Below are 131,328 nucleotides of genomic sequence, written 5' to 3'. Positions count from 1 at the left end.
GCAGTCCCAGGCCTCCTCCTTCGGGGAGCCCCTCGCTCCGTCTCACCTCCGCCCCGTCTCGGGCGTCTGGAAAAGAGCCGTTACGGCCCCAAAGCCGGCGGGAGCCTCCCTCAGCGCCCGCGCGCAGCCTGCGTAGGGCAACGGCGGCGGCAGCGGCCCCCTGCCCCTTCCCCCCCGGCCGGGGAGCTGCCAACGGCTCGTCGGGGCACCCCCCCCCCCCCGCCAGCGGTGCGGGTCCTGCTAAAGGCAGTGTTTTAAATAGACGCGCTATTTTAGCCTCGCAGTGCCCCTCCAAATACATGGTTTCGGCTAGTTCCCAAACTGGAGACAAGGATATTATTTTACGCTCGAGAATAGCCCTATTGAACTCAGCAGCGCGGCTCACATGTAGTATAGTTGAACACGAGTGTTTGTAGGAGCGGAGCCAATAATTTCGGCCATTCTGGGTGCAACAATACAGTAAATTACCCTGACTTTAAAAGGGCAGAGGCTTGCACTGCCGGCTTCTTCGGGGGGGCGGTGGAATCCGCTGCAGTCTGGTTGTCGTGGGGACTGCCGCAAACAGAGGAGCCAGGAGCTGCCCGCAGCTCCCGCCGATGCGCTTTTCACTAGTCAGAACAACCTTACGCTGGGCGAAATCCCTCAGTTTGCAACTTCAGGAAGTCGGGCACTGAGATATGATCACTTAAAGAGAGACGCTGGATGAGACCCCTTAGAGAAAAGCCTCAGAGGGGGATAATTTCAAATAAACCTTTCTTTGAGATGCACCTCTCAGTTAAGAAGTGCCCACAGTGCACACCTGTGTTTGTACACCTTGCCTTCCACGTCTGCAGTTCATTTGACATACGTTGTCAGAGCGCATTTAAAGACCACTTTGAAACTGCTGTTTACTGACACTTCAAAGCAAGCACAGTGCTTCTTGTAACATATAGGCTATGCTCAATATCGTTCAAAATTAATCCCAGCCTACATTTAAAATGTAGTAAAAAATGTGATTACCCACTACTGCTGACCTTGCTTTTGAATCAGTCATTTTAGGACTAGATATACCACTTTGTGCACTGCAAGGCAGTAACTTTTATAGCGTTTAACTTCTTATACATTCCAAGAAACAGCTCTCAAGATGCACTTTATGGTAGTAACTTAATAGTGCAAAACACAATATCCGAGATGAGCAAAAAACCCGTATCCTGCATCTCCACAGAAACCCCGTTATGACTCTGGCAAGTTAAATCTGAACAACTGATCTCTTGAAAAACAACACACAAAATGAATAACAGGCTCCATAAATGATATAGCACATGCGTATAAATATCCAATAAGTCAGACACTACTGCAGCAGACTTTGTTTGAGTTCCTATCAATCTGAGGCTAGGGTATTATCATTTGAGACCTGAATATGTAAAGAAGATTAGCTGGATGTGAAGAAAATCCTTTTTACAAAGTGACGGAAGTGAGTGCTTGAATATACCATGTACCCTTACATGTTTGCTCTTGTTTGCTTATTCACATTTATTCTTGCTATGACACTCCCAAATTCCCAACTAAATTATTTTAATCTTAAAAATAACAAAACTGTGGTGTAAAGAAACACTCTGCAGTGTGTGAACAAATAGCCTGAAATGTTAGGATATTGCCTAGTTTGCTTCCAAGATACTGCATTCCACGAGAAGAATATGTAGCCACTCCTGCCTTTGAGAACATACAGGCATAAAATGCTGAGAGAAGCATCATTCCTCAGGCCGCTATCTGTGTCTGCCCAACTCTCAGGGAACATGGCGAGCCTAACCTTGAGGAAGTGGGGTGAGGAACTTCAGCACACTTTGAGGAAGGATGGGCAAGACCTGAAATGAAAGTTTAACTTTTTTTAGATGTAGAAGCTAAGATCCGGCTAAGCTGAAATACTGCAACTGGCATGATTACTCATTTATGATTCTCCTAAGAATTTAAACTCCATATTGTTTTTTATATTGCCGAGCTAAGCAAATATACACCTTCAACAGCATAAAGCAGATCTTTCCAAATGGTGTCGTGCATACAATTATTAGTAAATAAGTTACTTCAAAGGTTTGTGCAGCTTATTACAGAGCTAGGAACTACCTCTGCTGTTGATGGCACCCACTACTGTGCCATCACCACGAGCAGTGGGCTGGTAGCATCAAGCAAAAAGAGATAGGAGGGCTTGTTGGCCCATTGTGGTTAGCAGAACTTACGTTGCTGAAGAAACATTAGCTTTCAGAGTAATTGTCTGCCACTTTGCATCTTTTTTGCAGTCATCGTTTTGTAGCATTTCTCCTCACTTTGCCTGCTGCGATTATATCCACCAATGGGCAGTTACAAAGCAGCATTTTAGTCTTCATGTTGCATTAGTATCAACATTTGTTCATTTAGCCCTCTATCACCATCTCCTATTTCAATTTCTTGGTATTTTGTAGTCTTTGTTTAGGGAAGCATTGATCGGGTACATAACACGTTCATTTAATTGACACAGAAAAGGTTATAACTTTTATCACAGTATTGTAACACAAAAAAAAGATACAAGTAACTTGACTGCAATGGGTATCGATCATGATCTGGGCATTTGAAAAGAATGATTAGGAAGAAATTGCCAGCAAAAATATTCAGTGGGCTGGTACAGTGGAAGAGGCTAGTGCTAGCTGAAAAGGTTTCTTTGACATTTTGCTTATAGACCAGACCTTTTCAAGGGATATAGAAAGACATCTGGGGTTGCATTCATCTCACCTAACTTTAGATGTCTACAATGTGAATGTCTGCATCTGAGCTAGTCACTCTCTCCACTGAGTTTAAAGGGAACCAGAAATAGGCGCTTTTAGGGTATGATTCATCTGACCTATTTTAGATATGTACGTTAGAGTAAGCTGACTTGCATCCTAGAAATGCCTATTTCTCTCCATTGACTGTAACAGGACCAGAGGGTGTCTAGTTCAGCTGTAAATGTCTACATTGTAAAAGTCTACATTTAGTCGGCTGAATGCCACCCATGTGATTTTAACATGAGTCACTTCGTATCCTCTATTCCATTTGGTCTGAGGTATTGTGATAGTGAATGGAGCATAGCGCATTACAGAAAGTACTTCTCTTTACACAGATTAAAATGGTAAGGAATACCTGACTGAATGTCAGACAATAAAAGACAATAAAATTTAGGCTAATCTTATTCAGGAGATTATGAGTCCCTCCCAGTCATAAACTGAGCATCTTTCAAGAGGGAGTAGCTAAGCCAGCAGTATGATGATTTTTAAACTAATTTATTTATTGGCATTTCAAATTTATTTTAGAGGATCTTGTGATGCCATAATAGTAAAATAAATATATTTATTGCTGGAATAATACTTTCTGGAAATTAGTGTTTGTTTACTATATCAACATAAAATGTGACTATTGCAAAGCAGAAAAAGAGACCAAAGACAAGATCAAAAGCTCAAGTGATGTATAATATAAAAGCTGCACTGCCAGGTACACAGTAAAAAAACCAGCCTTCACATCCCTATACAGGGGATGTGTTTTGATGTAAAATATGTCGAGAACTAGGCTAGCGAAAGAATCAGACAGAAAAGATATTGCACAGAAGTGTTCTGTTACATTGTCAAGAGTTTAAAAATGATACTTGATTTAAGGCTTCAGAGCTATTTTCTCAAAAGACAATTTGTGACTAGACAGTTACGTACTGCCATGGCTGATATGAAAGTTATAACCTAGGCTTCCCTTACTAGGAATGCCAAGTTAGGCTCCTAAGCAGGCTAGCAGGCTAAGCAAAATGCCTACTAGTGACAGCTAGACAGAAATGTCAGTGACAAAACTGTGTTTTAAATATTGCCTTTCTTAGGATTTTAGATATTCCAAGCTGCCAGGAGACACTGCCAGAAATTCACAGGGGTCAAGCTCCCTTCAGGAATTAGATGCTTGAAGCCAAAATGGAAGGAGAGGATCCTGTTCTTTGAAGAGTGGATAGAGTGAAGGAGCTGCCAGTGCTATCAGCTGTCCCATCTTCCATCACTGCAATCATTAGAGTGCAGAGCAAGGAAGTAGGAGGTCTGAGTTCAATTTTTTCCTTTGCTTGATGGAATTTAACTTACTTGTCAGGCACTAAATTTATAGCAGCTTAGAAAAGAATCTAGGGATGAAGATAGAGCTTTCAGTTCATCCTGTTGATGCTTTTCTACTTTGTACAGGCTAGTTAAATATTGAGAGAAAGTAACACAGATAAAATACGTCTCCCCACAAACACACTTCAAATTATTATTTATTCATATATTTATTATTATTTGTTTATATATTTTATATTTTATTTATATTTGCACAGCGTGTTACCTATTATGTTAAATATTATTATTGTTCTAATATTAAACATTATATATTTAATTAATTTAAAATTCTTTAATTTATATATTTGCTTATGGGGAAACTTGAGTTCTAAACCTATACCTGCAAACACTTCACTGTTAATTTTTTTTTTTTAAAGTAGAGTTGGAATTGGCCTCCCTTTTCCTAGATCACTTGATTATATAGACTATCACTATAGTGATTAGAGAGCTCTTTCTTGTGCCTATGAATATTTTGTAATTCCATGCAAAGTGAAATTATTTCAGAAAGAGAGATTAGAGCATCATTTTATTTTGGAACACTCAGTGTCTTAGATGCTAGGTACCAAAGGCTGAAAAAGTAGTTAAAAACACTTCTTGCACATCCTGGACAATTCTAATCACAAAAAGATACCACTGTCAACTTGGTTTTGTGTGAAGCTTGATCAATCGGATAAAGGTACTCTGAGGGTGCTTATAAGATCACATCCTTCAGGTAGAAAAAAGAATGAACTTTGTAAACCTTCACAGATGTCAAAGCATGCTTTGGCCGTGTTGGAAGCTGATCTCAAGGAACATGAGGAACCTTTGGAAGCTGTCAGAAACTTGGCAGACAAAGGATTAAATAAAACACATATTTACTGTGAGCCATGGCATATTACAGAAACTACAGACATTTTTGACAGCTGTATACAACATGGTGAAATGGCTCAGAATCAATGGAAATTGGATATTGATTTCAACAAGACCAATGTCTTATCTGGTATATAAATAAATAAGCAACAAATTCTTCATACACAGCAGATGAAATTGTCTGCAAACACCAAAGACATATTTCATGTGCATGATTAGAGTTCACATTTTTCTGTTAGAAAAGATTGGCTAAGACCATTATAAATCTCTTAGAAGTCTAAATTTATGGTCCTCTTGTATTTCAAGATTCTTGAAAAGCTGTTCCATGAAGATTAAAAGTCTACAGACACTGGCCAGTTTATCTGAGGGACTTCTACTAAGCAGCTCTGTTTTCAAAAACAGGAGCTTAAAGTCAAGGTTGACCTATTACATCTTTTGGCTAAATATCTCGCACGTTAAGAGAGTTTGCCTTCTCTGGGAGGTTTTCCATTATGGAACTGAGCCAGGAAGCAACTCCAAGATTCTGGGAAAAGGTTAACAGTAAGTATTAGAGCTACAGTTGTAATTTCTTTAGTGAAACTGTTCATTCCAATTCACTAAATGTTCACGCACCTGTTTATTGTGCATATACTCACTGTGAATAAAATTATTGATTCACACTGTAAAAAATTAAGTGTGTATCTAAGCCTTTTCAGGGGACAAAGAAAACAGAGTGAAGCTGGTTAAAGAGTGAGGTGTGCCCTCTTCCACGACACATGAATATGAGTTTTAATCACATGTATTACAGCTTAGAATGAGGGAAAGGCTTTACCTCAGAAACTGATAGGAAAAAGAGGAAAACTTTGGTGAAAAATTACATCAATTAAGTCTTTTTGAAGTTATCCTTTAGTCTTGAACTAGGTGAATGCCCAAAAGGGCTTCTGTAGTCTGCTTTCTTAAGATATACCTTATTCTCTAAGTCTTTTGGACCTTCTGTGGATGAAATTGCTTTTAAATTACAAACAGACTATTGCCCTAAAGGCTTATGTTTGGATTCATTGAAGCATTTTAAATGAGAAAACCTCTGGATAAATTTACTGGCTCTACTAGGTTTTCAGGGAAGTCAGTGAATAGCAATTCATGCTCCATGTAGCTTTCTGAAAACAGTTGAAGGTAATTAATCATCATTTTCCCTATGAGTTGAGAATTCAGAAGAGTTCAAGAAACCTGCCCCAAAGAAATCAAATACTTCAGAAGACTCAGAAATTTTCAGAAAACCTTTCACATGGAACACAAGAGAATTAAAAGCAATGCATTCAACATCACAAGAAATATAATATGTATACATTCAACAAAAGGAAAGGACTTTTCAAACAAAAGGATTCTAAGATGTTCAGAATAGTGACCGATGACATGCTGTTAGAAATAACTTTACCCAGCTTCAGAGATTAAATTGAGATGCAGCAAGTTTGCAAAGATCCCATTGCATGTGCAGGTGGGAACCTCAGTATAAGGAATACCCTTTTTTTATCCTCTGATCCCTAATATGAAGTTGCATTAATACATAAACAGCAAGTATATATATCTAATTTTACCGTTGTATCTCTAGCAGCTGCAATCCAATTTTATTTTAATTTTCATCACTTTAAGATTATATGAAGTAGCCGGATCTCATAGCCTATGGCTGGTTTTAGCCATCTTAAGGAAAAAAACTTACTGCTTCTATAGCTTCTCTCCTGAATTTTTGTATTTTGTTTTATCATTTTCAGTTTGGGGTGTACTAACCTAGCACTTTTCAGATAAGCAAGAGAATGCTGCACTACTTCCTCCTTTGCCTGATCTCCCCTAACCCCCATCCTTTTGCAGTACAGTCCATAAGGGTCATTATTTTTCCCTTCCTTTTCTGGCAAGAGCATATCATTTTATCCTTTTACAAACTGAAGGAAAGTAACACAATTTCTGAGAGGAATACTGCCAATAAGTCTGCTCTGTCTCACAATTTTTTAACGCTTTACTAAAAGAATTATTAGCGCATACGGCAATTATCATGTGTGTTTGGATGTTTCCCAACTACATGCTCACTACATTCCCCTCTCTCACTAAAATAAATCAAAAAGCCTTGCTTACTGATACATGATCCCTGGTGTTCACATTTTCCCTAGATGAAGTTAGCCTCTTCCAGCTTGAGTTCTTAAAATTATAATTCTTTCATTTCCTCAACTATCTTTGCTCTCTTCAAAGTGCTCAGACAGAGTTTACATTCAAGGGATAATCCTTCATCTCCTCCAGTGCTGGAACCCACTCACCTGCATGCTGGCATGCTAACTGCTACGAGAGTCGACCTCTTCCTCAGCTCCAGGGTTCCTTTGCATATTTTGAAGGAGAGCTTTCTGCAAACTAGCGTAGTTACCAGCTATTTGCCCTCAAATTAGATGGCTGAAGTGACAGAGGTGAGATAGCTCATCACCAACAATGGTAGGAGCCAATAAGCTTTCCTGGTATACCTACACTGGCTCATACCAAACAGATTTCTCATTTCCTTAGTAATAAGAGTGGAAGCAAGCCTAGGAGGGCAAACCATACAGTTTTGTTGCTCCTTGGTGCTGTAAATCCCAACAGGTGACAAGAAATATGGTCTAAAGTCCAGCGCTAGTGCTCACAGGTCTGGCTGGAGGATTCTGATGCACATGGCTGGAGTCAAGGTGGGTCAGCTGCCTTAGTGGAGGGGATGGAAACCTTTGGATCTAGGGAACCAACGCTCTGACTTCTTTATCTGGTATGATCCTTAAAGTGGATCCAGGAGAAAGGCAGTGCTCCTTACAGAGAACTTTTAATTGGGTGTGGAATACATTCAGTTTTATTTCTGCATGTGTGCACACACCTTTTTACCATTTTACACTACTCTGGAACATCAGAAAGAGCTTTAAATCTGAGTTCCCTATCATGTTTAAATGTGCCATATAACCATTTTATCTAACATATTGATTTTTTGTGTATTTGATATATGAATATTTGCAATCAATACATAATTAAGTTGTGGCTTGCTGTTTCAATCCATGCCTTCAAGCCAAATACATCCATCTGTTATCTAGACTTCTCTTCAAAAACCTGCTATATTTATTTCCTTTGACTTCACTTTGCTGTTTCCCCTAACATCCTCATATTTTTCTAAAGTCATTTTTATTGCTGTGATTAGGGAGGAACCTTTTACCATATCCAAAAATAGTCCATTAGCACCACCTATGATCTTCTGTTATTTCAGCTATGCAATAATAATTTTTTTGATTTTCAGTCAGCTATTGTTGCGAGAAATGTTTGTGCTCAGCCCCAAGTTTTAGAAATGCCCTAACACTGACATTTTTGAGCAGGAGATACAAGGCTATTGCCTCTTTTGTTGTAACATTTTTTTTTATCAATCTTTGTTCTATGGCACAAATGCAAGAAGTAGCATTAAGAAAGCTACCTTAGGCAAGTATGTTTTTGTCCAGAAATAAACAATAACAGATGAGTACAAAAATTGTTCTATAAGCCATTTAACAATTGATTATAACAGCAGCATTAGGTTTCAAAATTAGATATGTAGACATTAATGAGAATACTTTAAAGTACACCAAATTGAAGATACAGGGGAATCAGTCAGAGGACAAACCAGACAGAGACAAGCCTACAGGGCAGAGCCAGAAAAAAAAAAAAAAGGTTCTTCAGGATGTGGAACAATTACATGGGAAAAAAAGATCTCTTCTGGGAAAGAGAAAGGAAAGATCTTAAAGCAGTAGTCAAGTAGGAACTCATACAGAAATGCTATCATACCTTTTGTCCCTAAGGGAGTAAACCTAGACCTTGATTCATACTAGATACTTTCTAGGCCTTGAAAAGAAGACAAGACCACACTTTCAACAAGGCAAGATGACTTGCCTGAGTAAATATATGAAATCCTAGGCATCTTCACAGAGATGAGGAAGAGCAAGTACAGCTGAAAGCACAGTTGACTACTTGCCATCATCTACTGTAACACCCCATTTTTGTAACGATAGAGACATACAAATAGAGATTAGAAATAAACTGTTTTCACACACATGCCTAGCATCTCTACTTGAACAGAAGCTCAAAGGTGTAAGATGCTAACACTGAATCTTCTGTAATTTGATTCCTTGACCTTGAGAGCAGGTAACTGAAGACAAGAGGCCAGCATTAAAATATAGGAAAGCTGTAGCAGGTATTGTTTAATTCAAGCTAAATGAAGGCTGCAGTGCCTGTCTCTGTAAATCTATTTGAGCATATCTGCATCAGATTAGAAAATAAACAACATTCTATCATTTTCTAATCTGCTGTTTACTGTTGTGGAGATAGAGTTTATGAGATGCATTTTTTTTTTTTTTTAAATAGTCTGACAGGGTGACTTACCTTCTAAAGAAGCTCTTTATTCTTGCTTCTTTTTAGGTACCTGGGGAAAAAAGCTGTCTGGGAACTGTCATGATAAACAAAATATATGCTTCTGAGCTGTTGCTTAGAAAGCTCTAAGAGCACCTAATTAAAAGTTCTATTTGCTGTTTCCTGCAGGCTCTGGATCTACCTTGTGTGGTTTCCAAATCTTTCTCTGCAATGAGGACGAGAAGCTGTCTTCCTTTAGCGTGCCTCTGGCAGCACCCATAAACAGAAACAGCCACATGTATGTCTAAAGAATGCTTTGGGCGTTACGGAGAATGCCCTGGTTGATGTCCTGAGTCCAAGGAAACTTCAAGGCACTTTATGGTACCTTTCAGATCACCTCGTCAGGTGGACTGCATGATTTGAGACTGCCAGCACATATTCCATGTCACGTCCATGGTACATGCTTTTGCCCACATAGCATACCTCTGCCAAAACACGGTGGCACAGGCACATATTGGGACCAATTCTGTTCTCCCACCATCAACAGGAGAGTGGCTTCCCACTGTATAGAGAACTTGACAGCATTTGAACTAATAGTCTGCTTATCCCATGTCTCCCCATGCTGAGAGCCAAAAACCATACAAGGGGCTTGTAATGTTAGTAGAGCAACACCCATACTTATCCTTTGGCTTGCTTGGGGAAAATACTCTCTTCCTCACCACACCTGAGAGCCTTCTCTTACACCATCAGCCCAGCACTGAATCTCATTTTGCTTGGTAACCTAAATCTGCCTAGCAACAATTTTATCGCAGCCTTAAATAATGCTAGCCAAGTACAGTGTCCCTCAACAGCCAACCAAGCATGTAGGTACATGCTGCCTTTTTGTCCCTTGATACCTATCACAAACATCTGCTGCCATGACTGGCTTGAGTCACAACAGTGGCATACTATAAAGTGCAAAGTTATTGGACCTGCACTGGTCTTCCTTTTCTCCCAGCTATTCTCACCCAAGAGCAGCCTAGCTTTCCCAGGGAAAAGTTCACATAGGCTGTGCACTTCCCTGGCAAGACTGGGAACTTTGCTATTTCATTGCTGAGTAGATTTCTCCATGACAGAAGCATGGCATGAGTCTTCTTTCAAGGAGCTGTTCAAGGCAGAAGGGAGAAGGCTTGGTATCAGCTTCATGCTAAGAATATCTCTCTGCCCATTCCACAAACATCCCCGCATGTCAGCTGGGCCATTGATGCCAGGTCTGACAGGGATGCTCGTAATAGAATAAGATTACCAGAAGAAGATACTTACTATCATCTGGAGGTTTATTTGCTCTGGGGACTTTGCACTCTGAGGTGCTTTGCAGTAATGTCCTCAGGGTATTTCCAGCAGACTTGGGGAAAGTGGAATCTTCTCAGTACACCAGATAAAATCACCTCCTAGAGTTCATGTTAGTCACATAACCCAAAGCAACCTTCCCCCATGACCACTTAGATTTTTCATTGTTTGATTCTTCGTTGTTCATTGACCTGCTAAGCTAAAGACAAAAAGAGGTTTCTATCCATGTCTCTGTGTCTGATGTTTTCCAAGTGCTGCTGGGGAATGGAAAGTGATGCTCCGGAGAAATGTCTTCGGGTTTGAATGAAATTTTTGGCGCTGTATCCCACTTCCCAGAATTTGGTTGCATTTTGTAATGCCTGAGAAGGACTGACTGAAGCTGTTCACTGATTCCACAGCATATATTCATATGCCTAGAAGAAAGTCCATGCACATTTGCCTCTGAAAATAGCTCCCCATACATCCTGTCTTACAATCAGTTAGGAGTCTGAATGCTGAAAACACCTGCTAGGTGAGACTGGGTGCTACGAACAAGTCTACAGGCAGTCAGAAGGATTTAGATGTGTTGGTTTCTGTGGAGAGTCTGTCTTAGGAGGTGGCATATCCAATGTCCTAGTTCTCTGCAGGTAAGTTGCCTGAACACTTGAGCACGACGAGTACCCCTAGTCCTGATTTGGGGCTACACTAACAGGGCTCTGCCCTGCTTAAAGATCCTGTGCTGCTTCAGGATAGGTCAGCCTGGTGGTGGGGAACTTAATGTGGGGACCTTCAGCGGAGGGATCTCTTGGCAGTGTCGGTCCTTATTTCACGTTGTCTCTATTTCAGGGTTTGGCAGTCTAAGCTCCACTGCAAATGAGTGGTTTCAAAGCATTTTGGGGAGCTAAGAAGTAGTCATCTCTGTCTGGTTCTTTTAGTGATTTCTAGCTGATTTTGTGACCGGGGGGCTATTGTTTTCTGAGGCCTGGCTGCAAGAGCTTTTTCTTTACAAGGAGCTATTATGAGTGAAGAAAGCAAAGGCATTGTGTCCTGGACAGTAATAATGGTCCAAGTCTTCTTCCCAATTATCTCCAGAAGGAAAGAGAAGTATCTGTTTCTGTGTGCTTTGCTTTTTAAAGGACTGACTTGCCAGAGTGGCTACTAATATGAAGTGGCTGCATCTCTATGTGGAGGAAGAAAATACCTGCTGAGTAACTGAGCGCTTCCTGAGTACATCTACCACAATCTCTCATTTTAGCAGGGGTCATTTACGGAGAGACCACGCACCAGAAACTGAATGAAGTAATGCTGCTTTCTGGGTGTGCCACAGTGATAGCATGTTCCAACAGACTAATACCGGTTGCTGACAAAAGGCAGTAGCAAGCCCACAATTTTGATTTAACACATGCTGGATACGTTCAGTTCTCAAAATCAGTTTCTTTTTTAATAGTATTTTTTTAACTTGAGTTATAATGAACCTGTTGTAATCATAACTGCACTGGTTTGCAAAGAGAAAAGACATTTATCTGAGAGGCTGCAGTGGGCTGAGCCCTGCATAATACAGAAGGAAAAACTTTCCCTTCATGATCTGAAGTGAATCCATGGTACCTGCTAGATATAAAATACGTAAGCGCAGCATAACATCAGAACTGGGGCAGGGTGCTTTGTTTTGTTTTGTTTTGTTTTTTGCTTTCTCTAATATACAAAACCATTTACGTACCCAAGCAAAACACAGATATCCAGAACATAACATGCTTCCTAACAATCTCACCTAAACTTTCCTTTCTGATCTCTATCTTTTCCCAAGGATTTATGGTACTTTATATCCAGTGCATATTCTTTAAAGCTCAATCTACTATAGAAGCATTATTTTCTCTCCTGCTATATTCATATCCAGATTTTTCTAAGGATTGCTCAGCCCTGCTTGGGGATGGTTTTAAATCTATTATCTAGCAGGAAATAACAGCTAGAAATAAAAAAGTAACATTAATTCATCATCCTTGTCAATAGACACAATGCTGAGGTTTTGAAGTTACGACATGCTTATGTCTTTGCAAGCTCTATGAAGAAATGCTTTAGGGTTCAGATTTAGTAGTACATGTTTTTTGCCCTCTGACTTCACACTCCAAATAGTACCTGAGGTACTACTTCCCTTGTAGGAAAGTAAGAAACATGGCCAGCCTGCTTTTAAACTCAAACATTTCTGATATTTTTCTCTACAATATATGTTGTCTTGTTTCATTGTTAAAAGAATTCCCAGTCTGCCTGACTTGCCTGTCTGAATATTTACTCAAACAAAGCGCACAAAAGGATGGAGCGCATCCATCTATGTTCCTGAGAGCAGCTGCTGAGGAAGCACTGATTAGCAATAATTTTGCTGAGATTATGCCTCAGAGTGGGCCCAGACAGGGTTTTTAAGAATTACTTTTGGGAGTCTGCTATCAAAAGTGCTCTGCATTGCGCTTTAATGGTACCTTTAATCTGTCCAGTTTGCCTCTATGATTTTATATGAAAATACTAAAATAATCACAGATTCCTCCCGAAAGGTAAAGGCCTTGTAGCAGTACTGTGTATTTTTTTTTATGCTACTGCAGCTATGTGGTAAATCTTTTTTTTTTCTTCAGGAGAAAATAATTAATAGCCATAGATGATACTCTTACGAGAAACTGAAATATTAAATGCAATTGTAAATAAAAAGTAGAATTTCATTACTGCTAAAGACTAAACATGCATTACCAGAGATATAAGTACAGGACTGTTTCAATGCTTGTTTCACTTTTATATCGTTTTGTTGAAAATTGCTAATGGTTTCCCCTTAGCGAAGTTTGCAAACTTTATTAAAATAACTGATAGAATTGTCATCATCAAAACTTGAAGAAGGAGCAGTCAAACTGCTGCTGTGTTAGAGAATTAGCTGTAAACAATGAAGGCAATCAGCAAAGTATGGGAGCAGGTGGCACACCGGACTTAAACAGTATTTACTCAGGAGCGCACATGAGTGCGAGCGTGGGAGTGAGGAGCCTGGGAGTGAGGCAGCTGAGCAGCAAACAGGGAGTCGAAGGGGCAAGCCCTTGAATACACACCTCAGTGAAGTGGCATGCTAGGGGGAAAGAGCCTAGTAATCTTTTTTCTACAGTGCTTAAGGAAGAGGGAGTTGACATATTTACTTTTTTGTGTAAATGAATATGATTACACTAACTGTCCCTCAAATAGAACAGTTCTGCAAGATCTGAAATTTCGACTCACTTTTCAGGCCAAATGGCAACAATGCAAAAAAGAAAAAAAAGTGTTTTTGCCTTCTTGTCTTGTATAGTCGAGTGTAAAAGACTGAAGGTTAATATCACAGCTGCGTCTGGGAGTCCAGCCCTTAAGGAGAAACAGGAAGCCTTAACCGAGCCTCTCATACAAAAGATTACATTTGTGCTTAGTAGCTGTCGTCTTGAAAACAGTCTTTTAACTCAAGAAAATCAGGACTATTTATTGAGCTAGCAGCATATAAGTATTTTAATCTTCGATGAAAAATCAGTGGTACCAATCAGTAGTAGGCACAAGCCAGATTTTTTCCTTCACCTATCATGTGTCTTGTCTTACTTCAGCCTCTATTAGCTCCCTTTCTCAGCTAGGCAAGCAAACCAAAATTGATGAAATGTTCTGTAAGCCACAGATCAAAGAAAAGACATAATCCTCATCTACGAGGTCTAATGAGAAGGAGCAGTTAAAAGAGCTTTTCCAAGATGGCTGTGTAGTTTTGAGGCATACTAGATGTAGAACTTCCAGATTTGCCTCTTTCTGTATGGTAACAGTGCTTCCTCCAAAATAAATTGTCTTTTCAACTTCTGGCCTTTAAACTGCTTTTGTATGAATGAATGTAGAGCAAGACAACTGCTAGACAAGACCAAAGGAGGCACAGCTGTCTCCGTGATCTCTGCTATCACTGTGCTTTGAGCATACCTACAGGATCCAGAGATGGGTGCACAGTGGAGCCAGAGAAGGGAGATGCACCTTTTTTCTTCCAGAGGTTGCAGAGTAGCTTACACTAAGGGGGCGTACACTCTTTTCCCCCCTTGCACAGTTGCATAAGCTTAAGGCTTCTGTTGTATATAAAGGGCTTTTACCTACCATATAGGTTAAAAGGGCCATGCAGACCACATCCGTTCCAATGTTGCACATATTGCATTATATAGTCACATTCATGAATTTAGCTCTTAAAGCTTAGAATAATACAATTTCTTTTGCTACATTAATTTATTGTATAGCTATTCCATAATCTTGCTCTCTGGGTTTAGAACCTTTTTATTTCCTGGCTAAATTTTTTCTGGTCAGTTTGAACGCCTTTGGTTTTATTCCAGTGTCTTCCTTTACCTTACATATCTTTTCCTTGAAGTATTTTTGAACAGCAGTATATACCCTCCTTTCAGCCCTTGTTTTGTTAGATGGAACAAACCACAGTCTCTTAACCTTCTCTTTTGCAGTCCTTCTTCACATCTGTTTTAGTTTGACTATCGCTTTCACTTATAGCAGTGACCAATTATATTCAACTGCTGCTGCGTGCACCACGGCCAGTAGAATCAGTATCTTCATAGCACTACCTGAATTAACATTGGCAGGAAATATCCCAAAAGCGATGCATCACACTTGAAGTTCATGGTTGCCTGTGTCTGACATACGTACCACTCTTTCCTCTGTTATTCCAGGACTGTGGAGGGCAGAACAGAAGGAAAAGGAAACAAGCTCAGAGAAGAAATAGGGAAGTGGCACACCGCTTTCTTCACTGAGGAAGGGAAACAGAACTGGAATCATTGCCTTAGTTCATCTGCTCAGGTGGTTCAGGTTTTGTGGGCAATAAAGCCTGGAATCCTAAAACTCTTAACGCTTAAAGTTTTATTTATTTTTTTGATAATGAAACATCCTTCACTTATAAAGACCTCCTTCTGCATAGATAATTAGAAAGTAACAGATGACCTACAGCCTTTTTCTCCTTCTGGCATTGCATAAAGGCAAGGGAGATTATTTTATGTGTATACTTTTGCATTTGATGGTATGGACTCTTTATTCCTGCTCCTCAAAATCAGAGTGAGAAGCATTAGAGTGAGGGCATTATGTTTTGCAAAGATTTGACACTTACTTTCTGAACTAAAGCATGAACTTCATTTTTTTTTTTTCCCAGGATGTAGACCTGGCACATTCAAATGTGAACAGTCATCAGGGCAGACAAATCTTTTTCTGTTCTCTGATTTAATGAGTAACCTGGAATGGTTATCTATTATCTTCTTGTAATTTTTCTTCTAGGTTGAAAATTCCCATTAATCTCTCATTTTTCAGATTCATCCACATTATCCTATCCATGGAATTCTCTGCAGTGCATTGATAAACCTGCTTATTTGGGTAGCTGTCATTTTGCTGACTCTGAGTTTTAATCTGTTGACTGGATAACTATACGTCATTCCCAGGGGTGCTTCTTCAAAGCAGGAGTCCTTTAACTTGAGCTTCTGCATTAGGTTGTTCCTTTCTCTATTGCCAGTTTTGCATTTTAAGAGGCTTTTTTTTTTTCACTCTAGCCTATCTTTTCTCAAATTCATACTGTACTGAAATCCTACTGTTGAAAATATTCATGATTCCTCCTAGATTTATGTGCAATGTGAATTACATTCTTCAGTCCATCCAAGCGATTAGTTAAAATATGATAGTGTTTGACCCAGAACTAGTCCATCTGTTCTCTATCCATAAACCCCCTTCATTTAAAATTCTTGTTCCTTATTTAGTGAATTCTGAGTCCTCTGCAGTTCTCCCTATTTCATCTTCTTCTCATGTCCATATAAGAAGACCATGTAGGATTCCACATCAAACATCTCAGTAACCTTCCTGCAAATAGTTTTACTCTATAAGCAGTGTTGTGGGAACACACAGCTCAGAGCCCTTGCAAACTGCTAACTGTCTTCTTGAAGTTACTAAAAAACTAATTACAGCTTGAGCGATAAATCTATCGCACCTTCATATTTTTCAAGTGGTTTAGAGGGGAGAGAAAATTCCTCATTAGTGCCTGATAGACAGTGCAGCACTTGCGTTACTGAGGATCAAAGAGTTTAGTTTGAAAGACTTAAATACGTGCATCTTGGGAATGCATACATACACTGGCCTAAAACAGTCTGAATTAATTACTCTGTAGCTCAACTCAATCTTACGTGCACTTCTAAAAAACACTACTAAGAAACAAAATAATAGTTACAGTAATGAATAGAGAAAAAAAGTGTTAATGAAGCAAAGATGACTTCCAACAAAAAATTATACTCCAGCTCTTGCCTCAATTGAAATAAATTCCTCCTCCCCCTCCCCAAGATACCAATACGCAAAAAAAAGCAATACATTTAAATTGAACCAGAACCTTTTTGTAGAATTAAACGGTATTAAAACACAGCCTATTCTTCTTTACACATAGCCTTGACCTCATCGATTTAAGAGCTTTGATTTTTTTGTCTGCTCTAGTCACATGAGTGAACCAGTATTTCACATGAGATTTAAGTAGTGTTATATATACCTTTAAATGCATCTGCTCCATCTCAAATATTTATACTTTTGTAATTCATAACTAGGCTTCCCATACTGCACACCAAAGATAAAAATCAAGCTTCGCAGAGGTCCATGAACTTGAAGCCCATGCACTTCTGATGTCCTGGTTTGTGGGTTGAAGCACATTGGAACTTTGCACAGAGAAAGGGACCAGCTCCAAGCACCATTCTGCCTTCACTCCTGTGAGATGATTAAACACATTCATATGTATCCACTTGGAAAGGCCACCTCAAATAACATGGTGATAAGGTATACGTTTTAGCAAGTATTTTGCAATTTTGTAAATATGGGATCTCAAAAGTCAAATAGCTCCACTCATCAGTCTAGAATACACTTAACGAAGTCTTCTGAAAGGCTGATCAGATAAACCAAGGCTCTATACAAAATGAATGGTATCTTTAACAGAGCTGCAACTGAAACTTTGTAGGTAGCTAGCAAAGAACTACATATAACCTGATACTTAGAAAAAAGCTAATTTGAGATATTGCAATCTCATTTGGAACACTGTTAGATTTCCCATTTTACATCCTTTAGTCAGCTCCCAGTATAATATTAAATTTATCTATGAGAAGACAACTCAGAGAACTTTCAAATGAATAAAAATTCCCGCATTATGGTAAACAGAAATAATATGTAATAAAAGGTATTTCCTATTAAAGGAACAAGTTCAAGTATATGCACTTATACCAGTATCTGAACATTAGGTAGCGTACAGGTTTTATTTGTATTGATATTAAATTGAAATCATACCAATCTGTTCATTACAGACAAGTGTTTCCTTAAATAACTGCTTATCTCAAAAAGCTATGACTGGAATGCTATGAATTCATATTACTGTCTTTGATATCCTTATGGATGATGCAATTACTTTGTCCTTTGCCAAGGGAGGAAGAAATGTATGTTATCATAGGAGAATATCCTGCATTGTCTATTCTGCTGAAGGATGCTGGCAGCACAGCTTAACACAAGGTGCCTTTTCCACCTCCCTGATCAGAATAATGTTGACACTTCTATTTTACATGGTTAAACTCTCTCAAACCAAGTGAAAAAGCTTAGATTTCTTGTTAGTCTTCTACTTGGTTTTTAGTAATTGAGATTGAAGATAGAATAGGGGAGCTGTATAAAGTACAGCTGCACCAAGAAAATAAAACTTTCATTTTCAATATTTTTATTGCCCAATTGGAGGAGCTATTTTTGGTGTTTGAAGTTCAAAAAAAAAAGAGAGAGAGAGAGCGAGAGCACGCGCGAGAGAACAGACTACATACACATTCTTTCACTTCTTATCTTTAAATCACTGTAGCATTCTAACATCCCTGCCACTCTGTGATGTTTCTCCTCTTTTTCCTTCCTCACATACTGAATGACAAAGGCCTTTTTAGCCCTTATACATCTATAATTTGCTTGCATTGGGGACAATTAAAAAAATTTGCAGGCTACAGCTTATATACTAATGACTTAGCTTCAGCAACAAAAACAAGAGAACTGAGGGTGCATGCAGAGCAGTTTGTACATTTGAGTAAAAGGACAAAGGTGAAAATTACTTCTCAGGTTAAAAAAAAAGAACAACTCAAATCAAATGTTTTCTTCTACAGTCACAGAATATTATGTAACAGCTCCTGAAATAATGCAGGATCTCAGCTGTCTTCTACCAAGCCATGCTTTTAAAGACAGTCTAATAACACTTTCAGTGATTTAAGACGACAAGTACAGAGGGTAGCTATCAAAGGAAATGTTATTTTTTTTAGTAAATAATGCAATGGCAGATGATGCCTCCTGAAAGGTAAAGTGACAAAATAGCTTTTGCTTTTGGATGCATTGGTGTTTGGTGAAACTGGACATTTTAAGCACTGTATAGAATATACATTTCTTCATATACCGTAGCTGTGTACTAAAGAGGGAAAATCTCACCTAGAAACCATCAAGCAATCTTATTGATGGGTATATGCCAACATGCGATAGCAGTTGTGCATAACTCACATTTCATTGCAGTCATACTGTTTCTAGGAACTGACTTGTACGTTCCTGTTACTGAAAATATTTTCATTGATGCACTACATTGCTACAGCTCACCACACCACCTTTCTTGACATAAGCAAGAAGTAAGTTGCAAAGCAATGAATAGTAAGAGTGTAGTAAGCTCTGAAGAAAGCTCCCAAACACCAATGTAATTTCAAGAGAATGCAAACATAAAACTTAAAAAGATAAATGGAAATGCATGATTTATTATTTAGCGCATCAACTAGTAAATTTTCCTTGACTAAAGATACCTCAAGTTTGGCATCCAAAAGTGAAGCTTCTATAACGAGCTTCTCACTCATATGACAAGTGAACAATTTCAAGATTTTATTTCCTTTATGCTGTGACAGAAAAAGCCACTCAAATGAGGTTTGGGGGCTTGGGATTATTTTCAAATAATGATCTAAAGTTATTCCTACAAAAACAATGATCAGTAAGTTCTAAAATCATCAGTTAATTGTGACTAATGTCAGTTGTAGTCATCCACACACCTTACTGAATACCGCTTATGTAGCAAAAAAAAAAGAAAAAAAAGTGAATTTTAATGCTTTCAACTGTAAAAGTGCAATTAACAGAGGCAAAGTTTTTGTAATAATGTTTTAAATTGACTGGCAATACAAGAGCATAACAGGTATACTGCCTACAATAAAGTTAATGCAGATTTTATTTTTTGTTAATCTTCAATAAGTTTGGTAGTTGATAAATAAAGTTTTACTGTCAACATGATTATGGTACATACATCCAAAACTGTGTAGCACAATTGTTGTCATAGTTTTTAGTTTTAGTGATTTTTAACAAACTTAAATAGTACAACAATAAGATCCCTAAAGTTCAAAAAATAATTAACACCATAAAACCTTGTATCAAGTAAATGTGCATAAAGTTGCTGTCCTGAACTGCTTTCTCCAGAATTCTTTAGATAACTATCCAAAGAGGTTATTCACCATAATAAGCATTCTTCCTTTACAGTACTTTTCCGGAACAAGATTTACATTTACAATCTTTCATGCATCACATATTCACAATTTGGAAAGAAATGGAAGGCCTTCATACATGTCAGCCTTTAATCTTATCCAGTCACTAAATCTCTGCAAAGTTGTTTTTTCTTGTGTTAAAATTTTTGCAGCTTTTCTCAGTTTTTCTTCATTTCGTTCTAAATAACGAATTCCATCGGTCTGTAACTGATTAAGTTTCTCTTTACGGCTTTCATCCAGAGGTATGTCCTCATTCATAAGAGGGTTAAATCTGAAATAAGTATCTGGAGGTAACAGCGCATCCAGCATGGTGTGAACTTCTGTATTTAAAACAAATGTAGGAAACTGTTATATTTAAATGAGAGACACAAATATTCTTACAATCTCTGAACAATAAGTGATCTGGAATGACACCATAAGTGTAAATATGTGCTGCTCTGCTGAGTAAACGTTTTTCCATGCCATCAGCTTATAAAAAAAAAAAAAAAAAAAACTCTCTCTCGTGAGGTTTGCAAATGATCCTGTAGCTGTTTTCTTTGGAAAAGCTTCATCTTTTATTCTAAGACAACTTTACTGCTACGACAATTAAGAAGGCTTTGCAGCTATCCAGAAACGTTTAGTTAAACGTACATTCCAGTCTCTGCAAATAAGACCACATTCTAAAGAGTAGTAATGTAACTTACTAAATGTATTCCCATTTAGGACACCCATGATTTGTTATGCTGAATATTAACAGGAGCAGGTATTACGAAACTGATAGCAGTATATTCTTCTCTAACACCAAAGACTGCACTGAAAAAGATGCGGTTTTAAAGGTTCCTTTTATTGGTAACTAATTCTTTTTTATTACTACATATTTTTTGTTTTGAATTTAATATTTATTCAGTTTGAATTTTCCATGGTAAATTCTAAAAGTTCAGTAAACTAGTACAGCAATAAACTGGCTATGTAATGTATTTATATATTATTCTCTTCACTTTCTATACCTTCTCTTCTATAACCTATTTTCTCTCTGCTTTTCTCTTCGTTGGCTCTTTACTTAAATAAACATCTATTTCCATAACTTCTTTCACCTTTCTATTCCATTTCCTTCTTCTTTGCATTCTTACCACTCTTTTTCATTCTTTTAAACATCTATTTAATATAAGAATTTTAGAGTGAAAAATGTCATGAATGAGACAAGTCCAGTAGCTTTGTCCTGAAATCTTCTTTGCCTAGTCTCTCCTCCTGTAAATTACTCAGGTGTGTCTTTGTTCTCATCTCACCACCTCCCTTCTTTCTTGTTTTATTTAATACACTCCCCTTTTCCTTCATAACATAACTTCTCATTTCCCCAAGGCTATTGTATTAAGCCCCTTTTTCTATTTCCTCTCCCCTGGTCTCCTCAATGACCTTTCCTTCAGTTTCTCCTTTTCCCTACAAACCTTTTCCCAATTTTTCTGCTGCACTGAAACTTATTCTTTTTCTTGATAGACTTGCCACAATTGTGTAAAAAACACCTAAGGCCCAAAATCTAGCTTCTCCTGACTAAACAACAACCAGTTGACAGAGATCATGCAGACTTTTACACCAGGGGATCTAGACTGTAAGAATACTTCTTGATCAACATTAATCAGTTCACTATGAACCTCAGTTTTTTTGTTGTTTTGTTTTTTTTTGTTTTTAAAAACCCACAAAATCAGTTGCCTTTTTTAAGAAGAAGGAAACATTTGTATGTCATTACTTCCTCAGTGTATATAAACAAAACAGCTAGTGACAGAGTTACAGGATACTCCCATTCTAGGATCAGAGTTTAATTTTGAAAATACATGCTTTGCTCCTGCTGACATAAGCGGAAACGATAAGCATTTTCAGACACAATCTAGCCCAAAGGAAACTGCATATTTAAAACACATATGAAAAAGAATATACTTATAGTACTCCTTCAGAAGCTGCTGAGAACTAACCAACGTTCTATATTAGCTGTTATATCTTTCTATTTATTAAAAAAACCCAAATTTCAGAAAATATGATTTTTCTATTGAAATGAATTTCTGAGTATGCTTTTATTCTGAAGCACAAGAAAAAAAGATATCCCCTTCTATAAACAATGCTGGATTACTACTCATTCTGATTGTTAAGGTATCTTTTATCTTTAGTATCCCTATCTCATGAACCTTATGTTAACAGTTGGAAGTTCATCAATTAAAAGAGCGTAACAATATAATCAAGATGTAGATTCATAAAAATAAACTAAGAAATGCCTTCATATTATTATCTGCAGAAAGCCTGTAATACTGATATCGAAACACCAACTATACATAATTAGGTAAGAAGGAACATTCTTGGAATATAGTAAAATGCATAAAATAACAGTTTGGTGAAAATAGCTTACTGAGAATAACCACTGAAACTCCACTTTTGTCTACATTTAATTTTCATCTGAATGAAGTCTGAGATCTTGCTATGGGTAATATGGCTTAAATAGAAGTTTCAAAGGTGTAGGCAGAGAGGAGATGGGGAAAATGTTGCAGACTACTCTGAACTGAAACTAAGGAGTACACACAATTAAAAACACTCAAATAAAAATATATCTTGAGACACTAACCTTCTGTATCAGTTGCACTGCTGATAACATTTGTGAGTTTGGCTTTTAAACTGGTGTACGTGACATGTGTCTTCCCTTCACTTTCGTATCGGCCAGTGCCCAGTGATACTAGACACTGCAATGGAACATTTGGCCAAAGACACTTGCATTCATGAACTGCCAACGCAGAAGGATTATTTAGAAGCAGACCTCCATCCTGCAAAAATAAAAATAAATATATGCATTAATACTATATATAATACATGGTCATAAAATAAACTGTGATTATAATCTACACTGGCATAGCACTAATATGTCAAATCAATTAAATAAAACAGGTGATAACTTCTATCTTTTGTACAACTGTTTTGTTTGGGCTATGCAGCAGCTGGGTAGCTGGGCTTCCTGGGCTCACAGACACTGTGAGAGCGCCTCTACTGTCTAGGACCAGTTCTGCTCGTGTGAAGCAGGGTACAGGAGAGCTAGGCTGACACAGCAGTATCCACTGGAATGTCTGAGGCAGTTATGACTTCATCTTCTGAACATCTTTTAGGTAACATAGGCATGAATACAGAAAAAAATTTAAATGACCAAAGATTCTGCATCTCAAAATGTTTTATTACTACTATTACAAGGATATATCCTCGTAACAAAACCCCAGAATTTATCATTCACTGTAGGTTCTTAAAATAAAATATGAGAAAGGCTAGGCTTGGCCAGAGCTGCTGTATAATAAACATAGTTGTTATATAGGATGCTATCGCCCAGATTTAAGACTTGGAGAATATCACAACTCAGCCCAGGACTAAAAGCGCAACAAAGGTTACTTTTACAAATCTGGATGTGAGGAGGGAGAAGATCTTTTGCTGGTGAAATGTCAAATATATCGGTGACTATGCTGGGATAAAATACTTTTGGATCAATAAGAATCAATATAGCTGACAAGAAGTCTCAGGAGCATTCAGAGTAGGAGATGTTGATCCAGCAATCCTTTAAAATTATGTTCAGCACCTCCTGGAAATACATATTATCTTCATCCTGATAAAAAACAGATTATTTTGGATTTGGAATTCAACAGGGTTTTCTATATTGGGAAATCCTAAAAAAAAGCAGTTATAAAAGCAAAATTTAACATGAAAACATTTAAGTTCAACAAGTGGTGACAGATTTGGCTGTTACAAAGTTTAAAAATTGAATGTTATGGCTTGGAGAATTATTTTATTTTTGTATTTGCTATTCCTACATTTTCTTATGCATCTAGAGTATCAAAATAATAAGTTTCTATTCACTATGCAAAATTGAGTTACCCAAGAAGATAGATTGATTTGTCATTAATCATGACAATCTTTTAAATCAATTTTTAAAAATTATTGTAAAATACAGACACTGCTGTTTTTCCACATTTTTACAGCCGTACCAGACAATTGCTGGCATGATGATTTTTCTTGGGCGGGAAAAAGGTCCTAGAATTGCAGCAAGATTAAAATTAACCAAGGATTTGAGACCACTTCAGGAGCCTATCCTGATGGCAAGGCAGACTACTGAATTAAAGTAGGCTGAAAATTGATTTCCAGTGCTACTTAGACCGTCTCATTTTTCTGTCTGTGCCTGTTCTGTATTTGCCAGTGATTGTGTAGACTTAGTGAGCGGCTTAGGGGTACAATACTGTTTTCCCCCAATTAAATAGGGCTTAAATTGGAAAAGGAATAGTCTGACATATTGGCAAACTCCCCTGCCCCTCACAAAACCTAAAAGTACCATAATCAGAAAAGGAAGTTACTACTCTTAAGAACAGTGGTTTTCCTCAAAGTAAACAACACAAAACTACCACCATGTTTTTTTTTTTTTTTTTTGCCCATGTGCTAAGCTAAGAAATCTTCTTCTTATTTCAGGAATGAACTCATATGCTCTCCTGGTGTGGGGGCTAAACACCGGCAGTACACGTTGTCTGCAGAACAGAACACTTAATCAGCACATCTCTGCTACTTTGGTACATAAAAAAAGATAAGGAACCCATACTGCCTTGCAATGTGCTCTCTCTGCTTTAAAAGAGCTCAAGTTTGTCTGTCTCCCAGGTGTCTAAGAAGGCCATCTTTGAAAGACAGCACAGTAGGATATACGTTGTGCATATAAGTAGGTAAACTGCACAAACGTGCAGAGGCTTTGGTTTGTAAGGTTTTTGATGTTAAGAATAATAAATAATCACAGCAGAGAATGAGGGTTTGTATCTGTTCAAAATCTCTATAAAGAAAATATGTTAAAAATGGAAAAGAAACAGAATATGGACTATAATAAACGTTCTACGAAAGCTCCCTATACTAAAACCAGACCATCACATCACAAGAATAATAAAAAACCAACCTACTCAGGAATAGCTTGGAATAAGTAGTCTTTTGGCATTGTTGCACATTTAACAAACTCCTTTTAACTACAGCTGTGATAAATAAATAAGTAAAAACAGGATTACTGAGCTTAGGGTTTTTTTTTTTTTTTTTTTTTTTAAGCTTTCATTTCAATCTACAAAAGCTCTTTGAACTCGTTCTGGACTACTGTCCACTTTGCTCAAAACACCACTAAAATGAATGGCCTTTTTCTGTGCCTATTATCCTTGCTTATGTTTAAATTCGATTCTACAAAGAAAACTAAACACAAGGATGTTTTTGTCCTTCATATAATTCCCCATGGATCGTAATGTAAAATCCTAATACTTATCTTTGGGGTGCTTTTTTCCTTGAAACCCTACATTAAGCTAATGCTTACCAAATAATTTTTACTGATCTGGTCAATGTAATTTAATTAAACACAATTTCTTCACCATAAAAAAGATTGGCGTTATCAAAAGATAGGGTGTATTTCGTATTAGAATACGGCTGTATTTGTTATACTGACAAGTAAAAGACCAAAGCAAGGTAAACTACATATACCCACATATACCAAATGCATATTGGAATGATTAGTCTTGTACAAAAACTTCCATATTTAAATATACTCCAACTTGAGTTTATTGAAATTACAGTAAATAGCCATTCCTAATGATTTTTATATTAGACACCTTTTACAGAACTTCTAGCATTTATATAGATACATCTCTTTCTTGGAAAGTCAGCAGAAAGATTCAATGAGGAAAGGAATTGATTCTTTCCCTGCAAGTAGATTACAGTTGATAATGACTTCATCCCTATGAATATTGTTTCCAGTCAGCTTACTCTGTCAAAGTATGATACCTGCTTTCTCTTACAACGATCACTACCGAAAGAGTGAATGATGTTACTAGTTCAACTGGAACCAGAAAATCTTCCAGGGATACTATTCTGTGGCTCTTAAAGATACAATCAAGAAAATACTGCAATATATCTAAACCACATTTTGCAGCAGCACAAACCTTAGAGCTGACTACTTCAAAGAATGAAGTTACACAAGTTTTAAAATTATGTTTCATTTAAAACAATGACCTCACGTAGGTGTGAATTGTAGGAAAAGTGTATACAATACAGAATTTTCCAATTCTAAGATTAAGAAAATAATAACTAACCTTACTGATTGAAAATACTTGTTTCCTTCCTCCATTTTCATAAAACTTGATAAAAAGTCCTTCCCGAGAAGTATATTAAACTAGCAATACAAAAATATGAAAGAGAGATCTAAATATTCTAAGAAAAAATAATTTTAAGGAATCATGACACATCTTTCATCATGTTTGTCCTTGAGATGCTAGAATACAATTCAAAGTGATTCACTAGGCAGTTTTGTCATGTTTGTGAACATAAGACATACAGGAATCACTGGAATCTTCACTGATCCTTGCTTTGGAGTTCTTAAGTATGCAGGCAGCTTGTTCTGGAGATGTGCTAAAAATCTGGTAACTTTTTTCTGGGTTTGTTGACATTATTCCATATTTATGTCACAAAATAGTATAAATAGTATAATAGTATAAATTATATCTTAATAATTATGATTATTATGATTATTCTGTTGCAGGCCTTCAGCTTTTAAAAGATGTTTGTAAAAATGCATTAATGAAAAATATAGTATAATCAGAAGATTGAATGACTGCTAATTGTATGGAATGTCACTTGATTATCAGAATAGTTTCCTTCCTTTTCCATACTACTTTCCAGAGCTTTCTTGCCACTTTAAAGTTTCATACAGCTACAGACTTGGAGGCAAACAAGGTCAATTTATCTAATCTATGGGTACCAGGGATGTCTGCTGGCCAAAATCTGAATTCTTGTTTATCTCTGCTTCCAGAAGGAAGTAATTCAATTTACGACTCCATTCAATTTCAAATGTTCTGTTTTCTTGGTCTCATCTCTCGTCTTTGATCACCTTACTTTTCAATTTTAATTTTTTTTTTTTTTTAAAGTGTTTCAGTTACTAGGATGGTAAGATTAGGATCTTCTCAGCATGCTTCTGCAGGAGGGGAGAATGACAAACAAGAACAGCAAACTAGAAGAAAAAAGTGCCACCCAAGCTAATAATGTATTGATTCAGGACATGAACTTCAACACATTCACAACTGTGGAATTAACAGAGAAATACAGTAAACTGCATCGCAGTGATGTGCTATGGGGAAAAATGTGGCAATCACTAAAAGAATAAGGAAACTAAGTATACAAGTGACAAGCTGCACTGAAAAGTCTATGAACTGACTGTGGGGAAGCTCTATATATCTGGCTTCCCATGAAGAACTGCATTTGTACAATAATACATTTTAGAAAGTTTGTAAATACAGCGATTAACAAGTGCTAGTATCAGCAAGATGTGCAAAATGCATTGACATAACGCAGCCTTCAAGGTATATCCATGTATTGTTGCATCCCTTCTGCCCATTATCTGTTTTATTCAATATATTTTCAGAATGTAATTTAGAGTAGAAAAGCATAGATGTCATGGACCCATACTAGCATAGCATACTTTTGCTCCCCTAAAGCTTTCATATATGTTAAAAAAAAAAAAACAAAAAACAAAAAAACACATCACTACAAAGGAAAAAGTGTCTTTGCTTTATAATACATAACATGGTATAAAAATTACCTTGTTCCTTACCAGTTCCTTTTTGATAGACTAAAATATATTAAAACACTTTGTTTCCCCTTTTATTTGCATTATTTGATATACTGCTACGATATGGTATTGTGTTTGTGTGTGCGCATGCATGTGCGCACACAGAGGAAGAGAGATAACTTGAACAGCATAGTAGATATACTACTACATTATCAATGTATGCTTGTAGCAGTGAATGCCAATAGCATATTGGGCTAGAGAACACAGCCAGCAGGTCAGAGGAAGTGATTATTACCCTCTACCCAATATTCATGAGGTCATATTGGGAATATTGCATCCAGTTTTGGATGCCCAGTTACAAGATACTGAAAAACTGGAACGAGTACAGTAAAGAACCACTAAGATAGTCGAGGGCTAAAGCATGTGACATATAAGGAGAGACTCAGGGAACTAGATTTGTTTAGCCTGGAGAGAGAAGGCTAAAGTTGAATCTAATCATAGTCTTCCACTACAGAGAACACACAGCCAGACTCTCAGTGCAGAGCAAGAGCCATGGAGTAAAGGACCTCCATTCTTGGAGATTTTCAAAACTCAGCTGCAGGCACCTGAACTAACTTTTAAGTTTATCCTGCTTTGAAGAGGAGGTTGGACCAAATGAACTCCAGAAGTCCCTGACTACTTCACATTTCCTATGATTCTATGCTATTTCAAGTATTACATGAATCATTGTTATAGATGCATGTTATTTTGGCTGTAATATGAACCTACATTTTAAAAGTCAGTCTTATTAGAAACAGAAATTTGTCAGTGCAAGTCAGAAGACTTCTAAGAAATGCAAATATGCACCACCCATTTGTACTCATATCTTGGAATCTGGAACTGAGAGGGTGGCTTTGACTAACAGGAACTCTTCAAATGCTGAAGGAATTACAGGAACTCTTCAAGTGCTGACCAGTATCCCCAGAAATGCGCAATTGTCCTGAGTTCTGACTATGTACTGGGCAAGTGGCCAGAGCAGATAAGTGGCTCATTCCCTTTGTCCTCCCATTCTTAGCTTGTCTTTCCTTGCCTACATATCACCATCAATTCTCATTCAGTTAATTCTATAGCTGCAAGTCACCTTTTTCACTTCCCAAACATACATGAGTCACCCCCAAAAAACCTTTTGTGTTTGTCTATGCTGCTATGGTCAGTGCACTGGCAACAACTATACACTTCCTAATATTCTGAACTTTGCAAAACCACTCTACACTTCAGTCAACTTAATTTGCTGGCAGTACACTGAACAAAGGACCATAGTAGCAATGGTAATGTAAGCGCTGAAAAAAGGGTATGTAACTTTCCCAATGTCAACAAGGAGGTAAACATGATCGAAAGCAGCTTTTTTTTTTTTTTTTTTTTTTTTTTTTACCTCCAACAGCAACAATGGAGGCAATGAAATGAATTAATCTTAAAATATAGCTCACTGCACGTATAAACAGGCTTAACTGTGACAGCAAAGCAGGAAACTTGGGGACTAGGAGATTACTTTCAATCTTATGCCATGGCTTTCCAATGGCAAATGTTCAATTGATATGTCTTGCTTAATAGTGTATCAACCAATTTCTAAATGAACTTTAGGAAAATTTTTTCACACACACAAGTTTTTCCAAAAACATTCCTATTGCAACTGCAACCATATTTTTAGGGCCTACTGTTGATTATTAGAAGTCTAAAGCTGTAACTATTATTTTCTCTAAATATTCTGATAGTTGCAAAACAGTGAGGAAAAGATCCCTCATGATTTGACTACCAGATCATAAATCATTTAAAACAGGAAAAATGCACCTTTTGTAGGCATACGTTTCAATTAAAATTCTTTGGTGAAGATATCTCCCTCTCCTTATTCAAGGAATAAAAGTTACACAACATGAGTTAGATGAAAACAAATTCTACAATCGGAAGGAAAATACACTGAAAAGACTCAAAGACAGTAAGCACTCCAGACCCCTCAGGAGCTTGGTAGCACAGAACCTTCCAAAAATCTTGTACTATATAAACAACTATTGTGAATATGCATAAAAACATAATTCTAATATTCAAGTCAATAATTTAAAAATAGTTATTAAACTTAAGATGTTAAAAAATTAGTTTGAGTCATACTTCAGCATGGATTTTTTTCTTTTAAGTTCAGAATACACCGCACATTCATAGCTTACCATTACATTTCCTAATTTTGTCAGATTCAAGCTGTGCCTCATAACCGTTCTGAGCAACATCCCGTGTGCTGCACAGTTTCACTTAAATCATGCTAAACCTTGTGAAGAAAATAATCTAGCATTGCATGAGGAATATATGACTTACAGAAGCCAAGTCTGATATTTGGAAGCTGGGTTTGTTGGCTCCATAGTAACCATTTCACCTCACTGCCTATGCAGACATGCTTTGCATTTTAGTTCACTTTTACAGACTTGCTCCGTTGCTTACTTTCGTTGTACTTGTGAAAAAGTGGAGACAGAATTAGTACAAGGCTATCACAGGCTAAGACAAGATTTTGAATGCACTTTTGACAAGTATTTTTCAAATCCTGTTTTTAAAATCAACATAAAAATAATGAAAAGATGCAGATTAGGAATAAGGCTGATTGCTTTAAATGAAGAGCTTGAAATGTTTTTGCATTATTACAAGGGGTTACTTCTTAGAAAATTAAAATCTTCAAGCTAAAGACATTTACTCTAGTTTCCATAAATAAAATGGGTATGCCTTGCTGAGTTATTCTGTAAAATCATCTCAATACATTTACATAAGTACCACCAAATGTCCTCAAAGGAAGAGACAAGACTAAGAAATGAGAGGGTTATTTTACTACCTACGAGAACCACTCAGGTAACAAATATCTACAGATATTTTTAGGATTCAGATCCCAACCTAGTCCTCTGATTGCACTGGGCATATATTGTCATTATAAGAATATCAGTATATTCTAAAGCTTGCTCAGCCAACTATTACTGAGTTACCATGCTATATTTGCTGTATGAAGAAAGGCTGCGAGAGCTGGGCCTGTTCAGCCTGGAGAAGAGAAGACTGAGAGGCGATCTCATCAACGTGTACAAGTATCTGAAGGGGGGGGGGGTGTCAAGAGGATGGGGCCAGTCTCTTCTCCGTGGCGCCCAGCGACAGGACAAGAGGCAACGGGCACAAACTGAACCACAGGAAGTTCCACCTAAACCTGAGAAAAAACTTCTTCACTGGGAGGGTGACAGAGCACTGGCACAGGTTGCCCAGAGAGGTAGTGGAGTCTCCTTCGCTGGAGATATTCAAAACGCGTCTGGATGTGATCCTGGGCAATATGCTCTAGAGGTCCCTGCTTGAGCAGGGAGGTTGGACTAGATGATCTCCAGAGGTCCCTTCCAACCTCAACCATTCTGTGATTCTGTGATTTAAATACATTATCTAATAAAAAAGGAACCTGTATATTTAATTTGTATAATAAACTAGACCCTGTAGTGTTGAGTACAAATATGCTCTCTTCAATATAAAGGTTACATTATTAAACTGTTCTGTGAAAGATGATCAATTTTTAGATAAACTTATGGTTCTCCTCTTGTGAGTAATCAGTCAGTTTGGTCACAGTACTTACTGAGGATGAAACTGCTGAAGAGGAGCTCCAAGCAAGCACAGGAAATATTTTTACCCTTACACATTTTTGAGCCTAGAATATATTCTTACAAACATGAAACAGTGCAGAAGTAGAATTATTTGGTGCCAGCAGTGGAATATGCTGCCAATACTTCTAACAAATCTGTGTCTAAAATGTATATTTTTAATAAGTTGTTTTAGCTTCACTCTACTGGCAGGTCTGTTCCACTTTGTTGCACAAGAGAGGAGTGAGAAAAGTAATTTTAAGAGTTAGATCATTTTCTATAAAGCATATAATGATCTAAAGTCAGCTCTTTACAAAAATAAGGTATTTCATTCAATTTATTTGAAATGAATCACTCTTGCTGCATAGTCATATCAACAGACATGTCGTTAGGTAGGTCACTACAATTTATAATGTATTCTGCATGTTACTGCTTCCTAAAGAGGCCTTACTTGGTGACAGATACTAACGCGTTCCTCCTGCAGACCAAATTTCTAATAATTTAAGAATGAACCAATTCTATCACTTATGGAGAGGCAACAATGTCAAATACACATCTTCTGCTCATTACTTCATAAGGCTATCTCAAAATTAAGTCAATAGTGATTTTTCTGCAGAAAAAAAAAACTAGGAAAAGAAACACATTAGAACTGTGATAATTGCTTAAGTCTGGACTGAAGAAGTAATTCCCTTGAACTACCTAAAGGACAAAGTCTTTAAAGTATTTTTGTTCAGGAAACAAATAAATTTTTATTTATATTACTAAATGAAACTAGTATCAAAATTGTCATTACTGCTGTCTGACAGTTTAAAAAAATCATAGCATTCATTAGCTAAAATTGTACTTCTGACACACTAGTTGCAAACAAAGGATACTATCTATTGAGAAATTACTTAAGTATATAAATAAGTATAAAAATATCTGAAAGTTTGAAAGTTTACTAAAAGCTTACTTTTCAGCACAACCATTCTCCTCTACAGTATTTCTCAGTATTCTTCTAGTGATTACCCAAGTAACACCCTACTACACTGCTTGCAAACACACAAATGTTACACTAAATGCTTCACAGAGCTTATCAATATTACCACTAATATGAGCTAACAATTTAGTAATACATTTTACATTAGCCATGTTTGCTCTTGATGTTTCTTCATGATGAATGGTCTACTGAGGTAGGCTGCTAGGTGATTATCTTAAATTATCAACTCATCCCAGCTAGTCATTAATTCACGGAACATATCCAGCTGCCCTGAAGACACTACGGAATTCATGTTTGTATGTCAGACACTGAAAATGTACTCCTACGTCTTATTGATGAAGACTTGCTAACTATTAGCAGGCATCACGAAAGTAAAGGCCATTCAACAATAAAATAAGTTGTCAGATGTTTCATTAAAATCTTTGCCTATATACCATAGATTTAATTGCATATATTCTGCAATGAACAGCAGCACACATCAACAAAATATTCTGTATTGTATCTGTGGCTTCCAAACAATCAACTGCATACACATTACAAGTAAGCCACAGTGCAGAACTTAAGAAAAGAAGCTTCTCCATGGCTGGACCTACGGTGATCCCAAACACAGGGCCAAACTTGGGTTCTTCATATTATGTTTGTGAAGCACAGGCAATTTTCAAGAGTCCAGTTAAAAAAAAAAAATCTAAATGGATTTTAATAAAATTCTTTTCGATTCAGATGATGCTCGGGGGCTTAAGTCTAGTTTTGTACTTTCTGACAACATTTAACTTAGGAAGCATATAAAAATTCTACTTGCTATTAAGGGATTTAAAAATATATCAGACTGTAAGGAGATAGCTCTAGTAGTCTTACAAAAGAATCACATTAAAATAAACAACTCCACAAGGGAGCAGGAATCCCAGATCCAGATATAGCCTAATGCTTGCCAAAAATGAACTGTAGTAGACCTTCAAAATTTCAGAATTGTTTAAATTCCATTTTACAAGACAATCACGTAAACATTAAGACACAATATATTATATCAATAACCTGACTAACGCTATTGATATTTACTGATTGACACTAGTTTTGCAAATTAGTTGGTCTATGCTTTTAGCTGCCAGTTTATCAAGGAACAGTTAAGAACGACAGGAAACTGAAAATACTTCAAGGAAAAATACGGAAGAGTATGAGGACTACTGATGATCCACAGGGAATCTGGGTGACCCATACCGTTAGATATACTAACGGCAACTGCTACGCAAAAACGGCTGGTCATCCACCTGTTTAAATCTGTACAATAATCAAAATGCTGTAACTTTTCTCTATAGACATCTTATATTAAGTGTATTAGAAACAACACAAATATTTATTGTTCATATTGCAATTTCAAACTGAAATTGGAATTGCCAAAAAACACTTTTATATAGCTATACAAGCTATTCAGATTTCTTAGAATACTTTTATTCTTCATTTATTGACCCAAAAATTAGAAATGTTGAAATTGAAACAAAGCAGGCTCAAAACTAAAGCATCTGATCTTAAATGAACAAAATTTAAGAAACAGAGGGAGCTAATTACTGGAGATAATTCACATGAAGGGTTCAGAATCTGGATATGAACTACCTAGTACCTGGATCCTCAATAAAGGGAGGAGAGGGGTGAAAGGAAACACTGAACACTGAAGGAAAAGTTCTGTAAGCAGAAAGAATAACAACCCTCTTCAAGATCAGAAGCCAGAAGAAAGCCTATGAAGAGTGGAAAAAAGCAATGTCTTGTTGGTCAGAAGCTGAAGGAACAAAAAAGGAATCAATCCATTAGAACTTGTAAAAATATTAGGAAGTTCTTACTATTAACCTAAGAAAAAGACAGAACAGGGAACAGCTTAACACTACACTGCTTTCTAGCTATGGTGAGTTGTTTTCATTTTTCTTTTCTTCAAATATTCTTCTAAAGACAGACATTTTGTTGAGGTTAGACCGTATTTGCCAGGGTCACTTTCCTTCACCCTCTCTTATAAACACAGTATAGTCACTACTACTAAGGCAATGATACTTTTTTAACTAAAGCTCTTTGCTGCTAGACTGCAACTTAATGAGATTCATAGGATTTTATACTCTATATTAAACAATACATGCCTAGATGAAAAAATATAACATGGTTTAAGGAAAAGCAGATAGAAATGGTAACATATCTTTTTAGATAATTAAAACTTGGACTTCTAAATCACATAATATACCAGACCACTGGATAACAGTTAAAGAGATTACAGTGGAGAAATAACTGGCTAATCAGATGAACAACAGTCTATACTGAATGAGATGCTCTTTGGCTGGGGGACTGCTTTATGACAGAATTACTCAAAGGCTCATTTTGGGCTTATCTTCTTTACTATTTTATCAAAATTATGCAAGTGCTAATGGAAGCTGTTACTACAAAAGTTAGAGGTATCATAAATACAAAGGCTTTGGTAAGAATACAGAATGACCTTGACGTCTGGGGAAACCCAGATGGCGTATGATGGAGATGACGTATAATGAAAGAAAGCGCTCATAAACATGGAGCTATGCTCTTCAGAACAAAGTTGGAATCACACAGAACAAAAGAGAGAAAGATGTGGGTATAGAACTTCCACAGAATGATTTAAAATCACCTACATGGAGTGGCTGTTGAAAAGGCAAATGTATCTTTTTGCTGTATCTTCTCCCGAAAAAAGGGAAAGATAAGAAAACATCTAGAATACAGTGTTTCAGTCTGATTAAATTCTTTGAATTTTGCTTCTAATTTAGAAATGCTAATTTTGAAATCTGGTATATCATCCAACTTTGTACGATATGTCCAGGGTCATGCAAAGCACACTGAAGAGTCTAGTTTCAAGAAAGATTACTCAAACTGCAGCAGGTGCAGTGAAAGGCTACTAGTACAACCAAGAGAACACAGAGTCCATTTTGTAAGATTGAGATAGCTTGACGTATTTAGACTAGCAGAATGAAAAAGGGTATGAGTGCTTTCTATAAACACATCAGAAGGGTAAATACTACAAAAAGGAGAGTTAATTAAACTAGAGAACAGTACTGGCACGGGAATAATGGGTATCAGTTATGAATAGATTCAGATTAAAAATCAGAAGTGTTCTGGCTACAAGAAAAATGAGGACTTGAAATAATCTTCTACAAGGGTAGCAAAAGCAAAGACAGCTTTATGTGATTATGAGCTAGAGTGTATGATGTAGTTGGCAACCATGACAGAGAACTGGGCTTGACCCAGGAGAAACTGTTTAGTTCTATATCTCATCTTTTTTTCCCCCTAAGGAAATGCCTGCTGAAATAATTCTGAAAAGATCTGCAGCAGAAAGTCTAAATATACGTAGAGTTTAAAAAAAAAAAAAAAGTAAAGAGTCTTTGAAGTTATCTCCAACGTGTTTGGGATTTGGAAGCATGATAGATTAATCCTTGTATTAGAGGTGGAGCTCAGCACAGGAAATAAATAGGGCACAATGCCTGTGCCTTAACTACTGTGAATATACTGAGTATGAAACTAACCAACTTTATCCACGTTTTGCACATGTAGGTCTTACTACTCTGGTAGCAACAATTTTCAGCACATCTATGACAAAAGAGGCAGCCTCCTAAATTGCAAAACAGAAGGAAAATCAGAGTGGATGCTAGCTGACAAAACTGGTAGCATGGTAGATTGTTCATATTATGCATAGACCACTATATACATCGCAATCAAACTTTCCTTAAGGGAAGCAGTAAGTTTATCAATAGTTGCTCTAAACATTCTTAGGCTTTTATTTGCAATGAACATCACAAGGCTGTTTCATATGGAAACATGGTCCCATTCAAGTCAGTATTAGACAGATAGACAACCTAGGGAAAAAAAATTACAAGTGATCAACAATTTACTGCAAATAATCCTTTTGGCTCTCCTCAGAAATGGTGGCCAGTAAGACCAGAACTTGACCGCAGCAGTCTACATTGACTCTATAGAGATTACTGAATGGACTTAACTCTTACTTGTTCACTAAACCAGCTTCTTCTGACTTTACAAGGTTTGGTTTTTGCATTAATTATTAGCCGGTAAACAGTATCAATAAACATATCTGGACTCAGAAGTCTAAGCAAAATAAATATTTTAACATAGCTCATTGGGGGGTGATTTTTTTTACATAAACATTCTGAAAATTACATTTACATCGTAGTATCACTCTAAATCACAGTAGATAAAAGTTATAATGCTTCCAAGTTAAATATCTAAAGAAAATATACTCTCAGTTTTATTTCACAAAACAAACCTTCACAAAACACTTCACTCAGTAAATCACTACAGGGAACACAGCAAGCAGTCTGCCCTGCAAACTAACATTGGTACAGGAAACAGCAATTTTGGGAAGGCTGGTAAACTGCATCATGTACTTCCACCTTAAAAGCTGCTAACCAAACCTCTAGAATCTGTAGGAGAAAAAGAAATACACATATCCATGTAGCTGATATATTCCAGTAATTTCTCCTTTCCTTAAATAGTAGGTGATTTTGCCTCAAAGGCTGTAGGAAAATGCGTATGGCAACAACTAGGCAGAGACAAAGAAATGTTTGTTTCTATCATTGGGAGAACAAGATATACCTATTAAACCGCAGTCTATGTCAGCTCTCGGGCATACTGATCACCGTGGCATATCCTAAGAATGAAAAGAACTTCAATGTGACCTATATTCTATGTCGTCTTAGAGCCTGGGAAGCACCCTTGAATCTAATTTTAAAAGCTACCATGTAAAACCAATTAGAGTAGGATCCACTAAGCAAATCACTTCTAAAGGCCTGTCTTGTTACAAACCACACAGACGAAACAGCTTTCCAGATTTACTATCTAATGAAAGGAGGAAAAGTCTTAAAAATATCTAGATACTGTGTATTATCTTGTTTTATGAAGATGAAACTTGAAATTTTAGTTACAGCATATTATGGTTTGTTTTCTCTCTCCCTCTGTTCTCTGTATATCTCTATCTATCTATAGGTTGTATTCTCACCACAAATACTCTTTCACCTGCACTATTAAAGCTTCACTATCAGATTAGCTGCCAACATTTTAACCACCTTATTATCACATCTAGTTCAAAAAAGGTCTAGAAAATATGAGTCTCTGAATACTAGCCTAAGTCAGCACCAATATTTTAATAAATCTAATTTTAAAGTAGCAATGAAATCATTATCAAACCCTTTGTATTAAATTGAGTACATTTTACTTAGAGAGGAGGAAAAAAAAAAAAAAAAAAAGGTCCTTAATTCCTCTCTCCCTCTCAATGCTGCTGCCCTTTTAATTAATCCGGTGGCACAAATTTAGTTTTTTTCTGTAAAACCTAGTAAATGAACTGTGCACAACGATTTAGTTTAACGTTAAACTGCTCTATTATTTAATTGGCAATTTGCTCAAAACACCATACTGCCCTCTGAAGTGACATTACTGAGCAGTCTGAAAAATGAATGCTTTTCACTCTACAGAAAGAAAAAGGAATGGAAATAACAAACAATCCCACCTCTGTTGAAACTGGAGGTGGGGGGAAATCACTTGTTTTAAGAGGGCTGGGAGAGGTTAAGAGATGATCAGGGCTTCATAAATAGAGGTTAATATAAAAAAAAAAGCTGACATATGTAGCAATACCGCTTCTATATTGTGACATCATGATTTGGTCTCTCTCGACTTGCATGGTTCCTGGAGAAGCATGTTACAGGGATTAAATCCCTTTGAATGTTAATGTGTTCCTCTTTTGAACCACAAAGAATATTAATCCTCCTCCCCTCATCCACCAACAGCTGCACTCCTTTTTTCCTACTTGACAGAGTGGAACAGGATAACATGGTACAACTGAGCTGAATGTAAATATTGCTCTTTGGGTTTTGAGCTACTTTTGTGGAAATTTATCAAACTTTGCATCAGCTTATCTACAGCACAAATAGGAATAAATGTTTAGGCACCTACAAGTGTCTTGTTTAGCTGTTATGTCAGAAGAGTTATAGAAATAATAATTTATTACCTCGTTGATAGATTAAGGCACTTTACAATCGTCTTGAACATTTACAGTGACTCGTACAGAAAGTCATATTGCAATGTTCCCGGAGAAAGGGTGTGCATATGCTGCTTACAAATGCACACAAATATACATATGTATGGAGAAGCGTGGGCTAAAATGAAAAACAGCTACAGTTCAATTCAGGCATGATTCCAGCATATACGGTTAGAGCTATACATAGAATTTTCAAGAACCCTACACATACCTCTCTCAAACTAACTACTTTATGCAGCTGGAAAAAGGACTCAAATTTCAACAAAAGCTAGATAACAGAGGAAAACGCACAGATTGACTATAAAAAAAAATTACCAAGTTTCTATTGTCAGAATACATATTTTCACACACATGAAGACTCCAAAGTCAGGTCAGCCGCCAAAATGCTTTTCATTCAGATTTAAATGTACAACTGAGTGATAAGCCAATGTAAAAACCCCCTTCCCTATGTATAATCCTTTACAGTCTCAAGCTTCAAAGACAGGAAACAGACACCACTGTATTTCCTATTCTGAATTTTCACAGGCATTTTACCATCATTTTCACAAATGGCCTCTATTCTTTGAATTGTTTAGAAACACTAACATTACATATAGCCTGCTTTTGCAAGTTAACATGAAAACAACATGATTTATTATAAAAAAAAGAGATGATGTTGGTGAGCTAATGTAAGTTTCCAATCTATTAAAAAATCTGCCAAAAAAAAATAAATCTTTCTGACACTGTACTACAACACTGAAGCCTTTGGAATAATTTTAAGTTGTTACTTAAAATTAGCACATACTGCATGATGCATTTTACAACAATGGTCTTGTATAATGTTATGCTTCTTCTACTGCTAGTGTTCAACAGCAGCCCAACTTGTTAGACAGTGTATAAGATTAGAGCAATAAAACAGAAAAGAAAAAGTATTTCCATATAAACTACAAGCGTTAGCATCACATATGATCAGGATGAGGAATTTAACACAAAAACTATAGTGAACAAACCCACTTACTCCTAGCCGTTTTACAATAACAATGCTAAATGAATACCTGCTTCCTCATGTTTAACATACGGTAAGAGCTATAGCTGAGAACTGAGTAAAACTGTTATTAATGGATTTTTTTTAAAATCTAAAGACTAAAATAGCTGTTTTATTAATGTTTAAACAGAAGTACGATTGCATTTACCGTTCTATTTACTTTAAAACGTATTCATACATATACATTGTCTTTGATTCAAATATCCAAAGAATACAAGACTCAAGGGTCACCTAGGATCCTTTATCAGAGATTAAAAAAAAATACTTGATTGCCTTGCATTTTCACTCAGGTACCATTACACCCAAGAACATCAGGGTAACAGTCCGTTAAATGCACAGAGGCATGCACCCTAGTGTTAAAATAAGGTGATGCAAGGTAGCTTGCATGTGAAGTGGTGGAAATGTAATACGGGATAAAAATCTGCATGAAGACTCTACAGCATTTGTCACGTAGCTGTTTGCCAGCCTGCTGCCTGTTAAAAAACAGGCACATCTCAGACAAAATAGAAAATTATTGAAATAAAGGTGTGATAAGAAAGAGTAATCTGGAGAAAAACCACCATGAAACAAGACAGACAATAGTTTTTGGATTCCAAAAGAATTAAGAAATGTTTAAATAAGATGCATGAGTGGAAGAGGTATTTTCGGAAAAAGTGAAAGTTTAAATCAATCAATTTATCATTTAGTTCTACGACAGTAAACAGTTTTAGTACTGAAAATACGCTTAGTCCTTTATGGCTTACACAAGTGAAAGCATTTCTGCCAAGAGAATATATAATTTAAAGACTTAGAAAATCCTAGGTGTGAGTTTTACAGAACTAATCAAAACAATATCCTAAGCCCCAGCTTTGTAATAATTAAAATACATCTAGTAGTATGTTTTAAGAAAAGAGTTGTGACTTTATGAAACAGTATTGAAAAGTTTATGCAGGAGGGCTTGTTCAAAGACACCAGAGTACAGAAAAATGAACTAAATGCCACTCTAGCTCTACGTATCTCTGAATACTGGACCTGATTTTTGCTAACGCTAATCATTCCTTTACAATCTCTAGTCTGGTGATCCGGGTTTAAAGTAAATATAGGTGAAATTAATAACCACTTTACTGCACTTCTGGCAATACAAGTCTACCACTACAGTCTGGCAAGTCTGGAAATACAAAAGTGATGTTAAGATAAATAATCGTTTAAGGATTGTGCTGAAGAAAAAAATCATTCTGTTTGTTTAGCTATTCCTCATATAGGAGCAAAATCAGACTTTGATGTCTTCTCAATTCAAGGAAAGAGGGGGTGGAAAGGTGAGAAGAGGAAGACAAGTGCCTCACATAGCTTAACACTGACCCATTCAAGCAGTTAAGGAGCGGCTTGGAACAGCTCCAAAGGCTAAAGCAGTTCCCTTTCCAGTTTTACTTGAACACATGGAAGACCACCATGTTTCAGGATTTCAAGCAGTGCTTAGTCTTGGAATATTATATGATATATGACTCCATTTTTAGCTTTAAAAAACAAAAGTTTCCTTCTGTGCTTATGTCAAGTGGTATTTGATTAAAAAAAAAAAAAAAAAGTCTTAGGATTACCACATACACCCTACCAAAAAAACAACTCCCCTCTCGCTCCCCATCTCTCCCCCCAGGCTATATAGAATTTTAGTTGTCCTTAACTCATATAGTTGAATATAATTATTCCAGCTTCTTTCCACCTCCTTATAAATGTTAATTCAAAATATAGCTTAAATTTTGAAATTATTAAACTATTATATACCTCATGAACATTTAGTTTTTGCAATGCACATGCAAAGTTACCAACATATGAACACGGTCCCCATCGACTAACGTGTAAAACTAGATAAATTCATTCAATCTGACTAGGCAACTTAGACAAAGTATATTATAGAGCGAAAAGTTATCCTACATAGAAAGAAACATGCTGCGAAGACAAACAAAAGATGTCTCAAAGATTCTAGAAGTCACATCCTGCAGTTTCCTGAAGTAGTTTTACCATTGTATATTCCTCACACTTAACTCTCCCACTTCATCAGTCTAAACAGAAAATGTGCCCAGACTGACTTTGTCACACTCTTTAGGAGAATGTTATACAGATAAGTTCCTGAGCAATTTCCTCCTGAGAATGTTCCATTTTTTTCAGATCAAATTTGAGCTTTATTGCCTCTGTATCACTACTTCCGTTAATCAGTGCAGGGAAAAAAACGAATTTTTCACTCTTTGATTTTATATTTCTTATTTGCTAGTTTAGCATTATTTATGCACATTATACACTGCTAATGAGTTTACACAGCCTTTTACTGGACACCATGAGAAACTCAGCACATGATCCACGTACAACTTATTACTCAAAACTGACTGATACTGCTTTCCATTCATCTGGAAATGGAAAATTCATGTGATGGCATTACCCTTAATAAAGTTGCAATGTAATAGCGCTCTTTACATTCTCTTAAATGAAATAATAAGTTCTCTTTAGATTTAAGGGATAAAATCCTATGCTTTCTTTCTTGAAGGGTCCAGGTTCAGTCATCCTCTTTAATCACTTCTGTCACAAATCTGCGACATCTTTTTTAAAACACTAGTTTTAAGTAAATATATACTGTAAAAAGGATCTCTTTTAAACACAGAACTGGGGAGCAAACAGTGAAGGGGCACTGAAAGACAAGAACATACATGTTAGAGAATACTAAAAAAATTAATTTCCTTTCCTCTGTAGTGCTTAAGATCATTAAAATGGCATACACTGTTGATAGGAGACATGACCTTACTCTCAAGGGTTTCTTTCGCAGCTGTCTTCTAAGTTTAATCTTACTGCCACAGCATCTCTTATTCTTTTTGCTAGCTCAGAACCAGTACAGAGCTTAACAAGCAATAAATGAAGGGAATTAAAAGTAGACCATAAACAGAAATTGTGCATGAATAAAAGTAACACTGAAAGGCCCAATTTGAATTTTCATGCTTTTGTATTGTTAGATATTAAGTTATACCATCTGTTTAGTGAAATACTGCTGAATGAAATACCAGTTGTAAGCAGGAAGTCAGAGGCAATTTACAACTCATATAAAGTTTCCTTCCCGGCAGAGAAGAAAGGGACAGCAAAAGAACTCAAATTTGTATTGACAAGATGAACATTTTAAAGCCTCTACTCTTTCTAGTTCTGTAAAGGCTATATAAGCTAAGAATTTCCTTACTTACTCCTACTTGTTCTAGACTTTCCATCTGCCACTAACACACCGGCTTAGCTCCAATTCTGAAATTCATAACAACTTTTTTTTCTCAGGTATAATGTCAGAAAATATTTATTAAAGGAGAAGATTTCAGCTTACCTGATGAAGATCATTACCCAAAATATATTCCTGAAAGTAACCCGGTGCAGCTGAAGATGCTCTAATGGCCTGCCATAGTTTATACTGACAGCCTCCAATATAATGAGACTTAACACCAGGAAAGTGATTGTAGTTTCTAAAAACAAATGCTTTCAGTGGTGTTCCTCTGTTTACAATGGTGCTCACGGCAGCTACCTAGTAAAGTTAGGAGGAACAAATAGTTTCAGATTTGATAATGACAAACCTCCCACATTATGAAATTCAATTCATACATTAAATCTGGAATTCTACTCAGATCATATTTTGCTCACTTTTATAATGCCTATTTAAATTTAAAAAAAGTAAAACATAAATTTTTAAAGCACAAAATGATAGCTTCAGTTATTGCTGTGAAGAATAATCTACAAAGAGATGAATGCATTTTTTTCAAGTGCATCTGAGAAAGATGAGTTCTGATTTATTTGGTCGATTACTGTAAACATAAACCACTGGAACATCTGTTGGAAGGCTTCAGTGAACCTTTGCTGTGAAGCAAAGGCTCACATGAAAATGAAGACCTGCCGAAACCATAACAGCTGTGATCTGGTAACAAAATAATGCTATTTTTTTCATTATGTTTCTCTGTAAACCGTATTTCATCCAAGTTCACTAAGCTATACTGCACTGTACTTAATATCGTAATTTTTTTTAATTGTTACTGAATAACATCTATGAATTTGTCCGTTATATAAAGTTTATCATAGTCTATTGCCATTCTATTTGTAAAATATGGAAATAGCTTCCTGTGGAGCTCATCAGTGCTTCTTCCCTATCAACATGAGTCTCAGCTGCAAAGTTTTTAAGATATCTCCTCACAGCACTCTCCTAGCTCATGAAAAGTCAGGGAAGCTAAACTGGACACAAACAGCACCCTGTATTCTTCTGATCTTAAGACTAAAGAACAGTGCTTGTAGAAAGAAGGCTTACTGTGTTTTGTTTCTAAAATGGGGGAAGAGACCCACAGGAAGAACATAAAGACTCAAATTCCTACTACCCTCCCACTGGCACCACTAAGTACAACAGTCAAAAGAAAATGTCTTCATTCCGAGACAGGAAAATCTGGCATTCTGAAGTACTCCCTAAAGAAACTGCTATTTTTAACACCAACTTATTTCCACTGGCTGCTCTGTTTCTAGCAATATCTATTCACTGATATTTAAACAAAGATGGGGTGTCATACATAAAATTAAAAAAAAAAGTCTACCTTTATGAAGTAGTCAAATGCAAATGCTGCAGAAAATTTTAAAATCAATTCTCCACACACATTATGTTGGCTACACATACAATATCCTACACATTTCTTTTAATTAATCATTATCTCAAGCTCCTCAGGGCTCCAGAAAAATAATCTTAATTGGTGTGAAAAGTGCACTAAAAGTAAGCCTATGTGCAATTCTCACAAGTTAGTACCCAGCAACATAATATGTTAGAAGTGTAAACTCAATTTATTTCTCCTAGAAAATAATTACTTATTGCAACCTCTGTTAAAGGATTGTGTCTTAAAAAGTCTCAAATAAGTATGAAAAGCGTTTCTCAAGGAGAGAGGAGGGGAAAAAAAAACCCAAAACAATGACACATAGAGGCTTTCGAGGCTTTTTTGTAAAGACACTGAAACATCTTAAAAAAGTGACGTATGTAATTCTAAGTGGAAAAGCCAAAATCAGAATTCCGTTAAACAAAATGTATGAGTGCAAAAATCAGCATATGTTTCAGATACAATCACACGGGGGTGAGAGCACTTATAATTACGGCTGAGCGCAAGAATGTGCAAGATCTTTCAGTGATGATGCACTCAGCCGGGCTGGCACTGTTTAGAACAATACTCTTCAGCAGACAAGTGGGTGCTCAATTCTGTATTATGCACTGTATTATACAGCAGCCTTTCTTTTTGTGAAACATTACTTAACAGCACTAGCAGCTGATGCTGTGATATAACTGTATTAATTTCCATTTTTCAACTACATAATTATAAGTAAATCATTTAATTCACAGTAAGTCCATATTTACAAAAGAGAAAACAATAAAGTTTAACTTCTAAATGAAAATGAGGAATGCATGTACATACATGGTTTGTACTCCATTTGATGGAGAAAAAGTTTTCTGTTTCTGTCATAAAGAAGCTCTGGTTCTAGCACTACTAAAATCAACGAGAAAAAAAATCTTTGGAAAATTTAATAGAAAACTTATCACATTAAGAGGCTTGAAGGGTTTTTTTGTTTTTTTGGTTTTTTTTTTTTTTTTAATTCCCCTGTATTCTGTATTTTTCCACTTCAGGATGCAGCCTAATTTGGAAAGTAATGAGCACCTTTTGGAAAGATCCATCTCTCAGTGATTTCAACGGCAGCCAAGAGCACAAAGCTGCACATTTTCTTTTGATTTTACTGTGCCCTGTTAGAGAGCCACCCTTGCCAGCACTACAAAGTGGTTACCGTGATTACTAGTTTCAACTCTATTTATATACACATTTTATTACTGAAGAACATGGAAGGAAGCCAAAGAGCCCAGTTCAAAGATAACTTCCAAGTCAACATGGGACAGCTTCTCTCAAAAAGCAACATGCCAGTCTAGCCTTTTCATGTCCTCATTTTAGACACAGAATAGGAACGCAGTCAGTTGAGCCCATGTTTCTATGTTTAGAAAAACGTAAACGTCTTCCATTTACTAGTAAAGCATTGAATATAGTGCTATGACACCAAAACACCTGTTAATTACAGATTGTTCTAAAACATGTGCTATTATATTTCTCTTCTTTCCTCACACTCTATGCTTCACCAAAAATAAAATACCCTTGCTTTCTCATCTTTCACTCTCGTGCTGCTGCTGTATATAACACCCCTCTGATTAATTGGTGCCCTTCAGATGATACAGAAAGTAGAGATCTTAAGGTCTGTGAATATGACTGGAGAAGATCAGGTAACCTAGATAATGGGAACAGACACTCATTTTTCTCACTACACAATAACAGAGATCACAGCTGCCATGACAGCATTTCCAGATACCAATGAAACTCTCCTATAGGAAAAACTAAGCTCCACGCTTACCTTCGGACATTTGGAATTTCTTGCGGTTTCAATCAGAAGATTCGAGCCCATTTTTTCTCTACAAATAAATGTTAAGAATAGAAAATGCTCCATCAGTTTAGCATTATACAAATACAAAATAATTAAGTCAGAACAATACAAGCATTTTTATCACCCCTAATTAGAAAATTTGCATTTAAAAGAAAGAATTCACCTTAGATTTCACCTTATTGATCAGATTTCTGCAGTTGGCTTCAAAGGACCAGTATCTCATACCTCCTAAGCCATTAGAAGTAAGTCTGAAAAAGTGATTGTGGTCTCAATTCAGCTACTCATACTTAACCACATACTTGAGTAATCCTACTGGTTTACAGTTAAATACTTCATGACAAAAAAAATCAAAGTGCTTTGCTACATTTAAGAATCTCAAAATCAATATCCTTATCAAACAATTCTTCAGAGAGGAGAATTTTTCCTCACACACTGTTCACCATTATGAGAACACAAACCAAGAACAGACATACTATTCTGCATGATTTAGAAGAAAATTAAAGCCTCTACATGTAATTTTCCCTAACAATACTTCAATATGCATTTAACATCCCTGTCTGAGGTGGAATTTTCTCATATGCATAGGTTATCATAAATCTCACAGCTGTTGGATCAGAGAAACAACATTACTGATAAGGAATGTAATTTATCATCACATCAGCATTAGGGTCAGTATTCTAATAACTGACTAGAAGGTAGCCCTCTTGCATAACGCAAGACATTGGATGATACCAGCATAACAGCTAACAATCTCATATCAGCACCTATTTCAACTTCAGTTTGCTTATGGTAAAGGCTTAAAAGTCTACAAAGGCACAGAGTGGGTGCTCATCCATAAAATTTCCATATAGGTTTTAATTTAAATAAATAAATAAATAGAGCTCTAATATCAGCAAGCTTTTCCCCTGCCCTCATACATAGCCCACACAAACACGTGTGGTGCACCCTCCTTATTCTGCAAAGACAGTTTCCAGTGTTGCCACACTTCGTAAGTATGGTGATTCCAACTGCTGCTCTTAAGAGTTCACACATCTACAGCTGTAACTATTGTGACAGTAGGTAGGAGCACTTCCACTGTTAAGTACAACAACTGCCCACCTAGTGAGGTCAGAAGATAGAAGAAGATTTAAATACATGCAGGATTCCTGCCATTGTAGCAAGCATTTGGAGGTAGGTCAGTTTACTCTTCCACTAATGGAGGTCTGTGCTAGAGGGAGGGGTGCGTAAGCGCACTGGAAAGGGAAGAAGGAAGGGGACAACTTCTACTCCTACGATTAAAGACTGCTGCTGACATAATCCTTACATCAATAGCTTTGCTTTATTCAATTTTTGCCAATAAATGCATTAATTCCAATGTCACAATAGCTAACCATAAGGGGAAGACCTTATGGTCATGCTAGTGACCCGCATTCACTAGTTATACAAGGAGACCAAAGCACACAAAACCAGGGAGTAAGAATAATCAGGAATGAAAGATGAGATTGAGAGAGGTGAGACGCAGCACTTATCTACTGACTTGCATCAATCTGATCTACTTCTTCCCAAATATCTGTATTAGAAGATTTTTTCCTAAATCCTGACTGCAAAGATAACAAAAAAAAAAAATTTGCATAAGCAATAGCCACTGCTTAATTACAGGAACTGTCAGATTGAATCAGATTATTTTCTAGTATCTTGCTTCCTAGGAAGACCAGTACCTGATGCTTCAAAGGAAGTACAAAAAACCCCTTACACTCTTATGTAACTTTTAGACATTAAGGCCTAAAGAGTGAAGTTTAATATCAGTTCTAAATTGATTCACCAATCCAGAAAGCACTGGTGCACATGGGGGTTTTTAGTCCCAAGACTTCCCATCAATTTTACACAAAGCAGCACAATAATTTACAATGAAACAATTGGAGTATAACTCCAGTTCACAGGTTTTACTTTTATACTGTTTTTATATCATATTCATTTATTTGCATCTGAGGAAGAATCTTGTAAATATAAATAATCTCATGACCATTATTACTAAAGTTTTGAGAGGGATAATGCTAAGAGTGTCTCTCTTTTTCTCAGAAGAGAAAAAATGAACTGCCAATCTACTTCATAGTAAGACAAACAAGAAACCATTTTTACCTTGTGCTTTCATTTCAGAAGCACACATCATCTCCTTGGAGTTGCTCAAAATTTAACTTGATACGATTCAAAGCAACTTGATCTACTATTGAAGCTGTCCCCACTTGGAGCAGGGGACTTGGATCAGCTCACCTGTACAGGTTCCTTCCAGCCTAAATTATTCTATGACCCTATGTTACACATTTTTCATCTCTCTAAATTATGGACTGCAGTATTAAAGCAACATTCATGTTTAGCAACTAAAATGTGATCTTTCTTGTTACTTAAGAAAGCATTGCATCTTCCATACTGTGCATTTTTGATATTAATTCATAAAGGTATACTACCTATGACAAAAGGTTAGCTGATTTTCTATTACACTATTGAAACAAGTACGTAAACTATTTCTTCTTCTCTTTTTTCTTTTTTATGTGCAGTATCATTTTTACGTTAGTAGACACAATTTAGTAGGTACAAATTAATATCCATCAGCTGAAAGAACATACATTATTATTTGTCTCATAGTCTTTTTATTTCTCCATCAGCAAGAGATGCCTGCTCTGCAGGATTTAGGGTCAAACACTTAATTCAAACTCCATTTTTTTTTAAACTCAGTAATGTAACAGTTGTTGAGAAACAATTACCCAGCAAGTTATATCTCTAGGGAGATAATGCTATTCTATTTTAAAAAAAATACTGTAAACACTGTCTGTACTGCAGAATGCAGGAAAGTTTCTCAATATCTGAATACAGCCCTAATACATTTTGACTTCCTCCATGTTTGAAGACACTATTACTATTCCATTCCTCATCTTGAGGCCAGCATACAGATCAAATGCCCACCAGTTCAGGCAACAGGAGCACCAGAAGTGTAGCATACACTAACAGAGCACATCTTTCTCCATCTACCTGATGACTAAGTAGCATCCAAAGAAGGAAGATCTTCCTGCAGAAAAAACTGACATTCACATCAGGTGATTATAAAAGATACCTAAAATAAGCTAAGAAGCAAAAGGAGTACTTAAATAAATAAAATAAATAAATAAATAAATAAATAAATACTAAAGCATATTAGCAGACTTGCAGGAAATTGTGTTTGGCTTAGTAGTGAAAACTGGTAATGTGTCATATTCAAAATATCAGAAATACACTTGTCACTTCTAATAAAAGCTACATTAAAAAAAACAAAACATGCAGTCTTTGCTCAAAGGACATGCCTTCTGCTTTGACAATTTCATAATCATTTTATGACCAAACATCACTAAAAGCAGCAGCACTGACTTTCTGGTACACTTTTCAGGTGTCAGCATAAACATTTCTGTAGTGTAGTAGTGACAAAACTATGGAACTGGCTAAAATCCACCTAACTCACCTGGAGACGAAAATACTTTCCTCCTCCTTCTTCCTCTCTCCCACCCTCCCTTCCTCCAGCCCAAGTTTTAACTCTAATCAGTTCCCTGATCTCATTTGCTGGATAACTACACCTACACTTTGGTTGCCACAAAGGAGGTGGTGGCACAGGGTTTGAAATGAGCAGTGCCGGCTTACACTGCTGGGGGAGCTATGACAATAGTTTGCCAAGAATTATGAACAATGGAAATTGTTCTTCATATGAACAGAGATGAATAAAAGTAAGTAATAAACTTATGATAAACTATTTCTCCTAGTGCTTTTTCCTAATTATCTACTAATGCACTTACATACGTATATATGAACAAATATATTCCATTGACAACTTTGACACCTTGGATATATTTTTTTCATTGTAATCTTTCTAGGACATTTCCTTTTTCAAAGAATGGGGTAATACGCAAAATGCCTCACTACTGCAGCTAAGATTATACATCCTAGTAGGGCACATCATTTAATTTCTTAACATGTCTCCCATAAGGAAAAAAAAGGCACAGCAAGTGACTAGTAAAATTTGTAAAAACAACTATAATAATTCAGATCAAGCAGAACTGGAAAGCATAAGGCATATAATCATAAATTAGTCCATTAAATCTTACTTTATTCCCTGGAAACAGAAATCATTACATTAAAGGTTTTCAATATTTTGGCAAATATGAAAAGTGAGCTATTTCAAAAGAATGAGGGCATATACTAACCCTTTTAATTTAAGAATTTGTTTAACAGTGAAACATAACAAGACTGAAGATTCTTAGATATTATTAATAATTTATTTTTCACCTGAATTATTTTTTTTTTAATACTTACTTGAGCATTTTTTCCCAGATATCACTGTCATAAAAGGCATGGCTCCAGCCCATTTTGACGGTTCCAACAATGACATTCTGCTTAAAAACATCTGATCCTAACTTGCGATATAGTTCTTCACATTCATCCAGGGGGATATGGAACAATCCCAACATAAAAGCTAATATAGCCCCTGAAAAGAAATATTTTGAAATTTAAAACATATCTTGGAACAATATTATAAAGATGGATTATCATTTAATATAATTCATAGTTTAGGAGAATATCTACTGTAAAAGGAAAGATTAATTGACACATCACTAATTTCTTGTACAAAGATCACAAACTACCTTTTAAGAGGGAGTATCCAAGACAGGGAGAGTTTACTTTCAAAGACAGAATTATGAAAGATTGACAAATGGCATTATTTCACTTCACGGATTTCATCCTTGCAAAAAATATGCACAGCAGATAGCAAATCAAATCCACTGCTTTATTTGGAAAGAGACGTGTAAGAGAAATCTAGGACAGTTATATGCTGTGGTTTAGCATTATGCTCCAAATATTTATCTGGCAAACTCATCGAGTCAGTAGAGAAAAACTCTAGGAAAATGCTGAAAAAAGAAGGGAGTTTTGGAATACACTTATTTGCAATCATTCATAATGACTAGTCACTCATACATACTGCCATCTAGTGTATGCCTAAAAAAAGCATAACCTAGTCTGGTAGGAAAAAACACAACAGTATCTGAAAAGCATGCTTGCAGAATACCATTGAACAGACTTTGCAAAATAACAACTAATGCATCACTTCACTTCTTAGGTATAATAAATTGAAATGGAAACCTTATACAAGCTTTAAATCTAATTGTCAAACACAGAACAAGCTTTAGGAATTATTAAGGCATAAGATTTTTCCAATCTGGAAATTAATACAATGTGTCCAATACCTTTAAATAAAGTAAATTTAAAAAGGAGTAAATTCTTGAAATGGAGTAAGACTAAAACATATATGCTTGAAGAACTACATAAATAAAATTACAGATGCATTTAAAGAAAATATGGACTAAACTTCTTTCCCCCAAATCACACTACCATTATAGCAGCGTGTCATCATAGTCACAGTATCGTTTTTTAAAATGTAATGCACATCCTTAATTTAACCTGCGCTTACTTGCCACAAAGCTTTGTCGAGAGAAACTTACTCAACCGCCAAATTATAAAATGCCTGTGTTCAAAGGCCAAGCATCTACCAGCAGCGAAAAACAAATCCGTCACTGCCTTCTTTTCCTCTTAACTCTCCAGCACCAACCCTATAACACCATGCATTTGTTATTTCAGTTGAAAGTTTCAAAGCCAAAGGGCCAAAATTCATACCAAGTACAAGCTCATCTTCCCTTCACCTCCTAAGCAACAGCATGCAAAAACTGCAGTCCATGTCAGCGCACAGTGGCATTACATAATAATCAGAGGCAAGGTACATATTAAAGGACTTTGCTGAAACTTGTTGGGTTTCAAGTAAGACAGAAGAGAAAGGCCAAAATCAAAGACACAGATCAGGCTACATTAAACAGTCCAGTGAAAAAGCGTCTGATGCTTCTACCACATCCTGCTCTGTATCACAAATTTATACACTCCAGCCACCGCGTGACTGCCAACACTTCGGGGGGGGGGGGGGGGGGTGAAGCGGTTGGAACCCGAAAGGCTAAGAAGCGTTATGTTTGAGAACATGGGGATACAGTTGGATAATAAGACCTGAGACAGACAAGATTGTAAGCTGAAAGAAAAAAGTACTCCTTCCTTATTCAGGACTGGTAAGGCTTCAGCTGAAGTACTGTATCTGTATTTGAGCAATGTTCTTCAAAAGAGGACCATGAATCCATTAAAACGAAAACAAACTCATGAAAACAAGGAGAGGTCTGGGAACAATCACAGGTCAAGGAAATATGCCTCTGAGCAAAGCCTCAGCAAACTGGGTATGACAAAAGTCTTTAAAAGCACAAAAGGCTGCTGCAAAAGGAAAAAGGAAAGGAATCTGTTGTCCATGTTCATGGTGAGGATAGGAAGAAACAGATTTGAATTGTAATAGGAAGATTCACGCTAGACGTTTGGAAAAATTTTCCAAACACAAAGATAGCAGAGCCCTAGAACAGATTTCTGATATGATTCAAGATCTTAGACAACTGTCAGCAGTGAAACAGGCAAAACGGCCTCCACCCTGGGAAAGAGAGACAGACTCCCAAGGCGACTTCCAGCTCTGTAACACCATGACTTGACTTTAATGAGTTTTTCTGAAAACTTCTTGAAAGGGAAAGATGTTCAAAAAGCATTTCAAAGTTGTAAAGAAATCACGGGGGGAAAATTCATCAATAGAGATGCCAGCTCTGTCTCAGGAGGCTCTCAATTCACAAATCACTCAAGGCAGGGAGAATACACTATCCATATATTGTTCTTAACATTTTGAGGGGAATATTTTCGGGTAATGTCCTTATCTTTCTAGCATCTTCTACTCTAAAAAGACAGGATGTACTGAGCTAGATGGAACAATTAGGATGATATAGTACAGAAGTTAAGACTTTTTTTAGTCGAGTTAAGAAGGAAGAGCTTTCTCTCACCCTCTCCTCATGTCACACCTTCCAATCCCCTGACCACCTTGGTGGTCCTCTGCCAGACTTGCTCAGTATGTCAATACCTGTCTTGTACTGGGGAGCCCAAAACCAGATGTACAAGAGTCAAGTAGAAGGCCCTCAATCTGTTGGGTATATTCTTGTTAACATAAGCCACTACGTGGTCGGCTTTCTTTGCTGCAAGGGCATACTGCTGATTCATGCTCAATTTCTTCCAGCAGGACCAGGTCTTTTTCTGCAAAGTTACTTTCTAGCTAATCAGCCTCCTGCCTGTACTTTTAGATAAGGTTATTCCATACCACATGGAGGACTTTGTATCTGACTCTGTCAAATCTCACATGGTTTTTGTCAAGCCATTTCTCCAGTCTCTGAATAAAGGCCCTCCAGTGTATCAACCACTCCCCATAATTTGGTATCATCCTACAATTTGGTATCATCCATGATTTTACTAAAAGTGCAATCTGTCTTGTTGTCTAGGTCATTAATAAAGACTTTAAACACTATTGGACCAGTATCAATCCCTGAGAGATGTTGCCTTATTTTTCTGGAAAGCCCCAGAGAAATCTAATATCTTTGCATCTGTATGTAAAATGAGGCCTGTCATTTTTCAGTGAATATGAAGATGAGTTTGCCATGTTAATTAAAAGCAACAAGTACACCACGAAGCACGCTAAGCTTCTACTTGCGAGAAGGAAAAAAAAAAAAGCCTTTAGAAAGCACACCTGTACTTTCCCAGCTTACACTCATAACTGGAAACTTGGCAAACCCTTCAAAATCTACATTTATCTTCAGATGTTCTTTTACCATATTCGTAGCAAAATTCCAACTTATGAATTAAGAATTACCTGTGCTCACACCACAGATGTAGTCAAAAAGATGATGAACAGACTTTCCAGTAAGTTCCTCTAGTTTCCGTAGAGTCTGAAGTGCGACTAAACCCCTGAAATAGGAAAACAAACTTCATACACAGTGGTAGTTTTTTCTTATGTGGCTCTAAGTCCACCTTTGCTTAACTATAATTAATTATAACTAATAATAACTACAACAGTAAGAATCCTGAATACTTCAGGGAACAAAGGAACAATTAGAAATGCAAAGACGTGTATTAAATAAAAGCGTCAGGCATGCCAAAAGTAGTACAATCCAATTTTAGTGCTCAACAGCTACAACTACATTGTTCTGTAGCACAGGCTGAGGGATGTTCTCCTTCAGGGTATACAGACTCAGGATCAATTCTGGCTGCATCCACACTACATAGCACTTAGCCTTCACTCTTGCAGACCCACAAAATGCCCCTTGCAGCACAATTATTTTTCTGTATGTGTTTTTTCACCTCAATTCAATACGTCCAAAATAACAGGAGATGTGTGTTCCGGCCCATGACTTGTGCTTCTCTACCATGAAACTGAGAGTAGCTATCTGTCGCATGCCCTGAGGCATGATGTTAAGGCATGCAAAGATGCAATCTCTGCTGGAATAGCACTGGAGGACTGCGTACGGCAGGAGGAACGCCAAAGCAAGTACCACCTTGCCAGTATTCTCTGCAGAGAAGGGGCTCTCACGCATGCGAATCCCTCAAATCTGTTGAGCCGTGGGCTAGCTGTGGAGCTAGTCAACCCAGTCCAAAACTATAACCAACTGAAAGCTATCAATTAAATAGTACAGTAATCACTGGCCAGTGCTCAGGCTCACTCTCTGGACTTGCTTCATTTGGTGGTTAAGATATAGCTATTAAAATATAAGATGTTCTAATGAAGACAACTGGGAACCCAAAAATCAACAGCGACTTTTTGAAGATATTGTTCTGTAACACATATTACAAAGAATGCTCCTCCACTGATAAGGAGGCACACTGGAAAAAGGAAAAGTTCTGCATTTATGGTATCAGAAAACTAATATGAATTTATTAATAATCAAACATGTATCATCAAGCTGTCTTCACATTTTATAGGGACAAAACAGTAACTTCACATTCAAAAGCACAGAATGCTCCTCTCAGAATAAATTCGAACTTGGATAATTTTCATAAATACTTAAGTTGAAAATATTTTAAAAATTATACATTGTGTTAAATAACACACTGGCCTCATATTTTCAACTATTAGTGCCTACTGCAAACACTAAATTTACAAAGAAGTCAGTTCTGATTAATCAATATATCAATGCAGCACATGTGAAGGCAACTATTTCACATATCATCTGTTAGCAAGATGCCAATATAAAAGAAGGCAAACTGCAGAAATAGTCCATACAATGTCACTCCTCTAGAAATCTAACAAAATAATTAAAGCATTTTATTTACATATACAGATAAGCATGCACATTCTTACTGAAAACTAAACCAATGAACATACGTTATAGTTCCTCTGTCACATACAATACTGTGATCAACTACATTTGCGCAAGGCTGAAACTTATTTTTATAGCTCTTATATAAGCCTACAGTACTAAATGAAGCATGTGACTGAAAACATCCACAGTGTCATTCTGTTATCTGCAAAGAATTCTTCTTTTTACTTGCTCAAAATTGTATTTTACATTGAACTTTTACTCTCTAATTTCAAAGGTGATGACTTTTGGAAAATATCAACAAAAATACCTTTGAAGTTGTGCCTAAATGAGGACAACTATTTTTGATGTGAGTAAAGAAATACTGTGGGGAAACAAAAAGCCTGTGAAACCGCTTTTGACAGTTTTGCAACTGGGATAACTTTGTATTTCACTTCCTATCAATAATCATTTATGAATCAGTACATATTTATGAAGAAAATTTCTTCAAAAACACTTGAAAACACAGCTTTTTGCAAACATCAGACTTTAAATTTAACACACATGCTTTTGGTACTACTCTTTGCAAATTATGGTAGATCTATAAATTCATGCAAAACTAGAGCCCAAGTAACTAAGGACATTTGGTGTGTGTGCGTGCATGTACATGTACTCAAGGAAAAAAAGAGTTAGTTGTACAAGAAGAAATATAAATCAAGAGCACGGGTAGCACAGCTTTCATCACTAGCCGTCCATTTTCTCGTGCGAGACTAGTGCTGCTAAGGCAGGTCACCCTCCAGAAAGATGCAAAAAATATTTTTGTATTAAGGGACTATAATCATAAAAGTATAAACTCATTCTAGCCTTTCACACCAATTCTGGATTTCTGAGATCAGAAAGTATGAGCACTTTGATCCAAATAACCATTTAATTTATTTCCAAAAGAAGAAATAGCCAGCTCAAGAAGTATTTATGCATATAGTTATTCCGGTGTCATGGGACAATTGAGGCATGAATGTTTAAGCATGAATGCATACAAAAATAAGCATCCATGGCTTGGATAGTCATTTGCAACAGAACCGTAAATCATAAATTGCAGGTTTAGACACAAAGTTATTGAAGAGAAATTGAAATTTTATTTGGAAATACAGTATGAGAAAGTCTAAAACAAAAACAAAAAACACCCTAAAGTTTTACCTTGTTCCTCCTCCATCAATAGCGAGGACTCGAATTCCCCAGCCTTTCACAGGGTCTGTATATCCAATTGTAGCTAAGGCCTCTCTAACAGCAGCCTGAAGACTTTCATCATTTGCCTGTCTCAGGCGCAGCAGGCATGGAATTACTTTTTCCTGTAGTTGAAAAGAAAAGTCTTTGTAATTATCCCAATGTTTATACCAAAGGAATCCAAATTTGAATTTACTAGCTTGGCATTTAAGTATAAATGTAACATCTTAGTTAAAAGTCAAAAAACTCCTTTTAAAAATATATATTTACTATCTCTATTTTGAAGAAGAGAATGGGGTGGGGGGAGCGGGGGAAGAGGAAAAAAAGGACTCCAATACTACATAGCTCCCTCCCGCTCTTATTTTTGAAGCAACTTCCTATCAGGATTAAATAATCAAGGTGAAATTTAAATCTTTCTAAAGTAGCTGTAAAAAAAGTATACTTACCAGGAGTTTAGTTTTATTGACATTAACTTGTTACATTGGCCAAATATCAACTCAAATATTAAGTACAATGGGTATCACTAAAAGCCCAGATTTTGCTGAATAAATATCACACTGTTTCAAAATAAGTGCCTTCAAATCACATTAATATTATAACAAAATTAAAATTATTCGTAAAATTTCTAAATTTACAATTACTCTCACAAAAGCATCCAGAAGATTATAATAAAGAAGGAAGTAGTGAGTATACTCTTTCATTTCAGAATTATTCTATCAGGTACTTATTGCTCATCCAAGCATAATAATTATTTGCACCTTAACTGCAACACCTCTGCTCTCTGGAAATTCCAGAAGATGGTAAGTCAGTTCTTCAACCCGGCTGATACAGACTCTTCGATTAGAGGATCTCCGTAGGGCTTGAACTAAAGCCCGAGTCCTGTTATCAATACTCACTCTTGCAATAATCTAAAAAAAGATATATAGAGAACATAAAAACTACTGCAATAATACACGCATAAAACTTGTCAAGACTAATTCCAAAGGGTTATTTTAAGAATTCTCAGAAGTAATGGACAGCATGTTGTAATAGAGGTCTGCTACAGGCTCCAAATAAGGATGCCTTAAACGTAAGCATCCACCCTCCTATGACTCTTTGTTTAATAGGAAATAAACAAATCAGGCTCACAGCAACAGTACACCAAATAATCTAGTTCCGGTATTTCCACTTGAAATAGAAATGCTCTTTCATAGCCCAAATATTACAATTTCAGAGCTGCACTGAAAATATAAGTACAAAAAATGCAGCTAGAACATATATATATACATGTACATATATAAATTATATATATACTATATATATATAAAAAATAAAAGCACTAAGCAAAGACCTGCCTTTTCTCTCTGAAGAGACAGTCGCTTTTCCTTCTCTTCCGCAGTTTTAATCTCACTTGCCTTGTCCTCCTCATCTTGCTCAGATACTTCTTGTTCCAGCTGTTTACTCTTCACTTCTGAAGCAACTTTTGCATCAGATCTTAACTTGGGAACTAGCCCACCAATATAGCTGTCTACAAAAGCTTGTACACTATTACTGGGATATGAAAGGAAGTTTGCAATACTTTTTTTAGTGGAAGCCGGAAGAGCAGTACTTGTCTTTTCAGCACCCAGAGTCTCTGCTTCGGAAACTAAAGTAGCTACTGAATTCACTCTATTTTCTTCACTCATTGCAGTATTTTCTGGTGAATCAAGCTTATCCCTCACTTCACTTTTAGAGTCCTGTAATAAATCACTCTTTTTTTCCTCTTGATCCATAACAGAACTATTACTAAAGTACCAGTTGATGTGGTCTGCTACAAAGTTGTAAGTCTCTCCAAAATTTGTAGAGAAGTAGCTTATATGGAAAAGGTGGCTTTTGCTATACGTTGAATCTTCTGGAGTATCTTGGTTAGTACCACTTGAACTTGTCAAAGCAGACTGCAAGTTTTCTTCTTCATGAGTGGATTTCTTGGTAGCTAGGCCACTGCTGCAATCTTCCTGAGTTCTGGCATCGGTGACTTGTTTATCATTTTCTATATTTGCCTTGAGGATATTTTCATCTGCATTACTTTTAGTTGTTTTTCCCAGAGTACCTGAGTGTGGCTTTAATCGAGCTATCCGTGAAACTAGTTCACTGTGAGTGCCAGATACTGCCTTTGAAACAGATTCTATAGTACTCTTGATTCGTGACATGCGATTGTTCACTTTTGTGAGTCCTTTGGAAGAAGAAGTTAAAAGCTTAGAAACTCTGTCATACAAAAGGTCATGGCTGTAAATGCGTTTGTTACACCAAAGCGTTCTGCTTTTGGCCCATTTACACTGAGGCTTGTTTGTATGAAAAACTCTAAGATGAATGGCATGATTTATCCTCCAGGAGAGTTTAGGTCTATACAAATACAGGTATTTATTTCTTTGCTTCCACCAAAGACTTCTTGGGTTAATCACAAAGCACAAATATGCATCCAAAGATAAACAAACTGTCATTACTTATAAATAATTACACTTCCCATGTGTCACTTGCCTACTTCATTCCAGAAAATATAATTCAAAAAATAAATCTCAAATTATGGTGTCATCTGAAAGAGAAAAAAGGGAAACAAAATAAAAATGGTAAAAAGTTAAACTAAAATCTAGGAGTTGTTCAAAGCAGATACAATTTATTTACCCTTCTAGTAAAGGCAGAAAATATTCAAAAACATTCAAATCAAACAATCCCATAGAGATACCTACTGCTCAGGACATTTGGTAATGCCATCTTAACAATTTAATTTCAACATGTTCACCTTACATGTCAGTTTTCTTCTTGAGCAATATGCAACACCTGTCAAAAGCACGTAACGACAGATAGAAAATTCCTAGCTAGTTTTTCCAATAAGCAGAAGATTATCTCTTTGACAAGTTATCTCATGCAAAGAGACCAAATTTCAAATTAAATTGATACTGCATTACTACTCCATTAAAGAATTCCATTAAAAGTCCATTAAAAACTTCAGTAAAAAAACTTGATAAGTTCAATGCAATCTCCCTGTCCTAAAAGCTAAGCGTAGTACAGTCTTAAAATTTCTTATAAATAACCCTAACTCTACATGAAAAATACAGACATTTCTAGGGTGGAACTGAGTAACTTTAAACATTATACGAGAACTGCGCAGAAACCTCAACAGCAAGTTCACTTAGCTATTATATACCTACACGACCAAACTCAGACCTTAGACCTCTCTACGCTCTGTGAAAAGTGCCACAAGAGGTCAGGACAAGGTCCAAGGCTACTGAAGCTGAAGGAAAAGCAAAGCCAATGCAACTACTTACTGTTTTCCTCAGCCTGAACTTAAGCTGTCCCTGTTCCAAACTATCTCGTCCTTCTACCTCGGTCACACCGGGCTCTAGACTACCTCTACGGGACGACCCAGGCTGAAATATATATACGCACAGGCCCTCTGTTCCAGGAAAGGGAGAGCACCTTGTCTGTACCCTAGGCCATTTCCCAGAAGCGATTTGGAGAGCAGCCGCCGGACCAGGGGACCGAGCCGGGCCGGGCCCCTCGCCGAGCCCAACCGCGCCTCCCGCCAGCCCCTCCCCGCCATGGGCGACGCGGCCCACCCCGCCGGCGGAGGCTACCTGCCACGCAACGACTCCCGCCTTCCCCCGCTCCCGCAGCCGGGCACCGGGCAGGGCCTGCCACCCTCGCCAGCAGGGGCGGCGCCGCAGCAGCCCCCCACTCCCCACAGAGCGAGACCGACCGCAACGGCCGCGGCCCCACGGCGTGCAGCAGGAAGCTGGGCCGCCCTCCTGCGCATGCGCCGGAAACAGCTGAGGCGCACGCAGCCTCGCCGGCCGCCAGGGGCGGTGGCGGGGGGGGAGGAGGGTGGAGGCAGCGTGACGTTAGGCGACGCATCGGCTTGGGGACCCAGGGCGCGGGGCAAGGTGCTGGCCGGAGGCAGTGGGCGTGGCCGCCGCGCGCGGAGCGGGGCGGGGCGGGGACGTGCGGAGCGGCACGCTGGGGGCGGGGCGGGGCGGGGCGGGGCGGGGCGGGGGTGGCCCTGCGCCCGGCTGGCGCCGCGGGGCTGGCGCCGCCCAACTGTGCCACCGGCGGGCTCCTGCCCTCCCCTCCCCGCCCCGCCCCTCCGGCACCTTCCTCGGAGGCGGTTGGGCGCGAGGGGACCGTTGGGACGCGGTCCTGTCACGCCCGGGTGGATGTGCCCCGGGCACATGCCCGCCTCGTTTCACGTTTACTACTTTTCGGTAGCTTTGTCGAGTTTAGGGGGCACCGTTGTTACCCGGCCAGACTTTTGGGGGGTGGCAGGCCTGTGAGCATCACGCCCGTGACTGGGGTGTGTCCAGACCAAAGGCGATGATTTTGAAAGACGGTGAATCCACCCCATCCCTTGGTGGCCTGATGAACTCATTGCCTCCACTGTCTGAAAGATAATGCTTCTTTTGTGGTTTTGGTATGGTTTCGGTTTCCAGTCATCTGCCTCTGGTCTTGCTCTTGCCCATTAAAAAGTACAGTTAATTTTCTCACCTTGTATTTTCTCATCCCAAAGGAAAAATGTATACCCGTCACGTGTCATTAATATCATTTATTTTTGATAAGCAGACAGAACTTTACACATCTCCCAGTGTAAGGTGTGTTCTCCAGCTCTTGAATACTTTATGAATATTAACTGAATAAATATTCAAAAGTAGCTGCTTTTGCTTCCTGTCAGATTTTTAGCACTCTTAAGCATATCAAGGCAAGACATAAAGGCAGTATTCCGCTATCACTTTTACTAGCGGGGGACTTGGTGGTTACAAATAGCTCATAAGCCAAGAACTGCGTAGGGTCCTTTTGGCAGAACACAGTGGCAACTCAGACTGAGTGAGGTGCTCATCTTTTCTCTCCTCAATCTTTTCAAAATCACCACTTTCTGGATTACAGTATTCTGTTCTGCGGGTGTGGTTTGCATGTCTTGTTTCTAGATGATTACACATTTGATTGTATTATTTAGTGATGGGTTTCTCCTGGTAAAATGTTTTCAATACCTGTGTGCTATTCTTTGATTTATCATGTGCGTTCATGTTAAGTTAAGTTTATTTTTTAACCAAAGAGCTGAAACAGTACGGGTCTCTGCCGTAAATGCAAGGCATAGCTGAGGGAGGAGATTTTGCTACCTGTTGTTTTATGAAGGTTTCTTTGGGTAAAGGTCACCCCCCTGTCATGACAGCAATATAGTACAGATGAATCTTAGGCAGTGGTACAGGAGCGGTTTCTTTGGCAGCAGTGTTTGCTTCAGCAGCTTCCCTAGCTGTTTCTGCCCTTGTGCAAGCCCCAGGACTCTTGTCTGTGTGGCTGCATGGTGAACTGAATTGGATTTCATAAGATGGCTTAAGAAGCAGTTGCCCGTCTGAAGCAACATCATGAGCTGTCTTTAAGTAGGATAATGTGCATACTTATTATCACAAATGGTTAGGCAAAACAAGACCAACAACTTCAGTAAGAAGGAACTTAGGCCACACTAAGCTCCATGCTGCCAATGCACATCCTACCTTTCTTTGACTGGCAAGTGATATATTCAAGGTAGGTCACAGCTGGTCTCTTTTACCTGTGCATAGTTCCTTCCTAAACAGAGTCACACTTTCTCTCATAACCTCCTTGTGAAATTCCATCCTGTGTCTGATCAGGGTGTTATTCTACCACTGGTATATACTGCCTGGATTCATACCTTTCCTAAGGGAGAAGATGAATAATTCAGGGATTTCACACTTCTGGTCTAATCACAAACCAACACGTTCATGCCATACAGCTCTCCCTGAGGGTAAACCGAGCTGTCTGATCTGACTTCTTCAGAGGCCCATAATCCATCTACTACCTCTCACAAAACGGTCACGCAACTTTCCCAAATAACTAAAAAAACACCTGACAAAACAGTATCCCATTACCGTATCCCTGGCACAGATTCTGCATCCACACCCTCTGAAACACTTCTTTTTGCTTTCTCTTTACTGTGGTCTTGACATTGAGAGGAATTGATCTTAAATTTATTAATCTAAAGACAGACACCTCAACTAAGCTAATTTTGTAGGCTCTCTCGATAATCAAAGGAGAGTTGATTCATCCCATTTGACTTATCACCTAATTTTTAGATGAGAGAAATGAGCCTACCTGTGGAACTCCAATTAGAATATTTTTCATGTAGTATGTAAATGATCCCATAAACCACATTTTGGGATATATTTTATTTTCAATAGGTTATACATTAAGTTTTGAAATTATTCTTCTTTCAGTACTTGGTATGGAAAGTCTCAAACAAGAATTTGTGATTATTGATGTTATGTTTGCTGATCTGTATTAGCTTGTATACCCAGCACTCAGGTTCTGTTGGGGTGGTCCCTTACAATTTGATAGTTTCCGCTTTAGGATAATACTGACAGTGGTTTGACTTTAATGGTTTTGACTCTGGAGTGGTTTTGACTCTGTAACTTAATTAAAAAATTCAAAGACTTTCAAAACATTTTCTGAAATATCAGGATGATACAATTCTTTAAACATACACATTCAGAGTATTGTGATGTTCTCATTACAAGTGAGTTAGCTGTATTCATTTATATATGTGCTGTGCTTTTACATTTCATTAATAATGTCTAACATTCACATTTGTATGTTTATTTTGGACTGCTACTTGGGGAAAAAGTCATAAAGCATTATGAGGCAATTTGATAAAAATGGATATTTACCATATGTGATTGTTTCATTTGTTTTTCTAGGGTTTTCTCACCTAATCTGTGCAACAAGAAAGTTTAAACAAGCTATTTTCTTACAGTCCTCTTCCATATAAAAGGGGAGCAGATATACTGAAATTAATTAATTCTTGAATTCCTTGCAAAGTTAAATATCATTCTTTATTGCTATTCCAGCTGCAGAGTTCAGTGACTTCAGCTTAGATGAATTAAGCCTCCATAGAACAACTTCAGGAGTGCGATATTAATTTTGAGAAAATATTTTTCCTGTACATTTATTATAAAGGTATGATACATACAGTCATGATGTATACAGACAGTTTTTTTTTTTTTGGTTACTTGTCCCGTTCATTATGGACGGTATCCTGGAAACACAACACAGCCATCTAAAAGACTCAAACAAACCAAACAACCCAAGTATTTCAAAGCGCTAGGATAAATTAACATCAATTGGTAGAGTAGTAGTCTGCTAATAATGGTGTCTGGAATAATTGCTTAAATCTAACATCTTCGATTAAGCCTTAGGGAAAATGCTGTTTTCCATTCACGTTCAGTGTAGCCTGACATATGCAGAAGCTGTATAGTCCACATATTTTAAGCTTTGTAAACATGGAATTACAGATATTCTGTGTTTTAACACTAGATGGCAGGCCAAAATGGGAAAACATTTCTTTGTTTTCAGAGACACAATACTGGAAAAAGTAATTTGCAATTTGAACGAACATACACTGAAAGTTCTCATACTAGTAAGAATGAAGACCACCGAACACAGATGTAAAATGTCATATTCTTAATAGCATGGATACTTTCTGCAACTTTTCATTTGCTGCAGTTTCTGGCATAAATACTGCTAATAATCAAATAGAGTATTTTCTACGTTATTTTCATATTGCTTTTTTGTCTAAATAATTTCCAGTAATTATTTAGCTCATGTCAAAGAAGAATTAAAAACTATTGAAGCCTTAAAAGGCTTAAACAATGCAAAAAGAAGAAAATCCTTCTGAGAATACTGTCTTTATCTCATAGTTGTTTTTGTCATGTGGTATCTCATGGTCTTAGTCTCATGGTTGTTTTTGTCATCAGTAGACTCAGCAAGGCAGGTGATATAAGACCTATATTGCAACTGCTTAGTGTCTTCATCTTACATTATTTTTTTGGAAGAATTAGGTTGCTCTGCTCCATAACCGGCTGAAAACTGTATTGCCATTGAATTGCAGATAGTAATGGAGAAGTAATGCATTTGTAAAAGAGGCAGCTTAATTTGAGAGAGCGTTATAAACTGTTTTACTAAATATTGTGCAATCACTTCACATAGCAGCAGGTGAATAGTTTGGACTATTACGCCAATCCTCTCCCAGTTACACATTACAAAAGACGTGTTTGGCACTTCCTGTAGCAGAGAGGTCAGAGTCCCTAAGGGTGCGTCCACACTGCATAATATACCAAAATGTGAATTTATCTAGCTGCAGCACCATACTAATGTGGCTGTTTGCAGGATTTGAATTACTGTCTGTGCCCACACTGAGCTATTCCGTATAGTCCTCCCAGTTGTTGGAGTCATCATTATTAGTAATTTAGTGCACTAAAGGAGTTCTTTTAAGGTGCAGATTATTTTGTGCCAAAACTTGGAGTCTTGCAGTGCGCACTGGAGAGCACCACTGGAGTGAAAGGAGCAGTTTCTCTCCTGTGCAGCCAAGGTCAATGCTGTGTGTTGGACAGCCTCCTGGAGTGCTTCACTTGCAGTATGGATGAAGCAATTTGCTTTCTGTGCATGCACAAGATTCTGCTAGTTAGTGGCAAGACAGTCTCAGTCTCAGATTGCTGTCCAGAAACCTGCTTTGCATTGCCTATTGCGTATAGATGTGCAGTATATTCCTAGGACTGATAACCGGGACAGACTTCATTGCTATTAAACCCGTGGTGTGGACATACTTTACCAGAACCATAACCGGTCACACCAAATCAAACCCAGTCTTTTCCTCTTTGTGCTGCTGTTGTCGATGCAGGTTCCATACCAGCCCAGCTATCCTGAGTGATGCATTTTGCAGTGCAGGCAACCTAGTGAACTGTAATGAAAAAAGACCCAAATTATTCCCAATGTGTCTCCCCTGTTGAAGCTTTTCCAAATGCAAAATACAAATATACTGGAACAGAAGGTAAGTGCAAAAGTAAACAAGACTTTTCTGTCCCATGGTTAGACACGCATCTAGAAACACGGCCATAGTTTCTGGTCTTGGTTCCTCAGATTCTTATTGCACAAAAGCTTCTGTTATAAACTGCACGTACAGGAGCAAACACCAGCCTGCAGAATTCTCCTTCTCATGGGAGTGCTTTAGCCACAAGGCTATAGAACCATATTCCTTTTCCATGATTTCTTCTTGGTCTCATTAATCTCCCATTCCTTTCTGTGTGGTTTCAACAGGGAGAGAAGAAAGCATTTTCCATTTTGCCTTGCCAATAAATTGGTCAGCAGGAAGTTCTCTTAGGAAATTAGAGATGTGTGTTTAAACCTTCTCATGCTGTAAAGAGCAGTGAACCTATTTTCTTCCATAACCTGGGCAAATATTCCATTCAGAATTGTGTTATACAAGATACTGTCAAAGACCTTCTTCCTGTTCCTCTTTCCACCTATTCCTGCTGTTCCCTCCTGCTCCCTCCAAGGACCTTTATTTTCTCCCCCATTTAAAAGAAATGGATGAGTCTTGGCCTGCTCCCTGAAGAAGTGGTCGTAAGACACCTTTAGAATTTCAGGCTCTGCATTTTGAATAGCTAAAGATAGCCGACTGTTGTCCTCGGTTAAGTGTTAAAACTCTAAATTAGAATCCGTATCTAGAATTTCAGCTATGCCCCTTCTGTTCATTTTCCTGCTTCTCTAGTTCTGAGCCATTTCCTGCTTCCCACACAATATAAGGGAGCTTGGATACTTAAATCAGAGTTTTGGATTCTCTTAAGGGAGCTGGTACCTAAGTTCTTTATATAGTTAACCTTGGTTTCCCATGCCTCCACAGCTCATAGTACAAGATCTTTGGCCTTGATCAGAGCTTTTGTGCAGTCTAGAAATCTAGTTGCTAAGAAATAAAAAGTACTAATCACATAATTATACAGTAATTATTAATAATGCAGTAGATGATTATTTAGAATTTGAAATTCAGGCTCACACTAAAGGTCATATTACAATTCCTGTTCATCCCTCTGTGATTACCGTAGTAGTTGTGCAGTTATCTTTCAGCACTCAATAACTGATAGATGTGAGTTGCATTACTGCAGCATCTAGCTGAGAGTATGACTGTATAAGTGCCAGACAAAATACTTGGCATGAACAGGAGGGGTTCAAAACACATAGTCTCTTCAGACCTGCTGTGAATAATTCACTGTCCTCCTCATTGTTTGCAGTTGCTTATTCAGTATCATCTGAGAAACTGAGTCACTGCTATTATACTTTGTCTTTCAATTAAATTGTTAAGTAAGTCTGAAGTTTGCACTAAGCCTTGAAATATCTTACTAGATTCCATCTTAGCATTTTTCTCTTTATTAAAAAACTCTGTTTATAGCTTCTCATCTGTGGAAAAAGTACTTTGACATCCTTCATCAAAAACAGTCCATAGTTCCTCCTCCCAAAGTTACATATCCTTTTATTTTTCTCTTCCCAGGCTATTATGTCCCCCTGTTTGTGAGCTCTGAGCAGAATCTCAGTGAGGCTCTTGTGGGTGCCCCTGTCTATCAGTAGTTTCCTGTAGCACCAGTGGCAGGTGAGCTGGCAGGCCATTTAGTGTCTTCATAGGAAATCCAGACTGTCTGGAATGCTGCAAGTGAAAAAGATACTTTTTTAGCAGAAGCCTACATAGCTAACTGTAATGATGTATTTAGATCTCAGAGTAACCTGGTGAAAGTTGTAGAAATTACAGCAAAAACACTTTTTATATAGTATTGTACAGGTAAACACTCTTTAATAAAGTTGCACAAAAATTTGCAGCAGCAGTGGGAAGAGGGTATTATTTCAAGAATCATTTACAAGCTATGAAAAATAGTTCTACCACCAGAATTCAAGTACATGGATGAAGCAAACCAGGTACGGTCTTTGGGGCAATATTGCATTAGATGTGCAAGTGGGACTATTACTCACTCTTGTCAGGAACAACTTTGAAATCAGACACATGCACACAAAAAATCGAGGTCAGCATTTGGCCCGCTGGTGAACAACAAAGCTTTAAGTTTTACTGAAGCAGATTACAAAGTTATCCTTTCAGCCATAATTTCCTTAGGGATTAAAAAGAGGCACGTAGTTATTTACGTAGTTAGTCTTAGTCTTTTACGATTGGTACCTGTGACATTCTTAGTTATGAGTCACAGGGGGCCAATACCCATTGTTTTCTCTCTGCTCGAATGCCTGTGGCTAATTCCCACTGAAGGAATACACTTAGTTTAGGAGAGTCTTCATCCAGAATATTGCCTAACAGTAATTCTGATGCTTTGATGCGTTGCAGTCCTGCAGTTTGAGGATTTAAAGCTGGATCTTTTATCTAGCTTTTAATCGTACTACAGTAACTTATCCTTCCTTTAAATACACAGTGAACATACTCATCTGTGAAAGGAATATATATTCATAGAAAGTGAAAGGCATCAAGGTTAAGCATGTATATGGGAGCAGCTTTTGCACACAAATGCATGTACACAAAACATTTGCATGTGCACACACTAAGAGAGAGCTCCACTTTGAGGGCTTTCAATTCCGCTTTGACACGTGAACAAGTTTAGCAAGACTAAAACTGTCCCATGTTCATTTTAATAGTAAATTGAAAAATTAAGAGTATGCATTTTGTAGTACATCTGGACCAGAAATTTATGAGGTTTTTTTATTGTCCTGACTGATTTTCTAATCTTCTTTTGGTTTCCCTAAAAGTTCTGCTTCTCACCTATAATAAGTTTTGTCCAAATCAAAGCTCAGCTCTTTCAGAGGAAGGGAGTTATTGACGTTATTCATCTTTTATTGTCTTCCAGTGTCTTGACCACAGCATTAGTTGCAGCCTATATTGCGTGATTCTGTATATGCTGTTTGCAATTCTATTTTCAATATGTTTATCTTGGCACATTGAGTTTAGCTGTTGTTCTAGGAATGCTTTACTTCTATAGATCTTACCTAGTAGCTTTCCGAGAGTTTGGGTGAATCTTTAAGCCTGATCTAAACAACTTTGCCTATTAATGTAACTATTGAATTGACAATGGGATTTTTTTTTTTTTTAAAAAAGAAAGCAGACCTGTAGGAAATTGTACCAGTACAGCAGCAATGCTAAACATAATTTTGGTACTTATAAGCTAAGCAGCTTATCTACCATATCTGGAAATAAGCCATATTTTAATACTGGGAAAAAAAAAAAAAGAATCCATCTCATTTTAAGTGCATTACAGGCTAAATACTTGAACAATGCTCATGTAATTTTTGCTGATCTCCTATAAAAAAAGAATCCATTTGCTAGTGATTATACTACTACCAAAAAAGAGTTCTCGTATTTTTACTACTAATATGTATTTGTATTACTTAATATATCTCCTAGAATGTATTTTCTGTCACTAGGGGGATTTTAATTTAATACTATGTTAATTCTTTTTATCTCCCCAAGAATATATTACTAAGCAGTACTAAAAAAATGTTTCTACCATTTTTTCCATTACTGAATCTTTTACTGCATATTCTGGTCCTTTTCATCCAATAGGTTCTAGGGTAGCTGTTGTTTATATTTTTATATGTTTATGTTTCTGTCATGGGATGAAACACTTGCTGATTTTTGTTGTTTTTTTTTTTTAACCCTACAACGCACATAATTCTCCTTCAGCATGTGTCCTTGGCTGGCTTGGCAGAGCTGGCAAAGATCTGGCTAAGGAGTAGCCTGATACCAGCCTACCAGTACTTTAAGGGTAGCTACAGAGTTGATGGAACCAAATTCTTCTCAGGACTGGCAGATGATCTAGTAAAAGACAGTGGCCACAAATTGCACTGTGGAAAGTTCTGAATGAATATTAGGAAATCATTCTTCACTGAGAGGGTAATGCAGTACTGGAACAGGTTACCTAGAGAAGTGGAATTTCCATACTTGAAGGATTTCAAGACTCAGCTGGACAAAGATGTGTCAGATCTGATCTAGTGATAGCTCCACTTCAATGGGCAGTTACACTCTGGAGGAAGACCTAAAGAAATCCCTCCTGACCAACGTTTCTATGATTCTGTGACTCTATGATTAAGGTGCATAGTTTTGTATTGTCGGTAATGTAGCCACAGTTGTGGCTGAGATTTGTCTAAATCCAAGCTTTGAAAATGTCTCCGGTTGAACAACAAAGAAAAGTGACTTGAAATTATTATGCAGCTACAGATACAGAAAAAAATTCTTACCTGACTTGCATCTTGTATAGCCTCAGTATATTCAGATGGATTACCTGGCAGTACCACAGATTTCAGGTATTGTGCCAGAGGAAGGGTAAAGGAATTATTATTTGGATAATGTTGGAATTATGTGAATCAGAACAATAACAACAAAATGGACCATATACAATCTCCCAGATACATTTTAAAATTAATATATTGAGGAAACTATATGAGAAGACTTTTGGAAAGTTTAGTTGTTCCACAGTCGTAACACAATGATAGCGTAACACCTATGCTAAATAAATCTTTGACCATGTCTCATACAACACTAGCCTGAAAAAAATGGACTTGTATGTAGAATAAATATGGGGTTTAGGAGAAAACTCATACTTATTTAAGACTCACACAGGTGTGTACAAGCAGAGATACGAATAATTTATAGTGACTGTTGCAAAACAGTGAGCATTTCAGACATGCATATATTTAAATTAGAAATGAGGAAAAGGTTTCCACCTATCTGAGCAGTTAAATTTTGGAACAGCTGTCAAACAGTGAGAATCAAAAAGCTACTTTCCAAGGTGGAGCATGAAAAATTTAGAAAAAGTTTTGTGTGACATGGCTGCCAGTGATAACAGAAGACTGATTTCATAAACCATTTCATTTTTCCATTCTGTTCTATTTTTGTGTCCCTAACATTTAAAAAATATATTTTAAAATATATTCCCTAATAGAATGGATGGAGATGCATAAAGATATCTTGCATAACATGCATCATGGGTGGGATGCAGATTGTATATTGTGTAGGGGTTTAAGTGGAGGTGTCTGCATGTGAACTAAGCATCTAAATTCCTTTACTATATGTAGTCAGTGAATCCTGGAGAGCTATTCAACTCGCAGTGAACTTAAAGCGGGCACAGCGAGTTCAATGCAGTTGTCTACGCGTAAGCATCTGGTGCCATCTGAGATGCTCTGGGATATTTTCAACTTCTAGATAGATGATGACAAGTCCTGTGATCCTGTGTCTTTTTGGATTGATAACTGCAGGCCAAGAAGTATGTGCTAGAGCATCTCAAACAGTGCTTGTTACCTAATTTAAGGGCCTGAACTGTACTCCTAATTTCCTTTGGCTGTAATAGGAGTGTAGACACATAGCTCACATGTAGTCAGTAGATCGAACAAAGTGATTATTTGCCTTTACTCAGTACTCATTATACCATATCTGGACATATGGAATACTAGGTTCCAGTTTTGGAACCCCCAGTACAGGAAAGATGTTAATAATGCTGAATGAGTTCAGCAGAGGGCCGTGAAGATGTTTGGAGGGCTGAAGCACTTGCCCCATGGGGAGAGGCTGAGGGACTAAGGCTTCTTCAGCCTGCAGAAGAGATGACTTCGAGGCGACCTAACCACGTCCCCCCAGTACCTATGGGAGGTTACTGAGAAAATGCCTTATGCCAGGCTCCTAACTGAGGTTTATGGCATAAGAACGAGAGACAGTGGTTACAAATTGAAATGGGGAAGTTCTGACTGCACATAGGAAAATACTTTTCCACTACGAGGATAATTAAGCATTTGGAAAAGGTTATCCAGGGAGGTTGTGGGGTCTCTGCTCTTGGAGGTTTGCAAGACCTGACTGCACAAACCCTAAGAAAGCTGATCTGAGTTTAGGAGGTTGGACTAAAGAGCCCTTTCAAATTGCATGACTCTCTCATTCTGTGATTTGAGGTGGACACCTAAATTTAGATGTCTTAATCTATGAGCTAAATCCTTCCCTACTAGCTAACTGTCAAACATTAGATGAAAGCCCACACTGAGAAATTCAGCAGAAGTTAATTAAAATGCTCCTTCCTACAATAGTGAAAATAAATAATTTAGGCTGAAAAATTAACTTGGATAGATGTAGTTGGGAATGCAGTAAAGCTGGGCAGCAGCAGAAGGGCACTCGGAGTAAATGAACAGCAATAACTACTTAAATATTTTCATCTATTATCCTGTTTTTATTTTCTCAGTGAATTATATTCCCAAGATGGATTCAATTTAAATAAAACACTATCCTGTATGTCAGCTAGCATGAATGAAAAAACTGGAAAGAGCATAATTGTAAAGTTAGGAAACTATTAACATATATGGAAGTAATTATATGTAAGATGGAGTGGAATCTTACATCACTAGGACAACTTGTACGAGGAGGGTCGTCTGCTTTTGTATAAACATGGCAAAGCCGATACGTTCCACCATGTGTTTGCCATTTAACTAAGCTACACATGCTGGGTCTGATCGCTAGCATGTGTGCTGCCCAGACATCATGTGCTGTGTACACGTACTTAGCTAGGAAGACTTACATATTCCCAGGGTTTTAGCTGAACTGTTCTAGGCATAGGGGGTGCATATTCCTGAAATAAATCTACCCATATACTATGCGTTGCAGAAATCATATGAAGATGTGATTCTGGTCCTATATTCTGGTTAGTCTTCCAATACCATCCTGGAAGTGACTTCTGTTGTATATTCTAGTCTTTTTACTTATAACTTCTTGATTGTTGTTCAGGTCATGAAAGGTAAATGTTAGCTTATATACTATGCCTGAACTTAGGTTTAATTTTCTATTCAACATGTTCCTGTTTCAACCCACTTAGTCGTAGCTCTGTCTAAATGTAGATATTTACCCAGTATCGTGCTAGAGAGCTAAAGATCACACCTGGTTTTTTGTTAACTCATGGTGTGAGGATGTCAGGGTCAATGATTTTGGAACACACACCAGAAATTTTGTCTTTATTTGAAGGCAGCAATGGAGATGAGCCAGCCTGCTCTACAGCCTACTGTTTGCAATCAGAAGAATTGCCAGGGATTCTTGGACTATGGCCAGCTCAGTTATTCTTCTGGAAGCTATTGAGGGAAGGGAGAGTAGGGGCAGAAGGAAATACATCTGTTGCCTCACAGTCTTGCCATAGTGTTTGCCACTAGTCAAGATGGATTCCAAGCTAGGGGAAAAACTAAAAAGAAGCAGTTTTGGAATCCAATTTTGCTACAATTCGGCTTCCTGTTAGGAAAAAATTATCAAGTATTTCAGACTATGTTGTAATGATTCAGATTCTTTGCAACATGATTGTAGCGAAAAGCTATTGTAGACCTAGGCAACTGCAGCAGTGTTCAGTCAAATCTGGGTTATCTGTATCCTCATAGCTGTTGCAGGTGGCTGTTCACCGAGGTTGTTCTACTTGTCCACTCTCCATTCTCGTAGTTACCCCCTCACCTGAGATACTAACTGCGGTTCCATTGTGGGATGAAGGGGAAAAAAGAGGAGAGAAAAAGAGATCACACTGTTCTTGTAAGCCTTTGTAGTCTATTTCAGCATACTGTTTTTGTCCCTTTGAATTTTGCCCTACTCCTGGCTGTCGATACCTGAAAACATTCAGTGCCAAGGAGATGTAAGTCTGTTCACGAGAGTCCTCAGCTGGTTTTATAAGGTAGTCATGGTCACAAAGATTAATCAGTGTAGATGCAGCATCATGTACTATACGTGCAGCATGAACATCCTTTTCACCGTATCAGTTTCCTCTTCACAAGGACTTCAAATTACCAGTCTCCTGACTTCATTTAAAAGCATATGAGTGCCCTAACTTAAGACAAGTTTGCATACAAATATGTGTTATCATTCATATTAAAATAATTCTTTCTATTAAATCCATTTATTGTGATTAAGGGGACAGACTGAGGGAGAACAGATGAAATTAAATCAAAATTGCTATTCCTGTCTGCCACTGACAGTATGCAAAAGTCATACTTGGAGACAGACAAATGAAATTGTCACAGTCATGATACAGCTTATTCCACGAAAAGAAAAACGGTTACGTAGCGATAAATGATCTTCCAGCCTTTAGCACTATAGTTGAAGAGAGGCCTTAAAGTTGTTTTGCCATGTGGACCTTTTCCTCAATTGGATTTCCTCCTGAATTTTCACTTATTTTTCTATTAAATTCTCGGTAGACTCACAGTCCAATAAAAGTAATTTATTTCACATGTGCTATTTTTCATTTTGCTGAGAAAAAACTTCTAAGTCTTGACCTTTCTTGCAATAAAAAGATTATTTTTAGGGCAATTGAAATCCTTTTTTTTCCTGAATCAGGTGACTTAGATCTCAAAAAAAAAAAAAAAAGGAAAAATATGTTTCTTTGTCTGTGCTGCATTTAGGATGTGGTGTTTGCCCCAGGAGCCTAGAGAATTGCAGTTATGATGCATCTGAGCTCAGGGGCCTATCTTTCCATCTACGTATAAGCATTCCTTGTTAAACTGAAGCATACGCTTACGGTTTACATGAAAAATATGTGAAAGAACTCTCATGAGTAATATCATTGAAGTATGATTTTGGCCACAGCTATTTACAATTTAGGTTTTTGACTGAAGTGAGTAATTTAATTATGCTGAGCCTCTGAAGTTCTCTTTTTATTTATATATTTCACCCAATTGTATTACTTGCTTTCTTATTGGCTAAGATAACTGCAGCCTACCAGATGATTCTGAAGTTACATAAGGCTCTATTTGAAGCCTATATAAAGCCTTTTTGCACTCCAGCAAGAGCCAGAATTTTGTCAAGATACGGGTCCGGTGCTTTAGGTTCACATATCCATGAAGAGATTTGTTTGAAGACATACTGAAACCTGAACCTGTGCTGGTTTATTTACTAGCCAGTACTTCACAGCTGTCAACCTGAGTCGCAAGTAACAGCTACTGTAAGTAGCTTCTGTGCACGATGAAGAATTTTTCATTTCCTATGCAAGATAACACACATCAGACTGAAAGTCCTTCTCCTCACAGATTCCTGAGTTTGACAAATAAGTCAGATCCTGTTGGAAGACCAGAAAGAGACGAGCAATTGGCTCAAGTAGAGATTGCTGTACTGGGGGTAATATTTCTGACAGCGTCTGTGGGCAATTTTATTCTCATACTGGTACTGTGGAGACGAAGAAAGAAGCTCTCTAGAATGTATGTATTCATGCTTCACCTCAGCATAGCTGACTTAGTGGTAGCATTTTTTCAAGTTCTGCCTCAGCTAATATGGGATATTACAGATGTTTTCATAGGGCCAGATTTCTTGTGTAGAGTTATCAAATATTTACAGTTGCTGGGCATGTTTGCCTCTACTTATATGATAGTAGTCATGACAGTAGACAGATATCAAGCAGTTTGCTACCCTATGGTCACTTTCCAAAAGAAGAGAGCCTTGTGGAACATTCCCATTTGCACCAGCTGGTCTATATCACTGATTTTTAGCCTTCCACAGGTATTTATCTTTTCTAAGACTGAAATATCTCCAGGCATCTTTGAATGTTGGGGTGAATTTATTCTACCGTGGGGCCCAAGGGCATATGTAACTTGGATTTTTGTAGTTATATTCTTCATTCCCTCAGTCATCCTTATCACATGTCAGGTTAAGATCTGCAAAATAATCAAAAGGAATATATATGTGAAAAAACAGAATGAATATGAAATAACAAATCAGAAGCAAGTCCTGCCATCTCGAGCCAGCAGTGTTAACTGTATTTCAAAGGCTATGATCAAGACTGTAAAAATGACAGTGGTGACAGTTTTTGCATATGTTCTTTGTTGGTCACCTTTCTTCATTGCACAGCTGTGGTCTGTTTGGTTCCCCAGTGGCGTTACTGAAGGTAAGATGCTCTCCATCCTCATTAATAACTTTATAGCAGGCTAACACCTTGCTACATGGCTTTCTATATGGACTTTGCTTTTGTGTAACAGTGACAGGTAATCGTTTGAATATGATTTAAAATAAATGAATTGCTTACTTACTATATTTAATTAGGTACAGAGAACTTTTTTGTATTACATGATCAAAACATCATATTGTGGGTATTTTGTATGTGACTGTGCATGTCTGTGTCTTCTGGGTATGTTTGTACACATACAGGTATGCTTTAAGTAAAGATTTTTCCTGCAGGCAAGACTCATTAAACAAGACTGATTAATGATTAATATACAGTATAGTAAAAAGTATCATCTGCTCCAGCAAGGGTTCAGTTCAGACTGGTATATATTTTAGATAGTATTGTAATAGCATTTGGAGCTCCTGAGATGAAAAGGAATAATTACTCAAATTATTTAACCTATAGAACAGCAATGGTATAAGACATCTGAAATATTTTTGAATATTGAAATCGTATTAATGGAGTATTTTCAGTAAACTATGGAACAATTAAAAGTTGGGTATCAGCTGTTTATAAAGCAAACAAGCAAGTCCAAAATATCAAAGAACAACATATTGTAAACAAGATTAATCTTGTCAAACTTATACTATTGCCCTTTTGTGAAAGGCAGACTTAGTATGTGACATTATTTATCAAGTTAATCTATTGAAAAATCACAGATATAAATCAAAGAAAAACAGATAATAGCCTGATGGAAAAAATCTTATGGTCTTTGTTTTAAAAATTCTTCCTGTAAGTGTGAATTCTGAGTCTTACTCTCTCTATGTTTCTGTCAATATCTATATTGATATTTATTTTTATCTGTATCTGTATATCAAGTTAACAATTCCTTGACAATTGACTTCTAAAATTAATGCATCTACATCAAAAAAGAGTATATAGAACTATTTAACTCTGAAATGCATACAACTGCAGTGTATTTTATACCTTAGACAATTAAAAATTGTATTGAACAAATGGAAGTTTCCTGGTATTACTTTAGCTTTAGTAAGTGAACAGGTACACCAGAAAGCATCAGATTGTGGAAATGTTACTAATTTCGATGACTGCTTTATTTACTCTGCTATTCCTTTAACTATTCTAGGTTCAGCATTCACCATTATCATGCTCCTTGGTAATCTGAATAGTTGTATCAACCCATGGATTTACATGTATTTTTGTGGGCACATTCCATATTGCACAAAGAAGCAGTTGGAGAATGCTTCAGCTCAAGACGAATCTGTGATCACGGGAAGCATTCATCTGGTAGACAGAGACCCTGAGGAAAACAGTACTTCTGCATAAATGCTGAATGCTTTTTGCCGTTTTGTTACATTTGCTATGTTTGCAAGACATATCAATATTTTACCACTATGCCTTGTTTTGTGGATAAGGAAGCTGGAAAATTGTCACGTGTTGTATAAATATATTTCTCTGAAGTTCTGTAGCATATATTGCTCTGCAGGAAGTTTCTGCGTCGTGCAAGACCGATTCAATACTTCCACCACCACTGTGTTGTCAGAATTAATTCCTGTAAGGACTGACAAAGACACGTAATAGTATCTTAAATATTTTGTGTCATAAATGACTTCCTATTCTGTGATTCTGGATTTCCAAATAGTAAATTTTTACAACTGGCTCATCAAATTGAGACATAGCTGGAAAGGAATCTGACATAATTAGGTTTGAATGTGTTTAGATTGAACCATGAATTGTTCATGATTCTAATGTGATTGGGGGACAGTTTGACAAATCTTAAGACGGCACCAGAAAGTCAGTGAAATCCTTTGCCAGCTATAAGTAATACCTCCTTCAGATAAACTCCTTTATATATATATATATATATATATATATATATATATATATATATATATATAAACTGAGTGTCTTAATATCTGGGATTTCTTAAAAAAAAAGAGCAGTGTCTTTGAGACACTGGCCATCTACTTGAGTTTCAGATGCTCTTTTGGGTCACCTGAGGTTATCGGTATAGTAAGATTCCAGGTTCATGGCTTCCTATTAAAAAGCCATCAAAATAGGAGTTGATCTTCCATGCACCTCTTGATATGCACGAAACTCCCTGCACATACACACATATGTATATACCTTAAGTAAAATTCTGTGAGTGTACTCTTCCTTTTGGTATTCTGCATGCTTTTGTGCAGCTTGTATTCAGATCTAGTTGTTCTGGCATGCAATTGTTTGATAGAGTGTGCTTAGAACCACGTCAGGTTCAAATGCAATTATTTCACCTTCATGAATAAAATAAATTTGCGTCTCTCTGTCTGGAAATGCCATTTGCTTGCTAGTTTGTGGATGTTTTATGCCGATAGCTATTTGTTCCCCTTTCAGTGCCTGCAATCTAATCAGACAAGTACGGGGGAAATATCAGCAAGGCTCTTTCAGGTGAGAGTAGAGTTGCGTTGGCGGAGATTCTGGGTGATACTTTCATATCATCGGCCTACATTATATTTACTCCTCATCAGTGCTGTTCATGCTTCATTTTTATGAGTGCTGGCAATCTCAAATTTCAAAGGGAAAGCTATAAAAGTGTTTTTTAATAGTCTTTAAATTGTGTTCATGTAAATACTGATTTAAACTAAATGGTGACTAAATGGTGAAAAGTGCTAATGCTTAGTGAACAGATACACTTTAGGTTAATGTGTGCTGATATAATTGAATCTCCTGCCATTTCAATTCCCTAAAACTGTACCAGATAGGAGTAATAACCCCCAAATTGCTATTTTTTGTGTTTGGGGGAAGTTAGTGTCCCAATCTGTCTAGCAAGAAGTCTCCATCAAATAGGAAGAGGAAGAGAGTGGAGACAGTGTCCGGAGCCAGACAGGAATGGGAGAAGTGTCTGGAGAAAGACTTTTATTGTAATTGCAGTTGATAACTATTATTTGCCATTTTTTTTCTGTTTAATTAATGGTTATTAATTCTAGCCCACAACATGCCCCCAGTTAGAGCAGTTCTTTAATCCAAATGAGAATGTTCTTCTTTGGGGTATGAAGACTGAAGATATAATCCATGCTATTGATGGGATTTTTTTGTATTCAACCATTGACTTTCAAAGACTTTCATTCAAATTGGCTCTCAGTTAAGTCCTCTCTTTTAACTTAATCCCATGGTTAAAGGTTTTCTGTCTTTCTGCTTGCTTTGATTATGATTTCCTACATTTCAAAAAACAGCAAACTACACAGTGTGAAAGTGAATTGTATATAGAAATGCTTCAAGGAATTACCTATGTCATTGTGCTACTGGATTTGCAGCAAAGCACATATAATTTACAACTCATTTAAATAACTGCAGAGAATGATTTGCATATCTGAATATTGTCCTAAAGCTATTCTGCAACTGTTTTCTTTTTACAGTTCAAGATACATAAAGGACCAGGAAATCCTCCATTATCCTCCATCATTAAAAGCCTCAAAAGGTATATATTTTCAATGAAAACAGGTATTCTAATTCTGTGGAAATACTCATCGAGATCCAGAACTGACATAAGTCACAGTAATGCCCAGAGACTGCGGTGGAGCCATGCCATTTTACACCAGCTGATCTGACCTCTGCTAGTGCATCTTCTGTAGTTACATTTCTGCATTTCTCATGTGTTAGTAACTGGATTTATAAACAATGTGGTAGAGTTTGAGTTCTAAAATACCTGTAGCTTCTATAAAACTCTTAGAGCAACATTAACTGTTAATATTTCAGATATTTTGATCATCTAAGTGAATGAAATGCCACAACTTCTTAGGAACAAATAATGAATGTTCACTGTTTGCAATGTTCAAACAATGATATTTTAGGCTCTCAAGTGCTTTCTGTTCCTTTTTTTTTTTTAATTTATTTCCAAAGGATCAGTCTTGTTAAAATCAGAAGGAAAAAAATAAAGGGTATTGTGAGTATATTAGTGTCAAAATGGACTGGCTGTGAACGCTCCTGCTTTTGAACAGTTTCCTGGGTGTTTTTTAGCAAGGTGGATTGGGCTGCGTGTTCCAACTCATTATCCCCCTAATTACCTGCTCGTTGGTACTTGCGGGAAAATCGACGCTAGCTAGAGCTGCCCCCTCTGTAGCGAAGTCCCTGGCAGGGGCTGGCAGCGCTCCAGGAGAACTGGGCCGGGGCTGCGCCACCCCCACGGACTTTGGCCACAGGACCAGCTGCCCCCAGACCCCGCACGCTCGCGGCAGGGGGACGGACAGGCCCTGGTGGCCAGCAGTGGCCTGGTCCGGCCCAGCCCGGCCATGGGCAGCCCCTGGCCCACACTGGGCCCAGGGAGCCTTCAAAACCAGACCAAGTGGAGATTTTGGTTCTGGCTGACAATTCTCCTATCAAAACTTATTTTCAACTAATGGGAAATTCATTTTGATAAAGTATTTTTTTCATGAAATGTCTATTTTTACAGAACATTTCTCTCTCTCTCTCTCTCTCTTTGTAGGAAAGATACTTAAAAATATCATGAAAATTTTCTCTGTAAATTTGGCCGTTAAGTTTCTTGGGAGCTGTAATTTGAAGGTCTCGTGCCCTCATTTTCCTCTGTGTTTTAATTCTTTGGCTGGACTGTACATTATCTTTTCTAATTCACTGTCACTTAGATTTCCAACAGGCTTAACAGTGTCTCAAGAGAGATGACAGAGACATCACGGTAGTCTAGCCAGGTTTTTTCATCCATGTAGGGGAATCAGTCCCTGGAGGTACTGCAGAAGCACTTGCAAGCAGAAAAAAATCCAATTATCAGATGAAAGCTTTCCTCATAAGGGTTTAGATTGTGATTTCTCACCCAACTAATTTCTGAGCATAAAAATATGTAGCGTACAAGTTCATTCTCTTCAAGTGAATGCTATCTTGCTGATACTGAGACTGCTGTATAGTTTCCAGTTATCTGTTTTTCCTTTAACTTTCCAGGCTTTCTTACCACTTGGTACAGCTGAGAAAAAGGAATTAGGTACTTTTCTGAACATGATTACTTCATATTTTTGCAATACAGGTACTAAGAATGAAAAAAAATGTTATCTGTCAAATCTATATTCATTTATTCCAGAAAAAAAGCCAGGACAATAAAAGGAAGATCCCAATCTGTGTTTACATTCCTTACAGTTTATTTTGATAATCCTGTTACTCTACTGCTGTACTTCCATAGCCATGTCCCATCTTAGATACTTGTAAGTAGTCACACCTGAAGTTGGAGCTGTCAGGTGATAATACTTACCTTTTACCTTTCAGTGAAATGATGCTGACATTTTAAAGACAGTGCCAGACTGATGTCCTTCAAATTTCATTTCGATCACTTAGGGTGGGAATGACTAGTCGACACTATAGCACCTTGTTCTAATGAAGCAATTTTAACTGGTCCTGAGAATGGTAACTGATTAGCAGGTCAGATAAACTGTTCCTTTTTCTATGATATTGGAGGAAGACTGGGAATGTAATGTGAAGACCCAAACTGGAATTGGCGGTATTTATTATGTGAGGCTGGCAGGGCATGCAGACGTGGCTGTGTTGTCTAGTTTGCAAACATGTGGCCAGGAAAAAAGTATCCTCAAGAGCATGCAGAGGTTAGCTATTCTTGGATTAAGCGTGTCATCAGCAGACAAAGGCGAAGGAAGATGATTCAGCTATTCAGTTCTTGAGTAAAATCCAGTTTGGGCTAGTAGTGCTCCAAACAACAACCTTCTGTTGTCTTCATAAGGTAGGGATTTGGCCTAAATGCCCTGGGTATCTGAAGAAAACATGCATGATTACGAACTACATGATTCATGCATGCAGTGAAACACGATTGCAAAGGAAAATACTCAAATGGGAATTGCGTTACAACAAGGTGGTCACGTATCTTTTATTTTCCACTCTATCGGATGATCCGTATAGACTTGAATAGAAAGCAAATCTCACTTTCAGAAAATCACAAATAAAAATTGATACAATTTATACTATGAAATGAAAACTCCGGCTACCATTCTAAAACCCACATCCCCAGTCCTACGTGCACTACCCCAGGCCCCCCATGGTTCCAGGCAGAGCCTCATAATCTATGATACAGTTCACAAACTCACCCTGCCCTAGTCTCTTGCAGAGGTGCCCCAGGTTATCCTCACTTCTCTGAAGTAAAAGGATAAAAGCTCCGTCTTATTTCTGGGCTGATGTGATACTCCTGCTCTTGCTGGTTGAGGACTTTGAGTGTCAGCTCATTAAGAGGGCAAATTCTGGGCATCTTTACAAACATTCTGTAAAATTTCCATTACTTTGCATTTCAGTTTTACTGTAACAAAAGAAAGAATGGGCTTTGACTGAAACTTAGCGGGTCATACCCATTTCCTCCTGCTTTCTCTTGTTGCCAACACAGCAGACCAAAGCATATGCTTTTCACCAGTAAGTCTATTTGATTCAGCTAATCTATTCCGTCATCCAGCTCCATCATGAACTTTGGAAGTAATGAAAATCTAACCAAAATGTTTCCTGAATTTCCGTCCAAATGTTGCCCTGGAGATGCAGTGCAAACATATCCAAGTGCTACTGTGTTCATCAGATGCTTTTTATATCATAAGTGACACTCTGAAAAAGGTTCAGAACTGTGGATTAATACTTATTTCATCCATTCTATTATACTTACCAAAACTAATTTTATGTTTACAATTGTATATTACACATATTTTAGCAGAAAAGTCTCCTGAATTCTGAGGTAGTAACATAGGAATCAGTGGAGGAAACACTTCAACGTAGCCTGGGAAAGAAGTTTGGAAATGTGCCAAATAGAAACATTTGACCTTGAAGATTTTGGAAATTATTGCTGGGGAACTGAGACCACAGCTAGAGATAAGGTACATCACCTTACATCCTGGTAACCTCTTTTCAAGAGAATTTGTGCAGTAACAGCTTTGAGAAAGATCTGATATTATTGTTATTATTTTTAAAAAATCAACATATAAACTAAATTAATTTTAAATGTAACATAAACTTGGCACTGAGCAACACATGTAGAGCAGTTATGTGCCTAAAATATTATAAAGGCATGACTGCAATCACAAATGCAACTTTTATCTCAGCTGTTGCTGTTTTGCTTAGAAAGAACACAGACAGGTTCTTGGATTCCAAGATGAGTGTTCTAGCCACTGAATTCCATAAAGTTACCTGAAGACAAATTTTGGGACAAAACATTCAAAATTTGTTTCAGGTTTATACATCTGGTCAAGTATATATTAAACCAAAATTGTTGCTTAAGGTGCTGGTCTGATATTCCCTAGCTTATTCTTGAGTTCAGTTGTTATCTATACCATCACCTTTCAGGAGAGACTAGGAATAAATTATCTGCTAGCTATCATGCTATATTGGAAGTGTTAGCCCATGTGTTAATAGAAGTCTGGCTTCAAATTATTTAATGCTGAGTGACTCCAGCTTTTGACTTACTGATAGGAAAAATTGTGCTTCATCATAGAGAAGTAAAAGGCTGGCAAGCACAGTCATGATGTGAACACACCACTTATTGATACATTTAATACAAATTCCAGTCTGCTGGTGATGTGATTCATATTCTTGATTCCCTGTTGACAAGATCGACGTAAATTCGTTTCTGAGATGGCATCTGTTCAGCTGTAACTATCTGCTCTCAAAAAATATGATAGAAAAAATTCAGGAAAGGAATCCTCAGTTTCTTCTAAGCATTTAGGCGTCTGCAGCTATAATGCATTTGCTGTAAGAGAAGAGATTAAAAGCTCCACTGTTGCATTTAGGCTTGATTTATTTTTCCATTCACATAGAGTAGTAATATTGGATTGTGTAACACCTATACACAAAAGCCCATAAGGAATGATATGGTGGAAAGTTAAACACTCAGAGCTCCAGAAGTACCTGAATGGCTGTGTGTTATAATGAATATGCATGTTATAGTGCCCTACTTAATCACATGGAGCCCACCATAAAGCTATTCTCTTGCTGCTGCTGCTGCAGGCCCTGGCTGGCGCATGCTCAGCGTTTACACGATCTTTGGAGAATCTGTCTGCAAACTACAGCGAGTCTCTAATGGGGGTATGTATGTGAGCTGAAATAGGAGCAAGAAGTCATATAAAAGCCCGCTCAGCGGGCTTTTAGCTGGATGGCTAAAGCGTGTTATCCTGGCTAGCAGTAATAATAACATAAGAATGGACCATCGGTATTATTAACAAGGCTGTCTGCCCACAGACATATGCACACAATCCCACAAAGTGACCAAGAAGCGTCTCAGGGAGTACTGTCTGTGTTGAAGGCACTAGCACAGGCATGCTCTTATTTGCTTCCTGTGCTTTTATTAACAAAGCAGCGCACCAGGACAGGAACACACCGAAGCGAGCAACTAGTGTGTTGGAGGTGGACCTCACTGCTTAGTGTGTACCAATGTGTCTGCGCGGGCGAACCCCGCTGGGGCTGCAATGGCTATTCCAGGAGCCCCAGGGTGGAGGTGCCCTGGCCAAAACTCCCATGCCTTGACCTCTGTGTTCTTCTGTGGGACTAAAAGGATGAGACGTCGCATGGTTGCATCTCTGGCTCGAGGTTTTTTATGTTCAGGAGATTCGGCCTTGCTTTTTGAAACTCTGAATTCACACAAACATCCAAGGTTAGGTACTAGAAATATGGCACAGATACCTCATCCCTATCCGCTTCAAATATGTTTTTTTCTACTGCTACTGCCTTTCTCGTTTGACTCCTTTTCCCCACAATGCTACACTGGTCTGATACCTCCAGCAGAAGCTCTCTAATGATTCTGTAATAAAAGAGGGTGAAAATACAATAGAGTTTTTGTTCAGCTGAGGATGAGATAGGTAAGCTCACGTTAATTGCAATTTAAGCAAGGACTGTCTTTGAGCCTGAAAGCATTGAATTTTGTTTTTAATTTTCTGAGATACTATAAAAATACATTTTAAGACACTTTAATGAAGAAACCAGACTGAATACCTGAGTTACATATTAATTCAGTAGATTCAGGTTTTACTTTAAGAGAGATTCCTTTCTATAAATCAAAGCAGATGAGAGGAATATCATAAATGTAAAATGAGGCTAATCCTGTTGCATTTGAAGCTGTGGTAAGGCTGCTAGAATTAATTCATTGATATAAAACAAAGAATTAACTCGAGACTTTGATCAAAAATAATACAATATTTTGTGTGTGCGATCTGTAAAATATCTGAAGCATGAAAGGGCTGTCCTTAGAAGGCTCTTCAATACTCATTTATGAATCAGTTTCTAATGTAATTCCATCTTTATGGAATAAAAAAATCTGAGTCAGAAATAGGTGTGTTTTTATGTTAAAATATAATTTTGTGATTTGATACAAACTGCATAAGCTGTAGTACTCTATTTTTTTCCATAATGGTCTCCCGAGCTGAAATATCATCTCTGCCCTCAGGTTAAGAAACTAACCAATTACAAATATGCATATTTATCTCTGTCTTGGATGGAAATGTACAGCTGATTCAGACAGCAAACTCAGTACTGAACTGCATTCAAATTGTTCATCAGCCTCCTGCATTTATATGAGAAAGAAATTGTGCAAATAGTATTATTTTTCCTAGGAATTTAAACATTTCCACTAACACTGAAGATTATGAAAATGTATTAAGAATATGTTATGTAGCTGTGAGAATTTAACACAGTATAGTAGGGTAGAATCATCTTTTTCTTCACATCCAAAGTTAGTATTTTAGGTCTGTATACTTCTACCTTATTGTCAAACGAAAATTTACCATTCAATAATGAGAACGGGAAAATAGGAATGGAAATGCTACTTTTAAAATTCTCTTAAATTCTGCTACTTTACCTTCCACTTTTTACAGAATGCTCCAGAACTCCAAAAATTAGCAAGTCAGTTTTATTAATTCAAGGTATTTGTAATGTCTCACCTCTCTGATAATGTAAATGATGCAAATGATTTAGATGAGCGTTCATTAGTGGCACAAACTTTTACACTTCGGTGTGCTCCCCAAGGCATGCTGCATGCTCAGAATTTGAACAATCAGCCAGTGATGAGGGTGCTTAATGTATCACACAAGATAGACAAGTTAAAACGGCAAACTGGCCTCTTTAAAACAAAAAATCTTATATGAACCAAGATTTGAAACCAAGCGCTTATACACCTTCAGACACACAAACAGAACCTGCTTTTAATGTAACAGCAAATCTAAGGAGATGGTACTCCTAAAACTTCTTCAAGTCTTAGGCTATTTAGGACTAGACCACTTATTACAAGCTTGCTGTGCCTCAAAATCCAATAAAGTGCAAAAATAATTATTGCCCAATCCCATAACATCCCAATCAAGATCAGACTTATCACATTTCTCCAGCTTAAAGTTAGGTTTGGCAAAAGGCTGTATCACATGAAAACCTGTGATTTCCTTTGCTCCCTATGTGGTTTGTGGAGAAAACGGGAATATTTCTCCCTAGGTAGTTTTTAAAATATTATTTTCAAACACCTTGATATGTAACATATGCCAAACTATGTTTATGAAAATGTCAGAACCATTTCCATACAACAATGTTAACATAATGTTCATGTGAGCTGCCATTTATTTTTTGTTTGCTGCGTAGTTAACTGGCACATTAGCAGTCTGTATCAATATCTAGCAGATACATTTAAGGCGACATAGACTGTAGAAAACAACTGGTTACTAAGAAAGCTTTCTGCAATGCATATGCTATGGAACAGGAAATTGTAGCAGATGGATGAAAATATAAGTTTGAGGGTCAGTGAACAATGCCGATTTGTGTGAAGCAGTTAGAGAAGCATTTGTGCTAATTTTTTCCCACCCCCTTGAGAACATCTACAGACTGTTTAGTAACTATTAAAGCTTGCAATTTATTCTTTGGCATATGGAGAGTTCAAATTTTAAACTGTTTTTATGATTTTTTTTTCTTTTCTTTTTGTTTAATGCCTGCAGTTCGGGTTTGATTGCTGCTTGAACAATCTGGCAACTCTTTTCTTCCTGAACCTTGTTTTTCCTAAAGTTTATCAATTTTCTGTTAGAAAATAAGCTTGTAAAGGCTGAATCATGTTCTCAAAATCAATGATGACATGCTTGGAGTATCAAGTGGGTGATACAAAACTGCCATCTTTGGGGCCTTTTATCTTAGGTCTAACTGAAGACATCAGTATTCAAGATAATGTAAGGGTCTAGAAGAAGCCTTGTGGGCTGTCCTCAAAAGTTGCTCTGGTCTCTGGGACCCTGTACATGACATTTGGAGGAGAGGATGATATACAACTTATTCATAAGCAAGGGGCATTATGCATATAACGGGATTTCTGTTTCTTACTGATTTGCTTGTCAGGCAAGGAGAGAATAGGATGTACACCAGTTATTGTCTTCATTATCCCCTTATTATCTATGCTGTGAAGAAGTCCTTTAAAATCCTCCTTTGAAGATGATTATATGGAGTGCTGTATGGGCAGATAAACACTATTCCTTCCCTAAAACACTATTACTTCCCTAAAACGTTTACCTTCTGATTTAAGACAAGACACATTAGCAGTTGACCAAGGGTATACACTGTGAGTCCTTTTTAGTCATGCAGCAATCTGAAAGTGTGAATATTTTCCCAACATAGTTTGTTTTATTTGCACTAGATACATCAGCTGTTGAACACGGAGGCTTCCAGGCTGTCCCATCTTTCAGCAGTCTCAACCCAGCTACCAAGACCTCCCCCCAAAGAGCAACACTGCGCTGAGAATTGACTCGGGAAAGTAAATAAGAGTGCACCTCTTTCTGTTTCACCAGCTACCCCCGGAAGAAATAACACCTTTTAAAGACTACTATATTTTCATGCCACAATGCAGTGTGGTATACAATGTATGTTTTAGATACTCATAGTTGTGTGGTTAAAGAAAGAGGCTGAGATATGTGCAGTCTTATCAAAAAGTAGCCTTTGTAATGTTAATCTCTGAAAGAAAGGCTTTTTTAAAGGACAGAGATTAATTAGAGGTGCAATTCTAAATGCAAGTCAGTGATACTATACTCCCATTCTTAGCTTCTTGTGTTTGTCTTGCTGAATTTGAAAACAGTGGGGCTGAAAGGGGCAAGAAAAGAAAGATATGAGATAGGGAGGAATGGAGTAAGAAAGAGCCTTACGAGTTTGCTTAAAATAAAGAAGAGAATGCCATGACCATGGAGAATAAAGAGAAATTCTACCAACGATACCAGAGAATGCACTTCCTCAGAAGTTCAGCCTAGCTTAAAAGCTTCAGATATACACTTTCTTCTAAATATCATTGATTTTTGTATATATGTAACATAGTCTATTAAAAAAAAGCATTTTGGTAAATTATTCTGAGAAATTTTGTCATATGGCAACACCATTAATTCTCTTATAAAGTGTTCTCAAACAGGAACTACAAGAAGTTTTAAAAATCTGAAGCTTGAAAAGTTGTCTCATTTCTAATTTCAATATCCTAACAAGCCAGCCTACATCAAAGGCAGAGAAGCCTGGCAGATGGCTGCTGGGGAGCTTGGAGCTGTCTGATGGGCAGAAAGGTGAGCTAGGAGGTAGCTTCCTGCTTGCAAGGAACCAGTGGTAGCTGCAATGTGTATCTCTGGGACTTGGCTGCAGATGGGATCAGGCTGGCTAACCCGAACAAGAAGCACAGCAGAACTGAATGCTAGCAGTGGATCTGTGGTCAAGCACGTGATTACTTGAAGGAAAATGGACAGGCTTAAGTAAGCAGTCATGAAGCCGGAGGGGCTGTCTTTCATTCTCCCTACTGGGTTATTCCTGAGATTTGAGATAAGAATTTCTGGTTTATGTCTCCTTTAATATTGCTAGAGAAATGTGCATGAAGCATTTGAACTTTTCATAGTTTGCAGCTATCATAATAAAGGAACGTATGAGAATTCCTGGGAATCCCTCATTTGGTACTCTAGGTGTAGGTGCTCCCAGTTAGAGCTCATTTTTGAGTACGGGCAAGAACTTTGGTTGTTGGTTTTGTTTGAGAAACTCAAATCAGCTAGAGAATTTAGTTCAAGTTATGGGAACAGCTTCAGCTAAAAAAGTGGAAGAAAAAGAATTGCAAAATGTCAAAAAAAGTTTGATTTTCTACTTAAAAGTTATGAATTTATGAAAAATTAAATGGATTCATTAATCTGCAAAATAAAACAAGCTCTTAATTTTCTATTTCAGCAAATGAAAAGAATCTCTCCATTTTGAATTGATCTGGGTTTAATATTATTGCCTATGTCACAGCTTCAAAAATATTATTTAAACAGCTTTACCTTGGGGAGAATAGCTGGCCCAATGTGCTGCCAAATATGAAAGGAGTGGGTACACCACAGATTTCAGAAGAATGTTCTGAGATCATTGTCTGGATAGTTACAGCTCTGCCCTCATACCATCTATCGAAAAGACCACACAAATGAGTGGGAGTCAGCAAATATAGATAGTGTTAAAACCTCCCATATAACCTTACATCTATGTTAATTTTGTGTTTCCTTTATGCTGATACAACCAACTGGACTTCTGAAACATGTTTCTGCTAGACATAGTGCTCTTCAGTATAGCTATTAAAACCAGCACTATGTGAAAGAGAATTACTGGCAGAAATTGCTTGGACCCACATGGAAATGAACAGGGAAGCAATAACCGAGCAACATGATGCATCATAAACATCTCATGCAATAGTAATATAAAAAACTTCTGTATATGAGTAACAGCTTTATATTTTGAAACTTATCATAGTAGGAGGTGCACTAGCAATATGAAGTGAGGACTTGAGCAATTCTTAGCACACGTGTACTTCATAGTATAAGAAAGAAAATGATAAGATATTTTCCCCACAGGAATGGCCACCTACAGAAATGGCATGGTTCATTCAAAAGGCACCTCACTGAGAGGCAAGTCCTGCATTACAACCTGCAATCATTTCCTCTGCAAATATGTTTAAATATTGCATTTGCTGCGGTGTCTTTATGAAGAACATAATCACCTAAAATTAAGAATTTGAACTGAATTGTAGTAGGATTAATTTTACATGAAAAAAATCTGTATTATTAGTATCATAGAATCGTGCAATAATTTAGGTTGGAATGGACCTCTGGAGGTCATGCAGTTCAACCCTTTGCTCAAAACAGGTCTAATGTGACCAGGTTGCTGAGGCGCTTGCCCAGTAGAGTATGCTGCATTATAAACTTCATCAATTCTATTTTTGGCTCAAAGCCCTGTGCATGTAAGTAGAGGACCTTACAGTACTGATGTACAGACCTTAAAGTACTGATGGAGAATTTAAGGAAATTCATTTATACCATTTTTTCCGATCAATTTTCAAATACCAGAGTACGTGTGTATTATGTTTTCCAAGCATACCTGAGTTATGCAAATATATAAATAGTCAAGAAGTTCACTTCTATATTGGATTTCATCATGGCTTAATCTTTACTTCTGCATCTGAACTTGAGTTACATGACATGCTTTTGGAAGACTGAAAAGTTCTGACAGTGTAATGAAAAACCTATGTATTCCTTAGATATATTGATCTGCTCTTTGCTTTTTCCTCTGAAATCACAATTTAGGCTATTTCTGTTTCTATTATTTTTCTTTTTCTATTTTTTGGCAGCATAGCTTTAAACAGGATGAGAGGATTGGACTATATGTTTTCTCAGAGCTAGTTCATCATTAGTGCTGAACTGCCACTAGCACACTGCTAGAATGGAGTTTTATATAATTAAAGAGAAAATTATCTTTTGTGTCCCTGGAGTCACTCTTTGTGTCTGATTGCCTGAGCCTGGCCCACAAACAAGTTCACACTATCTTGCTTTTGGTACATGTTTTAGAAGCCTGCCCTTGGACCTGGGAGATCTTGGTTTGGTTTCATTCTAGGGTTCAGCTCAGCCACATCTGAACGTGGAGGTGGGAGGAGACCTGGATGCGCGCTGTACTCTCCTCAACCTTCCTGGCCCCACACTACTGACCTGATTTCCATTAATAACAAAAGTGATCATGCTGCACTCCAACACTTTCCCAGCCTGGATGGCTGGAGAATCAGGATGGAGAGGGGCTACCGGCACTGTGGCAGAGATGGTGTAGGAGACCTAGCCATGAAGTTTCATATGTAGTCTGGGGAGGGCGGGGGGTTCCTATGGAGGGCACTTTGCAGCGAGAGCCTATCTTAGATGTTCAGAGCTCATCTCCAGAGGAATCACTGCCACTATTAACTATTCAGCCCACCTGTGCAGGTTAGCTGACTAATACAGGTATCTAAAGCCGGGCACTACCCAAAGAATGCTACCTCTATTATGTCTCTCATCCAGCTCAGAGGGATTTTTCTTTGAAAAGGTATCTCAGAAATGTCCAGAATAACAGCAAGATGGGTAAGAGTATGACAGGCATAATGCTGGCATGACATCTCAAGGGGAAAAGTTAATGCTGCAAGTAATAAAAAACTGGGCTTTGGCTAACAGGACCTTCTTATTTCACCAAGTGTTCAGTGGGTAAAAAAGTTCTTGTCAGGTTAGATAAAACTTTTTTTTTTTTTGCAACAGAGGGGAAGACAGCATTAAAAGCTTATTCATTTATCAGTAATTGTCAGGTAGGCCAGATTTTTACAAAAGGAGGAGTTATAAATGGCTAAAATCCTTGTGACAACCAAGTGGCAGATTATTTCTTATCCTTGTCCTTGTTTCTCTGAGATAGATCTATGAACAAAGGAAGTGTGATAAATATTTTAAACCTTTATTTCATTTAAATATAAAATATTAACAGGGTTGGTGATTTATATGTTAAGATCTTGCCATTTTAAACTATTTCCTTTTTCTAATACTTTGAGGAAATAGAAGAAAAAATATAACTTTATGAGCTCTTTAAATAAAAAATATTCTAGGATCTTTCAGAACTTGCTTGATAGTAATGCTACAGCAATCATTTGTACCTACTTCTCTGTTTATTTATGGTATTTATACTGTACCTGTCACTACAAAGCACTGAAGACTGATGACAACCAAATCTGCTTATAAAATAGCTTTCTGGTTTATTTGAAATAAACAGCTCAGTGAGCTTGATGATTGACCTTTGCACATATCTTAATGATGGACAAGTAGAAGCCAGTGGGTTTCTTTTGGGTTTACTGCTTGAGGAAGTTACTGGAAGTGGCTTTGCAACTGCAGCTGATAGCTCTGTCTTCTCTGCACAGTCATACCTCATGGGGATCCCTGTAACGAGGGGTTCAGCCAGGCACCCCGGAGACAATCCCAATACCCTGATGCTTGGACTGAGGCTGCAGAGTACTGCTTTGCATGGATCTGGGGCCCAGGCTCCACAGGGAATGTGAAGTATTTTCCCACTGACTTTACTGGCATCTTGTCAGAGGTTTCCCTGAGGCTGACTGATAGCTGTTATATGCTCACCAAGTCAGTGGCATGATCTTGCAGCTCAGATGCTGTGTCAGCAGTGCTGGTGGGGGTGTCTGCCCAGCCACCCTTGGCAGGCTGGCCAGCACAACAACAGCTGATGTGGTGGCAGTGTAAATATACACAGTCTGTGTGAATAAAATACCCTAAACTGTCTAGGAGGGCGTTTGTCCAAACTGACAGTGCTAAAGAGGATGACTATCAGCCAGACTAAACGGAAGCCAAGGAATTACAAAGAGACTGCAGAAACAAAGGAGTAGCCAGCCTGAAAAGAAGTGTAAGAAAGACGAGCACGAACATTTGTAACAGAGAGGAGAGACCTTGGAGTTGGAACAGAGCAGTAATAAAACCCTAATTGGACACTACCAGCATCACAACCTCTGTGTAGACCTGCTGGTGCATCCTCCCTTTTGGATGTGGTGAGCACCCTGCATCCAACTAGTGGAGCGACAGTGCAGGGTGCCCAAGTGGGGACCCACATGTTGAGTGTGTGCATAGGTGTCCTCATGGGGTGCTATTTCCCTGAGGTGTGAATTAGCGGGGAGTAGGGAGCAGCATGGGTACACATAAAGCTGAAGCACCCACATGTGCATCAAGAGAGCTGTGCAAGAGGAGGGACCTGCAGTCCCAGGAGAGCAAGGTGCACATAACCCACACTGCCAGGAGCATGGCATATGTGTGCATGTGTGCACCTAAGTGTGTCTCGGTGCTGGTGTGTGTGGGGGGTGAGCAGAACATTTCAGTATTAGTCATAGAAGAGTGTTTAGGAATTTGTAGGTATATATTAATATTTAGTAAGTATCCGCTATTGTGAGTGTATCTGTTGTGTTGCTGGTATTGGTTCTGAGTGCATAGTTCACTGATTGCTAGTAAACTGTGTGTAGTTAATAAACTGACAAACTGCTTTAATCCTGATCTGATTTATCCTACGTGGACTGAAGAGTTTTTCCCCATGTCAGGTGCCTATTGGGACAAAGCAGTCAGTGTAACAGCTGAGCATAGTTCAGAGGTGAAGTCATGTCAGTAGGGATCCTCCAGAAAACTGAGGGTATCTGCTTTCATTTAATATTGTCTTAAGCTTGCCTCCTCGGTGACTGAGAAGGGAAGAATGTGTGACAGATACCTACAGGGCTGTGATATCTGGTTCTGGAGCCTCCTCCTCAGTCACCTGTCTCTTTAGGAGAACAAGGCTGCTGTGCTTCTTGTTCTTCCTTGCCCCTTCCACCCAAGGTTCCTTCCATTTGTTAGCTCAGAGTTAACCCCTGTAACAGTAAACTCCTTTTATGCGTATGCCTCTCTGTCTTTTACCGTCTGCTTGTCTCCCTTCTAATCTCCACTCTAAATCCTAACTGCTACTCCAAAATCTCCCTAGAAAGCTCTTCCATCTTTAGGATCTCTTTTCTCACTCTGTCTCCTTCCTCTCTAATTAATCTCCGGCACATGTCAGGAAAATACATACTTCATTTCACTGCCAACGTTATGCGAAATCTTCACTGGCTTTTTGGGTGGATATGAGAATCGTATTCCAATCAGAACAGTCTTTTAAGGATTGCAGGCATGACTGGGAGGGATGGGTGAACAGAGGTTACTGGGCAGCCAAAATACATTGCAAGCTCTCTAGTCACTCTAAGTCTACTGCATATATTTGTAAGGGACAGTCTGGCTGGACAGGGGCAACTTTGGCAGGCAGTAATTCCGGGATGGCCAGAGAAGAGGCTGCAATGGCCAATAAAATGGTTAATAGGTCACTGTGCAGTGTGAGGTCTGCCTAAGTCTGTTATTTGGTCAATACCCTGCAAAGAATGAACTTCTCCAGGGACTATTGTCACTGAAAGCAGTATGGAAAATTTACCTGAGAAGTCCTGCAAGGCTAAAACCACTGACCATAAAATTTAGAAAAAGCAGTCAGTGGAACAAGCAGAGGACTTTACAGGGCCCGGGTCTGGGTAAGCATAAAAGGATAAACTGTTCACCCTGTACGCTACCCAAAGTATTTACACACTGTTCTAGACATTGGATTATGTGATATTCTAAGAAGCAGTGCAAACAAATCCAGCTCAGGCAAAGATATACTGAGCTGACTGCCTGTTAAAAGCTAGAGAGTGCACCAACATACACAGAAATAGGCATATACACATGTGCTACTTCAAATGCATCTAAACAAGAAAATATATTAACTTCCAGGAGGCTTTTGTCAATCCATTTTGGTTAGGATTTAGAAAGCTCTTTAATGGCTTTGAGTGGAAGGAAATGGGTAAGAACTGAGCATATACATCCCGCAGCAGGTTTGGAAATTTTATCATTAATCACTAATTGCATCAGTTTCCCTTTTGTGAATGGAGAATAATATTTTTGCTTTCTTCCACATTTCACCTTCCACAACTATTTTGAAGGTTTTCTCGCACAGTTGTCAAGTTAATCTATCAGGTTGTGGCTGCTGAAAAGAGCGGTTCCCTCCCAGACCTTATATCTTACATCCCCCTTACATCTTACATCATTACATCTTACATCTCCAGCTCCCTCGTGCAGACACTGACTCTAATGAGAGCTGGTTCAGGAAATTAAATTATGAGAAAAGTATTTACTTGTATTTTTTTTCCCTACTGCTTCAGTTTCCTAAACCAGCTCACTACGGTGTAAGAAAAGACAGGTGCCAGACAAGTGAGGTGGGAGAGATGGTTGATGAGGTTGGGGGACCACGGCTGAGGGTGATGGACAGCATTTGGCTGTCCAGTTGGTTCAGTTCTGTTAGTGTCAGTTCTGAACCTAAGGAAGTAATTTAGTTTTGCATGTAATATGGCATAAGTGCAGGCTGCCTCCAGAAGAGGTTGGTCCATGACCTTTCACTTGTTCCTAGGACACTTGTTCCGTGTCCTACCCTGCCTTGTGCTGGATCTAGCAATCATGTTTACAAACTGACTTAATAGAAAAAAACACAGGAATAATGAATACATTTTGGGGTGTGTGTTAGTTTTCTTTTAGGTTAGCTGATTGATCTGACTCATCCTGTGGCTCCCAAAAGTTAGATGCAATTTGAGAAACAAGACTTGGATCAACAAACTGAGGCTTGTGGAACAAGAAATTCCCAGGCGCTCTTGACAGCTCGGTAATAAACAAGCCTCACAGGGATACAACTAATACCTTAGCACAGGAAAACCTGTGAGTAGGCTACCGATCTCAGCATAACATTCACACTAGAAACTAGAAACTGAAACATCTCATCTATTAAATAATACAGCCAAGCTGCTGTTTTATCTGCTCAGCACTCATTTTACATCTAATGGTTGTCTAGAGCTATCCATTAAGAAGTCCGTACTAAGCCTGTTCTCCTTGCAAGTGTGGTCTTGCATTTCTGAATAAAGCACTTCAGCTCTATGCAGAATGACTTCCACGCAAATTTGCTCTAGAATCATCTTGGGACTGAGGCTAGGCTAAAAGACTTGTAGTTCCCAGTGCTGGTTCCTCTTTTTTGCTATTTTTTGAGCATGGTGTAGCATTTGTCTTTTTCTGGTCATCAGTCCTGTCATTATCCAGCTCAGGAATTTCCTTTTCAGCCAAGCAGGCCTCCTTCTCTGTCTGTCCATTTTCTTGAAAACTGGAATGAATTTTTCTTATACTTCAGGGATGTTGTTCCTGAAGATTAGCCAACTCTCCCGGGACCCTCTTCCTGTCAGGAGAGCCTCCCAAGAGGACTGGTGGAGTAGGCCCTGAACAAGTCTAGCATCACTCTCCTGAAGTCCAGAGTCTTTAGTTACAGAACCATTGAATAATTTAGATCGGAAGGGACCTCTAAAGGTTGCTGAGCCTGACTGTATGCTCAAAGTAGGACCAGCTTGCCACAGTTCACTCAGGACCAAGGGGAGAGATTTCACAAGGTTTCTGGGCAATCTCTTCAGGTGTTTGACCACCTCATAATGGAAAAAAAAATAATATTCCTTCCATCTACTTAGAATTTCCCTTGCTTCAGCTTGTGACCCTTGCCTTTCATCTCGTTACTGGGCACCTTCAAGAAGAGTCTGGCTCCATCTTCCCTGTACCCTCCCATTAGGTAATCTGCTACTTAGAATATCTCAGTTGCATAGATGCTGAGTATTTGAAAAAGTCTGTTTCTTAAGTTTAACTGGAAAGTGAAAGATTAAAGCTTGTCTAAGTTCCTAACTTGGCCAATGCAATAAACCTCCCAAAAATACGTTATTTATTAGCTTGTGGCACTGACATAAAGGAGAATGTAGATATGATACATAATTTGTCAGAATTTAACAGGAGCGGGCAGCTTCAGCTAGAGCCTCAAAGTGTTTCCTGTTTGGTACATACTGATATAGAGAATACTAAAAATTACTAAAGTCTGCTTTTGTAAAGAACTGTCCATAAATATTACTCACAAAAAGTCATATACCACATGAGTAGATCTTTAAAATTTTTTTTTCATTCTGAAACAATCAAGAGAATTCACAACTGAATAAACACAAAAATATATTATAATGCTCAGTGATCTCCCGAAGGTAATTGCTATGATAGTCATCAATCCCTAAGGTATCTGTATTTTTCTGAAAGTAGCAATCTGTAATCAAAATTTATACTAATCTCAATTAATTTGGGGCTTAATTTTGCATTATATAATACAAAAATATCAGTATGTCATGAGATGTAGTCATAAAAAGGACAGAAAGGCCTGCCTGTATAATCACAGTTATGCAGCAAATCACTTAACAGCGCTAACCATCATTTTATTACTGAGTATCATCATTATCATTAGAAGGTCCTGCAGAATCTAAAATCACAGTGAAAACCATCTAATGATCTTCAGTTTTAAAAGTAATCACAGATTATTCCAATTAGTTCATATCATTTACTGTTTAGCTCATTAATTATAATATAGGAAATTAGATGAAATGCAAGGCCTCTGCTCATCATATACCACACGAATGAATATGCATCACTGCAGACTTATCTCACTTTATGCCTATTCTTAAGTAATTCAGTAAAACCATATAGGAGACTTATTTCTGATTAAAAGTTCTGCAGGAAGACACTGCAGTCAAATACAGATTTCTGGCCGTCTTTCAATACTTGCATCTATTTTTAATCCTTTCCCAACCAAAGCACAGTGGGAAACACAGGACAAGAGTATATTTGGATATATTTAGCCAGGAGATTTACAGCTCTTAGAAGAATAGTACAGAATGTGACAGTGTGTTCCTCAGCAGCACAGGCTACTATGGGCACATCTGATCTGCCTTCAGTTCTTTACACCAGCTTGCCACAGCTGAGCTCAGAGTTTCAGCTCTGATATCATTACATACAAAAGTCTAAGTCCAGCAGATCTGAAAGATCATCAAAAGCTTGAGGATGAGGACTGTCTTTCCCTCTCCATATGCTATGTCATATGAGGTGCATGAAAAGGACTGCATGTTTCATATATACAAATTTCTGTATAGGGGTAACAACTCTGAAAAATCGAGCAATGTGCGGCTCAAACCAGGCTCCAAAAATTGTTGGCTATATCTAGCCTTGTTCTCCTTGTGCCTCAGCTCCATATATGTAAAATAGGGATAATATGACCCACTATCCTACCCAGAGGCTGTAAAAATACATTAGTCCTTATGCAATGCTTAGATATTGGAAAGATAGAGGAAGTCCATGAAGAATCCTAGTGTTCAATGCAAAGTCTGATTGGCATGCAACATCTGAAAAGCATTAAGCTGATCATCAAACAGTAAGAGAAATTATTTGAACTCTATTCCCCTGTAAACAAAATGACACAAGGATCACATAGAAAAAATATCAAATCAGGCATTAAATTTTATCCCTATTGCAGGCCCAGGAGGATTCTCATCATTATCAGAATCCTTAGCCAAATGTGGTTTAGTCTTCAAATGAAAATTTTCACAGCTTGATGATTTTCTGCCTCTAATAATAGTTATATTTTATCTAATTTGTATCTTCTATATTATTGACTATTGAAATTTCATCTACGTTTACTTCAACTATTATTCCCGTAGCAAAGATTTTCATAGGGTATTTCCATCTCAATAAATTAAAAAATTATCAGATGACAAGTACTGAGCTGCTACTCATGGTAGCTTCTTTTGGAGATTTTTTGTGGTCAAATATGGTCGATTCCAAGCCACTGGCACTGAAGCAGCCATTCTCACATGGCACAGGCTCATATATCAACAAAATATTCACTAACACTGACAGGGTCCACATGCGTGAACTTCCATGATCTGATTTGAAAATTTCCTCTACAGGTGAGGGAAACTGAATGAATGAATTGGAATTTAAGATCTGTTAATGAAGGCATGAAATGTTTGTTTATATCTTATCCTGAAAAGACATATAAATCTTTTTGCATTCATGACTGTCAAGAACGGGGCAGCATTTTCTTGGTTTTCTGACACTGCATCTGCCAATATCTAAGAAGTTACTTTGCTCCTGTCATTGTACCATTAAGGTATTCATTTGTCTATCTGGGTATTAGTGCATTGGGTGCTATTTGCTTGTGACCCTGAAAAAGTACAGTGGTAGTATATTTTCTTTTTCAAGCATTTCGGGTGCACCATTTGCAGAGAAACAAATGAATCCCATCTGTCTAAAAGTTCTGCAGTTACAAGCCATATATCTTACCATTGTTGCTGGAGATAAGAGCTTAATTATACCTGTAACTCTTAGTTGCACATTTATTCTGTATCTGCTTCTGTTTATTTCCAAGATGTTTAAGGTACTGTTCATGGTCTCCCAGAAGCAAAACAACCTGTGTGTTGCCCAGGACAGTCATTTCAGCCAGACGTGAAAATTATTGTCGCTTGAAATCGCTCCAAAGGAAAGATTATGTCGCAGCAACTTATTATTGAAATAGCTCTTGTAACATCAATCCGTTTAATTTGGCTTCTGCTTGGACAGTAGAAATATGATTTAAGAAGGGACCTGTATTATCCCTCTCAGACATTAGCGTTGGTGTTGTTCATCACTGCTGAAGGGTAATGAGAAGTGCTGTCACCTTCCTGACAGCGTTCTCTCTTTTTTGATCCAGGCAAGTGCCATCTGGGGAGTATGAGGCCTATGTCTGGGGAAGGGATATGCTGGAGGCAAAACGCATCTAAAGAACAAAATGAGAACTGCGGTCCTTTGGTAGGAGCATGGCTGCCTGAAGCAGACAGTATGTACGTGGAGTATGTAAATTCGTAAGGCAGGAAAGTTGTCAGGCAATACGAAAACACAATTTTCTGACAATGTTCTTAGCTTGGCTCCAAGGCAAAAAGCCTATACATGACTTGTGACATGTATTAATCTGAGGGTTTAAATGGAAATGAAAGTTTTGTGTAGGACAAGTGCTAGCCTTTTACACAGAACTGAATTTCTCATGCGTAAAAGGGCCCTTGAGACTCAAGGGTAGTATGCATTAGCACGGACACACTCTGCTACTACCAGCAAGAGGAAGTGACCCTTTTCTTAAGTCTTTTTATTAACTTCTTTCCTGTGTTGCTCTTTTATAGAGTTTTTCACTAGATCATTTTTCCATTGAACTTCACAAGTCAAAAGCCTTGTTGGTTTATAAAACTCCTACACATAAGATTTATTGTTTGTAGCGAGCAATTTATAGAGGGGAATATTCCCTCTGTTGCTTATCTGGCAGAAATCTCATCTGAGTGCTCAGTAACTGTGTCTGTAACGAGAAGCAGTTCTGTAGGAAAGATGGCACAGAAAAACATTTTTTAGTGCTATAGTATACCGACCAGATCCTACACTAGGGCATTAATCCCTCTTTTGAAAGTTTGTCTGCAGGCTCTTTTTGGCTATATTTCAAGTGAATGTCTTGCTGTATCTCGCAAGACTTGATTAAGATACCCCGTGCTGATTTCCCAAGTCACCAAAATCTGTTGTGTGTCAGTGCAACGGTTTGTTTTAAAAACGTCTTATCTCTCTAGCTGTGAGAATGCTGAGACTGTGGAGGAACATATATTACGAGAGCTTCAGCAAATTGATATATTTTGCTGTAGTATGCAAACTCTCTACTCTTACAGCCCTAACGTGCTTTGTCGTTAGTCTGAAGTTTTCTGAAGGTTCCCTTCATACTCTGGCAGCTGCTGCTGAGATTCTTTATAAATATTAATAACTGCTTCTCATAGATGCTATGTAATCTGCGTCACTTCGCAGAAGTATGCCAGTGACTACATTTATTATTACTTTTTGCTTATTTTTTTTTAACTCATCAGGAAAGAAAATACTTGGTTCAGGTCTGCCTGCTGACTTTCTGTTTGTATTCCAGGGTCATCTTCATGCTATTAGGTGAAACTTTCTCACCAGAGAAATTGAAGAGCAGTCCTCTCCCTGTCAATCCTATTCTGCTTTGAAGAAGACAGTCACTGTCACAGTGGTGCTGCACAGTGCCTTAGGTGCCTTAGTGTCTCAGCCTTAGTAATGCTCAGTGGCTGCTATCTGCAGCTCTGCAATCTATCTTTCCCGAGTTGCCATGGCAGTGTTTCTCTACAGCCCCTATGATAGTATTTTTCCCTTACTGTTACTCTGCGGCCTCTGGTCTCACAATCTTGTGCCTGCAAACCTTGATATTGCTATTATGGTGAGTTCGCATGGGATGTGACTACCACCAGCGTGACAGTTGCCCCTTTTCTCTCCCTCTTTGCTTTACCTCTTGTTTTACAGTTTTTAGTTTATAACAGAGAAAAAACACAGTGCACAGCAAAGTAGCAGTTATTTGAGTATATAATAAATATTATTCAATAATGCATGTGCACAGAATCTTATCAGCTAATCAATATGCAACGCTTAACACTTGATTGGCATACTCCAGTCAGTGCTAACGGTGTCGTAAATGGGAACAAATAATATGGAGTTTGAGTGAGTTGCAATGAAAAGTACATAATCTAGGGGGAAAAGCATGCCAAAAATCATCATATTCATCATCTTCATTGTTGCTACCTGCTGCAATGGAGAGAGCGTCCAGAGGAGGATGCTTGTCTGCGACTCTGTCACTGTTTTTCCTGGACAGCTACAGGGGAGAATTTTCCTTCCCCTTCCCCCCTCCCTTTCCCTTTCTTTCTCTCTTTTGTTTTTTATTTTCCTCGAAGATAACTATCACTGTTAGCGTTGATGTATGCAACCAGCTAGGGACCCCACTGTTAAATCTTTTGTACATGTGAAACTGTCTCAACATAATTTGTGCCACAGCACCATTCAATGATAAAGTGCTCCATAAATGTGAATCTGGCTCTAAAGTTTTAAAGCTCAATCTGAAATAATAGTAAGGACATCATTACTATGGAAAGAACTGTAGAAACTGAAAATATTACATCTTTCTCCCCAACTCCAGCTGCTTATTACTGAGAGGTACTGGGGAGAATAAGTAACTGGGAGTGTTACCCATCCTGTGCACCACTGAGTGCAATTCACACCCTCCAAGTGATGTGACATGGTTATATGGCTGTAGATCTTCACCTGCACCCTTTGTGGCAGCTTTTTGCCCTTGATATAGCCCCTTTCAACTGGAAAGTATTGCCCCACCAATTCAAGACTCTATTAAAGACAGCATAAACATGCCCAATCTATTCCAGGGCATGCTAAGTTGCTGCTGACGGTGATTCAAGCTAACTTGGACTAGTCAGTAAGTGTTCACTCAAATGCATCCACGCTCCATTCCAGTGCCTTGCTCTAGTGGCAGTAATCTCTAGTCCAGGGACAGGAATAAATATGTAGGAGACATCCACTTCTTCAATTGGTATAATTTATTTGAAATAGCCCCTGTGATCTCTCCCATAAATTCATACAAGTTACTTGTTGCAGTTCTTACATATGATGAGTTTGACTCCAGAGTGTAGTACAAAGCCCAGGAATACCAGGACTTTTATATAGCACTGAAAGATTAGGGAAGCTATCCAAAAAATCCATGCATTGAACCCAGAAACTGTTTCCACCATGCTAAAATCAGTTACACACAAAATTGTATGAGAACTGCTGCTACTCCTGGGAATATTCTTCCCCTCCTTCCAAGACTTGTTTAAACTGTCCAGTGAGACGCCCAATGCTGTGGGTACTATATCAAAATAGAAAATGATTGGTCCCTTCAGAGGACTTATTTTTGGAAGCTAGTCGGTTTCAATAGGGGTTGTGTGCTTAGCTCCTCGACCAAGGCAGTTCTGGAGATTTGCGCAATGCTGAACCACAGGCAAGTAGGGAACTTTTAGACAAAAAGATGGCAATCACCAAGTTTGCATGGAAGGCCATAAATCCTACCTTATTCCTCTTTTGCATACTTTAGGTTGCAATATGGACACCCTGATTTAGAAATCTAAAAGTTAGGGCATAATGAACTGGATTGCTTTTAATCTCTCTTCCAGTCAATGGGCACCTCCAAAAAACAGTTAACCTCATCATAAAGTATGTGTCTATGACAGATCAGAAAAAAACCTCTTTGGAAGACCCTTTTATTCTTATGTGAGCCTATGGTGACTAGCTCAGAGTCAGGCATCTAAAAATGGGTTAAGATGAATCCCAGAGATAATTTTTTTCTTTCTTCTTTTCGATATAGTCTTCCCTTCTACTACAGCTGAAATCTGCCTTTGAATGTATTTCTGAGTATGGTATACCAGCAATGACTGTCATTTGTGGAAGGCAGCAATTAAAGAAAATTAAAGGCTAATGAGAAGTTCTTCAGATATTTGTGTCCTATGTTGTTTTCAACACCCAAGCAAAGGGGGTATCATCTATTTGGGAATTATAGCTCACAGCTGTTGATACGTTGCCACACTGCTCTGCACAAGTAAAGAGATTTTTGGAGACACACTCAATGGTGAACCATGCTACCATTAATTTACATGCTGAAAACAAAAAGAACTGCATTTTTTATATGCATCAACTGATTCTAATGCCCAAGCTCTGGTGCATTTTAATTTTAGCTCCACCAAAATTAGAATTAGAAAAGTTAACATAAGAATTTTAGCTCCCCCCAAATGTAAGTGGTTTAGTCAAGATTTTGGTTATGGCCCACAACTAATTTACACTTAAATAAACCATTAATAAGTGCATCCTATTGCTTTCCAAGTGCGTACCGTTGTCTGAATAGCCCTCATCTTAATCAGATTTCTGTAAAGCAAATAAATGTTTATGGAATATAAAAATCAATTTATTTCGCAAATTAATATGGGATGTTGCTAGTCTGTTGGAAAGGTCAAGTTGCTGGTTTGTTTACAGCTTTGACAAGCTTGATCTATTACCAATGATTGCCATATTCTTCTAAAATTTGTTATGTTATTACTGAAACTTAGATAAGAAGGAATTAAATTAAGACAAAATTTGCTCAACCAAAAGAAAAAGAATTTCAGCCTACTGCATACAGCAGTTAATGAAAAATATTTAGACATCAAAGTTGTTGCTAATGTACCTTGGAAGGCATGTGATGCTGCTCAGCACATGAATAATATATTTAAAATATATGATATGCTTCTCCTTGAAGGGAATTGTACCTGCTAAGCACCAAAAACACTTTTTGAAGCAGTATGTTGAAACTACATCAGGAAATTGGAAGCACTGGCTCTGCTACTCAATGTTACAGTTTTGATGCAATCAATAAACCATGGACGTAGTCAAATATGACACATTTAACATGCCTGTTACTAGCAAAAAAAAAACTTTCTATAACAATGGCAGCATCAACAGGTCATGAAATAAAAGGTTTCTTAAGTATATGGAGTGCCCGTATGGATGGCATTCTGCTGTCTCCTCTCTTTGGTCATTCTGCTTTTGTGATCCTCCCAGTGAAGCTGGCAAACTTTTTTTCTCTGAGAAAACAATTTATGCAATATTAATACATTGCCTGCTTGAGGTCATGGCATCCCTAAGAGCACGCACGCCTTCTTCAGCACAGCTGCTAATTTGATGTTTGACTGTTCCTGCAGGACTGAAGGATGAAGACTCTGGTCTCTTGGTTAATGAGCCTGAATCATGGTCTAACGATACCTCCCAGCTGACATTGTCCTTTTTCTTAGTGCAAACATACAGCTAAAGGCTGCAACTGATATACAGTTCAGCCTCCTTCTTGCTGCAGCCCGAGGAACAAGAGGAATTCTTATGTAAACTTACATTGGAGAGTTACTGAGGTTGTCATTACTGTCACTATGTCAGTTGTCCTGGAAGGGAATTTTGACATGAGCACCTTGGAGAATACACAGAAGAAACATGAAGTTTCATTTCTTTCCAATGTTCTTGTTTCTAGCACCTCTGGTAATTTCTATTTTGTAGAAGAGTTCTGCTTTTGTAGTAAAATACAGGCAAATTTCAGGCTCTCATGGCTATATGAAGGGCAATTAGCTAATAAGCAAAAGAGATTTTGCTTACCTAGGGATTATATTACCTTCTGCTTGGGAAGCATGGCTGGGGGAGCGTGAATGCAGATGTATTTGAGAAGCTGATAAGATTTGTACTATAGCAAGAGTGAAGAGGTCACTTTCCCAAATTCTGCATCAAGAGCTGTCTTTGCTGAGTAAAAGCCCTAATTAATCCTGAGGCCTTTCTGGTAGAGATTCCTTTGAGCACCTAATAAAAGGAAAAAAACCAGTAAGTCACATCAATAGATCTGATCACCTCTTCAAATCCTCCAATGCATTGTTTTCTTTTGTGGTATTTTTTCATCCTCTCTTAGGCTCTCTAGTACTGTACATGTTCTCTCCGTCTTTTCTCACTTTCCAGGGTAGGGATGACAGTCTGCCGAGAGCTAGACAATGCCATTTTTTAATAATTTTTTTTTTTTTGCTAAGGACTCAGTTTAGCATTTTTAATGTGTTCTGAGGCTATGATTGTCATTTTTAAAATGTCATACCTTTTCATTGTGACATTTTCAAAGTACAGCCCATTGTATACTTCAGAGAAACATTTTTGTTTAATATTGGCCTAATTTTAGAGGCCTGCCTGATCAGTGTAAACAAGCTATCTGTGTCTGTCATGGAGATGACTTTTGGTTGGCCAAATCTGAAAGCAGGATAGGGACTTACACATTTCATAAAAGCCAGTAGATTGATAGAGGAGAGATCCTTTCAGTGGCCTGATAGAAAGACCATGGAGAATACATACCCTTAAGACATAGCTTTATAAACAACAGGCTTCACTGGTACCACTGCTTGTGGTTTTCTTTTCATTTCTATATTTTTACCTCATTTTCTGATCTTTTCTTTTTCTGGTTCAGCAGCTAGGCCAAAATATCAATTTTTTGCCCCAAATATACTATTCACAGCGATATATATGCCAGAAGTATCTTGCCAGCCCTCAGTCACCCTCTTGCACATCCCCAGGCTTTGTGCAGGTATCTCTTTGAAGCAGGCTGGAGCAATGTAGGGCTTTAAGGCTGCACATAACCTCCAGCCTGACCTCCTTCAATAATCCCTCAAAATGAATTCAGATCTCTTCTTTGGGGTTTCTTTCCCAGAGAAAGAGAAGCAACAAGATATGGAACTCTAAACATACGGAAGTTTCCCCTTTTGTAATGTTTTGAAGACTTCTATCTCAGTCTGAAACAGGAACGGCAACTGTCTTTATTCTATTTATTGGAAATAACTATATTTTTGTAGTCTGCAAAAGGTCTGATACCTAATTTTGCTGTTGCTGGCTATGTTTTTTCAATCTGTCTAGTAAGGCAGCTTCCGTGAACTGCATTTCATAAAAGCAGTAAAGAATTTAAAGTGCAGTTAGGGAGCTCTAGTTTGGAAAATGGTGAAACACCTTCCAGTGGGGTTATTTAGAGATCAGATTAGGTTGCCTAGGGAGGTTGTAGAATCTCCATCACTAGTAACTTTCAAAATCTTGTTTGACAAACGTCTGCTAGGCGTTGTCTTGTTGATCCTATCTTATATAGACAGATAAGCAAGATAACCTTTAAAGTCTTCTCCAGCTCTGTTTACTGTGATTGCCAAGAAATGAACAGAATATATGAATTAGGAAATAGGAGCACTTGTGCCCCATTCCAGGTTCTGTAACAATCTTAACAACAGGGCCGTGTAACAGGGAATAAAACACTCATCTTTCTAAAGCCCCAATGTGTTCTGCAATAATCATGTTTGCTTTAGAATACAGAGGAAGTATCATCATTAAATACAGAAGTTAAATGTATTTTTAGAGGTATAAAAGGACATGTTGTTAGTAGCCTAGCAACAAACTCGTCATCCAACATTGTGGTGCATTTAGAGGCACACAGATGTGCTTGAACGAATACTTTAAAGACAGAAAATGTCAAAATAAGTTGGATGCTCTCCTGCTTACTCATCATCATCATCAGCTGCAAAAACTTTCCATAGCATTTATTCTTCTGTTAGTGTCCGCTAAGGAACCTTGCTGTTTCCCAGCAGTGTGCTCACATGCAGCAGGATATCATTAATATAAATACTGTGAAGTAACTGAAAAACTAAGTTCTGATAGATGAGATCCTAAAGATAAAGCTCGTAAGAATTCATTTTCTTCCTTAATTGGGTAGTCTGGTTTTCCCAAGCAGTCAGCACAAAGCAGCTATCATTTCTTGCATTTTTGAAGATCTGATTGTTGATGTTTAAAGAAAAAGAAAAGAAAAGGAAAAGAAAAAATAAAAGCATCCTGTCACAGAATCTTGGCACGAATAAGCCATTTTGTTGATAGTAAACAATGATATACAGTGAGGTTCAGATCATTCTCAGATAACTCTGTCCACTTTCGAGTAAGTAAGAACAGGAATAAGAACAAGCTTGTTTTGCTGCTAAAGACCACTGCAATGACTCTGAGCAAAGCTATGGAGCAGGTCTGAGGTTAAAGTGTATAATTCTTACATCAGTCTTTGTGGAAAATAATTGTATTTTTGCAAAGTTAATAAGTTAGGAGTGAATGCAGGGAAAGAATGTAGCCTTTTAAATTTGGAGGATTTCTAAAGGATTTGAAAAGGTTATTTCTAGAGGAGCTGGATCAAGAAATAAGTAACCTTTTCCTTCTTTGCCTTTCATTCTAATATGCAATTAAGAAAAAGACAAAGAACATTATCTGAGATATTTGTGACAAATGCAAGATAACCTCTCTTGAGACAAATGAAACCAAGATGCAGGCAGTCATCAGATTAATGACAAACCTTCCCACCCGGGGGTGGGGGGGAAGGGGGGCAGATGCTGAACAGAGGGCATATTATTCCTTCCTTCAGAGCTACTATGCGGTGTATGTCCATCCATATTCGACACATGACTTGCTGCATTTACAAAGCAGTCATAAAGGAGGATGCCAGGAGGCAGAACTGGTAGGGAGCCATTGCATCGTACTTCAAAGGAGGTTGTACCTTTAAGCACCGAGAAAAATGCTGCTTTAGGTTTTACGCTCATTCTACAACACATCGATACATAGCTTGACTACTGTGCTAGCTGGAAACCTTCTTAGCAATATTGTATTGTGTAATGACAGTTGGTAATCCTGAACAGGCAAAACTCTCCTTACAGCTTTAGTTTTGAAATTGTACTGAAATTAGTGCTGAAATCCTTTTAATTTGAGGAAGAATGAATACATTCTGTATTTAGCTTTCCCTTTTTTAGGATAGCTGTCAAGGCCAAATTGATTGCTATACTAAATGGCCTGGGATCACAGAAACTGATCTTAAAGAGCCAGAAGGCCTGTCTCAGGCATAGGAGATGGAAAATAGAAAATTGGAAATTTGTCCTTCATTTTTTACACCACCCGACTAATGCTCATAGTGAAAGGGCACTTACCACAGGGCCCTGGAATAATCTTTTGCTGCTTCATTAAAAGAGAGCTTATGTAGGAATTGCTGACTGTGCATCTTTGTGAGGTCAAGGAAGCTGGAAAATGTTCTCACAGGGCTGAGCGCACACTTTTTTTTCTGCTTTAACTGTATTAATTTAGCAATAGGTATACTCAAGAGTGATCTAAAGAATGATACAGGTAAGGATGTATGTTCTTCAGTGCAGCTGAAGAAATAACAGGACAAAAGTGATTACATGAAAACAAGGAAGCTGTACCGTAGGATGTTTTTTGCTGCCAACTACTTTCCTGCACAGCTTTGGCCACATGTATGTGTAAATGATGTATAGAAAAGCTGTCTAACATAAAACTATGTTATACTACACATTCAGTCTAGGTGGAGGTTATTTATAGCGGATTTGTCCATGGGCCCAATATGAAAATGCAGGAGAGAGAGGCAACATGCAGTTTCTGCTAACTCTTGAATGCTTTGGAGATAACACACTGATCACAGAGCCTTGATATGGCTCTCTGCAACAGCTCATTGAACAGAGGGGAGCAGTAGCTTGTCAGGCATAGGCAGATAGACTTTCAAATGATGAACATCAGCTTTATCGCACATGCACAGGCACTCCTGGGGATGAACTAAAATAGTATCCCTTCAATATCCTGATACCATTTCAAATGTGATACATTTTATTTCCAAGATATATCTTCCTTCCATTGCATAGAACTAAAAAATAATCTCTGATCACCCTTTATATTTCATCAGCAGAGAAATCCAGCTTGTTTTCACTAGGCTATTCTTTTATTAGTTTATACCTTTGTTTACACTAAATGTTAACCTATCTATGTTAATTTACCTCTTTGCTGAGAAATTCCATGTGCCAACCTTGCAATAAATATTGGGTCCTATTAGAAGGGATGCAGTGTTATCATTACATGATATTTTTATAACACACATGATATACAGGGATGTAAATGTAGTGTTTCCCATTAGAATGATCTGGTTAGATTCATTAGGGACTTGCAGACTGCTCTCAAAGTTAATGTGCATGCTCGGCAGCACTCCTTGAGAGGTGACAGGTTTTTTTCTTGTATTTCAGAAGATAGCAGGCGTCTATCCCTGCCACCCTGCAAGTGAGCATGCTTTTGATCACTCTCTGCTCAGCAAACAATGTGGTGAGAGACAAATCTGGGCTTCGGAACAAGCTCAATCCAACCCTAGAAGAGCAGTGGGAATCCTGCCTCTCCTGAAGTGTGTCCTAGGACCAGTAATTCATCTGAATTCATCTGTTCCCCTCGCTGCTCAGGATGGATAAGAAGACATGATTTCATTCACAGGTACAAAAGAATTTGAACTCCACAACATACATCATTTTGTTTTCACATTTGCTTCAACACTTTGTAAACTTTGATGCCATTTTGACAACAAACTGTTACCACAGTTCAGTCTTTTAGTATCCATTAGATGAAAAATGCTCTTATCTAAAAAGGTTTTCGTCATCTAGAGCAGATGGTATAATTCATTTCTGTAATGAATGCTTTTTAATGTGGACAGTATAAAATAAAGACTTGACAAATATACAGAAGGATGGCTAGAAGAAATAATATATAACTAAATGGTTTCAGGAAGATCGAATATGTCATTTCTGTATTTATGTCTGTAGAAATTACTGCAATTTCATTGTCTACTTTGTTTTTTATGTCTGCATAAATGCACCAGAACTAGCAAGCTGCACATACAAGAAGAGCACTCAGTTTAACAAGAAGAGCACTCAGTTTAACAAGCGGTATTAGGAAGTAAGAGCAAGATCTACTGAGAGACCTTGCATACCTAGCCGTGAGTTAGGTGACTGGATGCAGCATGGACCCCAAAGCTCTGGTATGAGATGCCTACACACTCTGTAGAGAGCAAGAGGACAGATGTCAAAGCCCACACAAGCCAAAAAGCAAATATCCTAGGAAGGTATTTCAGATAGGCCTGAAATTCTTCTCCTCTGTGAAAATTAGGTACCTCAGACAAAGGAGAAGGTAGAGGCTTCTTTCAGCTATGACTCCAAAGCTGAGTCTGCCATTGGGGCTGATTGATTGCCTTCAGTTGTTTTTCGAGACAAGTGAACTGATATTTAGCTTATTTCTTCTTCAGGTGGGCCAAAGGATGCCCATTTGGTGGGCTATTAGTGGTGTCTGATTCTTAAACTATAGTCTAGGGGTAAGAGAATTTGTCCAGGAAGTGGGACATTTCTGTTCAGTTTTCTGCTCAGCTTATGAAGCTTCAAACTCACAAATCACACAGCATAGACAGTGACCCTGTGCGCAGTGATGTCGACTTATTTCTGTTGAAAGTTTTAGTGAACTTACTGGAAGTTCTGTTGTAGTGTTCAGCAATGTAGGTAAGAGGTCCACAAAGGACCTTTTTTAATGCATGCACATGTGTGCTGATATTACTGCAGCAGATAGATGAGTACATGAACAGTAGAAATGCTGCTAGTTACTTGTACTGTTACCAGTACTAATTTTGTTCAAGGAAAGAACGGCTCATTCTACTCAAAGATATAGGAATTTTCCAGTGAGGAAAAAAGAAGGAATTGCTCTGCAGCTTGCTGAGCAATTAACTTATTCAGCTCTTCTTCTAGCCTCTGCTTTATGGCAAGGGGAACGAAACACAGCTTATGGCTGACTGTGGGCTCTTTTGGATTTGCTCTGTACCTTGCTGAGAATGGCTCAACTCCTCTTGAGGAACTCCTGTTCTTTAGCAGACATCCTGAATCTTGCTCTCTTTGGTACCCTGCCTTATGCTTTTAGTGAAATACTAGGTTTAACGCACATATTGATAGTGTTACAACTCCCACCTCCCCACCTTAGCCTACTCTAGGCCCAGACACGTGTGTCACGCAATGCCACGTGTGTCAAACTACTCGTTTGTAGAGGATTTGTATTTGTGTTCAGTTTCCTCTTTCTGAGTGAATGAAGAATGGCTAAAACTTCATCGGCTTCTCAAGCATTTTTACTGTCCCTTTTTCTGAATGACCCTTGAAGCCTTCTTTAAATATCTTCTGTATAGTAGAGAGCTTCAGTTCTGCAGGGGCTTTTACTTGTTTTTAGTCTTCCACTTATGGAATTATCTTGGTTTTATTCCTGTTGTTATATGCCTGACACTCCTGATCATGTGTTCAGCAATCACTTAAATCCAAAGGTTTGACAGGAGTCTGCTTCATTCCACACCCTTAATTCCCCTGAATGTCTTCTACAAGAGTCTTTTAAAGGTACAGCTCCCTGTAGAAGCTATCCTTAATTCACTTTCTGTATTCATTCAAAGGTGCTGTTTCTCCACTTAATTGTAACCGGCTTAGTCAAGACAACTGATTTATTGGAATGTCTTCCAAGTGAGATCAGTTTAGTCTAGTGATAAGGAACTTTCCATAGTTGCTACATAATCATTAATAGTATTTCCATTTAAAAATCATTCATTATTCTAGGCTAAGTAGTTAGTTTGGGAGATTTTAATAATTTAAAGAAAATGCAATCAATATCAGTTTCATTAAATTTAGTTTCATATTTGTTCAGACATCTAAGAATTTTTTCTGTGGGTTGGACAGAACGTTTAATTAGGCAGACAGGACACCTGAAGGGTCTCATTTTAGTGAAACCTGGCTGAATAACTGTCTACAAAACATGAGTTAAACCTCATCTCGCTTTAAGCAATAGCTTAAATAGTTCCTTCCTGGCTAGTCTTTGCTTTCAAAAGCCTGGTGACAGGCTTGTCTCCAACTTACACAAACAGAAGATTAAGAGTACTCAGCATGGAGGCATTTTCCATGTCACCCCTAAGGAGAGCGATACCTCAGGGATCCTGGCAGAGGATGGCTGAAAGGGGTTTTGATACAAAGAACAAAATGAGGCCTCCTGTGCAGCCAGCTGCCAGAGCTCACTCCCTCTCCTGTCCTAATGATCGAGCCTTTCGGCTACTTGCACACCCTATAACCACATCCCCAAGGCATGAGAAGACTGAAAACCTTCCAGAATTTTCCTGGGAAATAATAAGGAGCCAAACATCAGCTTTTATGCCTTCTGCACTGCTATGCAAGCCGAGGAGGAGGGTGCTAGCTGTCCTCAGGACATATGGCCAACTACAGAAAGCATACTGTGGTATACTGCTGAGGATGAATTATGTACTCTTTTTTGAATTTCTCTCTCTGTGTTGGCTTGTGCTGATATTCTCCCTTTCTAGAATACACTTCCCCCTTAGCAATGGCCCAACGACATTCTTGTGCTTATTAACTATCAGTGGTAAGGACGCAGGTGAATTGGTTCTGTTATGCATGTGTTCACTGGGTCAGCATAGAACTGTGAAGAGAAGAAACAATTTATGTAGAATCTGTTCCTATCTTGTGACTTAAACCTTGATCCAACTCCTACTAAAGTCAGTGGAAATATTTCTGACTGGAGCACTTAGGTGTAGAGGTCTATTGCATGACCAGTAAGATTGCACTGGAAGAGAATGGATAAATCAACTCACACTCAGTATCAAGATCAATAATGCTAAAGTCAAGATTTTTCTACTACAGCCCTGTACAAAACTACTATCAGAAGGCAAAAAATGTGAAACACCTAGAGAATTGAATGATAATAAAGCCTTAAATCAGATTGCTCTAATGAAACATTGAAAGGCCTCAATTATAATCAGAGCTATTGTGGGACAATAGCATGTGTGCACGTGTCTGTGCAAGTGAATAGATTTTCTGTATTTTAACAGTTTACTATAGACTTTACAGTTCCTGTATTATAGTTTTTAGCTGGGATTCTAGGCATAGATTTACATTTAGATTTACAAATCTGAATGATTTATACCTAAATAATTGCAAGAGGCAAATGTTTGAAGATAGAGAAAGCATATATTGTTAGAATACATTGAGAATACTAATGTATATTAATTCAGGAGAGAGGAGGAAAGAGCTAAATAGATTCCCAGTCTCTTAAGGACACGTATTCTTGCCATCTTGCATGATTTCATTTTAATGTAGATTGAAGTGGATTTGTTGCCAAGGAAGTCCATTTTTTTCCAGAAGGTCTTAGAGATTAGTGTTTTTCAATATAAAAAATACACCTGGTGAGCTTACAGTTCAAAGTATCTCAGCACAAGAGAAGACTGAAAACATACAGAAACTCTACATTGCTCCTTCTGGAGTCTTTTGAAATTACAATAGTGTCAAATGCACGTCCACCAGCTTCAAACAAAAAGATTCTAATTTCAACCTGTTGTCCGTCTGCTGCGTGGTTTCCTGCACCTTCATCTAAAAATCTGATCATGGCAGGTCTTTGAGACAGGCTGTTGATCTCAGTGGACTGATCTGGTCTCCACAAGTAAGGCAGTGGCTGTGTTTCAAACTTTGTAAAGGGGCGAGCATCCTTATGCCTGCTTTCCCTATGCCTGGGGTGCAGGAGACATAACATATTTCACCCCTGGGACCGTTCATGCTGGTTGCTGCCCAGAACCACTGTAAGGATGACCCGAGAAGACTATTTGCTGCCTCTACTTCCAGATCCACAGGTCCAGGAAATGTCCCTTCCTTGGTCAGTTGCTGGTTTCCCGAAAGCTGTGCTGATCCAACAGAACTAAGCTGAAAATCTGCCTTTTATGAGACATTTGTCTAGGGCTGAAGACAAGAGGGCATTATAGGCTTTGTGCATATCAGCAAACTAACAGGGTCAGGGCACAGGTCTGAGCCCTGGTAGGTGCTTACCATCTGTTAGACTGTTGGCGCGGACTTTGGCCCAGTTCTGGCCTTGGTCAGCTAGTGCTCCCCAAACAGTTTCTGGACATGGTTATGGGGTTAGCACAAGCCAGAGACCATTCCCAACTAGCAGTTTTTAATATAGCTGCTTTATTTGGGGCAATAAGAGAGTTTAGCTGTGCTCTGTCATACCATTTGGTCTCAGAACCAGGCAACGGCTCCCAGCCCATTCTACCTACTAATCACAGACGTAATCAGAAAGTCCAGCAAGCCACCGGGAGCCTGATCTGCGAGCAAAGCAGTGGTTTCTAAACTGCTGTAGGTTGTACTAACTTCTGAAGGCATGTGCCACAGGTCAGATCCTAAAGTTAGATGTAACTGTGGTCAGTTTATGGCAAAGCCCAACTCTTCTGTCGCCTGCCTTTGTGCCAAGACCTAGCCTAGCCCAGCCTGCCCGTAGCCAGCTGCAGGACTCAGGAGTCACCCAGGCAGGTCTTCCTGAAGTCACAGAGGCCTTGAGAGCTTGAGCTTGTCTTATTACTTGTTTTCTATTTTAATGCTTTTCCACTGGTTTATATTTCACTTATACTATCATTAAAAATCCTAGGAGCACAAACAATAGGCAGCATTTCATCTACAAAGAAGGAACATGCAGCCTCATCAATAACTCTGCAACAGGCAGAATCTGCATACGTGTGCCACATTGCTAATAATCTCATTGGGGTCGTTCTGGGGTTTGTAATCCACAGGAAAAGAAGGGTCTGGGATCTAGTAAAACAATACCTGGTCTACGAGCTTTCCTAAAACCCCCTTCCATCAATTCCCTTTATCAGGGCTATGCAGACCTCGTTTGCTAAAGGAAATTAGCTGCAACTAATTTACAAGCAATGAGCAATAGGCAATTTTTCTAGAAGCTTACAACTGTTGCCTGGATACAAATCTGTTCAAATGCTTTTATATAAAAAATGTTTTTAGGGTATTTGCAGCAATTTGTTTTGATGACAAATTGTCAAACGTAAAGCCAGGGCACATGGCGTACTGCATTAACTTCCTATATGACTCAAAGCACTGTCCGTACGCTACCACTAAATAGATATAATAAGGAACAGTATGTTGCTGGGCTCTGTTTGGTAAGAGAATCCATCCAGGCCTCTAGACGATTAGAGCTCTGAAAGTGCAAAGAACAGAATTTCATTTAATCAGCTGACAACAGTAGCCGCTGGTATTTTGCAAGCTAAGATGTTGGAGGAAAACTGTTAAAAAAATTGAAAAAACATTGAAATACACTGGGTTCATGAAGGTAACATAATACATTTCCTAAAAGTTGAACCGTAAGTGTTGATTGCAAGGATATTAAAATCTGTGAGTAGGAACAAAAAATTATATTGAGCAAAACAGAGTAGTACATGCCAGTAATGCCTATTTAATTCAAGTGACTTTAAGCATGTTGGCTTCAGCACTCTGTGTGAGCATGCTTAAAAGAAAAATCCACTATAGTCTGGAGAGGTGTTCTGAACGAGCCTTTTTTCTCATTCTAATATGTGGGTTTGCATTGGTGAAATCAGCCTCCATACAGGAATCAAATACTGGAATTCCCAAGCTGAATGCTAAGCTGCATCCACATGTCCAACAGCTGAACTATGCCCCAGAAATTCAAGACTATTTATGGTGGGAAACAAGGAAATCTCCTTTGCAGAGATTTGCTTTTCACTCTAATTAGACCCACACTCTGGTTTTGGGAGAAAGATGCATTCTTTTATAACAATTTAGAAAGAATGATTCATTCAATATGAACTGTGACATACCAGGTTAGGTTCTACCACTTTTAGCAGACAAAGAAAGCAAGTGGAAAGCAAAAGAAAGAGGAAAGTAACCCAGAAATGAGGACATCTGTGAAGCTCCTGTTGCGTTTTCCCTGCTGGATTTATCCCATATATTTTTGACCTTCATCAAAGAAAGCACACCAGTGTCCTTTAGGAACCTTGGTAATCTGCAGTAATCCTCAGGTTCTTTTTCCCTGGCAGCCTCCCATGCACAGTAGGCAGGACAAGCTGGTTTCCATGCCTAAAATCTTCTGCACTCTACTATATCTAAAGACAAAGCTATAGCAGGAAGAATAAAATTTTTTAAGATACTTTTTAATTTAGAAGTTTCTAACAATTAAGATTTTCTCCATAAAACCCTCCTTAACATTTTTACACATTCTAAGCAAGCAAGCGAATGAATATATAAGATAATGTCATTTTTAACCACTGTATTTTATTGCTTCCCTCTGTAATCTTTGGCCTTTTTGCTACTTGGTATACATTTCCTTTAGGTCCAAAAGATCCAGATGGTCACATTAAGAGCATCACTATCAAATCACTTTGGCCGTAATTGTGTGAAAACAGGAGAAATTAGAACGTAGGCCAAACATATTTTGTGCTCCCAATTCTTTGAATTCTCATGTGGGATTTGATATTTCATTTCCCTGTTGATATTTGTAGCAGTCAGCAGTGTATTTCCTGGAGCACAGATGGGACCAGCAGCGGGAGGAAGTTTTCGATTCTGGAAATCAGAGACTCTTCCCTGCCAAACCTGTGTCCCAGAAAAGATCTCTATTGGCTTCTCCTAGGACGGCACTATCCACGCCCCAGTGGCTGTCTTCCTTATTTCATATTTCTGATGTGCCAAGACTGAATGCAGCAGTAAGTGCCACAGTCCCAGCTTTTTACAGTCGATCCAACAGAAACATCTTTACCTACTTGACTCATCTATTTTAGCCAAACAAAGCTTGTCTGCCAGTCACTTGGGTGGTGGCTGCTACTGTTTAACTTCTGAGCAGAGTGATTTCCTCATGTTAACTTGAATAAAAGGTGGCAGGTGCGCCACCCTTTCAAGAAAGATAGATCAAAGAGAACACCTTCTCAGCACCTATCATCACTTCAGAGCATCAACTAAACTGTTTACCGAAACTACAATCTTTAGCCATATATCTTTAAGGTCTAATATGGCTTCCACAGCTTGAAGTTGAATACTCACTTTGAAGCTGAAAAATGCTTACCCACACTCCTAAATATGACAACATAGAACATTTTATTAAAGATTGCATTTTATGGCCAAAGAAACATCTTTGAAAAGTATCTCTAAGAAAAAAATATATTATATAAATTAATTGCTAGAAATTTAAAGATGATATAAGAAATTAAGATGCAAAGCAAAAACCAGGTATTTGCCTGTAAATGGCAAAAAGTGGTAGTGAGTGAATAGACTGGAAGAAATGAAGAGAATAGTAAGTTGAGTCAAAGAGTCATCATCTAATTTTGCTTTGGCTGAATAAAGTTTTTTTTTGTAAGGACCTTTAAAAAAACACATTTAAAGTAAATCATGAAGAAAAGAAGATTAACCAGCTACGGAAGAGACATGAACTGGTATAATGCAGTGGAGAATCCCTGGGAGATTAAATTCAGGTGTCATGGAGCATACGCTGCCTTGGCACTGGGTTACCTAGAGCTATGTTGTGTCACTGTGCTTCTCACCGCATCCTGGAAATGATGAACGCATGAAGAGAGCTGCACGCAGGAGGCAGTAAGGCAATTTGCTGGTGAAAGATTCATCTAGATGATGAAGTGGTTTAGGTAAAATGAAGGGTTTGGTAGCAATCTGATGCTGGCAATCTATCTCCTTGTAGCTGGCCACAGTGAGGGATGGAAGTTTGAGCTGTGCCCAGTGGTGACAGTGCAAGCTTTTCTGCTTGGTTTCCTAGGGCTGGAAGGTGAAAGAATGTGACAGTTCCATTCTTCTGAAAATAATTAACTTTATTTGTGTCTGTAATAGATAGCTTCAAGACTCCTGTCAGCATAAAATGAAAATTAAAAAAAAAGGAATCAGCAAAAGCGGATTTTGCAGGCTACCTTCTTCACTAAGAATTATTAATTCATTGAATGCATGAATTTAGCAGTGTTGCAGATTTTATAATAAACGCTGCGCTTTTATCCTGTGGAAACTGATTTTTATAAGAGAATGAGTTTTAATTAGCTAATAGTCTTTAATATCTTCCAATCTCATGATAGACTGTATTCAAAGCAAAGTAAAAATGCAACTTGGAGTTTAAAAGTGCCTATAGGAAACTGTTAAAAGTTTACTTTAGTTCACTGAATTTGTTCCCTGTAAGCAAAATCTAAACGGAAAATTGACAAGAGTGTACCCTACGGGAAAGAAAAAATCTTATTGGCAGTAGATGTGCAGCAGCTAAAGTTACATGGGGAGAACTAATGCAGACTATACAGCTATGAGCTTATTAATGGTCAATTTCTTGGCATCACTTTTTTTCTCTGCTGCTACTTTGATTTCCGTTTCAGGGGATATTTGTGCTGATGGTTTGAAGAGACTTTAAGATAGTTCATTGGGTTCAGATCTGCGCGCATCACTCTCTTTCCCCATATTTTAAGGAAGCTAGATCAATACTGAATTTCTATTGCTGGGGGAAAGAAAGATATGCTTGATGACTCCTTAGCAAAGCAGCGTCAAATTTAGTGCCATTACATGACACTTATAAAACAAATTATTTTTTTCGTTAAAAAGCTTGGAAGACATGGAAGATGCCTGAAATAAGGCTTTGATCCTGCAAATCTTCTTGCAATACTAGTATGTATTGTCACGAATGGTCCCATAGAGGTCATCCTTAAATGTCATTAACCAAGCATTAGTATTTTAATGCACACAAAGCCCTTTCAAATGCATTTCATTTGAATAATAATTAAAAAGGTTCCCTAGTAATTATTATAAATTAAATCAGAACATCATAATAGTTCCATAATCATAAAAGATCCACCTAGACTGGTATTCTGTCTCCAGCAATGGTAATAATTGTGAGAACAGGATAAATGCATGTGACACTTCACTCCTACGCTCCTGGATGCAATTTGCCTACTTAGTAACTACTAGTGGGGCTCTTTCCAATCCATTGTTCAGTCTCCTCTTGCACCTAGGTGGACTATTTGCATGCACAGTGTCCTCTGGCCAAGTTTCACAAAACTCCCCGTTTCAAAATGTTTCTACCAACTGCATGAAGCGCTACCTCCTTTTGGTTGTTTCAGATATACGATGGACATGGAAAAGAATGGCTGTTCTCCAGATAATTTAATAAAAAATATTTATAATATACTATTTTCCTCTATATTATATATGTATGCATTTGTTTGCTGGTATCTATATTGAAGGCATGACATCTGTAGGACGGAAACTTACCATACACTGCAGAACAAACCAATCCAATATGTTCCTCCATGGTCAACGTAATATCTGAGCAGCTCTGAGCGGCTGAGCAGGGGAAAAAAGTGGGCCTGGTTAAACTGAGGAGCAACGCTTGAGCCCTATGGAAAATAAGCCATATGACTTATAACGCCACTTGAAGGAGGTCTCCATTGCTCTTTGCCCTTCTTCATGCAGATGACAAAGGCTGAGTCCCTCCCTGGCTTCTGCCTTGCAGGTGCTGCTGCCCGGTTGGCGCTGTGGCTCCCCTGGCAGGAAGGAAACTGGCGTACTGGAGTTAATCGAAAGGTTATAAATGAACATCCTCTTTCCAGGTGGATAGCACTGTAGATTTAAAAACTCTCATTTCAAAATGTATGCAGACTGTTGTTATTCTTTGGCCATGAGATTCAGATGCAAGAGGTATGGACTTGGTAGCCTGTGGAGCTGTACTTTAACTCGCTGCCTGGGAAGTTACAAAGAAGCGGCAATCATCCTGGCATACAAATGTTCTCCTGAGCGTGACAGCTGTTCTAGTCTGATTAGAAGCGATCAAACTGTTTGGTTGTAAGACAGACTGATAGACTCCCTACAACATAAAATAGCTCTTTCAACACCAGATCTGCCCTTAGACTTTAGAATGAAAGTAGTGTATTAAATAAACTGTTCCACTTTATTTTCTAGAAAGTATGCTACTCTAAAACAAGTGCCCCATAATGTAAGGCCCCATAATGCTGAAATATGCTATCTGAATTTAATGGATTTTTTTGGAAACTTTAAGACAAATAAGTAAATTAGTTCAGACTGTTGAATGTGATCAGAATGACCTCAGTAGTAATGCAGGAGTATTTCAGCCAAGCTAGTCAAAAGAGATCTTCATTTCCCCTCAGTTCTGAAAAATGTTGCTGGCTGTCAGCAGTGTCCAAAACTGCTTTCATTTTAGCCTTCCCAGCTAAGCTGGGCAGCTGAACAGCATATTTGATCCACAGAGCAGAATTAACATGATCCTAGCTACAGTGGTTAGCAAGGAGTATCTGAGTTGGCTGTAGGAGCTGCAAAAGCTGAGCCTGCTAAAGGGTGGCTCCCTTGAGCTTTGACACACAAAGGATTTTATGAAGGGGTAACACTGACTTCAAAGATAAGCAAGTTGCTACAAAAATTAAATCCCATTGAGTATGACGACAGCTGGGGAAACTGAATAAGAAGATTAGTTGAAAATGTAGTAGTCATAAGATTTAGCAAGTCGGCAACTCCTATTTGATCCTGGAAAGCATTTTGGAGATGGTGGAGGAAAAAGTATCCCAAGGGTATTTCTTAGGAAAACTCTGTCATGGTGTAAAGTTTATTTACACTTAAATATTAATGAAAAACAATAGAAAAAAAAACCGCTAGAAAATAAGTGAAAGCTTACAGAATGGGAAAACATATCTGCAAGGCAATTTATTCTCAGTGAAAACTCAAACCAAAAGAGACTTAATAATTAGTACCCACTGCAACATCATTTCTTATGGTCTTGCAAATTGTCAAAAGCTGAACTCTAGCTGCATCATCCCAGCACAGATCCTTTAGTCTGATGGAGGTGGCAAGCTACTGCCTGCTCCTTATGCTTAGGTATTAAATCCATGTCTTATTGATGAGCTTGGCAGCTGCTGACTTGGAAATCATGTTGTGCTGCTGGTGGTGACATCTGAGAATAGCTGCTCAAGCAGAAAGGCGGCTTTTGTCACTTTGCGTGGAAAATAGCATCTATTTGCAGCCTACCAGACTTAGCAAGGATTACTCAATCTGTGGAACAAAACAGCTTGCATATTATAACATCCATGCTGCTAAAATCAGAGGTTTCCTTTAAAATCAAGCATTCAGAGACAACAAAGAGTTACTAATATTTGTGGGTGTATGACCCAGTGAAGTAATTGAAATGGCATATGGGAAATAAGCAGATTTATCAATGATGGGATCTTTCTCCCTCCATCATTTAAGGTCTCTGATATGTCTCAGTCATTTCTGGGCAAATACTGTGCTGATTAGTTTCAGTTTCCCTGGGGAAAGGATTTGACCTTTTTTTTTCTTACCCTGAGAACATGTTTTCACACTTTTCACCAGAATATGCTGAGACTGCCTCATATCAGAGGAGTATGCCAAAATACATAATAAAGCCTGGCAAATGATAGCGTTGCCTTCATATGATCTCCATGGAAGTGGTAGGTTGGCTTTTTGTTGTTGTATTTTTTTGCATTTTTACTTTGTAGGAAACAAACTTCAACCTGTACATAAACATACATACAGATCTATTTATAAACCATCTGCTGAGCTTTTGGTGATTGACATCTGAGACTGAACGAGGAAACTGACAGATAAAAGCAGGGTTTTGAGGCAATTTTCATCCGGGGGGATGCTATCAGAAGTAGAGATCACACTATATACCCCAAAGAACATCACCTGATTTTGGATCAGCAGGACAACCTAAAAACAAAGAAGGGCTTAGTATGGCAGGCTTGTACCATTCCATTGCCACTGATTTAAATGGATGTTCCCAATTATTCCTTAATCACACTGGGATGCCACCAAAAGTTCAAAGCCTTTATATTTTAACCTCTTGTAAGCAAGAGACTCTGCTGCCCCCTTGTTCTCCATCCTTTGACTTAGTTTTCTTTTTTTTTTTCTTACTGCCTGTGGCCATGTGAAGGTTTACAAAAGAATTGTAAAAATATACAAAGTAGTAAGTAAATATGCAATGGAAAAACCAAACTGCTAGTGATAAAATACTGTACTAATTCTGAGAAGTTGTCTCAAAGGACAGAACACACTTTTTATTTACGTTTTCTACTAACTGGAGCTGCTACAGTGCAGTGCGTGGGAGTCTTTCCATCGATTCTGCTGCTTTTTGAGGAAAGCATCATGACCTCACCCAGCTGAACAAGAGCTCTCCCTGTCACCTTGAAATAACTTTTTTGCAGTCCTAAATTAATATAGCCGGGATATGACTGAAATCCATTGCCATTCATGTTCTATGTTATTTTCTTTTCTCTTGATGATATTTTCTCACTAATCACAAAAAATAAGGGATATTAAAAATAAACCATTAAAAAATATCCCACCAAAAATAGTAGTTGCCTAGTCTGCAAAAACATCTTAGCGCCTATGTCGCGTTCAGAAATTATGACTATGAACACCTGCCTGGTGTTTTATGCAGTGTTTGTAAAACAGAGCATTTCAGCATGGTACTTTGGGCCATGCCAGTACCCAGGGCCCCTTTATTCTCTCTGATCCTAACGGGAAGATGCCTAGCTCAGAAAGTCCGATTGCATCCAAGGCTGCAGCTGTAGAATGGATGGACCTGCTCTGAGAGGGAAATCAGAATACATGGTCTCCAGAGGCTCCATTTAACCAACATTTCTGAGGTTTTGTGGTTGTGTAATTTGTGACTAAGACACTAGATTGGCCTTCGGAAGCTATGGAGTCTGTTCCGATCTTTCCCAAGGAGATCCGTCTCCCCGTGTGGCTCGAGATCTATAGAATGGGGATGGTAGCATTACATTTCCCTTACTAGCTGGTTGCTTTTTCTGCTGGATTCATTACTGGGTACGTTTTCAGGGCCCATCTCCCCTGAGACACATGTTCCCTTCATAATGATAATAAAATTGAAGCCAGAAGGCAATTCTGCCCTTATTATGACGGGTCATTAGAGACGGAATTTGGATCAAAGCTTGATGTTTTGTGTTACTTTGGCCCTCGCTCTTTCTTAACCCCTTTCAAACTATTTTATAGTGTATTTTACAGTCCCTTCAGGAACACAATGAGTTAGTTCCTCTTCTTATCTTAGATTTATTTCATTGGCTCAAGTTTTAAGTACATGTTTTTAGTTACATTTTTTTCATCAAGTTTTAGAGTATCGTTTCCCTGTGCATCAATCATTTAGAACAAAAAATGCTTTATACATGAAATGAAATCATCAGAATATTTATTATTAATGATTTCATGTACAAAAAAAAAAATTTCCATTTAGGAATTCACAAAAAAGACAAAGTAAAATGGAAATGCTGAAATACTTGTACATGTGTTCTCCTAGAACAGCTCTACAGGAAGCAGTTTGTAATAAGGGATTAAGGTGGTTTGTAAAAGGTGAAAAATTGGGAGATTATCTTTGTCAGTATTCTAGTTTTTATAGAGCTGCATGTTGTACATGATATTCCAAAAGGATCAGCTCTCACTTTTCAAATGAATAAAATGCTTTTGCTGTGTAAGGGAAGTTTTGCTTTTCTGCCTTTAGGAGCTACTGTACAATGACTTCTATTCAAGAGCAGATGTGACGCTAAAGTCAACAGAGTGTGAATATTTGTCCTTTGTTGGGGTTGCTCCGTAGCCCTTTGCAACAAGCTTTGCAGTGATCCCTGTAAGCTCAGAGGCAGCTTCTGCTGCATAATGACTTCCCATAAAAGTGGAATGGGAAGTTTTGTTTCCAAGGGGCATGCAGGATCCATGATGGGGGCTTCCCCTGAAAGCGGCAGCCTCCAGGCCACAGCCACAGACCTCTGGCCTTGGCACAGCAGTCCCAGCCTGCGGCCAAGCATCTCAGATCATCTCTGAATAGAAAAAATTGGTGGCCTGACTCGTAAATGCAGTTTGATGTGTAACACCTATACACCTAAATACCATTAAAAATCAGACCTTCGGTCCTTAGCTTCTTGAAAAGTATAAATATTTGAGGAAAGGGCAAGCATAGGAAAAATTGTATGTTGAAAGTTTAGTGTTACCTATATTTTATTCCCAGTAAGGGGGTTGGAGGAAAGGACGGGGGAAACAGTCCTTATTTTGCATACAAGAGATTTTGCAAGGCCATGCATTAGAAGCAGTAGCCAGAAGTTTCATACTGCATGGTTATGTTCCTGTGCATTGTCACATTTTTTTGCCTGATCCAACACACCACCATGTTCCTGAACTTTACTCTTGGAATTTCTTTCACAGCATCTGCTGTACAGAACAGGCAATTCTCTGTGTGGTAAATGGAAAATACCGACATCGATTTAAACTTAAAAACTCATGATACTGCTTTTGCTTATAGTCCTCAGCTCCCTTGAAAGCTACAAATCTTCTGTGAAGGAAAACAGAATGAGCAGGCACTTAATGCTTTTAATGTCCCTGCAGTTCTTAGAAGAGAAGGCTCCTGTCTTCTCTCTAGAGAACTGCAGAAACACGGGCTGTTGAACAGGTGTCAATATTAACTTCAGACTGGGAATTCACAGCTATAGCTTATCTGAAAGACAACTTTTTTCTCTTTCAAAAGACATCAATTTTGCTGTTTAGAATGCAGTAAAGACATAATTTCCGAGAAGGCTATGAATCCTGTCAAATTTTGAAGTAACTTTAAACAGTGATTTCAAACAATTCTTAGTATTAGAGACACTTCTGAAAGAAAAAGCAGGAAATAGTCTTCTGTCATATAGCATTTCATTACTACGTGATGTTTCATTGTTGACAAGTGCTGCAGAAAGAATAAAATACATGTTTACCATAAAATTGGGAAACAAGAATACACCGTTTTTTATGCTCAGAGGGAGAAGATGTTAACATATCCAGGACATGTTCTGGTAATGTTATTTCAAAATTCCCTTTTTTAAGGCAAATATAGTGGTTTGAGTGTTTTGTGGGTATGCATGTGTGTGAGATACAAAGGTGGGGAACTTTTGCTGATTGTATTTCTATCAGGTCACAACAGTTTTGCTTTATGCTCTTATCAATGCACGATGCTGATTGCATCACTTCATATGCAGTAAAACTTATGTTGTAAACAAATATTTTGAATTGTTCTTAAGCATACTTTTTTAAAAATTAAAGGCAAAAATTTTCTTGGCTAGCTAAGACATCATTCAGGAAGCTTAGCATGTTTCTTTAACTGTCAAACTATTTTTTCCTGGAGCATATACATATGACCAGCAGTTACAAAATTAAACAAACTTGCAGGTGTCTAAAACAGGAAGTTCTCACAACAGCCCTCCAGATCTTTCCAGTTTTTATGTCTCTTATGCTGGGGACCAGACCAATGACTTCCACTGTTACACTATTTGTGCAGCTGTTAAGGGAGAAGGGAAGGTGTGTCAATTTTTTAAACCTTCATTGGTCAAGGAAGCACTTGAAATCAATCAAAAAAAGCCGCAGTTGTTTTTTCTTTTCTTCTTCTCCTTTTTTTTTTTTCCTTTTACTCTGCCTTTCCCACATGTTATCTGCTGTAATCCATGCAGGAGCTGGAGCAGCATTGAACAGGTAGCAAACAGCAATGATTGATAGATCATTACTAGCAAAATCCTTTCAGACAGGACAGGTAGCTCCTTTTAAATGAAGTAGGTTAAAAAGATACCCTTTTCATTAGAAAAGGCAATCCCTAATCTATTTACATTAGCTGGTAGAAGATAATTCACCTTTCCAGCCAAGGCGCAGTCAAAGGAAGCTAAGGATTTTAGAGTAATAAGCCATGTGCATGTCCTTACCACATGATTTTAATGTGTGAGGTGAGATGAGACAAAAAGATGTGGCCTGAAAAGCGATGCCTGGTACCAGCAGCAGGCACCTAGCAGGTTGGGTAGGGATATTCAATAGGAAGCTGTGCTTTGTAGTCATGAGATAAGATTAGTGTAACAGACCAACAACAACAACATCATCACGGCTCTGCCTTTTTTTAATGATTGTGCTTTAATCACAGGTCAGCAAAGACTGTCTGAAATCACCCATTGTGGAGTCTCTCAGAATGAAGAATTCATCTCATTTGTGAGACTGAGGCTCTCTCCTACTATTAGAAGCTCGGACAGTGGTACTCTGAAAACTGTGGGTAAAGCTGCAAATTCATTTCAGATGCTACGAACAAAACAAAATACTTGAATTTTTACAAAGCAAAATGTAGAAATATTTTTATTGGAATCTCACAAAATAGATACTTAAAGAAAAGAGTTGGTGGTTTGAATGCCAAAGAAAAGAAATGCAATTTCATTTGGCTTTATGACCGTGATCTCATTATGGCGGATTACGTTTAAAAATTGTGAAATCAGTCACGTTTCTGTAGCAACTCTTAGATAAGTGTCAGTTTCCAATATATTTTTAATTAAAAATCTAATTGGGATTTGTTATTGCTTCTAATTAATCTCCTTAAATGAAATGTACTCCTCTGCTCATTATCTGCATGTTTTTCTTCTTGCAGCTTTTTCTCACCCCAGCAAGTCTCAGGAGCTTGGTTTATTAGTCCTTCTTTCACTACACTAAGTAAACTGAAGGGGGAGGAAAAAGAGGATAACAGCTGGCATCAGGCCACATTTTGCTTCTTCCTTGAGTCCCTGCTGGAAGCCCGAGCCATGACTGAATTCAAAGCTGATATCCTTTGTGCCAGCCAAACCCTGCGCGTTTGCTCTCCCCGCAGTGGGAAAATGTAGTGTTTCTGTAGCGGCTGTCCCGTGGAGCTACGCTGGGGGGAGGCCCCTTGCACCAGCGGTCAGCGTGTGGGGACGGGCTGCCTGCGCCCCTTGCAGCCCCCGACCGCAAACCTCACAGCGCTTACGTGAGGCTGATGATTTCACAGGACTTCCAATATTCCCTCTGGCGTCAATCAGACATAGTTCTCGTTCAACCCCTGGCCTTCCTCTGCGTCAGAACCAAAACGGGGTAGGAACTGCCAGATTTCATCTAGTTTTGTGCTAGATCTGTGAAAAGCTAATTTCCCCCCCCCCCCCCCCTTTTTAAGGGGCTATACAGATAGCTGAGTTGCGGAGTGGAGCTGCGGTAGCGGTAGTGAGGTGTGAATGCCTTTCGAAAGACGTAGGTCGGGGCTGACTTGAAGAGAGACTATGCTGTTGTACTCACCTTTACCTGGTGATTTATGCAGATATCTGATATAGCAGAGCACCAGCTACTCCTTGAAAACTGATGGTCAGTCTGCCAAAGCCAGCCCTGGGGCAGCCTGATGTTCAAGGACTGCAAGACTACTCGTAGCTGGTCAATAGGAGTCGCGGCAATATGGGGTCTGTGCTCTGTCTGCCCTGCGGCCAAAGCCAATTTTACACTGTAGAGGGCTTCTGATCACGTAAAACACAGAATAAAGATCTTTGATGAAAGTTTAATAACATCTGCTGGTAAGTATAAGCTCCAAAAGGCTTGACGTATTTTGCATGCTGTGAAACGACATTCCTCTTATGTTTATTGTCCATCTATCTCCAAATAGTAGCTGTTCTGGTCATTTAAGGCCCTGAAGTCTATTCTTATGTGGCCTCATAGTCTATTGACTCAGACTGAAGGTCAGACTACTGGTGTTTTCGAACTATAATGAACACAAGCAGATATTGCTGAGAAAGACCTTTTTATGGTGGTAGCTACTACTCCGGAGTCACGTTATAGTAGCCACAAGGTTGCTTATAATCCTAAGGGGCTGTAAAAGGGTAAAAGTACCTGACTACTATCAATCTATGTTACTTGTCAAGTAGCACAGAGCTCTTAATGTCTGATGTGTACCATATGAGGATGCTCAACAGTACTGAGAGTTGTGGCTAGGATCCACTCTGTCTAATCTACGCGTCTGGTTAATCATCGGTTTTCTTACCTGTCCAAATTTCCTATATGCAAAGTGCTTTCAAAAACTTCAGAAAAAGATTTTAACTATATAAATAACGCGTCTAAACAGAATCCCCTCTCGAGGCTCTCAGAAGGGTTCCTGTATTCCAGTGTGGTTTGTACCATTTGAAGCTGCATATCCCCGTCCCACAGCATTTTAAGAGGAGGCTATGCCACAAATAAAGCTGTTCTGCACTATCTTCCCAGTTTCAAAAACATGTCTACAATACTTGCATAGCAAAGCTCACATTCTTGATGAAGGGTATGATTAAATGCTTGTACCATTACCCTGATTAATATGCAAATAAGCAATACTAAACTGTTACGAGACTCAAACTTTAATCACTGACCCACTTCAACAAACAAGGGATGCAATCACGCTCCATGTAAGGACAATGAATATATCTTTTTCACCGCTCACTTGAGCAGAAGGCTCTCGAATTTCATGTTTTATGCTCAGAATATAAATGAGTTCTTGCCTGAAGCTTTACTTCTGTAAAGCTCAGAAGTTTACTTCTGAGGAAAATGAATCATACTGTTTTATTCAGATAATCCCTTACTTTTTTTCAGATCCGTTTGAAATATAAGGAAAAAACTGCAGCGTCCAGCTATAATTTGTTTGCATATGTTTCAGAGGTCAACAGAATGAAAATAAAATGCTGGTCTGTATTTTGACTTCTACAGAGCGATCCAGTAGCACCACCTGCTGTTTATATGAAACACTACTGTATATATCCCTCTATTTCAATAGCATCTATAAAGTTTAATCTCTTTTAGAAGGGATGAGACATGGGCTTCTAAATTGCTTTTATGCTTTCAGATGTGCTTATTCTAAGCGTTCAGTGCAGGAAAGGTAGATATTAAAACAGTGATAGACTTTCTCCACTACGCCTCCTAATGTTTAATAATGCCAAGAGGTGTAGTTACTGGAAGGAAGTCTGTTTAGAGGTCTGAATGTTAATGTCCTATTTGTGGAAAGTGTTTTGGCAAAAAACTCATATTTTCACTGAAGCAGTAAATGGTCTGGCAAATTAGAAAATCATTACCCTGATTACAGTAAAGGAGAAAATAGAGCAGCGATATTTTTATATTATTTAGTGTGAGTAAAAGTCTAAAGCATTTCCTGAGATCCAATGGAGCTTGCAGAAATGTAAATCACCTTTTGTTAGGAAGTCATAAAATTGTCTGGCAAATGAGCAAAGAAAAATACACTGGTGTGGGTATTTCATGTGTGCCCAGCACATTGCTGAGTTTTCTCTATAGCTTTGGGCTGTACCAGGCACGTGGGATCTGAAAGAAAGAGGCAGCGCCTGCTGCAACTCAGGCTGCATCGGCAGCGTTGGGAAGGCCCCGTGGGAAGGCCCAGTCCCTGGGCAGCCACCCAGCATGCCAAAGCCCCCTCCTTCGTCCATCACCATGCATGACCCTGAGCAGCCCTTGCAAGGCCCTGGTGTGCAGACAATGTTTCCTTTCCAGCCTTATGCTACGGCACATGGCTTCTCACTTGTGCGGTTTATAGAAGAGGAGAGACCTTAGTCATTTAACACTGCTCTGCCTTATGCCTTTGCTTGTGGCTGGATATGGACCTTTCTTAGCTCTGCCTGGGTAATTGGGAAGTCGGTAGACTGCTGCGCAACGTATCTTCTCGGTTTGCCCAGAGATCATGTGGATGTCTCCCAGTATCTCTTATTAGGTGGATATGATTTCTCACAAAAGCAAGCTCTGGGTTTCATTGCCCTACCATCACTACAAAGTCTTAAACATCTAAGGCTAAAAGAATTTCAAAATTTACCTCAGTGGGTTTAGAAAGAATTGATCCCACCAAGCAAAGTCTACCACTGTCATTGACACAATTAAATAGTTAGGAAATAGGGATGTAGAGAATGCAGGTCACCCACGTGCACATCAGCACTTACTGAGCAATGTGACAGGCTTCAGGAGTTGCAGACCACGTCCCTGAGACAGGGAAAGGCCAGACTAGCCATACTTACTGCTTAGCCAAGACAGCACTGGGTCCTGGCTGATGTGCAGGAGTGAGGCTTTGCTTGCATGACATAAACTAATAAAGCAGTATTATCAAGTGAGGGGAGGCTTCAAGCTGTCCACAAGGCAGTTTGGACGGAACTGGGGTTAGAGATTATGAAAAAACGACTACTACAGAAGTTGAGAGATGGAGGAAAGTGTAATCTTTTATAGTCTGAGACTTAAAATGTACCGATAGGAAGACAGTATCTAGCATGAACCTCTGTGCCATTTACGAACTATGTCATTCAGGGTCCAACAGCACCGCAGTCAGGCTGAGTCTGCACAGTTCACTTGGCAGAAAGCAGCCCAGATGACGGCCTGTGGCCATGCTGTACTTGGCTGGACCCCACAGCTCTGGCTCACAGTGCCAGTCCGTGTATGCGGGCTGGGGGCCAAAGTGGGCAAAATAGAAGAGGACAAAGAAAATGGATTATTAACAAAGGTATCATTTTAACGGAGCCCACATCTGCTGCTCGTTTTTCTAATGTAGGAGCAAGTCTTGGAGTAGGGGAGGATTTAAGTGGAAAGGAAGAATAATTAGAACTTCTCTGAGACAAAAGAGAGTAACAAGAGATTGAAGACATTTAATGAGAGATGTAGACAGACTGCTAATGAATGCTTGTGAAGAATGTAAGAATGCAGTCAGTATTGGCACCGCTGATGGAAAGAAGTGCACAAGAGAGGTCCTAGATACTTATTAGCCTGATAGAAATTAAAAAAAAAACCTGACTGTAGCTGATTCAGAATCAGTTAAATAGAACTTCATACTCAATCTTGTAAAGAAGAGGGAAAGCAAGGGGAGGTGGGCACCAGTTTATTCCGAACAGAGCTATACTGCTTGTACATAAATTTAATAAAATTGGTAGAATTTACATGAAGACCCATGAGAAAGCTATTTGGCCAAATCTCTACAGTAGCCAGGGAAAAGAAATACAACTGAACAACAGAAAAGGTGAATTAAGAAAACAGCTGGCATTGGTTGAATCTGGAAAGTATTTAAATGATTAAGATCAGGGAAAACAGGTAGAGTCAAAAGTTTAAAAAATTGTTGATACAAATGCAAAATTATAGAAAAATTAAATAAGAAATATAACTATGAGCAAGGTAAGCATGATAAAATGCAGAAGAATAATGATTCAATATACTATGTTGATGCTGGGCTGCAATGGTGCAAGAGCAGCTTGTGCATTGGATCTCAATGAGTAATACAGCATCTTTGAGAGTCCATAAAATTTTGTGAAATAAAATTGTGTGCAAAGGCTATACAGATTTATGATCAGAAAACACTGAGAACAACACATACATGCAACAACTAAATCAGTGGAGCGTGGCGATTTTTAACATAGTATTTTTCCTTCCTCATAATGACTAGCCTGAGTAATTCAGCATCAGGGCATCACTGAAGCTAAGAAAGAATCTAGCAAGATTTTACTATAAACAACAATCGCCAGTTATCGCAATAAATATTTTACAATGAATAAAAAACGTCTGTGCTCAAAGTTATTAGGATCAATTCTCATCAGTCATCTACAGAACACACCCAAGCATTGAATCTGGGCTGCCTTCAGAACCTGGGGTTTGTGGTGTTTTAGCCTCATCATTTCCACAAGACTGACCCTGAGAAAGGCTACCTATAGCCATCCTGCTTTCAGACAATCTTCACCTTTTTTTTTTTTTTTTTTTTTGAAGTGATGCTGGCCACTGCAGAAACCAGGAACCTGGATGAGGTGGACTGCGGTCTGACATATTGAGAGCAATCACATATAAATTTTAGAACTATGGAAAACTGGTGAATTTAAACTCCAATTTTTAAAGCTGTACTTGAAAACATAGGGTTAATAAACTGGTATTATTTAACATCTATTGTTAGACAGACACATTTACTAAACAGCCGTAACATCCTGCTTAGTGAGAGAGTAGGCGCTATGCTAGGCAGCAGTTGGCACAGGTGAGAAGTGCTAAATGTAAGGGTTAATAATGACGTATCTGGCACAGCAAGCTGGATGAAAAGAAGAAAGGCAGATCACATTTAAAGTCTATGCTAGTTCCATTTGCCTAAATCATCCCTATAAGAGGAAAATCTGTAGGCCTGGTGATATGCTCACAGAAGCATTACTTGAGGGTTTTTTGCCATATTCACATGAAACTCTGGTTAAAAAAAAAAAAAAGAACTTTTTCCCTTCAAATTTAAAGACATCTATGTCACAAATAACGTTCTCAATATTAATGGTATGAATTGCCAGAAAAACCAAAAATATTTCAGGACTTTAAATACCATGGTAAGAAAGTATTTTCCTAAGGAATAGTCAAGAAGCTTTGCTGGGATAACAGACTGAAGTGTTCTAAGTGGTATTATGTAGATGAGCTAAAGTTAATGGATTTCAAAAACTCTTTTGCAATGTCATAACTCTCACTGCCACTTGAGATCTGCGTCAGACTTTTGAACCAGGCCAGTTAATCTTAAAATATATAGTGCTAGCAGCTTAATAAAGGGACAATCATGAAACTCCTAAAATTGCCAATCATTTGGTTATCTCATATAGCATTTTGCACATTGTTTTGAAAGATCTCTTACTTTATAAAGATTACAAAATGTGCTATTCAAAGAGGCCATCTGGACAACCTAAAGAAGATTGCACCCTGCATAACAGTAATGTTTCAGAGGCTACA

General features: G+C 38.1%; 2 protein-coding genes and 1 long non-coding RNA gene across 5 annotated transcripts; 2 read left to right on the top strand and 1 right to left on the bottom strand.

Annotated features, from left to right (window-relative positions):
• Positions 1 to 19,715: 19,715 nt before the first annotated feature.
• On the bottom strand, positions 19,716 to 60,195 carry PNPLA8 (patatin like phospholipase domain containing 8). Of its 3 annotated transcripts, none has more exons than XM_068933217.1 (10): positions 59,853 to 60,195; positions 57,594 to 58,810; positions 57,018 to 57,167; positions 56,233 to 56,384; positions 53,613 to 53,707; positions 50,162 to 50,333; positions 45,818 to 45,875; positions 42,738 to 42,932; positions 22,755 to 22,950; positions 19,716 to 20,487 (listed from the first exon to the last, which is right to left on the bottom strand). In XM_068933217.1, exons 2-10 carry the CDS (start codon positions 58,716 to 58,718, stop codon positions 20,213 to 20,215), a joined length of 2,418 nt encoding a protein of 805 aa, XP_068789318.1. In that variant the 5' UTR covers positions 58,719 to 58,810; positions 59,853 to 60,195; the 3' UTR covers positions 19,716 to 20,212. The 3 variants fall into 3 exon arrangements, with proteins under 3 accessions (XP_068789318.1, XP_068789324.1, XP_009687507.2); XM_068933223.1 differs by having other exon boundaries at positions 59,975 to 60,191; XM_009689212.2 differs by lacking the exon at positions 59,853 to 60,195 and adding an exon at positions 59,544 to 59,774.
• Positions 60,196 to 73,898: 13,703 nt separating this feature from the next.
• On the top strand, positions 73,899 to 76,830 carry LOC104153340 (arg8-vasotocin receptor). Its single transcript, XM_009689213.2, has 2 exons — positions 73,899 to 74,975; positions 76,117 to 76,830. The coding sequence occupies exons 1-2, from the start codon at positions 74,060 to 74,062 to the stop codon at positions 76,314 to 76,316; spliced, it is 1,116 nt and encodes a 371-aa protein (XP_009687508.1). The 5' UTR covers positions 73,899 to 74,059; the 3' UTR covers positions 76,317 to 76,830.
• An 82-nt stretch (positions 76,831 to 76,912) lies between these two features.
• Positions 76,913 to 78,933, top strand: LOC104153341 (uncharacterized). Its single transcript, XR_696222.2, has 2 exons — positions 76,913 to 77,417; positions 78,386 to 78,933. It is a non-coding gene; the product is annotated as an uncharacterized lncRNA (long non-coding RNA).
• Positions 78,934 to 131,328: the final 52,395 nt, after the last annotated feature.

The sequence above is a fragment of the Struthio camelus genome, chromosome 1 (genome assembly GCF_040807025.1).
Source record: "Struthio camelus isolate bStrCam1 chromosome 1, bStrCam1.hap1, whole genome shotgun sequence".
Taxonomy (NCBI): domain Eukaryota; kingdom Metazoa; phylum Chordata; class Aves; order Struthioniformes; family Struthionidae; genus Struthio; species Struthio camelus.
The sequence above is the reverse complement of the archived record's forward strand: the minus strand, read 5'-3'. Positions and strand labels throughout refer to the sequence as shown.

Bases quoted from the DNA above. Each gene is read 5' to 3' on its own strand.
- LOC104153340 (XM_009689213.2), top strand. From the start codon at position 74,060: ATGAAGAATTTTTCATTTCCTATGCAAGATAACACACATCAGACTGAA. The intron at 74,976-76,116 runs GTAAGATGCTCT...TAACTATTCTAG, and splicing joins CCCCAGTGGCGTTACTGAAG to GTTCAGCATTCACCATTATC.
- PNPLA8 (XM_068933217.1), bottom strand. From the start codon at position 58,718: ATGACAGTTTGTTTATCTTTGGATGCATATTTGTGCTTTGTGATTAAC. The intron at 53,708-56,232 runs GTAAAACTTTAG...TTCCTATTTCAG, and splicing joins ATTGATGGAGGAGGAACAAG to GGGTTTAGTCGCACTTCAGA. The intron at 42,933-45,817 runs GTAAGCGTGGAG...TAACTTTACTAG, and splicing joins GAAATTCCAAATGTCCGAAG to GTAGCTGCCGTGAGCACCAT.